General features: G+C 45.6%; 2 protein-coding genes across 3 annotated transcripts in view; one reads left to right on the forward strand and one right to left on the reverse strand.

Annotated features, from left to right (window-relative positions):
* Positions 1-12,313: 12,313 nt before the first annotated feature.
* Positions 12,314-80,275, reverse strand: TLCD3B (TLC domain containing 3B). 2 transcript variants are annotated; one of them, XR_012245225.1, is made up of 6 exons: positions 79,885-80,275; positions 41,186-41,269; positions 33,159-33,363; positions 27,515-27,610; positions 13,795-16,321; positions 12,314-13,336 (listed from the first exon to the last, which is right to left on the reverse strand). XR_012245225.1 is itself a non-coding variant. In XM_073635990.1 (5 exons), the coding sequence occupies exons 1-5, from the start codon at positions 80,007-80,009 to the stop codon at positions 15,995-15,997; spliced, it is 837 nt and encodes a 278-aa protein (XP_073492091.1). In that variant the 5' UTR covers positions 80,010-80,275; the 3' UTR covers positions 13,746-15,994. The 2 variants fall into 2 exon arrangements, 1 of the variants encoding a protein (XP_073492091.1); XM_073635990.1 differs by lacking the exon at positions 12,314-13,336 and having other exon boundaries at positions 13,746-16,321.
* Positions 80,276-109,827: 29,552 nt separating this feature from the next.
* The window catches only part of LOC141148481 (uncharacterized), a 69,179-nt gene continuing 38,552 nt past the window's right edge, over positions 109,828-140,454 (forward strand). The window contains exons 1-2 of the mRNA XM_073635991.1: positions 109,828-110,557; positions 111,385-111,408. Of these exons, the coding sequence (XP_073492092.1) occupies positions 111,403-111,408 (6 nt within the window). The 5' untranslated portion in view covers positions 109,828-110,557; positions 111,385-111,402. The remainder of the gene's footprint in view (positions 110,558-111,384; positions 111,409-140,454) is intronic.

Raw genomic sequence — 140,454 nt, forward strand, 5'->3', positions numbered from 1 at the left:
CACTATACGGTGCCACAGATAATTAAGAACATTTATGGGAAAACCGAAGCACAGGACTTAAAGGATGTCCTTCGTAAATTTAAGGTGAAAGGAGCAGCGGGCTTAGACCCGGATGTATGGAGTGAAATAAAAAGGGACAGACAAGGAGAGGTGTTAGAGAAGCAATGGATGAGTCAGGTTCAGTGCTTAATTAAGGTTTCAAATAGAGAAAAAGAAGAGGGGTGGAAACATAATCCAGATTGTGATGGTTGGGATATGAAAGACAGAAGAACAAAAAATGTTGAAATTTTAAATAATCTTAGTTCAACCATCCCACCCCCATATACTGACATAGAACGTAAACCACACAAGATATGTCCTGTACTTAAGGGTAGAGAATGTTTTTGTTTTTTTTTTTTTTTCAGGTTTGTGGAGTATAATAATTTCATTCAGAAACTGTAGCTCCCGTACGCACTGATACATGCATTATAGTAAAGCCAGCTGCTTTTTGTAGATTTGTGACACAGTTAATGAATACACATGAAGCAACCTGGCAGGATGGGGAGGATCTATGCAGACACAAAATGACTCTGACCCTGTTTTAACCAGTTTATGACAGAAATAGGTCCACACAGACCTGCAGGACAAGTTGAGGGGGATGGCAATACTGGAGACAGACAGACACATAGACTCAAGGGCTCCTTTTATTGTTAGATTAGAAGTTTTCTGTCAGGCAAAACAACAAGAGAGGGGGTCAATATCACCCATGAAACAAATGCCAGGACAGACTGTATCAGAATTTTACTTGTATATGGAAAGTATGATGGCAGATGAGAGAATGGATTTAGAGCTGCCAGTCACGATCCGAACCTTCAATAGACAGTTTATGGAAGGATTAATTCCACAGATAAGTGAAAGACTGAAAGCTTGCACACCACCCTTAATTTGTTGCGATTTTTGGCAGAAAAAGGTTGCAAGGTTAATAAGAAAAAGTTGCAAGTGTGTCAGGAAAAAGTTATCTTTTTGGGACATTGTATATCACAAGGTACAAGACATCTCACTGAGGAGAGGGTTCAAGTGATAAAGGGAATGTTACCCCCACGGAATTTCAAACAATTGCGTATGTTTTTAGGTATTGTGTCATATTGTAGACAATGGATACCACACGCTAGCGCTTTGATGCAGCCATTATACGATTGTTTGAAAATTGTACCGTATATGCTTACAGAAGTAGCTTATGAGTCGTTTATCATTTTAGATTATACTAAGATATTTAATCTGTACATTGCTGAGATCACTGGACACGCCACAGGTGTTCTGACACAGGCACATGTAAAACAAAGACCAGTCGCTTACTTTTCAGCAGCATTAGATCCAGTATCTAGAGTTTCACCGTCTTGTGTACGGGCGGTAGCTGCAGTGTCAATTATCATAGATAAGTCATCAGAGATTGTTCTAGACAATCCAGTTGTAGTGCATACCACACATGACATACATGCAATCTTGTCTCAGGTACAGCCTAAACACATTTCCATGGCTAGGCAATTAAGGTTACAGTGTACTTTACTTTTACCTCCAAATGTCACTTTTCAACGCTGTACAACCTTAAATTTGGCCACCTTTTTGCCTCTTCAGTCACCAGATTTGGCAAGGGGGAATGATAATGATAGTGCTAATAGTACTAGTGAGAAAGGAAATGAGGTACCTAAACACTCTTTTGTTTAAGGAAGTAAATGAGCACGATTGTTTTCAGCTCATGGAACAGGAGACAATGGGATTCCCACATGTTACAGATACACCAATCTTAAATGCTGAGCACACTTTGTACATAGATGGCAGTAGGTTTGCTGATGACAAGGGTAAATATCACACAGGGTATGCCGTAGTGACTGATACACAGGTGATTTAAGCATAGCCCGTACCAGCCCACATGTCAGCACAAGAAGCAGAATTAAAAGCTTTAGAACAAGCCCTAGAATACTTAAAAGGGCGAGAAGGGAATATTTACACTGACTCCGCTTACGCATATGGCGTAGCGCATGATTATGGCCACATATGGAAGGCTAGAGGTTATCTGACAGCAGCAGGTATACCTGTAAAACATGGAGAAGGGATTAAGAGAGTCCTGAACAATCTTCAAAAGGTTAAACGAGTAGCCATTATGAAGATAGCGGCACACACGAGCGCAAAAACAATTGAGGCAAAAGGAAATGCATTTGCAGATTTGACTGCAAAACAGGCAGCTCTAGGGGAAGGAAGCCCTGAGACCTTAGCAGCGGTAGAGGTGAGTATCCCAGAACCAACATGGCAGCAGCTGAGTAAATTTCAGGAGCAAGCAGGGGAGAGCGAGAAAGATAAGTGGGTCAGAATGGGAGCAACACCAGACCTTGACAATGTATGGAGGGAAGGGGGCAAAATATGCCTGCCTGCCTCTCTGTACCCAGCAATGGCAGCGGCAGTTCACCTACCCACACATGTCAGTTCCAATTCCATGTATAGGATTGTGAACCAAGGATGGCTCGCCCCTGGATTCAGTAGTACTGCAAGAAACTACTGTGCAGCCTGCCAAATCTGTCTCCTGAATAATCCAGGACAGAAAGTGAAAACCCCACGAAAACACCAGGTCCGGGCCCAATGCCCCTTCCAGAGACTGCAGATTGATTACATACAAATGCCTAAGAGCGGCCCTTTTGAATTTGTCCTCGTGTGTATCGATTTATTCTCAGGTTGGCCCGAAAGTTATCCAGTAAAATCGGCTACAGCTAAAGCCACAGCTAAGAAACTGATCACTGAGTTAATACCTAGGTTTGGTCTTCCTGAAACCATAGAATCAGATAGGGGGACACACTTTACAGGAGAAATCATGCAGAATGTGATGACCATGTTAGGGGTTCAACAAAGTTTTCACACCCCTTACCACCCACAGAGTTCAGGATCAGTGGAGAGAGTAAATGGGACAATAAAGTTAAAAATACAAAAAGCCATGCAAGAGTTAAACAAGCCTTGGCCAGAATGCCTGCCTTTGGCTTTGTTCTCTATAAGGTACACTCCAACAGGAAAGACAGGATTATCCCCATATGAGATACTTTTTGGGAATGCACCTAGATTGGGTTTATACTTTCCACAGAGTATGCAATTGCAATGTGATAGTTTGACTGCATATGTGATACAATTACAACAACGTCTAACTAAGATCCACAAAAGTGTGTATTCTTCTCTTCCAGACCCTAATTCAATAACAGGTACACATACGCTGCTACCAGGGGATTATGTATATGTAAAGAAACACACCAGAAAGACATTGGAACCCAGGTTTGAAGGTCCTTACCAAGTACTCTTGACCACAGCCACCTCAGTAAAGCTGGAAGGAAAACCTACCTGGATACACGCATCACATTGCAAGAAACAACCCGAGAAAACAACATGATTAAATATCTACTTACATATTTTTTGTTGAAGATTGTTGGTTTACAAATATATGCATGGACTCCTGGTATTAATGTACTAGAGGTAGAAGAAACAATGACTTTTGAATGGAGTATAGATGATCCTAAAGTAGCAAATGTATCAGGATATGAGATAAATAAGGATTACACTGTGGGTAATTATACTGTTGAAGGACATAGGCGACCATTTCATGTAGATGTAGGTATAGCATGGATACAGGCAGACCCCCTCTCAGAAGTAACCGTAACTTTCCAGTGGAATGATAATATGGGTTTCCCCTTTAACAATAGTAAGAACCATAGGTGTCATAAAATATCCCTTTCACAGACATGGAAACAAGCCCGGGAACGGGTAGTGGGACAAATGTACCAAATATTAACAGTCATGGCAGAAGGAGGGAATATAACCGAAGGGATGTTTAATCTGACAGATATTACCGTTAATCAATCCAGTACTTTCCTCTGTGCCTCTTGGTGGAGGGAAGAGAGAAATGATGGGTGGTATTGGAGTGCAGAGGCCTATGGGTTTCACATACAAATGGAGGAAGAAGTAATGCCAACAATTGAATCTTCCATATTAACACCCGTACCAAACACTTGCATAAATGTATCAACATCACAACAGAAAACAAAAATAAAATTCAATATCACCTTTCCCTCAATACCAGAGTGTAAGTATAAGCGAGAATGGTACGACACACTATTGGGACTGACAGGTACAGGGATGGGAATTTTAAACTCGGTCGAGATAGAAGAAATGAACAACAGATGGAAGCATGCAGGGGGGCACATAGCTGACAGCTTGACTATCACAAGCAAATGGTTACCCACCACTTTTGAAACCCAATTGCAAGAAATACCCCTATTACAATTTTTGGGAGGGTTAATAAATCACACGATAGGAGCAGAGCTCCAGCTGTGGAATCAAAATCAACAGTTTGTAAATTTCACACAGTGCTCTTTTAACCTCTTATCCTATCATATACAAATAAATAGGGCCAGGACTGAACTACAGTTGGGAAATTATCATACCTGGATGAAATATTTTAAGGGTTTAACTGACGATGGTGTATGGTTCCAAGTAAAAGGGGACAAGATAGAATGTGAGGAGAAATGGTGTGTAGGAAGGTTTGAAGCATACCGGGTAGCAGATGTAATGGAAATGTGTAAAATAGTGGTTATGCCACTAGTAATTAAAGACGAGTTTTGGTATCCAGAAATATATGGGAAATATGTAGATAAAGGAAACAGAACCCATGATTTAACTCTATGTGAAGGAACTAATAAGGGAATGGTATGTGGCAGAAGTTCCCCAGTATATGAACCTTGTTTGTTAAAATACCAAACTAGCATATGCAAAATGCAAAGAACACCGATAAATGTGAACAATAGATTCATAGAAATAGGACCCCAGCATATTTGTATCATTACTAATGATAACCACACCATGTCAGCATTAAATAAATCGGCGCCGTTTGCGGGATGTATAAAAAAGATTAAAATATTACAATGGGGTAACGACACCTATCTTTTTGAACCAGACGCCGATAAGATATTCTCTTCAGTCTATGAGGTACATAATCTCACTGACACTACACCCTTTATAATTTCTTTAGAACCACTAAAACAGGTTTTGGAACAATCAGAGTTGTTAAGACAACACATAGAAACACTAGAACATACCCTACAGAATAACCTCGTATCCGCGATTATTGACAAAGGTAGACTAGTACATCTTTCCTCACAGATACAACAGGATACTGCACCACATTGGTGGGATATATTCAGTGGAATGTCTTCAACAGCAACCAATACCTTTCACTGGTTGTTAAGTCCAATGGTAATTATTATTCTAATATTAATATCACTTACAATCACGAATATATGTGTATACAGGAAAATAAATAGGAAAATTAGGAGAATAGACAGGGAATACCGATAAATGTGTATTGACATCACCCTACTCCTATAAAACTCCTCTTCTTGAATTTTAAGATGTTGGTAATACCTAGGGGGATGGGTTCTACCCCTCTGACAACCCGCGGTCAGGGAAAGGACTCTGGGGAAAAACTGACTAGAACTTATTCATGAGGACCCAGGGGAAGGAGAGGATGATGTCAAAGGGGGAAATTGATAAGGTCAGGGATTTAATTTTCTCACTTAATATGATGACTACATGTAAATCTGTTTCGAATGTAACTTTTTGGCTGTTAAACTCTGCTTTTGTTTTCTTGTAACTGTATTGCCATGGTGTTGAAGCTTGTGTTCGTAGCCCAGGTGACTCCTGTTGTTGTTTACCCTTGCCCTGTGTGGGGGGGTTGTGCTAATGCTATTGTTTGTATAAAAGGCCTTGGAAAGATTAAAGAGCAGCAGTCCATTATGCTCAAGAACTGATACACGGATTTCTGACTCTGTGTCTTAATTCCTATATGAAGCAATAATTTGGCAAAGCAATATAAACTATAAGCAACTTATTTAACAGTTGCATTTAACAGCTGTGTCTCCCAGCACAGTCTCAAGAGCATGGAGGAGATTCCGGGAGACAGGCAGTTATTCTAGGAGAGCTGGACAGGGCCGTAGAAGGTCCTTAACCCATCAGCAGGACCGTTATCTGCACCTTTGTGCAAGGAGGAACAGGATGAGCACTGCCAGAGCCCTACAAAATGGCCTCTGGTGTGAATGTCTCTGGCCAATCAGAAACGGACTTCATGAGGGTGGCCTGAGGGCCCAACATCCTCTAGTGGGCCCTGTGCTTACTGCCCCGACACCGTGGAGTTTGATTTGGCATTTGCCATTGAACACCAGAATTGGCAGGTCTGCCACTGGTGCCCTGTGTTTTTCACAGGTGAGATCAGGTTCACCCTGAGCAGATGTGAAAGGGTCTGGAGAAGTCGTGGTGAACATTATGCTGCCGGTAACATCATTAAGCATGACCGGTTTGGTGGTGGGTCAGTGATAGTTTGGGGAGGCATATCCATGGAGGGACACACAGACCTCTACAGGCTAGACAATGGCATTCTGACTGCTATTAGGTATTGGGATGAAATCTTTGGACCCATTGTTAGACCCTACACTGGTGCAGTGGGTCCTGGGTTCCTCCTGGTGCACGATAATGCCCGGCCTTATGTGGTGAGAGTATGCAGCCAGTTCCTGGAGGATGAAGGAATTGATAACATGGAATGGCCCCCACGCTCACCTGACCTAAATCCAATAGAACATCTTGGGGACATTATGTTTCGGTCCATCCGACGCCGTCGGGGTGCACCTCAGTCTGTTCAGGAGCTCAGTGATGCCCTGGTCCAGATCTGAGAAGAAATACCCCAGGACACCATCCGTCGTCTCATTAGGAGGATGCTCCGACTTTGTCAGACATGCATACAAGCACGTGGGGGCCATTCAAACTACTGAGGACCATTGTGAGTTGCTGCAATGAAATTTCAGCAAAATGTACTAGCCTGCTGCATCATATTTTCGCTTTGATTCTCGGGGTGTCTTTGAATTCAGCCCTCTGTAGGTTGATAATCTTTAATTTCCATCAAATGATGTGGCATCCTTTCGTTCCTAACATATTACCCAGTCCATATCGGTATAGATATCCAGCATGATATTTCCCCATTGAGATCTGATGTGTGTTCCTTTTCAATTTTCGAAACGGTATATTTATTTTTAAAGCAGAGGCCCTAGAGAATAAATTGGTGGGTTTTGCATTTGTTTGTCACATGGTATTTGCGCGGCAGTTTTTCAAACGCAATTTGTTTGAAAAAAAATACACTTTTTTAAAAATTTTAATGCAAAAAAAAAAAAAACACAATACATAACACAATTTTATTCGTAAAACTGATAAAAGATGATGTTACACGGAGTAGATGGATACCAAACATGCTACGCTTTAAAAATTGCGCACGCCTGTGCAACGGCGGCAAATGACGTCAATTTTACTATCCATAGGCGGCACTTTAAACGCGTTTACAGGTTACCACTTTAGATTTACAGAGGAGGTCTAATGCTAGAATAACTGCCCATGATATGATATGCCTTTGCATGAGGGGCGGGAGCACTTGACATTTTTTTTTTTAAATATTTAATTTAATTTATTATTTTCTATTTTTTTTTAACAGTGTTGATTTACATTTTTTTAATCACTTTTATTGCTGTCGCAAGGAATGTAAACATCCCTTCTGATATCGATAGGCATGTGACAGGTACTCTTTATGGAGAGATCCCTCCTCTGCCCTTTTAAAAGCATTTCAAACACCAAGGTTTTTTTTAATGCTTTTGATTGATTTATTTTTTTAAATGGTGCCGTTTGACATCCGGGTAAACTGGAAGTGATGTCATGTCGTCGCTTCCGGGTTGCTATGGCAGAGAGCCAATCAAAGCCAATCCCAGCTTTGTTCAGCTTCCTGACAAGCCGGTGAACATGCTGGCTGGTCCCTCAGGTCTCCCGGTGGGATGGGAGACCTGAGGGACAGGACATATGGTTGGGAAGTGGATATAGATCTAGATACATTATAATATAATTTTTTTTTTTTCCCAGGTTACAGGTTAGCGCCCCCCTCCGCTCTGACAGTTGCTGCCCTATCAGCTGTCTGGGCTCTTGTTGGTTTTACAGAGTCTCCCAGCATCTGAGTGTGCATAACAGTGTGTAAATAGCTGTTAACATTGCTTTTAAAACTATTATGCACACTCGGGGGGACAGGAGACAGCCTAAAAACATCAGTCTGTTCTTATCTGACCTCCCGAGAAAAATACAGGGTTCGAAATGGCTGGTTTTCCTACAAGTGGTTGTAAACCTCAGACATGAAATATGAACAAAGCCGATCCCTCTATCGTGTGTACTTGTCTCAGTCCAGAGCACTAAGTGTCATTTCTGTCTCCTGCCTCCTTCCCCTGCTACCCGCATTAGTCACTTCTGACAAGTTTTCCTGACGCCAAGAGATAAATAATGACAGGGGAGGGAGCTCCAGCACACGGCCTGTGATTGACAGCCTCAGCTCTGTTGCTATGTGAAGGGAGTGTGTCCCTTTCCTCCAATCAGCTCTCGGAGCTCTCCTCACTGAGCTCTGCAGTGTGTCATTTCAGATCTCCGCCCCCTGTTTTCTGACAGCTCAGATAAACTTTAAACATTTTGGAATGAATATAGAGGAAAATGCAGATAAACAGGTACAACCTATGGAGGAGGATTTGTTTCAGCTCTGTGTGTGTCACCTGAGCCCAGTCCTTTCACTGGGTATACGTGAGGGGAAAAAAAATATTTGATCCCCTGCTGATTTTGTACGTTTGCACACTGACAAATGATCAGTCTATAATTTTAATGGTAGGTTTATTTTAACAGTGAGAGACAGAAAAACAACAAAAAATATCCAGAAAAACGCATTTCAAAAAAGTTATAAATTTGTTTGCATTTTAGAGAGTGAAATAAGTATTTGATCCCCTTTCAATAAGCAAGGTTTCTGGCTCCTGGGTGTCTTCTATACAGATAATGAGCTGAGATTAGGAGCACTCTCTTAGCCTCGGTTCACACTGAAGCAGCGCGACTTGCAGAGCGACTGCCTCAGGCGACCTGGACACGACAGGGGCGGCGACTTGCAAAACGACTTCTATATAGAAGTCTATGCAAGTCGCCCCCAAAGTAGTACAGGAACCTTTTTCTAAGTCGGAGCAACTTGCGTCGCTCCAATTAGAACGGTTCCATTGTACAGAACGGGACGCTACTTGTCAGGCGGCTAAGTCGCCTGACAAGTCGTCCTAGTGTGAACCGAAGCTTAGGGGCAGCGCTCCTAATCTCAGCTTGTTACCTGTATAAAAGACACCTGTCCACAGAAGCAATCAATCAGATTCCAATCTCTCCACCATGGCCAAGACCAAAGAGCTGTCCAAGGATGTCAGGGACAAGACTGTAGACCTGCACAAGGCTGGAATGGGCTACAAGACCATCGCCAAGCAGCTTGGTGAGAGGGTGACATTCGCAAATGGGAAAAACAAAAAATAACTGTCAATCTCCCTCGGGGGCTCCATGCAAAATCGCACCTCGTGGAGTTTCAATGATCGTGAGAACGGTGAGGAATCAGCCCAGAACTACACGGGGGAAACTTGTCAATGGTCTCAACTCAGCTGGGACCATAGTCACCAGGAAAACAATTGGTAACCCGCTACGCTGTGAAGGACTGAAATCCTACAGCACCCACAAGGTCCCCCTGCTCAAGAAAGCACATGTACAGGCCCATCTGAAGTTTGCTAATGGACATAGTGAGTGATTCAGAGGAGATCTGGGTGAAAGCGTTGTGGTCAGATGAGACCAAAATCAAGCTCTTTGGCATCAACTCAACTCGCGGTGTTTGGAGGAGGAGGAATGCTGCCTATGACCCCAAGAACACCATCCCCACCGTCAAACATGGAGGTGGAAACATTATGCTTTGGGGGTGTTTTTCTGCTAAGGGGCAGGACAGGACAACTTCACTGCAGCAAAGGGACGATGGACGGGGCCATGTACCATCAAATTTTGGGAGAAAACCTCCTTCCCTCAGCCAGGGCATTGAAAATGGGTCATGGATCTGTATTCCAGCATGACAATGACCCAAAACACACGGCCAAGGCAACAAAGAAGTGGCTCAAGAAGTAGCACATTAAGGTCCTGGAGTGGCCAAGCCAGTCTCCAGACCTTAATGTGGATGTGTTCTAATCCCATAGAAAATATGTGGAGGGAGCTGAAGGTTCAAGTTGCCAAACGTCTCGAAACCTTCATGACTTGGAGAGGATCTGCAAAGAGGAGTGGGACAAAATCCCTCCTGAGATATGTGCAAACCTGGTGGCCAACTACAAGAAATGCCTGACCTCTGTGATTGCCACCAAGGGTTTCTCCACCAAGTACTAAGTCATGTTTTGCGAAGGGGTCAAATGCTTTTTCCACTCATTAACCACCTCAATACAGGGCACTTTCACCCCCTTCCTGCCCAAGCCATTTTTCAGTTTTCAGCCCTGTCGCACTTTGAATGACAATTGCGCGGTCATGTTACACTGCACCCTAATGAAATTTTTATCATTTTTTCCCCACAAATAGAGCTTTCTTTTGGTGGTATTTGATCACCTCTGTGGTTTTTATTTATTGCGCTATAAACAAAAGAAGAGGGACAATTTTGAAAAAACACAATATTTTTTACTTTTTGCTATAATAAATATCCAATTTTTTTTTTTAAACAAATTTTTTCCTCAGTTTAGGCCGATACGTATTCTTCTACATATTTTTGGTAAAAAAAAAATCGCGATAAGCGTATATTGATTGGTTTGCGCAAAAGTTATAGCGTCTACAAAATAGGGGATAGATTTATAGCATTTTTATTTATTTATTTATTTATTTTACTAGTAATGGCGATTTTTATTGTGACTGCGATATTGCAGCGGACATATCGGACACTTTTGACACATTTTTGGGACCATTCACATTTATACAGCGATCCGTGCTATAAAATTGCATTGATTACTGTGTAAATGTGACTGGCAGGGAAGGGGTTAACACTAGGGGGCGATCGAGGGGTTAATGTATGACCTAGGGAGGTGATTCTAACTGTGGGGGGAGGGGACTGACTGGGGGAGGTGACCGATCGGTGTCCCTATGTACAAGGGACACACCATCGGTCTCCTCTCCTCTCTGACAGGACGTGGATCTGTGTTTACATGCACAGATCCACGGTCCTGCTCTGTTACCCGGCAATCGCGGGTGCCCGGCGGACATCGCGGCCGCCGGGCGCGCGCACCGGGTCCCCAGCGACGCAGCGGGCATGCGCGTGCGCCGCCAGCGGCGCGCGCCCCCTAGTGGCTCGGGAGGGCGATCATGTCATATGACGTCTGCCCAGAACTAGAGAAGCCTCGTCCCGCCGTCATATGACGGTGGGCGGTTGCTTAGTGGTTAAAATGCAAATCAATTTATAACTTTTTTTTTGAAATGCGTATTTCTGGATATTTTTGTTACTCTGTCTCTCACAGTTAACATAAACCGACCATTAAAATTATAGACTGATCATTTCTTTGTCAGTGGCCAAACGTAAAAAATCAGCAGGGGATCAAATATTTTTTTGCCCTCACTATATGTGAGGGTCTACAACCACTTTAAGAAAATGTTAGTTGCCTGGCTGGCTTCTCTACCTTCCAAGTCACTAATTATCGAACGGTAAATATGAATATGCAAATCCTTGTATAGGCCCAGTTATGACTCTTTAACAGTTCAGCAACTTTACAAGTCTGCATTGATAAATTCCTGAAACCTCACAATATCTTTGTTCAGAAAAGCTCCAGATATCATTAAAAAAAGCCAGCCTTGAGCTCCGGTGAGTGACTTTGCCTAGGCTGAGATGATGTCATCAGTCTGCTGCAGGAAGCATTTACTCAGTCTCCTCTTCCCCCGGTGATCACCAAGACTGCACATTGTAACTTTGTTACAGGTCACTAGGTGAGAGGCTGCAGCCAGAGGCTGATCTGTTTCAGACATTTGTTAACACAACCAAGAAAAGAGAGCAAAGTAGATGAAGACATTGTCAGGGGGAGTACTGTGATCAGTGATAAACACCTGGAGGTGATACATTACTAAGCATGCTGCATTTACCATGAAACCGATGTTAGGTCCATTATAAGGAATTGGATGTAAGGCACTAAAAGGTCAGCATGTAGTCTGTGAAATCTCATAAACCCACACCCAGTGTGTGTGTGTGTGTGTGTGTGTGTGTATATATATATATATATATATATATATATATATATAAAATTTTAACCAATTGTGCATATGTTCGCTGCAGCCAATAGACATCATTCCACAGATACTCTTTGGATTGCATTTAATTTTTTTTTTTCTTTTTTTTTTTTTAATACCTCTTTACAAGTATTATAAATTGCAGTACATTACTAACATTTTGCTCTGCTGAAATATATTTACATTCAGTTTAAAAAAAAACAAAAAAATGGAATAAATAAATAAATTAAAAATAAATAAGAGGGGAGGAGCAAGGAAGTGGGTGTGGAGGGGGGGCGGGGTTTCTAGAGGGGGAGGTGGAGAAATTGAAGGGATAGTTTATAATAGGAGTCTATATAGGTTGAATTAGGACCGGTCACAATGTCTGGGATCTTAGCAGCAATGTATGCATAAAAATAATAATATTGTATCAATGACTAATTTTATCCGGATACAGCTCACCTCAAACCCCGCCCTCCCCCCCCCGGCACTGTATTCTTTGACGAGTGGGTGGGGCTTACGGGCAGGCCTAATCAATCGACTAGGAACTGGTGAGCACCAAGGAAGCCATTCTTCAGGCGGTGAAGATGCCGCAGATGGAAGCTGCCGTTCTCCAACTTCTAAATGTGGATCAGGGACTCCGGGTTCAAAACTGGCAGGCAGCCCAGAAATAAAAGGGCAGCTGCCATCGGTGGCTTCTTGCGTCTTGGAGGTTCCTTCTTTTCAAAGTTGGCTCTCCAGGAAAGGGTTAATGTGTAACTTTTGCGTTTTGGGTAAAAAAACTAAATACCTAAGATGGCAACTGGCGTAAATTTGGACAACCCAATATAGCCATCTTATTGCTATTGGTTATATTTCCTTCCGCTTGAGTAAAAGTGTTAAATCTTGCTAGCGCCTCCTTTAATTCCCAGTTTGTCTCAACACAGGGGCTTCCAGATAAGGCTTTGACAGTACCAAAAACCTCGGCTCATTAACTTCCAGGGCAGCTGAGGGTTATGAGGGACCTTAGCTTTTATCTGAAATCAGATGGTCTTGTTAGGAAGCTGTAGACACTCATAAAACTAAACCGATCCATGCTAGTGCTTTCCTTAATTCCCCTGCTGAACTTGCTCAATTTCAATCCATCTATGGCTAGCTTAAGTACATTGGATCACATCACTACCTCTCAAAATAGCAGCCCCAACCAGACCTAAGGAGTAGGTCTCTTTAGTTGAGATGCTGTATGAAACTGTCATCTTTGTTAGTTGAGATACTGTAGACTCCCATGAAAATGGTGGATTCTAGATAAGGTTCTGGACTTTACAGAGCCCGCCGCTCATTAACTTCTAGGACATGTGAAGTCTCAGGCCTTATCTGAAATCAGTTGAGGTGCTGCAGACACTTGTGAAGCTGAGCAGATTTCTCTGCTAGCGACTCTTTCAACTTTCAGTCCATCTCAAGACTTTGGATTCCCGAAAAGGCTTCGGATCTCACAGAACCCTCACCCCTCCAATGGATATTCCCCCCAAGGCTGTAAATGGCACCCTTCTGCAAGGTTAGCGCTTTTCAGGGGAACCTCTTTAAACTGATAAGTGCACAGCACAGGAAAACCAATGGTGTCATTACGTTTTTGATCACTACCGCTCAAAATAGCTGCCCCAACGAGACCTAAGGAGTAGGTCTCCTTAGTTGAGATGCTGCAGCCAGTCATGAAACTGTCATCTTTCCTAGTGTCTCCCTTCATTCCCAGTCTGTTTCTGCTTGGTGGATTCTAGATAAGGCTTTCGACTTTTCAAATCCCTCAGATCATTAAATTCCAGGACAGCTCAGGGTCAAGAGGGACCTCAGCCCTTATCTGTTAATGGCTAAGTGAGACCTCAGCTATTATCTGAAATCAGTAGGTCTTGTTAGTTGAGATACTGTAGACTCTCATTAAAATGGTGGATTCTAGATAAGGTTCTGGACTTTACAGAGCCCTCCGCTCATTAACTTCTAGGACATGTGAAGTCTCAGGCCTTATCTGAAATCGGATGAGGTGCTGCAGACACGTATGAAACTGAGCAGATTTCTCTGCTAGCGACTCTTTCAACTTTCAGTCCATCTCAGGACTTTGGATTCCCGAAAAAGCTTCGGATCTCACACAACCCTCACCCCTCCAATGGATATTCCCCTAAGGCTGTACATGGCACCCTTCTGCAAGGTTAACGCTTTCCAGGAGAACCTCTTTAAACTGATCAGTGCACATCACAGGAAAACCTACGGTGTCATTACGTTTTCGATCACCACCTCTCAAAATAGCTGCCCCAACGTCACCAGTTTCAAGGGGGATTGATCGGCTGCCGTCTTGACCAATTTGGCTCCTTCCACTATGCGTAGACAATGGTGCATGAATACTTAACATTCCTACCGGTTAACTCAGTCTATTTTGTAAACTAAGAGCCGTAAAGCAAAGCCATGAGGACTTTATAGGTTCCAGGCAAGCACAGCGGATTGGCTATTGACTGGCCATGCTTAACCCTTACGTGTGCAGCTTCGAGCGACAGTTTTTGCTTGCTGTATTTTAGCCATTCAATCGGAGAGTAGTTGTCTTGGCAGATAAACTTAACCCCTAACATGCTGCTGCTGCTCAAGACTCTCCGTTACTAAAGGTGCAGGAGGCGTCGGTCTCCCCTCCCCAGAGGTATACTGAGCTAGGGGAGGGAAGCCGTTGGAGGAAAGTTGAGCTGTGGTGTTAAGTCCATACATTTTGATTGTGTGCAACTTTTAGACCAAGAGAACTGTGTGTTTTGTATCGCACGGAACAGCGCTCTCGTGTGGGTACTACCAGTAATGCAGTTAATCTTCACCTAAAAGGCGGATGCTTTGCAGATTTGGGTGCGTTGTTTGAAAGAGATTTCGGTCCTATAAATAATAGGTGCGTCACACATACCTTTCTAGTAGTGTGGGATAACACCAATTCTGGGGACCTAACGAGTATTGATCCCCGTATGTATAAATAGAAGTAGTACCTAGTGCTCACAAAGAGTGCTGCAGATAGCATATCTTATGACTGTGTGGTTACAGTGACCCCCAGTGGTCACTATGAGTTCTGTAGACGGTATACAGATGCTAGTGTTGGCGTTGGTGATACCTACTGGTCACCAGGAGTACTGCAAGTAGTTTTCATATAATTATACATAGTGACACCTAGTCGTCAACTGGAGTACTGCAGATAGTACTCATGTAGTATTCATGAGAGTGTTTCGCAGACTGCATATATTATGCTTTGAATGGAAATGACAACGATGGTGGCAAGTACTGGGTGGATTCGGAGTACTGTAAATTGTACATCAATAGAGTGTTGGGGGCCACTGGCATCCAGTGGGGTATTAGCAGTGCTGCAGATAATATACAAAGTACAGCATGTTGGTGGCAGTGACTGCAAGTTCACTGATACTGCAGCAATTATTACATGACAGTGTGAGGGACAGTGACACCCAGTGGTCAAATTGAGGATTGCAAATCGTGCACGAATGGCAAACTGTTGGGGGCAGTGACTCCTAGTGGTCACCAGCAGTACTGCAAATAGTAAACTTTCAATAAGAATGACAGAGCGTTGGTGAACTCTGTACATGGTAATACTGTCACGTAGCAGGTAAGACCGTTTTCCTTCTCCACAGGGAGTTAATGTTGCCTCTCACTTCGCTCCAGGACACTTCAGAGACTTCCTGTGGACCTCTTAAGCAGTACATTACAAGGTGCCTAAGTGCCTCCATTGGATAGGCACAGTCTCTCGATAGCGCGGCCTCAGCGGGTCTCACGTTGTGGGGTTGGGGCTCTGTGGCTGGGTGCGGACATGTTGGAACTAAACGGAGGGGGGGTGAGGGCGTCACTGTGAGCAGTCCTGGTCTTTGGCTGAAGGGCTGTCAGGTGCCGGATGTCCATTTTTGGGCCGCTGACTCATGATTGACTGTCGGAAGAGACTGTAAGCTCTTCTGCAGATTAGGTAGAACCAGTAGACTTGGGGGGCCATGAGAATGGCGGCGCCGAGGTTATATTCTGCAGACAGGCTGAACGGGACCTTGTAGAGAGGCAGTCCGACCCGTTGTCCATATACCCAGTACATGTATGGGAAGAGAAGGAGACGGCAGCAGAAGAACGTCACCAGCATGATGACACCATTGACCCGGTGCAGAAGCGTGTGCTGCTTCTTATACTGCAGGGGAGACAAGAGAGAAGGTCAACAATATTAAATGGTTAAAGAAGAACTCTAGTCTAACGGATGAACAAATTATTTTTGTAAAGCTCAACTCATGGCAAGCAGCTAAATACCCTTTTGTAATATATATATGGGAGCTGTTGTACATGTAAATAGACTTGTATTTCTGTCCATCCAGCCCTGATATTTACACACCTCTGTAACAAGAATTGAAATTAAAGTGCCACATCACTGCTAAGGGGTCCAGCTACAATTTTATATTATGTTAAAAGTCAGCCGTGCAATCCAAAAAAGTATCCAACGCGTTTCGGGGGTCCAAGCACCCCCTTTATCAGGGATTGACTGGGAACCATGTGAACAAGCCACAACTGGAGCTACAATGTTATTTTTCCAGTGTGAATTACACGCACAGGCCTTATCAGAAGCCTTTTTACTTGTTGGGCTGCCAACCAGTCAAGCCCTGATGAAGGGGGGTGCTTGGACTGCCGAAACACGTTGGATACTTTTTTGGATTGTACCTCTGAGTTTTAGTGGAATAAAGTTGTATCTGGACTTCTTAGCAGCGGTGTGGCGCTTCAATTTCAATTCTCATTATATTACACTTCAAGCCAAGGAGACTGTGGAGATCCTCTGGGGGGGGGGGGGGGGGGGCAGATGCCACCTGCCCAGGAACCAGATCATTTACACCAGGGGTAGGCAACCCGGGGCCCTCCAGCTGTTGTGGAACTACATTTCCCATGAGGCATTGCAAGGCTGGCAGTTACGATTACTCCCAGAGGCATGATGGGACTTGTAGTTCTGCAACAGCTGGAGGGCCCCAGGTTGCCTACCCCTAACTTACACCAACATCAATACCTTAAGATTACCATACCCGTAAAATAACCGGACATGCGCGGTTCATTTCATTCTGTTGGATAGCAACATAGTTTAATATCTTACTTCTGGTATTTCACTTCCTGTTTGACACAGCCAGGTAGGAATGAAACACATCAAAGCTTTGTGATCAGAAGAACAATGCCTTGGCTCAAGCCCACCTGCTGTGACATCTGTGAGTACAAGCTTCAAAGAGACCACTGCTGCCAAGATGTCTATTGAGATTTGACACAGGACTAATAGAGACGAAGGGATACCTCTCAGCAATGTATATTGGATAAAAGGCAAATGGGGGTGGCTACGAGTGGGCGTGTATGTTTGAATGTAAGGGACACACAGGCTTTTGTGCTCTCTCTTGGTTGCTGAGAAGCCTGCTGTAAGGTCATCCCCTATGCTATCTTGGGACCTTGCTCTGACCGAGGGCTTGGGCCTATATTCCATGAGGCCCAAACCCCTTTTATCATCCAGAACCCGCAGAGGAAACCATGTGTGATAAGTATCTTTGATATTTCATTGTTGTTATATGTTGTAGAGATGTGCTGTTAGTAAAGTGTGTTCTGATTGTAAGCTATGTAACATTGTAATACCCTTTTATTACTTTTATGATAGTTTCCTAACTCCTTGGGAAATAAAATAAGATATTGTTTTACTAGCAGCACCGTGTGTTTGGTTTCATAGCTAACCTGGTATTATTGTGATATTAACAATAGCATGTGCTCAGAGTTTAATAGACCAACCAATGATAGGGACTAGACAAATTAATACGCAGATATAATATTAAAGGGGTTGTAAAGGTAAAAATGTTTTCACCTTAATGCATTCTATGCATTAAGGTGAAAAAACTTCTGACAATACCGCCGCCCCCAGCCCCCCCGTTTTACTTACCTGACGCCTCGAAAGTCAGCTTCTCGTTCCCGACATCTATTCCTCCGCTCACCCTGGCCGCTGATTGGCTACAGTGGATGGATTGGAAGCAGCGCAGCCATTGGCTCGCGCTGCTGTCAATCACATCCAATGACGCGGCGCGCTGGGGGCGGGGCCGAGTGATACAGTGAGCGGCTATAGCCGCCGGCTGTATCACGGGACGCGCCCGCAAGCACTCACCACCATGCGAGGGAGCTCGCATTAAGGTGGTTAATGCTTGCGGGGAGGAGCTGAAACAGCCGCCGAGGGACCCCAGAAGACCAGGTTCGGGGCCACTCTGTGCAGAACGAGCTGCACAGTGAAGGTAAGTATAACATGTTTGTTATTTAAAAAAAAAAAAATAATTTACCTTTACAACCCCTTTAATAATTATATCGATTACTACAATTGGCACCCAGAGAGAGTGTGAATTTTATTTTTACACAGAATCTACAAAAACCTAATGTATTTTTGTCTTGAGTCCCTGTAAGGATAAATCCTAAACTACACCCAGAACTCAAAATCATCTCTAGTGTGGACAAGATTGGCGCTGGCTTGCGAATTCTGAAACCACGCTTGGATGGTCATGAAGATTCTGTGAAATATTTCATCAGGGAAACATAGAACCTGGTGAGATCTTTCGCTGATATATGTATATATGTTAAACGTTTGTATCATTAATATGCTTTAGGCCTGTAACCAGCTAAAGGTGCTGGCGAGTAAAAGGGCTGATCACCCTTGGTTAGAGATTGACAGGAATTACAATACATCTTTGAGGAAAAAGTGGGAGAAATATTTTAAATTTTTTACATTTTTTTTTTTTTTTTATTTACCCACGTGAGAGTGAAATAGCTTTGTTCCAATAGGAGATCAATGTGGCCTGCAACCTAACGGGAAGGCATTGATTGAGAGTCTGCCTTGTGTCTTAGAATGTGCCTTACGTCTGGTAGGCTGTAGAACTACAAGTCACTGTTAGGTTTAAATGGCTTTGTAGCGTTTTTTTTTTTTTGTTTGTTTGTTAATCTTTGAATGGTAAGCAACTCTGGTAAAAGCAGGTCAGACCAGCTTGGGGGGGGGGGGGGGGGGGGGCTAATTAGCATATCAATGGATATTCCCCAGTAAGCATGTGGTAATCCTAAAAGCCACATAGAAACTACAGGACAGAAGTGCTCATATACAAGGCAGCCGATAATGCCACAGTAAGTGTGGTGGGTCTTTTCTATGGATATGCAAAAGTTTAATGGTTTTGAAGGATATCAGGTAAAAGTGATAATGAATGAAGAATATTGAATGCTAGAAGAGCAATTCAGTTTGTTTTTTTCTGTGAGTTGTAAGAGCTAACGATAATTGAGTTTGGTTTATTACTCAGTGCAGTGTTGGAACGCTAGTACAAATAGAATTGTGTATTGTGTGGATTGTATGGTTGTGAAATGGAACTGGTGTATACATATGTTAAAAAGTACGCTTCTGCCAATTATCATTCATGTGCAGATGAACCTCTTAAAAGCCAGTGTAATGTATTATTGTCTCAGTGTCACCAACATAATAGCAGATTATTGGGTAAACAGCTAAAAAAGAAAGTTAAAAAAGAAAGGTTGGCAAATGAAATTGCAGTGTTGCTCAGAATTAAATTTATATCTGAGCAAATGGGGGGGAAGTGGGAAGCAGAGAGGTGACGTCTCGGGGAGGACTTAGAGAAAATCAGTGAAAACCTTCTAAAGATTGCAACAGACTCCAGTAGTGAGATGGATGAATTGCGGACAAAAGCAGGCAGTTTGTCAGGAAGAAACAGTGAGCTACAAGAACAGCTTCAGAGGTGCAGCATGGACTGTGATATGAAGAGCAAACTTTTAGAGTCTTTGCGAATAAAGGTGTCAGAGATGGAAGAGTTGGTTATGTCTTTAGAAAGAAAGTTAGCAAATGCACACTCCCAGCTTCTTACTAAAGAGCAATGTATAGTATCGCTCAATGAGCACAAAGGAACGTGCCAATTGGCCAATATCTGCACAGTCAGTGAGAAGGGCTGTGATGAAACACATTCTGCTATTGCACCCATAGCTTCGAAACAGGATAACAGTTTGATTACAATCCAAGAGAGACCTACTTTGTGCCAGATTCTGGGTGAATTTAATGCCCTGGAATCACCAGTGAGTCTGTCCAATAAATTTGAGGCTCTAGTCCTTAAATTTCATTTGACTAATGAGGATGCATGTTCTCTTCTGAGAGCATGGCTACCAGGACCTTTAGCAAGCCAGTTATTTGCACAGGTTAATGATAACTTAGTAGATGCAGAGGTGCAGAGGAAAGAGTTGCAGCGTATTGTGGACTGTCGTGATAATGGTATGAGTGATTTACAACGAATGAGATTTAGGAGAGGAGATGACCCAATTTTGTTCTGCAGTGAGTATCTTGCATTGTATACGAAAGTGTTCAACTGTCCTGACTTATTGGAGGATGATACAAGTTTCATATACTCAATGGCCAATAAGTGTTATGTAAGCTATCCCATTAGAATGGCTCTGATTTTGATTTTGTCAATATCCTGCGAGACTTCTGTCAAGAGTCCAGTGATAGGGAATATGGGTCAAAGGCAGGTGTATCCGTAATAAGCAGAGGTACAGGAAGGCAGAGAGAGTTCAGACGTTCTAAATGGGATAGGCATGGACATAGATTTTGTAAAGCCCATAACATTGCTAGCATGGAGCAGGAAACCCCAGAATTACAGGGTGCACAGGCAGCCATAACGGAGTTGTCCTCCAAACATGCAAAAGCTGCATGTGCAATGGTGGAGGTACCCCCCACACATGCGCAGTGCTCAGCAAAGATAGAAGTGAAGCATGCAGAAAAACCAGACGCTCTTATTGCTGCAAGTGATGTTGCTATGATAGAAATCAATGGTGGAGATGTAAATAAAAATGCGATAACTGTGCTTGAAAGTGATTCAGGAGTTGAAACTTCTGATGACTCCTCAGACGATGAAAGTGTAAAGTCTATCTATTCCAAGCATAGTAATCGTAGTAATAACGTCCAGCAATGTGAGTTTCCACTGCCGTATGCTCAAAGAAGGGCCTATACAGATAGACCAGCCCTCAAATGTTTTTTGTGTAAAAGGGGGGGTCACATCGCTAAATATTGTTGGGCGGCAAATAACGGTATCAAAAGAAGATCGCAGTACCCCAAAACGACCCCAAGGCATTATGAAGTGTATTCTGCCCGATGGGGTAGCAACCCAAAGCATGGAGGCCGTAGTAATCAAACCCATTTCCCTTTAAAGACCCAAATGCGGAGACTACAGACTGAAGATCATCAGTATGTGGAACAGTTACGTAGAGTCAAAATGGAGGTAGCTGCATGGTTATTCAAATGTAGCACTGGGGAAAACAATGTTAGCAGCACTTAGTGAGCTGCATGGATGCTCCTTGCCATATTTTATTTATATATGGCCCTCACATCTAAACCTTATACATAGCAAATGTTCCCCTACATTACAATTAATGGGAAAAGGCTTGGGGGACTTAAAAAGTCAATTGTCATGATAATTGTGTGTAATCACCGTCTTTTGTGTTCCTTTTTCAGAGACCTTGGAAGAAGATAAAACTGGTTTGGATACTAATGTCTGTGTTTGTTTACAGGTTCTTCAAAGAGAGAACAACAGTGGGCACATTTAGGAAAACAGGGGTTAGGTTATGGTAAAGGCATAATCAATTATCAAATGGTACCATGAGCTCATTAATTAGTAATTGTTTCCAAACAATGAAAAAAATAAGATAAACAATAGTCAGGCATTAAGGGTTTCAAGTGTTACAAGTGAAGTTACAAATGTTGTGATGAGGTACAGATGTTTTGTTTTTTTGTTTTTCCCATTAACTAATTGTCTTTCAGATGGAAATGAGCACTTACTTTTCTCAGGAGGAAAATCTATGGATGTCTTTAGTTAAAAGTTGAGTGTTTGTCATTATCTTATGGTGGTTGTCTTGTCATGTTGTTTTTGTGTAATAATGGCCAGAATTTTAATTTTTTTGTTAAGTTTTTTAATTTTTTAAAATATTTTTGGTATTTGTTTAGTCATCCATTTTATTTTTGTTTGTTCAGGTGGAGAAATTATTGTTTAGTCCACCTGAAAGGGGGGCAATTGGCCATTCCGTCAATTAGCAGCTGAATAGATGGTCATGGGATATGTCCTGCAGCTGAATACATTTTGTTGATTTAAGACAAGAGTTGTTGGTAGGAGGCCATTCTAGCTTCTAGAGTTCGTTTTTCTTCTCTCTTTGTTTTATGTTCATTCAGGTGGGAAAAGTTACAAGGTGTACGCTTTGTCCACCTGAAAGGGGGGTTGGTGCATAGGTCTGAAAGTACAGATAATGCATTGTCTTTTTAATGCTTAAAATTTTGAAAAGCAACGTTCAAGTTCATGTTTTAAAATTTTTTTGATCACACCATGGGGATCCATTTTAGAGTGGGTTCAGCCTAAAGAGGTCATGGTTGTTTTGATAGGTTGGTCAGGGTTGCAGAAGCCAGGAATACTAAGTTCCTGGGTTCCAAGGAAGGAACTATAAGTAAACGTAGTAAGCGAGCAGATATTATGGATAAGAATTTGATTATGCTCTTGTTTTTTTCACTTCCAGAGTCCTAGTGAAGCGTGATTGGAGAGGTCTCTGGAACAGGGATGACAGATGTTCATCTGGTTGGCAGTTTGTTTCTGCCATATTACACCGCAAATTTGTTCTGATAAACATCAGGAGAGAAGGGACAAACGAAAAGATTCAGTTTAATACTTGTTTTGGCTTATGGACAATTTAGGGCTAATGCTGGATCTGAAGGACTTTGCCCATCAACGAGACTTGTGAAACATTTTTACCGGAGTCTCTCCTGAGGAATGCAAACATGCTATTAATACATGTGCAATGGGTTGGAGGTTGGGGAAGGAATATACACATCCAATCTGTCAGAACCTGAAATGTAAAATATGTTTTTTTTTTTTTTTGTTGAAGGAAGGAATTGAAAGAAGAAAAGGTTTTTTAATGTATGACATGTATTGACGTAACGGAAGCAATATGGTGCAGGTACCCAGGAGACCGGCGCTTATACATAATAAGGTGTCGGTTGGCCAGACTGGAGGTTGGCCAGGTGACACATCAATGGGGTGAAAATTTCCTTGTATAGGGAGATACGCCTGGTTGATGTCTCACCTGAGAGGTTGAAACCCGGCACAGGGAAGGCCAGTGAATACACACAGGGGCATGCTCCGTTAGATACAGGGAGCAAAACGCTGGCTACCAGGGTACAGTATGCCTTCACCACATGGCACTTCAATGTCTCGCAATGGTTGGTAAAATTCCATTACCCTATATGTGCTGAATATACACTGAATCAAGTGCGGTCAGTATACCAGTGACTTGCTCCCAGATATGTGCGGACACAGAATGAGGTTCATGCAGGGCGCGTATTTCTGAGGAGTAACCCGGAAGAGGAGGGATGTATTCAGCCCTATATTTTGGGAATAGGAGCTGGGATGGATGTTGTTCATGGGGTGGACATCGGCCTCCTGAGGAACAAACTCGCAGCCATAGCTTCAGAACTTAAGCGGGGCTTTGGTACTCAGAGAGATTGGTGGCATCCATGATAGCATTCAACAAAGTCACATAAATACCCAGGTTAAAGTGGCTCAAGATTTTGTCAACCATGTTGAGAGGTTGGTAGAGAATGTGATGGTATAGGACAGAAATCCGTCATTGGCTCTTGCATGCACGAAGTGGCAGGTGGAAGTGTCAACCAGTATTGAGCTGATTGTACAGTCTCCATATGAGGGACAGAGGCCTTATGAGTTAGCATCACCGCTCAGTAAGACTTTGCCAAACACGTCGCTTACACTGATTCAAAGTGGTGGTCGATTGCCTGGATGGGCTGTACCAGTTTGGATTGTGAAAGGTGTTATGCTGTATGATCTCAAATACAGAAGTGCAGACTCGGTCTGTATATTTGGTGGCATTAATGGGCTTACTGACTGGGGATTCTATCTTCTTGCGTTTGAGGCTAATTGCCCACATATGATCAAAGAAGCTGGAAGATGGAGGCAGGTTGATACTTCCCTTGGTCAGAAGCATGACCATGATGTCCTTTGTATGCCAGGTCAATACATGGTGGTGAACAAAAAATGTTGGGAAGATATTTCATTCTGTATTCGGGATGGAAGGATCATTGCTGGGAAGGAAGCACCTGGGTATTATTTGGGACATAGACGAGTTGGTTTCCTTGTCCTAAAGAATGCCGATGTAACGTTAGTCATGGAACTAGATGGTTCTTTGAACCTAACAATAGGTAGGGGTGCATGGTGTACCCTGGGCATGGTCTCTTAAATCCAGGCACAGGGATGGAATTGTGTGGGTTTTGTCATTGTTGCAGATTTATATGTGTTATTGGACTTGATATTTATATAGAAGGGTCGCCCAGTTATCTATGCAAGCTGGGGAACAAAGTGATGGTAGGGTCTCTGCGTACAAGTTAGAGACTTTGCTGCCAAGTCAGAGCCCTGCAATACCACTGACATGCCCAAAATCTGATGGGTCATAGGTATATATGTATATATTATGGTAATGGGTGATTTATGTCATGGTATAGTATGATAAAGGTATATTTTAAGCTAGTAACATGGGCAAAAGGCCCTCCTCGAGACTCTATATCTGAAAGCTGGTTAAGATGCTGCTCTGGATGTGTGCTGGTGAATGATGAGTGTATGGACACCCCTTGCCTGTTTTATACCCCTTCATGAAGATGTTAGAAAAAAGAAGCTACAGAATGGTGACATGGGAGCTGTCACGGAAGAATGATGTTGGTGTGTCACACAGTAACAAAGCGGTACGTGTTGGTAAACACAGCACGTTAGGACCGTTATGGACTGTTCCAGAGGAGCTGGTTCTGAGTCCTATGTTGAGAGGCGCAACATGCGTTAAGACATTTATGGACTGTTCCATAGGGGCTGTTTCTGCACATGTTGAAAACACAACACGTTAAGACGGTTAAAGACTGTTCTATAGGTACTGGCTTGGAAACACATGTTGGGGAGGAAACAGTTATGGACTGTTCAATAGGAGCCGTGTCTGAAGAAGGGTGGTATGCGCCCTTTAGGCGCAAAGCGGCATATGTTGGATAGCAACATGATTTAATATCTTACTTCTGGTATTTCAGGTAAGAATGAAACACATCAAAGCTTTGTGATCAGAAGAACAATGCCTTGGCTCAAGCCCACCTGCTGTGACATCTGCGAGTACAAGCTTCAAAGAGACCACTGCTGCCAAGATGTCTATTGAGATTTGACACAGGACTAATAGAGACGAAGGGATACCTCTCGGCAATGTATATTGGATAAAAGGCAAATGGGGGTGGCTACGAGTGGGCGTGTATGTTTGAATGTAAGAGACACACAGGCTTTTGTGCTCTCTCTTGGTTGCTGAGAAGCCTGCTGTAAGGTCATCCCCTATGCTATCTTGGGACCTTGCTCTGACCGAGGGCTTGGGCCTATATTCCATGAGGCCCAAACCCCTTTTATCATCCAGAACCCGCAGAGGAAACCATGTGTGATAAGTATCTTTGATATTTCATTGTTGTTATATGTTGTAGAGATGTGCTGTTAGTAAAGTGTGTTCTGATTGTAAGCTATGTAACATTGTAATACCCTTTTATTACTTTTATGATAGTTTCCTAACTCCTTGGGAAATAAAATAAGATATTGTTTTACTAGCAGCACCGTGTGTTTGGTTTCATAGCTAACCTGGTATTATTGTGATATTAACAATAGCATGTGCTCAGAGTTTAATAGACCAACCAATGATAGGGACTAGACAAATTAATACGCAGATATAATATTAATAATTATATCGATTACTACACGTTCTGAATTGAAATTCAGATGAAATGTTGTAATTTCCGAATACCACGAAATTCAACAAATCCAAAAGAAACGGTAACGAAATTAACACATTTTGTTTGTTTCATTCGGATGTTTGAAGCATCCGAATGAAAACAAATGATTTAAATTCATAAGATAATAGCTGGCTGTGAAGAAGCGAGACGGCCTCCCGGCTACTGCGTCATTAACAACCGATGGCTCATCAGCGATGGCAACCCGGGAAAAAAAACAAACAGCTCTGCACCCGTCGCTTGCTTCCTGGCGTCTGAGACCAATGACAGGTGATCCCGCCCCTTTGTTTATTTACCGTTGGCACTGGAAACCAGAGCTGTGAGTTGGCGGGTGTCTAGCAATGCTAAATAACTTCCTATCCCCCCCCCCTATGCCTTTAACGGCGGTGGGAACCTGACAAGTCAGATGCTAAGAGACTTTTTTTTTTTTTTTTTTGGGTCGTCGGCGGCGGCGGCGTCGGCGGCGGCGTTCATCGTGATTGACGCTGGATTCATTTCTGGGGATTTTTTTTTTTAAATAAAGGAATTTTCAATAACTGTGTTTTTATTTGTTTTTGGCACTTTTTTTGGTGAATGAATCCCATACTTATTCATATAAAGGGAAGCCGGGATCTGGGGGCTCCCTTGTTTGTTTTTTTTTAAATCAAAAAGGTGTTTATTGAACAAGTTTAGACAATTTCCAATGTATAAGCAATGCAATAGCACAAGGTTACATATACACTTCATATTCATCACAAGGCTCTTTACATTTCTCCTGTCTTCAGGACCTTCAGGTCCACCATATACTAAGGTACATTTAGTCATACATTTTAACTGGTGTTGAGCACTTCAAACTTATTGGGCTCCTTCCGAAGGGCCTTGTAAAATTCTAGACGTCACCAATTCCCTGGGGCTTAGTCCAGGAGTGTCTAACCCAGGCGCCCATATTCTTTCGAATCTACCCGGGCTTCCCCTGTGTTGATATATATATCTTTCCATGATCAAAGTGTTCCCCATATGTGTTATCCATGAGGCAACTGTGGGTGGTGAGATCGGTTTCCATCCCATCAGGATGAGTTTATGGGCTTGGAACAATGCTCCACAAAATGCTATTTTCACCACTTCCTCCAGGATAACCTCCTCCAGAATTCCTAAGATACTGTGAATTGGGTCCAAGGGGACGGTGGGGGCTTCCTTGTTAAAGAGGGCTTCCCGATTCCGAGAAGCTCCCCCCCCCCACCTGCAGACCCACACAACCACCACCCAGGGTTTTGGGAAAGAGGCTCTTGTCCCCATCAACATTTGGACAAGCCCATCCTGCCCCAAAGCACCCCCTCCCCCATGTTGAGGGCTTGTGGCCTTGTATGGTTCAGGATGGGGGGGCAGCGTACTCACTCTGCTAGAATCACATAATCATTATTACATGAGTTGCTTTTAACGTATCCAAAAGCTCAAAGTGGGAATAACTGTTGGCGGGTATCATTTGTTGCTTGGAGGGGAAAGAAAGGCGGTACCCACCTGGATGAGCACTTTGCCCAGACAAACAAACGGAGTGCTGAGTTCGGCCATCAGCATGCAACCCAAGAAGAAGTCACCTTTTCCTTCCCTCCAGAGCTGCAAGAGAAATAAATGGTGGTCATGAGACACGTGTATGGCTATTGGACAAAGGTCCTACCTAGGACTTCATACAAATTCAACCCAGTTCTTTAGAAAATAAATCGATATACAGTTACAGAAACGCATCCTTTGGGGGGGGGGGGTCCTGGATGTTGGTGGGCGCATCATGGTGCGGCGAGCAGAGAAGACTGAAAGCCCAGATGCAGAAATCAGAACTCTATTGAAATTGAAGAACAGCGATGAGCAGTCGCAGGCGCTGTGTGCCGACAGCACCTGTCTCGAGGGGGTGGAATGCATCCTGACCGGTAGAAACCTAGGGAGGCTTCCAGGAAAGGAGGGCTTATCTCCCTACTCATCTAGAACCTCTCTCTGATGCTAAGCACCGTCCCTGTCCTACTCTAGCTGCACCAAACCCGGGATCCAGGGTTTTAAATTCTCTGCCACACCTAAGACAGCCCCCCTCAAAGTCCCATGGGGCACCAGCATCCAATCGGATGCTATCTCCCTGTAAACGAGGAATCCATAAAGGAACTAGGTTCCTCTTGATTTCCACCTCCACCTGCATTGCCGCTGTGGATGAGCGCCACCTGCAGTGGAGAAAAAAAGACTGCACCTGCGTACACAGGGGTTGCAAAGAATCCCATTAAATGTACAGTAAAACCTTGGTTTGAGAGCGTTTTGCAAGACAAGCTAATTTTTTTAATAAATGTTGACTTGATATACAAGCGATGTCTTGATATACAAGTAGCGTCATGTCACATCTGAGTGTAAAAGAGAAGAGAGGCACCTCTAAGTGTAGCAATATGGTTACATTTAATGAAGGTACAATATTTAGCAACATATTGCTACACTTAGAGGCGCCTCTCTTCTCTTTTATACTCTGTAGTTCCTGCTGGATTTTGCTTCTAATCCCCTTGTGGATGGACATATTATGGTTACACAACCTGGTCACATTGCCATAATCTTTTTTTATGGACTATAAACCAAAGGACCTATGAATAAATGGTTGTGGAACAAATCATCTGAGTTTCCATTATTTCTTATGGGGAAATTCGCTTTGATATACAAGTGCTTTGGATTACAAGCATGCTTCCGGAACGAATTATGCTCGCAATCCAAGGTTTTACTGTACATGATTCTCTCTATAGGAGATTGTAGGCCAAATATCTAGTGGACACCCCCAGCATATTGTGTTTTCAGACGGCTTATCAGCTATTGAGCAGGAAATTGAAACTAGCAAAACAGTATAGATCTAAGGGGATTGCAGGAAAAAGGAAAAATTAATGTAGGGACATATTTGCAAACTTGCTTGATTTGCCCAGGTATAGGGGTATCTAAACCTAAGAACAGAACCAGAATATCTTGCAGCTTAGCAGTCCTCAGATGTGGTGGCTGCAATCGTTTCCTAACTTCAGACTTTTTCTTTCCTTTACTTTCACCCGCATCGTCCTGCCAGTAGGGGTTTGTTTAGGCTTGCGGTTGGGGGTGGCATTAAAAATGTGCAGTTGAGCCGCATTTTTAGCGGCCCCAAATGCCCTCACTTAAGCTGCAAAAGCAGCGGATGGGGGTGTTCCAACGCTGTATGCTGGCCTAGGCCGACAGGGCCCAGGCCTAGAGGGCAGCACTTTGCAGGGGGACAGCACGGAAAGAATCCCCCCGGCTTGGGCTACACTGTTAGTGCAGCGCCAGTCTTACGGGGCTGACTGGGCTGAGAGGCAAATTAGTCTAGTGCCCCCATAAAGCGGCCGCACTACTTCCGGTATGCGGGCGGCCGGCATTCCGCAAATGTAGGGGGGGGGGGGGGTGGTTCTAATTTTGACTGTCCTATCATCCTGGACCACAAACCTTCCTCACTGTGCTATATGTTTTCTGGTGCACCATTGGCATGGTTATATCTTCTTAGTCCTCTCCATAAAATTATCAGAAATATGTGCTTAAAGTACAACTATATGCAAAACTTTTTTTTTTTCATTGAAGCCAGTTGGTAGCGAAATGAATATTTTGACTAAGGCCCCTGTTCCAGCTGAAGAAAATTAGCCCCAAAACATGATGCTGCCACCACCATGCTTCACAGTGGGTATCCCATTGAAGAGATTTCTCTACACTTCCTGCCTTATAGCCAAACCGGAAGTAAGAGGAAATCTATGCAAATTAAGGGAATCCATTGCCCCCCAGGCCCTCAGTACATACATTAAAGTCATTGAATAGGGACTGCTGCACAAAAGAGCTTGCACTTTATTGGGGTAGTGTATGAATACAGGGGCGTAGCTACAGGGGTTGCAAGGGTCGCATTTGAGACCCAGCTTCATGCTTCAGGGGGCCTGTGAGGCTCCCCTGTACAGTTGAATAGGAGGGGCAGCGTAAAGCAGAACCAATCCCTTCCGCTTGCACCTGCTGAATGCCCGCTTCTCCTCCTTTCCTTCCTGCAGGTATTCAGCAGCTGCAGGAGGGGGGATCGACTCCTCTTAATGCTGCCGCCCCTCCTATCCAGCTTCCCTCTGCTGCCCCTGGGCCCCTCTCTTCCAGCTCCACACTGAGCAAGCTTCTGCTCGGGAACGCACCTTGACATCACACCAACGACCCTCTGATCTGCCTGAGCTTCCCAGTGACGGCGCGCTCTTAAGATCAGAGTGAGACATCCCTGAGCTACCGGGATCCGGGTTCACCGAGCGGGTGAGAGCTGTGAAGGGGGGACAACCAGGGTGTATGGGGGAAATCCGTAAGTGACACCGGGGTGTCTATGTGTGATAGAACTTTACTGAACACAGCACTGCATTCAAAATTTTTTTATCTTTATTAGACAAGTGCAATTCGTTTAGTTCGGAATTCGTTTTTTAATGGAAATATTCGAATTAATGAAAACCTGTTTAATGTACTTTTCCGAAAACTCGTAAATTTGAATATTTGAAAATTCGTAAATTCAAAAAAATTCTTAAATTTGAAAAAATTTGGGAATTCGAAAAAATTCGGGAATTCGAAAAAAATTGTAAATTCGGAAAATCATAAATTCGAAAAAAATCATAAATTCGAAAAAAAATTGTAAATTCGGAAATTCAAAAAGAATCGGAAAATCGGGCATTTGAAAAAAAATCGGAAAATCAAAATAAAATCGGAAATTCGAAAAAAATCTGAATTTCGGAAATTCGAAGCCCCAACAATTAAAAAAATCTGAAATAATAAATAACTAATAATAACTTAACTATTACTAGCTATTAAATTATAGGTATTGGAATTTCCTTTCACATTTGGCTGTTAGTGAACGTAACAAATACAAATATATCCGAAGTTACGAATTATCCGAAATAACGAATGCTGCATCTAAACGAATGGAAATTTAATAATAAATTCCAATAATAATTAAAAAAAGTTTTATTATTATTAATTTGTTCCGTTTCATTTGTTTAGATGCGGCATTCGTTATTTCAGGTAATTCATAACTTTGGAAAAATTCGTATTCGTTTACGTTCACTAACAGCCAAATTTGAAAGGAGATTCCAATACCTATAATTTAATAGTTAGTAATAGTCAACTTTTCATTAGTTATTATTTTAGATTTTCGAATTTTTGGGTTTTCGAATTTCCGTTTTTTTTTTAGAATTTCCAAATTTTTTTTGGATTTTCCGAATTTCCTGATTTTTATCAAATTTTTGAATGTGAGATTTTTTCGAATTTCCAAATTTCAGAATTTTTTCAAATTTCCGAATTTCCATTTTTTTTCGTCTTTCTTCGAATTTTTTCAAATTTCAGATTTTTTTTTTAAATTTACGAATATCCATCATAACAAATGACCCGAAAAACAAAAAAAACAAAAAAAAAAAACAAATGAATGAAAAGAAAAACGAACAAATTTTTTGGCAGTGCACATGACTATTATTTATCCCTATGTAATTGTTCACTGTCCCTGAGCTTCACTGTGCTGTATGGACATCACATGGGATTTGTTATGTGAGCACACTTATTTTTATTATATTATCACTACGTATTTTATCATTATTATGTGTTATTTTTTGATGATTACAAATAATAAGACTTATAATAACAATAATAATAATGTTATTCATATTATTATTATTATTTGTTTTATTATTTTTATATTTTTTATTATTATTGTTTGACAATAAGTAATACTACTACTAATATTATTAATATTTTTTTAATACTGATATTATTTCTTATTATTAAAAACAACAATAAAATTTGTTATTATTTGACGATTATTAATATTGTTATTATCTTTTATATTATAATTTCTATTATCATTATTTCTTACTGTAAGAATAATAATAATATTTTACTAGATTTTCTTATTATTATTAGTAGTAGTATTCACGGACGTAGCCACAGGAGTCACAAAAGTTGCAATTGTGACCCACCCCATGCTCCAGGGTGCCCTGCGCCCCCCCCCCCCCCCCCCTCCGTAGAGCTGAATAGGAAGAGAGGCATATAGACAAACCGATCCCCTCCTCCTGCAGCCGCTGAATGCCCGCTTCTCCTCCTTTTCCTCCTGCCGGCATTCATCGACTGCAGGAGGAGGGGATCGGTTCCGCTATATGCTGCTACTCCGCCACCCCTCCTATCCAGCTTCCCTCTGCTTCCCCCGGGCCCCTGTTCTCTCTCCTGGCCCCCCTGCTCTCTCTGCTGGGCCCCTGTTCTCTCTCCTGGCCCCCCTGCTCTCTCTGCTGGGCCCCTGTTCTCTCTCCCGGCCCCCTGCTCTCTGTGTTGGGCCCCTGTCCTCTCTCCCAGCCCCCCTGCTCTCTCTGCTGGGCCCCTGTCCTCTCTCCCAGCCCCCCTGCTCTCTCTGCTGGACCCCTGTCCTCTCTCCCGGCCCCCCTGCTCTCTGTGTTGGGCCCCTGTGCTCTCTCCTGGCCCCCTTGGTCCCCCATCCCTTCTCTTCCGCTGGCTGCTGCGGTGGATGCTGTCAGGATGGAGAGCGGGGAAGGAGCCAGTAAATGTGTCATTTACCGGCCCCTTCCTTGTCTGAATGAATAGAGTCAGTGATCCGTACTGATCGCTGACTCTGTCCATTCATAACTAGCACATAGTAAACTGTGTTTACTATGCTTCAGTTTGTGAATGAAGTGGAAGCCTCTGTACAGAACTATTCCTGTCCATTCATTCTGTGCTGCAGAGGCTGCAGAGATGGAGATTGGTGCCTGTTTAGCCCCCATATATTTTATCAAAGCCCCACAACATGGATTCTAGAAAAATTGTATAAACTGATAAAAAAAATAATATTGTAAAATAAAAAAAAATAGAATGGTAAAAAAATAAAAAATAAATAAAATAACAAAAATAAAAAACAATTGACACCAGTGGCTGAACTACCAGGGTTGTAAAGGTTGCAATTGCGACTGGGCCCTGGTGTTCCGCCACCAGTCTCATAGGGAAGATCTGGGGGTTAGGGGGGGCCCTTCATGGTTTCTTGCACCGGGGCCCTGAAGGTTCAAGTTACGCCTCTGTATGAATAATATCCTATACCATCTATATATGCTATAATTTGTCATACACAGTATATTATATATGTTATGCTTTGGCCTTGACTCACCACAGACACGGGGAAGCAGACGAGTACCATGAAGACATGGTGTAGGACCATCAGGAACTCCTTATAGAGGTAGGCCTTGAGCAGATCGTAGCCCCCAGCATGGTCTTTCACCTTATGCTTGTGCCAGTAGCAGAGGTACATGGCGTAGATATCATAGATGAAGTAGGGCACAGCAAAGCGGGTGTAGGTGGGAGCGAGCCAGTGCCTGATAACAGAGAATGAGACCACAGTCACACAATATTTTTATTATACATATATATAGCTCTGACTTATACTGCAGTGCTGTACAGAGAACACTGAGCCAGTCACATCTACCAGAGGAGCTTACACTCTAATGTCCCCCCACTGTCACACACTATTATTATTATTATACATTTATATAGCTCTGACATATACTGCAGTGCTGTACAGAGAACACTGAGTCATTCTCGTCAGTCTTTGCACCAGAGGAGCTAACACTCTAATATCCCCCCACTGTCACATGCTACTATTATTATTTTTATATATTTATATAGCTCTGACATATACTGCAGTGCTGTACAGAGAACACTGAGCCAGTCACATCAATCTCTGTACCAGAGGAGCTTACACTCTAATGTCCCCCCCCACCAGGGGTAGCCCGTCCCTTAAGGGCACACCCCCTATCAATGCATCAAGCCCATTGCAGGACGCCGGATGCATGAATTCCTATGGCGGGGGTGTTTTTTTTTTTAAGAACCTGATTAGAGCCAGAGGCTCCAATAGGCTTCAAAATAGGGTGGGCTCGGGGAGCAGAGAGTGCGAACGGAGCCCACCCAGGTGTGTTATGATAGCGCATGAATATTCCCTATTGTAACACTGATCCTCCTCCCGGCCAATCAGGAAGCCAGTCTTGAGACCTGTCCCTCAATTGGCTGAAAGGACAGACGATCCTATTGGACGCCTAGGAGGAGGGGAGGAGACGCACGGTGGAAGCGAGGAGGAGGAGAGGACACAGGAGCCGCTGCTCGATGCCCGATGCTCACCGCCTGCCACCTCCATGGGGTAAGTGCCGGACCGACCAGCAAACAGCGAGTGGGCAGGGGGGTGGTTTTTTGCCATCCCCCCTCCCCCAAAAAGAACCACCAGCCGCCACTGCCCCGCACAGTCACACACTGTTATTATTATACATTTATATAGCTCCAACATATACCGCAGTGCTGTACAAAGAACACTGAGCCATTCTCATCAGTCTTTGCGCCAGAGGAGCTTACACTCTAATGTCCTACCATAATCACATGATACTATTATTATTATTATACATTTATATAGCTCTGACATATACTGCAGTGCTGTACAGAGAACACTGAGCCAGTCATACCAGTCTCTGCACCAGAGAAGCTTACACTCTAATGTCCCCTCACAGTAGCACACTGTTAATTATTATATATTTATATAGCTCTAACATATACCACAGTGCTGTACAGAGAACACTGAGCCAGTCACATCAGTCTCTGCACCAGACATGTGACCAGTGACCCCGGGCAGGAAGTATACGGTTGGTAGGTGAGGTGACACTCTGATAACTGTGCCAATTAGACAGATGTCAGGAGGAGCTAATCTCTCCTCCATATTCTGGTTTAATCTCCATCTGGCGGGGGGGGGGGGGGGGGGGCACAGGAGGAGGGGAGGGTGTTAATCTCTTTTAAACGTATTAATTCTTGCAAATAACACAGATTACAGGATGGGAGGAGGCTGTTCGCCTTGAGCGGTGTGACCTAATGTGGTTAACCCTTACGCAGTCCAAGAGTCTGGGTTCAATAGCTGAATTAACCCATTAAAGAGGACCTGTCCTTTCTTTGGCAATAGCATTTGGAATTTTGGGTTTCTCTAGCGGTCAGGGCCGTCTTTTCGCATGGGCACGCTGGGCAGTTGCCCGGGGGCCCCACTTGCCTGGGGGGCCCCACCTGCCCAGCCATCCCAGCCAGGGGAAATTTCCCAGTAGGCTGCCTGCCCTGGGGCCGCTTTGAGTTGCGGCTGCAGCACTCTGCTCTCTCCCTCTCTCCTCCCCCTCCTGTGTATCACGGAGCTGGCTGGGCCTGTGTTCGGCGGCCATGCTGTAACAAGGTCCCGTCCCCCTAGACCGGCTCATGAAATAGTAGATTGAATCAGTGTTCCGCCTATCACACGAGCCGGTCTAGGGGGGCGGGACCTTGTTACAGCGTGGCCGTCGAACACAGACCCAGCCAGCTCTGTGATACACAGGAGAAGATGCCCGCTGTGTGTGTGTTACCAAGGCGATGGTGAGTCTGTATTAATTGGCACAGTGATGCTGCATTCATGGGCACAGTGAGGGTGCAATTGTGGGCACAGTGAGACTGCATTCATGGGCACAGTGAGGCTGTAATGGTGGGCACAGTGAGGGTGGAATGGTGGGCACAGTGAGGCTGTAATGGTGGGCACAGTGAGGGTGGAATGGTGGGCACAGTGAGGGTGGAATTGTGGGCACAGTGAGACTGCATTCATGGGCACAGTGAGGCTGTAATGGTGGGCACAGTGAGGGTGGAATGGTGGGCACAGTGAGGCTGTAATGGTGGGCACAGTGAGGGTGGAATGGTGGGCACAGTGAGGGTGGAATGGTGGGCACAGTGAGACTGCATTCATGGGCACAGTGAGGCTGTAATGGTGGGCACAGTGAGGGTGCAATTGTGGGCACAGTGAGACTGCATTAATGGGCACAGTGAGGGTGCAATTGTGGGCACAGTGAGGCTGCATTCATGGCACAGTGAGGCTGTAATGGTGGGCACAGTGAGGGTGGAATGGTGGGCACAGTGAGGCTGCAATGGTGGACAGAGTGAGGCTGCATTCATGGGCACAGTGAGGCTGCAATGGTGGGTACAGTGAGGCTGCATTTGATGGGCACAGTAAAGCTGCATTTGATGGGCAATCGTGCGTGATTGTGTAATCAGGGCCTCAGTACAGTGTATTGCCCGGGGCCTATAATGCTCTTAAGATGGCACTGCTAGCTGTGCTGGGAACTCAGCCTGCTCTCCTCCAATGATCAGACTTGTCACGCCCCCCCCCCCCGCTGCGCAGCCATTCACTGGGAAGATCAGTGTGCTGTTGCTTCTCCTCCCTTTTATGCAGCTGAGAACAGAGAATGTGATCACTTATAAAAAAAAGGGAAAAAAGGTATTCATAATGTCTTTTTATATCTATACACAAATGTTTTGCCTATCATTTCTATTTTAAACGGAATGGGTTGTTTTACAAGGTGATTGTTTACAATCACTTTAATTTTAATATCACTTTAAGTGCCATTGTTAGGGAGATTCACCCTCTCTATTTGTCCTGTTTATTTCTATCACTGAGAGTAAAAATTAAAGAAAACCCCAAATGTTGGGTTGTCGCTAGAACAGGGATGGAAGGGAAATCTTCCAATGCAGTGCTTTCACTGCTTGCTATGCTCTAATCTGGCCACAAGGTGGCACAATGCCTCCTGTGATGGAGGTGCTGCTGCTGCTGCTGTGAGCGCAAGCGTTGTGTCGCAGTGTGAGGATGGAGATTAATGTGATGTCAACAAGCGCAGAGGCCAGAAAATATCATCCAAACAACTAACAGCGGAGGACCTGCTGCAGGCGATAAGAGGCCTGGAGCAGCGGGACGCCATTAAAATATGCAGTGCACACACAAATATATCCCATTCATGGGGAATCTGTATATATGTATATATATATATATATATATATATATATATATATATATATATATATATTAATTAAAAAAAAAGAAGAATGAAGAAATATGTGGCCTCAATCATTGCTTTAGCAAATTGGAGCATGCCTTGGGGTTTTTTTTTTGCCTTCCTCTGGAACATCTGTGGGTATAGGATTGTGTATATAGGATTGTATTTTTTTTGTTTTTTTGTTTGAACTAGATGGACTTGTGTCTTTTTTAAACCTGACTAACTATGTACAGTAACTATTAAATGGAGGGGCCAGCAAGACTGATTTTTTTAAAATTCTCCTTTGCACCACATAATCATCCAGCATGTTTTTGCTGGATATGAGTATTTTTCTAAACATTTTTTTTTTTTTTTTTAATAAACAGGTGTCTTTTTTTAAAAATAAATAAATGGGATTGTATTTTTTATTTTTTTTGGGTTGAAATTGATGGACTTTTTTCAACCTGACTAAGTATGTAACTATTAAATGGGAGGGCCAGCAAGACTTCTGATTTTTTATTTTTTATTTTTTTATTCTCCTTTGGACCACATAATCCTCCAGCATGTTTTTGCTGGATATGAGTATTTTTCTAAACATTTTTTTTTTTAAATAAACAGGTATATTTTTGTTAAAATAAATAAAAATAAATAATTGTACACAGATATCAGACATAACTTTCTGACCCCCGGGGCAAAGTGACTGAGAATGGGATAAGTGTGGGGCTGGCGGGGGGCCTGGGGGGAGGCGGGTGAGTGATGGGGGGGGGCGCCGATCAAGTGAGGGTGGGGGGATGGTCCGAGGGTGGGCTGGCTAGTTGGGGAGGCCCCCCACAAGAAAAATTCTCACTACAGCACTGCACATTTTATATGATTAGCATTTATAGTACTGAGTATATTGCATGTTTTTGCTAGCAGCTGTGCACATTTTTTTTTTGGTATAGAGCTTACTTTCACCCCCTTTTTTTGCGTTTGAATATTGCAGTTTTTTTTTCTATAAATACCTTTTTATTTTTATTTTATTATTCCCACCACTTCCTGTTCAGTCCGCCTAGGTGATCTGCGTCATAAAGGATGTCCCGTTGACTCCTCGGATATCGGTATCATCGATCCAAGGAGTCAACGGGCATCCCAAAATTTTGCAGAAAAAATTTTCAGGTGTACCAAGACACCCCCTACATGTGTCCCCAACTCACCAAATCACAATGACGCCCAGCTTTTCAGTCTGGGAGTCAATAGAGGCTTGTAGCGATATCCGCAGAATGTTGCAGGATGGATGAGTTGATAAAACGATCCTTCAACGTTAATACTCAGCCATACAAAAACAGGTACCCCAAAAAGGAAGAAAAAGGGGGGGGCCTGTGGGAGGGCGAAATGCATTGACGCGACGCACTTCTGGTTCCGACGTCATTTCCGGTCTCGTGGGAATGCTAATAACGGTGTTTGCTGCATCCTCTGATTATTTCAATGCCTGATTTTAACTTACTTTTGTAAGTATAACCTTTTATGCGCACTAAATTTTCAATCTAAGCATACTTCACTATTGGTCCCCCCTTTTTCTACCTTGTTGGGTACCTGTTTTTGTATGGCTGAGTATTAACGTTGAAGGATCGTTTATCATCTCATCAGTGAACCTACCATCCTGCAACATTCTGCGGATATCGCTACAAGCCTCTATTGACTCCCAGACTAAAAAGCTGGGTGTCATTGTGATTTGGTGAGTGGGGACACATGTGGGGGGTGTCTTGGTAGACCTGAAAATTTTTCTGCAACATTTTCTCTGCACTTTCCGCACACCAGATGTGAAGCATTCCCTGCATTTTTACACATTATTTGCGAAGCACCTTCGCAGTTTCGTATGGACTTTATGGTTTTGTTATCACCTATTATGGGTTTTTGGTTTGTGAGCGCTGTATTTATATATTTTATCACTATGTCCAAGTGTCTGGCACTTTGTGTATAGCAGCTTCATTCATTCATTTTTTTTATCACCCATTTTTTCCCACACCATCAGCGCGAGTTTATATATTTAGATTATATATTTTCCTATCCCCAAATTTTGCCAGGTACAGGAGAGCCCAACAGTAAAAGATTGGGTAAGAGAGTTGAATGTGTGTACAATATGGAAGGGCTGAACTACAGTGGAGAAGATAAAGGGGGAAAATTTGTAGAAATATGGACCGGGTGGCTTAAATTTAAGAACGTATACTAAAATGATGGGAATATAGAGAGGTGAAAGAGTATCTCTCCTTGACCGAGGTGAGAAGGGAAAGAGAAAAGAAGGTGGTTGGAAAGGAAGCAATATGATATATATATAGATATAGATATACTGTATATAAAGATATAGATATATATACTGTAGATATCTATATCTATATATATCTATATATATTCTATGTATAGAGGGGATAAGGGATGAATATGGGGGGGGGGGAGAATATTGAAATGTTATATGAAAATGATTGTTAAAATTTTGTGTTTATTTTTTAAATTTGTATTTGGAAAGTTAATAAAAATATCACTTAAAAAATATATAACGGGACTAAAGAGATGTGTTTTTTGTTTTTTTGTGACACAAGAACACTTCCAGGATAGGTGAACGGAGCTTCTGTAACTTTCAAGAGACATCTAATGCCCCGTACACACGGTCGGATTTTCCGATGGAAAATGTCCGATCGGAGCGTGTTGTCGGAAATTCCGACCGTGTGTGGGCTCCATCGGACATTTTCCATCGGATTTTCCGACACACAAAGTTGGAGAGCAGGAGATAAAATTTTCCGACAACAAAATCCGTTGTCGGAAATTCCGATCGTGTGTACACAAATCCGACGGACAAAGTGCCACGCATTCTCAGAATAAATAAAGAGATGAAAGCTATTGGCCACTGCCCCGTTTATAGTCCCGACGTACGTGTTTTACGTCACCGCGTTTAAAATGATCAGATTTTCCGACAACTTTGTGTGACCGTGTGTATGCAAGACAAGTTTGAGCCAACATCCGTCAGAAAAAATCCTAGGATTTTGTTGTCGGAATGTCCGAACAAAGTCCGACCGTGTGTACGGGGCATAATGCTCATTGCACTTAAGCAAAACCACCTTTGCAATTAACCCCAATGCATCTAGCTAAATGCTTAGTAACTATAATGAGTTCAGGTCAGAGAGGCACACAGAAGGGACTTTTATGGCTAATAAAAGGTAGTGTTGTGTGGTAGCTGCTCCTAAAGGTTTAAAATGGAGTACAGGTCCACTTTTTATGTATCTCCCATCCACGCATAGGCGTTCGCAGCCTATGGCATTAGGGTGTGCCCCCTAAAGCGCAAGCACACACTACCGATTACTTATGATGTTCATTCAGAAAGGGAAAGGGTTAATAAATTACATTTTTACTGGCCCCTTCCTCTACTCATCCTAAAACATCCCGCAGCAACAGCCGGCGGGAGAGGTGGGAAGCTGGCAGTGCTGCGGGGGAAAGGAGGAGGAGACAGATCAGTAGGGGGAATCTGTTCTGCACAGGGTGATTTGGGTGTGCCTGGGCACACCTGGCACACCCTGTGCTCACGCCTATGCATCCACGTATTTGTATCTGAAAACACTACACAAGGTTTCCACTAAAGCAGTGATTGTCAACTTAAATGGGCCTCAAATTTGGCCCCTGACATCACCAAAGGGCAACGTATCAAGTTCAGTGTACGTAATGCTAGAGAGGACAGTCAGAAACGCAGACATACTAGAGGAATTGATTGTCGGAGACTGTGGCTATGCTACAGGTTTGGTTGGAGACTGGCGCCATGCTGCAGAAAACATTGAGACACTGGGGTCTTGTTACATCAGGCTAGTAGAGATCACTTCTTTAACCCCTTCACAGAGGAATATTCCTACTAACGCTGCTGGGGTCCAATGGGTGTGTACTAAGTACTATAGGACCACGTGTGGCCTTCAAGCCATAGGTTGGGCTCCAGGACCTTAAAATGTTCCGGTCATTTGCCATTCTAACCACAAAGTCAGCCATCTGGAAGAATAATTTCCGAGCAAATGAAATATAAATTCGCCATGAGTTTTGCTCAGGCTACATGTGTGTGAGTGACAGGTGCCCTTTAATACGGTTCATTCCTGTGTCGCACAATTAAACCCCGCACTCAGGCTGTGTTACACTATTATTCTCCAGGCTCCGAGCTGCTGCTTTACTTTCCCTGCACACACCTCTCCGGCTCAGAGTACATCAGATTATATGCATATTTAATGAGTCCTTATGTTCCTTGGCTTACAGGCAGCCTATGAGCCAGTCTGCTTCCCTGCCAGCTTCCCCCCCCCCTCCTTCCCCTCTGTGTCTAGCGCCAGGTCATACTTACTGGTCCTCAATGACATCTTTGCAGCTTGATGCCACTATGTACCCGGCCGTCGATGCCAAAACCGCTTGTATAGAGGACACCAGTCTGCAGGAAGAGAGAGAAAAGAACAATGAAAGGAGAGACCATTTCAGACTGTAGTATTGGAGGTTATAGGGTTAATGTTATTTTCAATATATTTGGTAGGATGGCGTCTGGTGCAGTTCACATTTTTTTTAGGTGCTGTTTTGTGTTGGGAAGACCTTAATCCCCCAGGGCAGGATCTGCGGCTGGCCGTGGGGATTAGATTAGTATGAGCCTCTCACATTTCTATCTGCCGTGATGGGTTACTGGCTGCACCTCATAGTTCCATACACTGTGCTATCAGATAAGGTTCATAGGGGCTGCCGATGGGATACCATTTACATCACCAAGAATGCCGCCTATCCATTCAATAGAGACCAGTGACATCACTGAGAATGCAGCCTATCCATTTACTAGAGACCAGTGACATCACTGAGAATGCAGCCTATCCATTACTAGAGAGCGGTGACATCACAGAGAATGCAGCCTATCCATTACTAGAGACCAGTGACATCACTGAGAATGCAGCCTATCCATTTACTAGAGACCGGTGACATCACTGAGAATGCAGCCTATCCATTACTAGAGAGCAGTGACATCACAGAGAATGCAGCCTATCCATTCACTAGAGACCAGTGACATCACAGAGAATGCAGCCTATCCATTACTAGAGAGCAGTGACATCACTGAGAATGCAGCCTATCCATTCACTAGAGACCGGTGACATCACTGAGAATGCAGCCTATCCATTACTAGAGAGCGGTGACATCACAGAGAATGCAGCCTATCCATTACTAGAGAGCGGTGACATCACTGAGAATGCAGCCTATCTATTCACTAGAGACCGGTGACATCACTGAGAATGCAGCCTATCCAATACTAGAGAGCGGTGACATCACAGAGAATGCAGCCTATCCATTACTAGAGAGCGGTGACATCACAGAGAATGCAGGCTATCCATTCACTAGAGACCAGTGACATCACTGAGAATGCGGCCTATCCATTCACAAGAGACCGGTGACATCACTGAGAATGCAGCCTATCCATTTACTAGAGACCGGTGACATCACTGAGAATGCAGCCTATCCATTTACTAGAGAAAAGTGACATCACTGAGAATGCAGCCTATCCATTCACTAGAGACCAGTGACATCACTGAGAAAGCAGCCTATACTATACTACAGACCACAGACATCACTGAGAATGCAGCCTATCTGTCTATCCCTTCACTTCCTTTCGGGTAAAATGTTGTTACCAGGACAGGAAACAAAGGTAAATCTCTCTAATGGTGCCCCCGGATAGCAGTGCAAGCCTGAAAGGGGTTCTAATTCTTCCCTACTCTATCCAAAACTAAAGGAAAAGTTTCAGCTGAACATACACTTTAATGCAGATGCTGAGCAGAAGTCTCCGTGTAACACATTTTGTTACTATCTAATTTATTGCGGTTAACGGTATTACAGGGGAACAGCGCTAAAACTTAACTGCGTAATAAAAATGTGACTTCTAACAGATGTGTTATAAAAAAACAACAGTCCGTAGTGTCTCATTACCCAGAATGCCTCAGCAAAGACTGGCATCTCACATCGCTTCCACGCACAAAGTACTTGCGTTATTTCAGAAGGCATTGCTGGGTCACGTGGATTTTATGAGCTCTTCTGTGGTTAGAGATTCATCAGCATTTTGTCTTTAATTAAAGAACCGCACCTCTAGTACACCCATGTCCTCGATCCACCCCAACACTTTCTCATGACCTCCTTTACAAAGTACACCCAGATCCTTTACAGACAACTCCATCCCGGGCTAGACCCCAACTACTGAGCACCTGAGGGCCTCTGGCTTGTCCATGTCCCTCACCTGATCAATAGTAGTGGTAGTTAGAGTTGCCACCTCATCCCTTTAAACCCAATCACATATGAATTACACAGGTTCTGAGGCTAATTAAATGCAGATAAGGCACCAAATCAGTTTAATTACCACCTTAATCAGCCACAGAACCTGTGTAATTCATATGTGTTCGGGTTTAAAGGGATGAGGTGGCAACCATAGTGGTAGTGTCAAGGTTATCTCTCTCTCGTTAAGTGCTTTTTACTCTATTATGAACCCTGCCAAAAGCCCACCATACACGTTACCATGTTATACTTACCAACATGATACGGCTGAATCCTGGGGCAATGTTAACCCTGCCCATGGCCTGCATTTCCTCTGCCCGCTTTCCAGGTGGGTGTGTCCAAATCGGGACCACTTATGGGTGGCCTTGCCTCTAAATATGTGTGGACCGCCAATCACGTAAACTTTGCAAGTTGGTCCCGCTCAGACCCCCACCGGTAAATGTCCCTCATAATTGGCACAGCAGGTGTGCAGATCCAGAAACTCAGCACAGGGATGGTGAGACCCATCGTGAAAGGCGCCGTGCGAGAGGAGACCCAGGAACTCAGCACAGGGGTGGTGGGAACCCCTCATAATGGGTACATCAGATGTGTAGACCCAGGAACTCAGCACAGGGCTGGTGGAAACCTCTCATAATGGGCACAGAAGGTGTACAGCCCCAGAACTCAGCACAGGGATGGTGGAAACCCCTCATAATGGGCACAGAAGGTGTACAGACCCAGGAACTCAGCACAGGGCTAGTGGGAACCCCTCATAATGGGTACAGCAGATGTGTAGACCCAGGAACTCAGCACAGGGATGGTGGGAACCCCTCATAATGGGCACAGAAGGTGTACAGACCCAGGAACTCAGCACAGGGATGGTGGAAACCTCTCATAATGGGCACAGAAGGTGTACAGACCCAGGAACTCAGCACAGGGATGGTGGGAACCCCTCATAATGGGCACAGAAGGTGTACAGACCCAGAACTCAGCACAGGGATGGTGGGAACCCCTCATAATGGGCACAGAAGGTGTACAGACCCAGGAACTCAGCACAGGGCTGGTGGGAACCCCTCATAATGGGTACAGCAGATGTGTAGACCCAGGAACTCAGCACAGGGATGGTGGGAACCCCTCATAATGGGCACAGAAGGTGTACAGACCCAGGAACTCAGCACAGGGATGGTGGAAACCTCTCATAATGGGCACAGAAGGTGTACAGACCCAGGAACTCAGCACAGGGATGGTGGGAACCCCTCATAATGGGCACAGCAGGTGTACAGACCCAGGAATCTCACCAACAGAGTCCCCAAGAAATAGAAAAACTACCAGTTGGTTAAATCTCCACAATCTAGTATATACTGAAATGTCATTTTTAGGTGGACTGACCCTTTAAACTCATCCTTACTGATGTTTGGCATCCATAGGGCAGTTATTATGAGCTATTGGATGCAGAAAACTACTTGAGCACAGCTAGTAAAATTCTCTTCTGAGGAATATAGTCATATTGATTTGGACACAAATAACCACAGTCAGCGGATTTGACAGGGAAAAATAAATTGCGATTAATGTTCAGTTTCTGAGGTCGGGCGGACTGCGTGGCCCCTGCAGGTCGAGTTTCAGTAACGGTGACTCTTGCGGCTCCTGTTTGCTATTTATAAAAAAAAAAACACTTAGCTGTGCTTTTAGCTTTCCTGTCACAACTGAGAGCAATCGGGGGTGACGCATGTCTCCTGCAGCAGGTTGACTCCCAGAGCCTGCTGTAGAGATTTGGATTGCTGCAGCACTGAAAATGTAATGCTGACGTTGAATTTGTTTAACATTTGCCTTTCCCGGTACCCCACTTCTCCCCTCATCAACATTCTAATTACATTTTTAAACACAGACATAATTTTAGACAAAGTGATGTCATCACTGTGCCTCTGTGCTTCTCTATGCCAGGCAAGCAGATGGGAGGAGTCAGCAGGGTGCTGTACAGAGCTTCACAGCACCCGGCCTCAGTACTCCTCCCAAGAGCTCTCAGCTCTAATGCAAGTAGTAGGCTGGATCTTGGGAGGATTGATGCAAATATCATCCTGCTTTGATTGGTGGATATCAGTCTGGAGGAGTGGGCTGTGTTTGCATCACCCCAGGAAACTCCCACATGTGATGCTGAGACTCCAAGACTGAAATAACTGAAATCTAATGAATGAAAGGGAAGGGCCAGGGACAGTCGGGATGGGGAGGTAAGAGCTAAATCGGGGTCTCCAAACTTTCTAAACAAAGGGCCAGTTTACTGTCCTTCAGACTTTAGGGGGGCCGGACTGTGGCTAGCGGGAGTAGAAAAGGTCCCGATGTCAGTGGTAATAAACCATGCCCATTCTTTGGTGTCATTGTGAGGAATTATGTCCCATCATTGGTGTCAATGGGTCTGATTGTTGGTGTCATTGTGAAGAATTGTGCCCCCTTGTTGGTGTCATTGTTAGGAATTATGTCCCATCATTGGTGTCATTGGGCCTGATTGTTGGTGTCATTATGAGGAATTTTGACTCATCATCAGTGTCAATAGGCCTGATTGTTGGTGTCATTGTATGGAATTGTGCCCCATTGTTGGTGTCATTGTGAGGAATTATGTCCCATCATTTGTGTCAATGGGTCTGATTGTTGTGTCATTGTGAGGAATTGTGCCCCATCATCAGTGTCATTGGGCCAGATTGTTGGTGTCATTGTGAGGAATTATGTCCCATCATTGGTGTCAATGGGCCTGATTGTTGGTGTCATTGTGAGGAATTGTGTCCTATCATTGGTGTCAATGGGCCTGATTTTTGGTGTCATTGTGAGGAACTGTGCCCCCTTGTTGGCGTCAATGTTAGGAATTATGTCCCACCATTGGTGTCAATGGGCCTGATTGTTGGTGTCATTGTGAGGAATTGTGCCCCCTTGTTGGCGTCAATGTTAGGAATTATGTCCCACCATTGGTGTCAATGGGCCTGATTTTTGGTGTCATTGTGAGGAATTGTTTCCCATCGTTGGGGTCATTGGGCCTGATTGTTGGTGTCATTGTGAGGAATTGTTTCCCATCGTTGGGGTCATTGGGCCTGATTGTTGGTGTCATTGCGAGGAATTGTTTCCCATCATTGGTGTCAATGGGTCTGATTGTTGGTGTCATTTTGAGGAATTGTGCCCCATCATTGATGTCAATGGGCCTGATTGTTGGTGTCATTGCGAGGAATTGTTTCCCATCATTGGTGTCAATGGGTCTGATTGTTGGTGTCATTTTGAGGAATTGTGCCCCATCATTGGTGTCAGTGGGCCTGATTGTTGGTGTCATTGCGAGGAATTGTTTCCCATCATTGGTGTCAATGGGTCTGATTGTTGGTGTCATTGTGAGGAATTGTTTCCCATCATTGGTGTCAATGGGTCTGATTGTTGGTGTCATTGTGAGGAATTGTTTCCCATCATTGGTGTCAATGGGCCTGATTGTTGGTGTCATTGTGAGGAATTGTTTCCCATCATCGGTGTCAATGGGTCTGATTGTTGGTGTCATTTTGAGGAATTGTGCCCCATCATTGGTGTCAATGGGCCTGATTGTTGGTGTCATTGCGAGGAATTGTTTCCCATCATTGGTGTCAATGGGTCTGATTGTTGGTGTCATTATGAGGAATTGTTTCCCATCATTGGTGTCAATGGGTCTGATTGTTGGTGTCATTATGAGGAATTGTTTCCCATCATTGGTGTCAATGGGTCTGATTGTTGGTGTCATTGTGAGGAATTGTGCCCTACTGTTAGTAACAGTGAGAGGAAAAGTGCCCCAAGATAAAAGCAATTTAAGGGCCGCAGCTGAGACCACTGGGATAGATGATGCTCCAGTTTACACCTTGTGCAGCTGTGGGGGGGGGGGGGGCAGGTCACCAGTTTTGAGCTGAATAAATATTGTTGTAGGAGATGAATGTATTGTGGGTTTGGTGCGGCTACATTTATTGTATCTGAAAAAACCTCCTTTATCACATCCCACCCCTAACCTAACCCCTGAACTTATCCATAGCATTAAACCTCACATTCAGCCAAAATATTTTTTTATTTTTATTTTGGAGCGAGCGAGAAAAGAGAGCCACCGCCTATTCTGTATTGCTGTTTTTATACGCATTGGATTGATTTCCTGTCCGGACAGAAAAGGACACAAAATCTCTCCAACAAGGAAAAAAAACAAAAAGCAAAACATATGACAGCAATAATGCAGCAAAGAGCGGAAACATGACCAAGTGTAGCGGGTTGGGTTGTAAACAATGTAACAAAAACAATGCATTGAAAAAACAGCGTCAATTCATCCTGAAGTACAATAAGATAACCCAATTATGTTCACATAAAATACATTCATATTTTCAGGTTGGGCAGAGGAGAAAAGAGAAAAGGGGAGATGAGCAGAGATGAGATGAGCAGAGATGAGCAGAGGAGGAAAGAGAGGAGAGAAGAGGATGAGCAGAAGAAAAAAGAGAGGAGGTTGAGAAAAGAAGGGAGAGGAGAGAAGAGGTTGAGCAGAGGAGCAAAGAGAGGAGAGAAGAGGATGAGCAGAAGAAAAAAGAGAGGAGGTTGAGAAAAGAAGGGAGAGGAGAGAAGAGGTTGAGCAGAGGAGCAAAGAGAGGAGAGAAGAGGTTGAGCAGATCAGAAAAGAGAGAAGAGCAGGGACTGAGCAGAAGAGATAGGAGAGGAGAGAAAAGGTTGACCGAAGGAGAAAGGAGGAGAAAAAAGGTTGAGCAGAGGGGAAAAGAGAAGATAGGAGAGAAGAGGTTGAGAAGAGAAGGGAGAGGAGAGAAAAGGTTGAGCAGAGGAGAAAACAAAGAAGAGCAGACAATAAAAGAGAGGAGAGATAAGGTTGAGCAGAGGAGAGAAGAGAAAAGAGAGAAGAGCAGAGACTGAGCAGAGAAAAAAGAGAGGAGAGAAGAGGTTGAGCAGAGGAGGAAAGAGAGGAGAGAAGAGGTTGAGCAGAGGAGAAAAGAGGAGAGAAGATGTTGAGCAGAGGAGGAAAGAGAGGAGAGAAGAGGTTGAGCAGAGGAGGAAAGAGAGGAGAGAAGAGGTTGAACAGAGGAGAAAAGAGGAGAGAAGAGGTTGAGCAGAGGAGAAAAGAGAGGAGAGAAGAGGTTGAGCAGAGGAGAAAAGAGAGGAGAGAAGAGGTTGAGCAGAGGAGGAAAGAGAGGAGAGAAGAGGTTAAACAGAGGAGAAAAGAGGAGAGAAGAGGTTGAGAAGAGGAGAAAAGAGATGAGAGAAGAGGTTGAGCAGAGGAGAAAAGTGAGGAGAGAAGAGGTTGAGCAGAGGCGAAAAGAGGAGAGAAGAGGTTGAGCAGAGGAGAAAAGTGGAGAGAAGAGGTTGAGCAGAGGAGAAAAGAGGAGAGAAGGGGTTGAGCAGAGGACAAAAGAGGAGAGAAGAGGTTGAGCAGAGGAGAAAAGAGGAGAGAAGGGGTTGAGCAGAGGAGAGAAGAGAAGATAAAAGAGAGAAGAGCAGAGACTCAGCAGAGGAGAAAAGAGAGGAGAGAAGAGGTTGAGAAGAGAAGGAAGAGGAGAGAAGAGGTTAAGCAGAGAAGAGAAGGGAGAGGAGAGGTTAAGCAGAGGAGAGAAGAGAAAAGAGAGGAGGGTAGAGGTTGAGGAGAGGAGAAGAGAGGAAAGGGAGAGCAAAGGAGAGGAAAGGGAGAGCAAAGGAGAGGAGTTGAGAAGAAAAGAAAGGCAAAGGAAATTAAAAGAAAGAAAAAGAAGAGGAGGTGGAGGAGAAGGAGAAGAGAAAGAGGAAGATGATGAGGAGGTGAAGAAGGAGAAGAGGAAAGGAAGAGGAAGAAGAGAGGAGATGAAGAGGGAGAAGAGGAGAGAGAAGAAAAGGCTGAGCAGAGGCAAAGGAAAGGCAGAGGAGAGGAGGGGGGAAAAAAAAGGCTAACAAAGATGAGAAGAAAGAAAAGGCAGGCTGACTGGAGAGAAGGTGGGAAAGGAGAAGAAGAGGAAGAAATAGAGAGAAAAGAAAAGGATGAGCAGAGGTAAAGAGAGGCAAAGGGAAGGAGAGTTTGAGAAGAGGCAGAGGAGAGGAAAGGAGAGGAGGGAAAAGAAAAGGCTAAGTAGATGAGAGGAAAGAAAAGGCAGGCCGAGGTGAAGAAAGGAGAGGAGAAGAAGAGGAAGAAATGGAAAGAAAAGAAAAGGGTGAGCAGAGGAGAGGAGAGGAGAGGAAAGGAAAGCGGAGGAGGGAAAAGAAAAGGCTAACTAGATGAGAGGAGAAAAGAATGAGAAGAAGAATGGAGAAGAGGAGAGGAGAAAAGAGGAAAGGAAGGAAAGGGAGGAGAAGGGGAGAGGAGAAGCTCGGTGGAGGAGAGAAAGGGAGTGGCTGAGAAGAGAGGAGAGGCTGAGAATGGAGGAGAGATAAGGGAGGGTCATGTAGACATGTAGTCTATGTATATAGAACACCTAATATGTACAATGCAGGGCTGACTTTCACGTGAGAGTTTCTATGGTATTTATGAAAACGAACCTTTTTGCCTAATAAAGTTCATTTCACTTTGATCACTGTGAATTATGAATTGAATTGGTCCTTTATCTGATCATTTTCTGATCCTGTTTTGGAAATTAGAGGGAAATCTCTCTTTGAAATAAATGCTGCTGAGTGATTGGAATTTTTCATCTCATTCCTCATTGTTCCTCCAAGTTATCAGCAGCACTAATGTCGGGCACATTTATAATCACACCCGTGAGACGCAGGGATACCTTTTTTTAAATATCGGGTCGGTGAAAACTTGTTTGGCGGTTGGTCGGTTCTACCAGATTCTGGCCCCTCCCCCTCTCGCCTGACTTCTTCTGATCACTTTGTGTCATGAAATTTATTAATAAGGGAGAAGCTACTCCTCCTATTTAGTGCGCTGTGACAATTAGCACTTCAGCAAACAATTTCCCGGCGTTATCTCACCTTCCCATCGTGACTCACGCCTCGCGGGACATGACAGTCGGCTCACATATTGCCGGCGTGATTTTCCAAGTGCTGACTTAAAGGGGTTTCCCTCCCGGGAATGAGGTTTCCACAGACTGGTGAGAGGGTGGGTGGGGTCATCTTCCGGGGGGTGCGCAGGACTCTCTGACTTTCTGGTCATTGCTGTGATCTAGGTGGAGGGAGTTTGTAATATTCCCCCTATACCAGTAGAAACAAAATGCTCATCCGGTGTTAGAAAAGATAATGAAGTTTAGTGTAAGAGCGCCTTAAGCCTGGTATACACCATGAGATTATCGGATAAACGATCGTCCGTTTTTTGGGGGGGGTTTTTTGTGCATGCTGGTTTCATAAAGAAAATGAAGAGGTTACTAGAATTATGAAAATCCTCGCAACACAGAATAAAAATTCGGAAGTGATGTATTGTATATTCGGAGGAAAACTGTACCGATTTATACGGAAATCCTACCATCTGGTTTCATACGAGAAACTTTTTCGTGTTTGTTCATTTGGATAATTTCAGATAAATTGTCGTGATCGGTTCTTGAAAGCTGTGTACTAATGATCAGATTATCGTACGATCGTTTTGAAAGTGGTATTTTTTTGTACAATTTTCTGATCATGTGTATTAGCCATTAAATGCTTTTAGTGCTTTGGGTGAAGTCTCTGACAGTCTCCTGCACTAAGTCTGCAGTCTCTGACCCTCTCTTATTACATTTCTACAGTCCCTGGGCATCACTTGTATCATATCTAATGTCTCTGATCATCTCTTGTAGTATGTCTTCACTCTCTGGCAGTCTCCTTCACTATGTCTGTAGTCTCTGACAATCTCAAGTATCATGTCTGCAGTCTGTGACCATTTACTGAAATACAGCTTCTCACAAAAGTGAGTACACCCCTCACATTTTTGTAAATATTTTCTTCTATCTTTTCATGTGACAACACTGAAGAAATGACACTTTGCTACAATGTAAAGTAGTGAGTGTACAGCTTGTGTAACAGTGTAAATTTGCTGTCCCCTCAAAATAACTCAACACACAGCCATTAATGTCTAAACCGCTGGCAACAAAAGTGAGTACACCCCTAAGTGAAAATGTCCAGATTGGGCCCACAGTGTCAATATTTTGTGTGGCCACCATTATTTTCCAGCACTGCCTTAACCCTCTTGGGCATGGAGGTCACCGGAGCTTCACAGGTTGCCACTGGAGTCCTCTTCCATTCCTCCATGATGACATCACAGAGCTGGTGGATGTGAGAGACCTTGCGCTCCTCCACCTTCCATTTGAGGATGTCCCACAGATGCTCAATAGGGTTTAGGTCTGGAGAGATGCTTGGCCAGTCCATCACCTTTACTCTCAGCTTCCTTAGCAAGGCAGTGGTCTTCTTGGAGGTGTGTTTGGGGTCGTTATGTTGGAATACTGCCCTGCGGCCCAGTCTCTGAAGGGAGGGGATCATGCTCTGCTTCAGTATGTGACAGTACATGTTGGCATTCATGGTTCCCTCAATGAACTGTAGCTCCCCAGTGCCGGCAGCACTCATGCAGCCCCAGACCATGACACTCCCACTTGACTGTAGGCAAGACACACTTGTCTTTGTACTCCTCACCTGGTTGCTGCCACACACGCTTGACACCATCTGAACCAAATAAGTTTATCTTGGTCTCATCAGACCACAGGACATGGTTCCAGTAATCCACGTCCTTAGTCTGCTTGTCTTCAGCAAACTGTTTGCGGACTTTCTTGTGCATCATCTTTAGAAGAGGCTTCCTTCTGGGACGACAGCCATGCAGACCAATTTGATGCAGTGTGCGGCGTATGGTCTGAGCACTGACAGGCTGACCCCCCCCACCCCTTCAACCTCTGCAGCAATGCTGGCAGCACTCATACGTCTATTTCCTAAAGACAACCTCTGGATATGACGTTGAGCACGTGCACTCAACGTCTTTGGTCAACCATGGCGAGGCCTGTTCTGAGTGGAACCTGTCCTGTTAAACTGCTGCATGGTCTTGGCCACTGTGCTGTAGCTAAGTTTCAGGGTCTTGGCAATCTTCTTATAGCCTAGGCCATCTTTATGTAGGGCAAAAATAGTTTTTTTCAGATCCTCAGAGAGTTCTTTGCCATGAGGTGCCATGTTGAACTTCCAGTGACCAGTATGAGAGAGTGAGAGCGATAACACCAAATGTAACACACCTGCTCCCCATTCACACCTGAGACCTTGTAACACTAACGAGTCACATGACACCGGGGAGGGAAAATGGCTAATTGGGCCCAATGTGGACATTTTCACTTAGGGGTGTACTCCCTTTTGTTGCCAGCGGTTTAGACATTAATGGCTGTGTGTTGAGTTATTTTGAGGAGACAGCAAATTTACACTGTTATACAAGCTGTACACTCACTACTTTACATTGCAGCAAAGTGTCATTTCTTCAGTGTTGTCACATGAAAAGATTAATAAAAAAGAAAAGAAAAGAATAAAATATTTACAAAATAGTGAGGGGTGTACTCACTTTTGTGAGATACTGTATATCTGCAATCTCTGCCTCTCTAGTATGTCTGCACTCTCTAAATACCTTTTGCAACATGTCTGCGGTCTCTGACCATCCCCTCTAGTCTGCCTGCAGTCTCTGACCATCTCCTGTAGTATATCGGTAAGAAACTTACCATCTCCTGCAACATGCCTGAAATCTCTGACCATCTCTGGCAATAAGTCTGTGGTCCCTATCCACCCCCTATGGTATCTCTGCAGTCTCTGACAAGACAGTGGGGGGAAATAAGCATTTGATCCCCTGCAGATTTTGTAAGTTTGCCCACTTAGGCTCCATTCACACTAGCGCGTTTTTTGATGCATTTTGCATTTTGCAGAAATGCACGGGAATTTTTTAACATGGGTTCCTATGGAACATGTTCACATCAATGCCTTTTTATTTCTCTGCATTTTTGGAAAGGGTCGGGGACTTTTTTTCATGCAAAATGCAGCATTTTGCATGTGCACCGTTTTTGCAGCGTTTTTGCAGCGTTTTTGGTGCGTTTTTGATGCGTTTTTGCCAGGTTTTTTTTTTTTTTTAATTTTTTTTACATTTTTTTTTTAGACTGTGAAAAAAAACTGTAAAAAAAAAAAAAAAAAACACAAAACGCAAATCGCGGCAAAAACGCGGCAAAAACGCTGCAAAAACGCTGCTCAAAAACGTGGCAAGCATGAAAAAAAAACCTCCAAAAACGCCCAAAAGCAACATGCATAGGTGTGAATCGAGCCTAACAAAGAAATGGAGGGTCTATAATTTTTATCATAGGTGTATTTTAAATGATAGGCAGAATATCAACCATAAATCCAGAAAAAACACATAAAACAAAAGCTATAAATTAACCACTTCAATACAGGACATTTTCACCCCCTTCCTGCCCAGACCAATTTTCAGTTTTCAGCGCTGTCGCAAATTTGAATGACGATTGCGCTGTCATGCAACACTGTACCCAAATTAAATTTTTATAATTTTTTCCCCACAAATAGAGCTTTTTTTTGGTGGTATTTGATCATCTCTGCGGTTTTTATTTTTTGCGCTATAAACAAAAGAAGAGGGACAAGTTTAAAAAAAAACACAATATTTTTTACTTTTTGCTATAATAAATATCCCAATTTTTTTTTTTTAAATTTTCCTCAGTTTAGGCCGATATGTATTCTTCTACATATTTTATATTTTTGGTAAAAAAAACCCTGCAATAAGCGTATATTGATTGGTTTGCGCAAAAGTTATGGTGTCTACAAAATAGGGGATAGTTTTACGGCATTTTTATTATTATTTTTTTTTTACTAGTAATGGTGGCGATCTGCGATTTTTATCATGACTGCGACATTGCAGCGGACATATCGGACACTTTTGACACCATTTTGGGACCATTCAAATTTATACAGCGATCAGTGCTATACAAATGCCTCTCTCCTGAGATGTGTGCAAACCTGGTCACCAACTACAAGAAACGTCTTACCTCTTTGCTTGGCAACAAGGGTTTCTCCACCAAGTACATGTTTTGCTTGGGGATCAAATACTTATTTCACTCACTGAACTGCAACTCAATTCATAACATTTGTATCATGTGTTTATTCTGGATGTTTGGTTGATATTCTGTCTCTATCATTTAAAATACAAAAATGATAAAAAACATAGACCCTTCATTTCTTTGTATGTGGGCAAACTTACAAATTCTGCAGGGGATCAAATACTTATTTCCCCCACTGTATGTCTACAGCCACTGACCATCTCCTGTACTATGTCTGCAGTCTCTGACCATCTCCTGTATCATGTCTGCAGTCTCTGACCATCTCCTGTACTATGTCTGCAGTCTCTGACCATCTCCTGTATCATGTCTGCAGTCTCTGACCATCTCCTGTACTATGTCTGCAGTCTCTGACCATCTCCTGTATCATGTCTGCAGTCTCTGACCATCTCCTGTATCATGTCTGCAGTCTCTGATCATCTCTTGTATCATGTCTGCAGTCTCTGACCGTCTCCTGTATCATATCTGCAGTCTCTGACCATCTCCTGTAACATGTCTGCAGTCTCTGACCATCTCTTGTATCATGTCTGCAGTCTCTGACTATCTCTTGTATCATGTCTTCAGTCTCTGACCATCTCCTGTATAATGTCTGCAGTCTGTGACCATCTCCTGTATCATGTCTGCAGTCTGTGACCATCTCCTGTATCATGTCTGCAGTCTGTGACCATCTCCTGTATCATGTCTGCAGTCTCTGACCATCTCTTGTGTCATGTCTGCAGTCTCTGACCATCTCCTGTATGATGTCTGCAGTCTCTGACCATCTCTTGTATCATGTCTGCAGTCTCTGACTATCTCTTGTATCATGTCTTCAGTCTCTGACCATCTCCTGTATCATGTCTGCAGTCTCTGACCATCTCCTGTAACATGTCTGCAGTCTCTGACCATCTCCTGTATCATGTCTGCAGTCTCTGATCATCTCCTGTATCATGTCTTCAGGAGACTGTATCATGTCTGCAGTCTCTGACCATCTACTGTATTGTGTATGCAGTCTCTGGCAAACTCCTGTTATATGTCCACAGTCTTTGACCATCTCTTGTACTACGTCTGCCGTCTCTGACCATCTCTTGTACTACATCTGCAGTCTCTAACCATCTCATGTACCCTCTCTGCAGTCCCTGACCATCTCCTGTATCATGTCTCCAGTCTCTGAATATCTCCTGTATCATGTCTGCAGTCTCTGACCATCTACTGTATTTTGTCTGCAGTCTCTGACCATCTCCTGTATCATGTCTGCAGTCTCTGGCAATCTCCTGTTATGTGTCCACAGTCTCTGACCATCTCTTGTACTACGTCTGCAGTCTCTAACCATCTCATGTACCCTCTCTGCAGTCCCTGACCATCTCCTGTATCATATCTGCAGTCTCTGACCATCTCATGTACCCTCTCTGCAGTCTCTGACCATCTCCTGTATCATATCTGCAGTCTCTGACCGTCTCCTGTATCATATTTGCAATCTCTGACCATCTCCTAAATCATGTCTGCAGTCTTTGGCAAGCTCCTGTTATATGTCCACAGTCTCTGATCATCTCCTGTGCTGGCAGTCTCTGGGAGTTTTCTGCAGCATTATCTACACTGAATATTACCTGTGGCCCTTTGCTGATGTCAGGGGCCACACTTGAGGCCTCCTATGTCTAGTAAAGTGAAATTGGGAACAATAGTCCCAAACTTTGATCTGTTAGATTGGGTTTGGCAATTTTTAGATCAGGAAGGCCCTCGCGCCGTGTAGCCCAGAGTTTCTCACCCTGGGTTCCTTGGAAAGAGTTCTGAGAGAAAGTCCCCAGGGGTTGCGGCACGATTCAATGTTGCGGCGGATATATATCCACCCCACGGGGTTTTCAATGAATGGCTGGTACTGCCCAGGGCGCTTTGATACCCATTGCTACTCGATGATACCCAAGGCTTCCCCTATGGTTCTGGCTGCTGACGTCATTGAAGAAAGAGGTGTATGATGAGAGGAGAGGTGAGCACAGTCAGCAGAATGGGACGGAGTAGCAAGAATTCCCAATACTGTTCTCTGTACTGTAATGTATACTGTATGCAGTGCTGTCAGATGGCAAAGATCAGGAGGATTCAGCTTTTACCAACTTGCTTTCTAACAATTTACTAAAACCATAACTTGGTATCCACGTAATGAACAAATGCCTTAAATTTTAATGAGCATGCATTTGCTGCTATGCCATCAGATGGCAAAAAATCAAGATAACCACAAATGTATATATGGGCTGTTAAGTATATACTTGTAGTGCTACCCACCCAGGAGCCACTCTCAGGCCTTAAAGTGGTAGTAAACAGTGGCGACCCGTCCATTAGGGGTGCGCGGGCGCCTCCCCCTCTCTCCTCGCCGCCCCCTATATGCAATGGATAGATTCATGCATAGCAATAATAAGGCTGACCTGTAGGTACAGAGAATATCTCAACTTGCACTGTTTAGGAGATATTCACACTGCGTGCAGCCAGTGATGTCACTGGCATACCGTGCCATACCTTCAGAGCTCTGGGCCACAGCTGTGACGTCATCGCGGTTCAGCCAATCAGACGGCCGGAGCACGTGAACCCGTAAGGAAGAGCACGTGAAGATGGAAGCTTTGTCAGTGGTGACAGCGTGCCGCTGGAAGGCTTTGTTCTAAGGTAAGCATTTCATAATGTGCTAGTATGTGATGCATACTAGCACATTATGCCTTTGTCTTGCAGGGAATTTTTTTCTTCTTTTAGGCTCGATTCACACCTATGCATGTTGCTTTTGAGCGTTTTTGGAGGTTTTTTTTTCATGTTTGCCACGTTTTTGAGCAGCGTTTTTGTAGCGTTTTTTCACAGCGTTTTTGCAGCGTTTTTGCCACGTTTTGCGGTTTTTTTTACAGTTTTTTTTGACTGTATACAGTCAAAAAAAAAAAACGGCAAAAACGCATCAAAAACGCTGTAAAAACACTGCAAAAACGCTGCACTTGCATGCAAAACGCTGCATTTTGCATGAAAAAAAGTCCCTAAGAGCCCTTGCACACTGGGGCGGGGGCGGCGTCGGCGGTAAAACGCCGCTATTATTAGCGGCGTTTTACCGTCGGTATTCGGCCGCTAGCGGGGCGGTTTTACCCCCCGCTAGCGGCCGAGAAAGGGTTAAATACCACCGCAAAGCGCCTCTGCAGAGGCGCTTTGCCGGCGGTATAGCCGCGCCGTCCCATTGATTTCAATGGGCAGGAGCGGTAAAGGAGCGGTATACACTCCGCTCCTTCACCGCTCCGAAGATGCTGCTGGCAGGACTTTTTTTACCGTCCTGCCAGCGCACTGCTCCAGTGTGAAAGCCCTCGGGGCTTTCACACTGGATACACAGCAGCGGCACTTTCGGGTCGGTTTGCAGGCGCTATTATTAGCGCAATATCGCCTGCAAACCGCCCCAGTGTGCAAGGGCTCTGACCCTTTCCAAAAATGCAGAGATACAAAAAGGCATTGATGTGAACATGTTCCATAGGAACCCATGTTAAAAAATTCCCATGCATTTCTGCAAAATGCATCAAAAAACGTGCTAGTGTGAATGGAGCCTAAAAGGCTGTGGTTTACTATCGCTTTAAGCTCCGGTCCTCGCTGGTCTGATCTCCCGCAGAGATGTGGGCACAAAGGCTTAAGGACTCCCACGCAGCAAGAGAACATGTTGTCCCTGAAGTCTTTTGGAGCAGACCAGTAAAAGCTATTCCACCCCCCCCCCCCTTCTGCCTCAGCGTCCTCTGGGAACTGTAGTGTCAGGGTCCATGAGTCCCATTCTATGGTTGATGTTCTGGACTTCAATTCCCATGATCATCAGTGTTCTGCATAGAAGTCCATAGGCTTTTCTGGCTTTAGCACTCCCCCTGCTGACTGGAGGGGATAGTGCAATACAACATCCAGCACCGCAGTATAAAGTGAAAGTAAAAAATGACTGAAAAAGGAGGACAATGTCTCCTTCTCCATGTTTCTGTAATCCATCACCTGGCTACATACTGCACAGCTCCCAACATTTTGAGATGGGAATGAGGGACACCTGCTAACAAATGTATGTAGGCATAAGACACGCCCCCTGCCACACCCCCTTAAAGGAGAATTAACAAAAAAAAAAAAGGTTAATTAAATCCACAAAGACTTATTTTTTACTACTACTATTCCTTTATATTGGCCTTTAAAATATACAAATGCAGCAATTTAGAAATTGAATGAAAGGTTTGGCGCTTGGAAACACTTTTTGAAAGATAAAAAGTGCATTTTATATACAACTATATAGATCAGACCAAAATGAGGGACAAATGAGGAGGAATGAGGGACAGAGGGACATTGCTCCAAATCAGGGACAGTTCCTCCAAATCAGGGACAGTTGGGAGCTATGCATACTGTATGTGTATAAACTTTATATACAGTATATGTATATATGGCAGCCCATATATATACAACAGCTCGCCGATCACACTATACGTTCGTGAACTGTAGATCTGGTAATTCATATAGGGGATCTCAAAACTTTTTGCCAAGGGTCCTCCAAAGTAAAAAAAAGTTGAGAAATCCAGTGTAGCCATTGGTTAAGGAGATTGTACAACCAGATTGGCCCATTCCTGGCCAGCTTGAGAAAAGGTTGAAGAAAGATGACTTGCACAAAAGTTCCTTCATAGAAACACATTACAAATACACTCGCTGGCCACTTTATTAGGTACACCTGTTCAATTGCTTGGTAACACAAATTGCTGATCAGCCAATCACATGGCAGCTACTTAATGCATTTAAGCATCTAGACGCGGTGAAGACGACTTGCTGAAGTTCAAACTCGAGCATCAGAATGGGAAAGAAAGGGGATTTAAGTGACTTTGAACGTGGTGTGGTTGTTGGTGCCAGGCGGGCTGGTCTGATTATTTCAAAAACTTCTGATCTAAACTGGGAAAACTGGGGTTATCACACACAATCATCTCTAGGGTTTACAGAGAATGGCTGGAAACAGAGAAAATATCCAGTGAGCGGCAGTTGTGTGAAGGAAAATGCCTTGTTGATGTCAGAGGAGAATGAGCAGACTGGTTCCAGATGATAGAAAGGCAACAGTAACTCAAATACCCCACTTGTTACACCCAAGGTATGCAGAATACCATCTCTGAATGCACAACACATCGAACCTTGAAGCTGATGGGCTACAGCAGCAGAAGACCACACCGGGTGCCACTCCTGTCAGCTAAGAACAGGAAACTGAGGCTACAATTCACACAGATCACCAAAATTGGACAAAACAAGATTGGAAAAACGTTGCCTGGTCTGATGAGTCTCTTTCAGCTCCGATATTCAGATGGTGGGGTCAGAATTTGGTGTAAACAACATGAAATCATGGATCCATCCTGCCTTGTATCACCGGTTCAGGCTGGTGGTGGTGTAATGGTGTGGGGGATATTTTCTTGGCACACTTTGGGCCCCTTAGTACCAATTGATCATTGTTTATACACCACGGCCTACCTGAGTATTGTTGCTGACCATGTCCATCCCTTTATGACTACAGTGTCCCCCATCTTCTGATGGCTCCTTCCAGCAGGATAATGCACCATGTCACAAACCTCCAATCATCTCACCACTGGACAATGAGGTCCCTGTACTCCAATGGCCTCCACACTCACCACATCTCATCCAATAGAGCACCTTTGGGATGTGGTGGAACGGGAAATTCCCAACATGGACTCATGCACATCAAGCATTCTTACAACAGACACCATTTTGTTCAAGTAGCAAAATTTTTACTGTTTATGGAATAATTTTCTTAGAAGAGATCGCATGCAAAAAAAAAATCCTACAAGCTCCGGCAAACATTTCCCGTGGTTGGGCACACATGTTACAATGTGATTGTACAACCTTTCTTTGTTTTACCTGGCTGGATATGAACTAGACGGATTCTTCTGGTAGGCTCTCGCTATTCATGGCAGCTGGTCCAGTTGGAGGAGATGGACTCTTGCTTTTTATTTCTATTACACAGTTTATGTTTTTTGTTACATTGTATTTTTTTCTCACACTGCATGAGAAGGTATGCTGTGGTATCTGGCCCAAGCCATTGGTAGGAGGTCCTTTAGGTGCTGTAAGTTGCTAGGTGGGACCTCCATGGATCGGAATTGTTTTTCCAGCACACCACAGATGCTCGGTTGGACTGAGTTCTGGAGAATTCGGAGGCCAAGTCATCATCTCGAACCACTTGTGTTCCTCAAACCGTTCTTGAATTTATTAGAACAAGCTACCTTCTTCAGTTGCAGTAGAAGTTCCAGAAGACCCTTTAAAGCAGAGGTCCACCTTTTTTTTTAAAGCTCTCATGTCCCCAATGGGGCATTGGGGACAGTGGACAGTGCTAAATGGATTTTTTTGGGGGGGGGGTTTCTAGATATCTTTTTATGTTTTTATATTTCCAGGTGGCACTTCCTGTCCCGTCCGCCTAGGCAATGACGTCATTAGGGGACTCCCATTTACTCCTGGGATATTGGCATCATCTATCCCAGGAGTCTTTGGGGAAGCCTAATAACGAAATTTGCAGTATTTGCAGACCGGAAATAAGGCGATCGGAAGGTGCTTTTTGGTAGATTTGGATCTGCCAGGAGGATGTGCAGCCTCTGTGTTCGGATTACTGAGCAGGCGCGAGATCTGGAGGTGCATGCTGCTCCCAATCCCGGGAAATACACACACGAGTGGGCTTCAGATGCTCACATCCGGGATGGTCCCAGCCTGCTTCCCAGATCAAATAAGATATTACTAATTTCAAAGTAACTAGCATGAAGACAGGAAGGACAGTATGCAAATATTTATCTGCAAGTCAGTGGCGGCTGGTGCTTCATCGGTCGGGGGGCAGACGGATCTGACACCCTCCCCCATGTCGCTCCTGCCCACACTGACAGTCTCCACCATGTCCCGGGATGCATCTCCACCGCTTCCCAGGAGGTCCTGGGATGCGTCTCGTCCGAGTCTCGGGATGCATCTCCACTGGGTCCCGGGATGCGTCTCCACCGCCTTCCGGGATGCATCTCCTCCGCGTCCCGAGATGCGTCTCCACCGCGTCCTGGGATGCATCTCCTCCACATCCCAAGATGCGTCTCCTCCAGGTCTTGGGATGCGTCTCCACCGAGTCTCGGGATGCGTCTCCTCCGCATCCTGGGATGCGTCTCCTCCGAGTCCCGGGATGCGTCTCCTCCGGGTCCTGGGATGTCTCTCCTCCGAGTCTCGGGATGCGTCTCCTCTGCATCCCGGGATGCGTCTCCTCCGCATCCCGGGATGCGTCTCCTCCGAGTCTCGGGATGCGTCTCCTCCGCATCCCGGGATGCGTCTCCTCCGGGTCCTGGGATGTCTCTCCTCCGAGTCTCGGGATGCGTCTCCTCTGCATCCCGGGATGTGTCTCCTCCAGGTCCTGGGATGCGCCTCCTCCGAGTCTCGGGATGCGTCTCCTCTGCATCCCAGGATGCGTCTCCTCTGCATCCCGGGATGCGTCTCCTCCGAGTCTCGGGATGCGTCTCCTCCGAATCCCGGGATGCGTCTCCTCCGAGTCTCGGGATGCGTCTCCTCCGAATCCCGGGATGCGTCTCCTCCACATCCCAGGATGCGTCTCCTCCGGGTCCTGGGATGCGTCTCCTCCGAGTCTCGGGATGCGTCTCCTCCGAATCCCGGGATGCGTCTCCTCCGCATCCCAGGATGCGTCTCCTCCAGGTCCTGGGATGCTTCTTCACCGAGTCTCGGGATGCGTCTCCTCTGCATCCCGGGATGCGTCTCCTCCGCATCCCGGGATGCGTCTCCTCCAGATCCTGGGATGCATCTCCTCCGAGTCTCGGGATGCGTCTCCTCCGCATCCCGGGATGCGTCTCCTCCGGGTCCTGGGATGTCTCTCCTCCGAGTCTCGGGATGCGTCTCCTCTGCATCCTGGGATGTGTCTCCTCCAGGTCCCGGGATGCGCCTCCTCCGAGTCTCGGGATGCGTCTCCTCCGCATCCCGGGATGCGTCTCCTCCGGGTCCTGGGATGCGTCTCCTCCGCATCCCAGGATGCGTCTCCTCCGGGTCCTGGGATGCGTCACCTCCGAGTCTCAGGATGCGTCTCCTCTGCGTCCTGGGATGCGTCTCCTCTGGGTCCTGGGATGCGTCTCCACCACCTTCCGGGATGCGTCTCCTCTGGGTCCTGGGATGCGTCTCCACCGGGTCCCGGGATGCGTCTCCACCACCTTCCAGGATGCGTCTCCTCCGCGTCCCGAGATGGGTCTCCTCCACATCCCGGGATGCGTCTCCACCGCGTCGCGGGATTCGTCTCCTCCACGTCTTGGGATGCGTCTCCACCGCGTCCCGGGATGCATCTCCTCCACGTCCTGGGATGTGTCTCCTCCGCGTCCCAGGATGCGTCTCCACCGGGTCCTGGGATGCGTCTCCTTGGCCGTACATCTCCTCCTCGGCAGGCCAATAGGATGGCTTCTACTTTTGGCCACTCGGCAAATAGGCCTCATGACCCGCTTCCTGATTGGCCGGGAGGAGAATCAGTGTGATAACAGTGAATATTTATTCGCTATTGTCACACAACTGGGTGGGCTCGGAGCGCAGTGCTCTGCTTTTTGAAGCCTATTAGAGCCTCTGGTTCTAATCATGTGCTTAAAAAAAAACACCTCCCCCATTGTAATCCATGGTCTGGTGCCCTGCATGTAGATCAGGGGGCTGGATGCATGGATGGGGGGGCGGCGCCCATGCGCCCCTAATGTACGGGCCGCAACTGGTGCAAGTACTGACAATTATGGGGGAGCTTTAAAAAAAAAAAACTATTGATTAGGGAGACTGGAGCACCGCTTTAAGTTATGTAGTACTGTGTGAAGTGGGGCCTCCATGGATCAGGCTTGTTTTTCTAGCACATGCCACAGATACTAGATTGGATTGATATCTGGAGAATTTGGAGGCCAAGTCAACACCGCAATCTTGCTATTGTGTTCCTTAAACTATTCTTGAGTTTATCAGACCAGGCCTCCTTCTTCTATTGCTCCATGGTCCAGTTCTGATATTCACGTACCCATTCTTTTGGCTATGGACACGGGTCAGCATGGGCACCCTGACTACGCAGCCCCATATGCAGCAAACTGTTATGCACTGTGTGTTCTGACACCTTTTTGTCGGCTACAGTAGCTCTTCTATTAGATCAGACAGCACAGGCCAGCCTTCTCTCCCCACGTCGTTCATCAATGAGCCTTAGCTGCCCATGACCCTGTAACTGATTCGCCGGTTTTCCTTCCATGGACCACTTTTGGTTTGGTCCTGACCGCTGCAGACCGGGAACAGCCCACAATAGCTGCTGCTACTGCTAAGAGTTGCTCTGACTTTCAACACTTCAAACTTCGGGGACAACATGTTCACTTGCTGCCTAATATATCCCACCCACTTTCAGGTGATGTTGTAACAAGATCATCAATGTTATTCACATTACCTGTCAGTGGTCATAATGGTATGACTAATCAATGTAGGTGTTCTAATGATAGACTGACCACTGCATTCTATATATATATATATATATATATATATATATATATATATATATACACGCACACACACAGTATAACATATATATATAGTATATTTAATGTATATACTTCTTTTTCATTGGGAGGTGAGTTTACAAGGATTGTACAATCCAATTGTAATGTGTATGTCCTGCTAAACTGACAGTTTTAATAGCTCTACCATGCTAATAAAATCACTCGCAATTAATAATTAAAAGGTGCAATCAGTCACTAAAAATGGTACAAATTGCAACCTATGGAGTGAGCTACATACAGTACTGTGCAAAAGTTTTAGGAAGGTGTAAAGAAATTCTGTAAAGTAAGAATGCTTTCAAAAATATATACAAAGTGAGCGAACATAAGAAAAATCGAAATGAAATCAATATTTGGTGTGACCACCCTTTGGCTTCCAACCAACATCAGTTCTAATGCCGCGTACACACGGTCGGACTTTTCGTCTACAAAAGTCCGACAGCCTGTCCGACAGACTTCCTGCGGACTTTCGGCGGACTTGCAGCAGACTTTCTAACGAACGGACTTGCCTACACACGACCACACAAAAGTCCGACGGATTCGTACGTGATGACGTACACCGGACTAAAATAAGGAAGTTCATAGCCAGTAGCCAATAGCTGCCCTAGCATGGGTTTTTGTCCGTCGGACTAGCACACAGACGAGCGGATTTCGGGGTCCGTCGTACTTACGACGTAAAGATTTGAAGCATGTTTCAAATCTAAAGTCCGTCGGATTTGAGGCTAAAAAAGTCCGTTGAAAGTCCGGAGAAGCCCACACACGATCGGATTACCAGCCAGCTTTAGTCCGTCAGCGTCCGTTGGACTTTTGTAGACGAAAAGTCCGACCGTGTGTACGCGGCATTACACTTGCACACTTTGTACACTTGCACAAAGTCACGGGTTTTGTAGGATTAGAGTCAGGTGTATAATTAACCAATTATACCAAGCAGGTGCTAATGATCATCAATTTCATATGAAGCTTGAAACATAGTCATTACCTGAAAACAGAAACAGTGGTGTAATGCCGTGTACACACGACCGGACTTTTCGACAGCAAAGGTCCGACGGAACAAATCCGCCGGACAATTCGATCGTGTGTGGGCTTCATCGGACCTTTGCTGTCGAAAAATCAGACGGACTTTAGAAATAGAACATGTTTCAAATCTTTCCGACGGACTCGAGTCTGGTCGAAAAATCCGGTTGTCTGTATGCTAGTCCGACGGACGAAAACCGACGCTAGGGCAGCTATTGGTTACTGGCTATCTACTTCCTCATTCTAGTCCGGTCGTACGTCATCACGTTCGAATCAGTCGGACTTTGGTGTGATCGTGTGTAGGCAAGTCCGTTTTGTCGGAACTCCGTCGAAAGTCTGTCGAAAAGCCCTTCGGAGTTCAGCTGTCGAAAAGTCTGCTCGTGTGTACACGGCATAAGAGGCTTAAAACTGGGTGAGGAACAGTCAAACTCTGCTACTAAGGTGGGGTTGTGGAAGACAGTTTCATGTCAGAAGTCATACACCATGGCAAGACTGAGCACAGCAACAAGACACAAGGTAGTTATACAGCATCAGCAAAGTCTCTCCCAGGCAAAGATTTCAAAAGCAGAATGGGGTTTCATGGTGTGCTATTCAAGCTCTTTTGAAGAACCACAAAGAAATGGGCAATGTTGAGGACCATAGACACAGTGATCGGCCAAGGAAACTTAATGCAGCAGATGAAAGACTCATCATGCATCAGAAGATGTCCAGCAGTGCCATCAGCACAGAACTGGTAGAAACCAGTAGGACGCAGGTACACCCATCTACTGCTTAGAGAATCTGGCCAGAAGTGGTCTTCATGGAAGAATTGTGGCCAAAAGCCATAACCAATTATACCAAGCAGGTGCTAATGATCAACAATTTCATTTGTAGTTCGAAACGCAATCATTAACTGAAACAGAAACAGCTGTGTAGGAGGCTTAAAACTGGGTGAGGAACAGCCAAACTCTGCTACTAAGGTGAGGATGTGGAAGACAGTTTCATGTCACAGGTCATACACCATGACAAGACTTAGCGCAGCAACAAGACACAAGGTAGTTATACTGCATCAGCAAGGTCTCTCCCAGGCAAAGATTTCTGAGCAGAATGGGGTTTCATGTTGTGCTGTTGAAGCTCTTCTGAAGCCAGTGATGATTTGGGGAGCCATGTCATCTGCTGGCCTTGGTCCAATGTGTTTTATCAAGTCCAAAATCAGCACAGCCCTCTACCAGGCGATTCTAGAGCACTTTATGCTTCCCTCTGCTGACCAGCTTTATGGAGATGCTGATTTTATTTTCCAGCAGGACTCGGCACCTGCCCACACTGCCAAAAGTACCAATACCTGGTTTACTGATCATGGTATCACTGTGCTTGATTGGCCAGCAAACTCGCCTGACCTAAAACCCCATAGAGAATCTATGGGGTATTGCCAAGAGCAAGATGAGAGACACCAGACCCAACAATGAAGACGAGCTGAAGGTCGCTATCAAAGCAACCTGGGCTACCATATCACCTCAACAGTGCCACAGTCTGATCACCTCCAGGCCACGCCGCATTAATGCAATAATTCATGCAAAAGGAGCCCCGACCAAGTATTGAGTGCATACTATACTGTACATGGACATATGTCTCAGTAAGCCAATATTTCTGTATTTAAAATACTTTTTTTATTGGTCTTATGTAATATTCTACTTTTCGGAGATACTGAATTGTGGGTTTTCACCAGCTGTAAGCCATAATCATCAAAATTAAAAGAAAGAATCGCTTGAAATATATCACTCTGTGTGTAACGAATCTACATAAAATATATGAGTTTCACTTTTTTTAATTGAATTACTGAAATAAATTAACTATGATACGATGATATTTTAATTTCGTGAGATGCACCTGTAAATGTTAGGAAAGGCAGTTAAATGCGGATACCACGCTGTGCCCTCCATCAGTGTATGTATGTATACTATATAAATACTGTATAATAATAATAATAATAATACTGTCACACATATAATGTCAATGTACAATAATGGACGTTCTTTATGTTGACACACCTGGACCAAGCCATGTGCCCGGATATTTACATTGTATATAGATCCCCTGTGTCTGTATATATGACACTGACAGATTATACACATGATACAATGTCTGCACAATATCTGTGTACACATCAACACAAAAGACTAAATAAACCACAAAATAATAATAACAAAAAATATAAAAAATACAAAAAAAAATGAACCAGAGCAGAAATTGATTGCTATGGTAAATTTGCATCACTAGCAAATACAATTTAAAAATAAATAAATAAATAATAATAAAAAAAAAATAAAAATAAAAATGAATTAAAAAAAAAAGCATAGCAAATACAATTTAAAAATAAATAAATAAATAAATAATAAAAAAAAATATAAAAAGATAAATGAATTAAAAAAAAAAAAAGCATATATCAAGTGCCATGGTACCTTTGCATCACAAGCTACATGATACAAGATACAAGATACAAATAAAATAACATAAAAAATACCATTAAAATTGAATAAATAAATAAATACTTATTTTAAAAAATGAAATGAAATCAAAGCAGAAATTGATTGATATGGTACATTTGCATTACAAGCCAATACAAATAAAAATGAATAAGCATTCAATAAAATACAAATAAAATTAAATAAGTAAATAAACAAACAAAACGATAAATCAATTGCCATGGTACCTTTGCATCACAAGCTGATACAAATAAAATAACATAAAAAATACCATTAAAATTGAATAAGCAAATAATTACTTATTAAAAAAAAATGAAATGAAATCAAAGCAGAAATTGATTGATATGGTACATTTGCATTACAAGCAAATACGAATAAAAATAAATAAAAATAAGAATTCAACAAAATACAAATAAAATGAAATAAGTAAATAAACAAACAAAAGCATAAATCAGTTGCTATGGTACCTTTGCATCATAAGCTGATACAAATTAAAAAAAAAAAATATATAGAATAAGAAAAACGAATTAACAATAAATAAATAAAATACAAATAAAAAAAATGCAAAAAATCAAACAAAGCAGAAATCGATTGGTAAGGTACATTTGCATAGAAAGCCAATTCAAAAAAATAAAAATAAAAGGAAAAAATAAATAGACACAAATAAAAAAAATAATAATAAACCAAAGCAGAAAGCGATTGGTATGGTATATTTGCATTGAAAGCCAATACAAATAAAAAAAAAATAAAGGAAAAAATAACTAGAAACAAATAAAAAAAATGAATAAACCAAAGCAAAATGCGATCGATATCGTACATTTGCATTGAAAGCCAATACAAATTAAAAAAAATAGATACATACAAATAAAAAATGTATAAACCAAAGCAGAAATCGATTGGTATGGTACATTTGCATTGCAAGCTAATGCAAAATTTAAAAAAAAAAGTAATACAATAAAAAAAAAAAAAAAAGAAAATTACAATTGGTGTGGTACCGTTGCATCGTAAGCTAGCATAACTACGCTGATGTAAGAACTCATAGCAAACGTAATCCCTTAAAGTGTACATAAACCCTAAAAATTAACTTTTCTTCCATGCTCCCTTTTGGCCTGTTAAATATACCATTGAAAGTTTAATGTTATATCTGTTCAATAGGTGCAAAGATGACCTGTTGATCCTGCCAGAAATGTAGTGAGCTGATAACTTCCTGTGCTCTCTCGCTGTGCTGCACTCTAATGCCCCGTACACACGGTCAGATTTTCCGATGGAAAATGTCCGATCGGAGCGTGTTGTCGGAAATTCCGACCGTGTGTGGGCTCCATCGGACATTTTCCATCGGATTTTCTGACACACAAAGTTGGAGAGCAGGAGATAAAATTTTCCGACAACAAAATCCGTTGTCGGAAATTCCGATCGTGTGTACACAAATCCGACGGACAAAGTGCCACGCATGCTCAGAATAAATAAAGAGATGAAAGCTATTGGCCACTGCCCCGTTTATAGTCCCAACGTACGCGTTTTACGTCACCGCGTTCAGAACGATCGGATTTTCGGACAACTTTGTGTGACCGTGTGTATGCAAGACAAGTTTGAGCCAACATCCGTCAGAAAAAATCCATGGATTTTGTTGTCGGAATGTCCGAACAAAGTCCGACCGTGTGTACGCCCTATTAGCCCCCGGTCACACCTTGTAGCTTCAAACCGATCAGCAAGCCCAATCCCACCCTTTCCCACGGTCCAAGCTTTCAATTTTGAGCGTTCAATCACCTGCAGATCACACCTGAACCTCGAAAAGCTACATGAGCTAATTTTGAGGCAGAATTGGGTGTTTTGGGCCCCACTGACTTCATCACGTGTTTTTTTTTTAGGCGCAACAATAATAAAAGTCTATGAACCAAAAAAAACTCATGATCCTGCCCCCATAGGTGTGCGCATAAGCGTGCACAGGGGGTTGTGCCAGGTGTGCCTGGGCACACCCTAATCACTACATGCGGTGCCGATTCCCCTACTGCCCAGGCTTCCTTTCCCTCCACCCCGCTCCGCAGTGCAGCTGGGCATCTGGCTTTCCTCCTTTCCTCTTCCCACACCCCTATGGGTGTGCGCAGCCTATTGCATTAGGGCAGCGATGGCGAACCTTGGCACCCCAGATGTTTTGGAACTACATTTCCCATGATGCTCAACTACACTGCAGAGTGCATGAGCATCATGGGAAATGTAGTTTCAAAACATCTGGGGTGCCAAGGTTCGCCATTACTGCATTAGGGCGTGCACTCCAAAGCTGGAACACATGGTACTGATCACTCGCTGTGTTCATTCAGAAAGGGAAGGGTCCGGTAAATTACATATTTACAGGCCCCTTCCTCGACTCATTCCAAAACATCCCCTGCAGCAGTCGATGGGAGAGAAGAGGAAGGAAGTCGGCAGCGCTGTGGGTGGGGGAGCCAGGGCAGTAGGGGGGATGTTCGATGCACGGGGTGACTAGGGTGTGCCCAGGCACATCTGGCACACCCTGTGCGCAAGCCTATGCACAAAAAAATCACCTACCTAAGCTGAAGTGTGAATGGGGACTTATCAGTTACATTGTTCCCAGCTCTCCTGGTGAGCTATAGAACATCTCCCCCCCTCCCCATGGTATGGAGACGAGGAGAGGGTGAGGTGTTCTGTAGGCCTAAAACACTCTTTGGCCCATTGCTGCTCCCCCATAGATGTAGTACAAGGAGTGAGTGTTGTCACCCTAGGTTAGGATGTGGGTTTTTGGCAGGATCACAAAAAGACAAAAAAAAAAACTAATGTCGCCACCATTTCTAAGGACTGGTGTTCTTCAATATATTACATTTCTGGGTTTGGATACACTCTATCATATCTAGGTGATCCTATACTGATGTTCTGAGTGTTCAGCGCAGTTTTCATTTTCTGAGTGCGATAAACATTCCGAACAAAGCGGCTTTTTGTGCCTCTTCTTTCTCTACTGAGCACTAAGGAAAGTACATGTCAGCAAATTACCTGACAATAAAAAAAGACACAAATGTGACCGGCTAGAAGTAACACAATGTACTGAGCAAAGCAACAGGTAACAACCTATATGGTGTACTGGTGGGTCAGCAAAGGAAAGGTATGTATCGAAATTCATCATAGAAAATCTTCTCGGGGGCCGCACCATAAAAAATTGCATATTGAGCATATTTGTGCGCATGCGCTGTAATCCCCCCAGCTCAGGGTGCACTGCAGCTTTATTTCCTATTAAATCTGACCTCCAGTATTTACTTCATGCACAGTTGTACCGGCTCCACTCCTGGACTAAAATGGCTTACTGTGATTTCACTGAACACTGTGAGCTTCTCACATTGTGCACTAGAAGCTGCAGCAAGTCAGACAGAGCTCACCTTATTTCCTGGCTGAAGGACGTCCAGTATCATCTAGCACAGTGATCAGGGCCGTTTTTAAGGCAGGGCAAAAGGGGCAGCTGCCCTGGGCCCTGTCATTGTTGTGGGGCCCAAAGCAGCTACCTCATACTTGCCAACTATCCTGGTTTAAATTCCCTTGTCCCTTGAGGTTTTAGTCCTGTGCTGTGTCCCAATATCTCAGTGTGAAGTGCTGCTACTAATGCTGCCCAGCTCTCCTCTATTTTTGTGTACAGATGACTCACCTGCAGACCCTGTGTTTACATGTAAATTACCGGCGTTCATATGTAAATAGTGATAGCATTTATATGTAAATAGTGGCGGCTGGCAGCATTGATATGTATATCATGCCCCCCGAGGTCATATCCACAGTAATTTCTAGCAACCAATCAACAAGCAGAAATCATTGGCTGTAGCCTCTAGCAACTAATCAGTGAGCCGTAATGTGTGCTGTAACATCTAGCAACCAGACTGTGAGCAGTAATGATACACTGTAACCTCTGGCAACCAGTCACAATAGCTGCTTGATCTGATTCAGTAAACTGATTTTGAGTCTAGCTGCTATTTATTGTATGTCTCAGAGCAGGTGGAGAGAAAAACTGCATGGGGGGGGCCCCAAGAAAAGTTTTGCCCAGGGTCCAATCAATATTAAAGACGGCCCTAACAGTGATAGTGAACGTTGGCAGTCCCAGATGTTTTGGAACTACATTTCCCATGATGCTTGTGCACTCTGCAGTGTAGTTGAGCATCAAGGGAAATGTAGTTCCAAAACATCTGGGGTGCCAAGGTTCGCCATCACAGGTCGAGCACCTTCCTCCCAAGCCTGACTTTCCCTGGCCCCGCCCCTTTCATTCATTGGATTGCAGTTAAATCATGGAGGCCCAGCGTCACATGTGGGCATTATCTAAAGTGGTCTGCATGTAATCACATCCTGCCTAGGAAAGTCCATTCCTACACATTAACACCCAACCATGAAGGCGTTTTGTTATTTGCATAAGAGCCAGACCACTGCTTACAAGGCAGTGCAGGGAAATCTCCCAAACATCACACCAACAGCAAAATTATCCTACAGTGCCTCGAAAAAGTATTCATACCCCTTGAAATTTTCCACATTTTGTCATGTTACAACCAAAAACTTAATTTTATTGGGATTTTATGTGACAGACCAACGCAAATGATTAATGGTTTGATTTTTTTTTTACAAATAAATATTTGAAAAGTGTAGCGTGCATTTGTATTCAGCCCCCTTTACTCTGATACCCCTAACTAAAATCTAGTGGAAGCAATTGCCTTCAGAAGTCACCTAATTAGTAAATAGAGTCCACCTGTGTATAATTTAATCTCAGTATAAATACAGCTGTTCTGTGAAGCCCTCAGAGGTTTGTTCGAGAACCTTAATGAACAAACAGCATCTTGAAGGCCAAGGAACACACCAGACAGGTCAGGTATAAAGTTGTGGAGAAGTTTAAAGCAGGGTTAGGTTATAGAAAAATATCCCAAGCTTTGAACATCTCACGGAGCTCTGTTCAATCCATCATCCGAAAATGGAAAGAGTATGGTACAACTGCAAACCTACCAAGACATGGCCGTCCACCTAAACTGACAGGCCGGGCAAGGAGAACATTAATTAGAGAAGCAGCCAAGAGCCCCATGGTAACTCTGGAGGAGCTGCAGAGATCCACAGCTCAGGTGGGAGAATCTGTCCACAGGACAACTATTAGTCGTGTTCTCCACAAATCTGCCCTTTATGGAAGAGTGGCAAGAAGAAAGTCATTGTTGGAAGAAAGTCATAAGAAGTCCCGTTTGCAAGAAGCCATGTTGGGGGGACACGGCAAACATGTGGAAGAAGGTGCTCTGGTCAGATGAGACCGAAATGGAACTTTTTGGCCTAAAACAAAACGCTGTGTGTGGTGGAAAACCACTGTGAAACATGGTGGTGGCAGCATTATGTGGTGGGGATTCTTTTCTTCAGCAGGGACAGGGAAGATGGTCAGAGTTGATGGGAAGATGGATGCAGCCAAATACAGGGCAATCTTAGAAGAAAGCCTGTTAGTCTGCAAAAGACTTGAGACTGGGGCGGAGGTTCACCTTCCAGCAGGACAATGACCCTAAACATACAGCCAGAGCTACAATGTAATGGTTTAGATCAAAGCATATTCATGTGTTAGAATGGCCCAGTCAAAGTCCAGACCTAAATCCAATTGAGAATCTGTGGCAAGACTTGAAAAAGACGTTCTCCATCCTATCTGACAGAGCTTGAGCTATTTTGCAAAGAAGAATGGGCAAAAATGTCCCTCTCTAGATGTGCAAAGCTGGTAGAGACATCCCCAAAAAGACTTGTAGTTGTAATTACAGTGAAAGGCGGTTCTACAAAGTATTGACTCAGGGGGGCGCCATACAAATGTACCCCACACTTTTCACATATTTATTTGTAAAAAATGTGGAAAACATTTTCATTTTCCTTCCACTTTATAATTATGTGCCAGTTTGTGTTGGTCTATCATATAAAATCCCAATAAATATATATATATATTCTCAGTCAAGTCACCGAACCTGTACCATGGTGCGTGTAAAAGACACAGGGTACACACTAAAAGCAAAAATGTTGTTCACTTTGCAAAGGAAGTTGCTCTTTGCATGGGAATTTCCCCAGAGCTTTTGTGAATGCGATGAATCTCTGCTGACTTTCATCATCCAATCACGTGCAACCAAAAATGCAGATTTTAAAAAAAAAGTTTTACCACATTCACTAAACTCTGGGGAAAATTCTGTTTTCATAATCAAACTTTCCTTGCAAAGTGAACATCCTATTTGCCTTTAGTAAATAAACCCCACAGTGCTCTTAGCACACTTATGACAATACGCACAAGATACTGTAGCAAACTTGACATAAATAAGGTATGTATATATTATAAAAACAAACACAATATACAAACATATGTATGTAGTATATAGATATCATATCTCAGACTCGTATGCACAGTGTAAACCTGAATATTAGTTATTGACACTCATACACATTGTATACCTCTCTAAATATATCAGTCACTGATCCCTATACACAGTGTATACCTGTCTGTATATATCCCTGCCCCCTATACATAGTGTATACTTGTCTGTTCATATCAGTCACTTACCCCTACACATGGCCTACACCTATTTGTACACATTGGTCACTGATCCCTATACACGGAATTTACGTGTCTGTATACACTGATCTCTGACCCCTATACACAGCGTATACAGTGGGGACGGAAAGTATTCAGACCCCCTTAAATTTTTCACTCTTTGTTATATTGCAGCCATTTGCTAAAATCATTTAAGTTCATTTTTTTTCCTCATTAATGTACACACAGCACCCCATATTGACAGAAAAACACATAATTATTAAAAAAGTAAAACTGAAATATCACATGGTCCTAAGTATTCAGACCCTTTGCTGTGACACTCATATGTTTAACTCAGGTGCTGTCCATTTCTTCTGATCATCCTTGAGATGGTTCTACACCTTCATTTGAGTCCAGCTGTGTTTGATTATACTGATTGGACTTGATTAGGAAAGCCTCACACCTGTCTATATAAGACCTTACAGCTCACAGTGCATGTCAGAGCAAATGAGAATCATGAGGTCAAAGGAACTGCCTGAAGAGCTCAGAGACAGAATTGTGGCAAGGCACAGATCTGGCCAAGGTTACAAAAAAATTTCTGCTGCACTTAAGGTTCCTAACAGTACAGTGGCCTCCATAATCCTTAAATGGAAGAAGTTTGGGACGACCAGAACCCTTCCTAGAGCTGGCCGTCCGGCCAAACTGAGCTATCAGGGGGAGAAGAGCCTTGGTGAGAGAGGTAAAGAAGAACCCACAGATCACTGTGGCTGAGCTCCAGAGATGCAGTCGGGAGATGGGAGAAAGTTGTAGAAAGTCAACCATCACTGCAGCCCTCCACCAGTCGGGGCTTTATGGCAGAGTGGCCCGACGGAAGCCTCTCCTCAGTGCAAGACACATGAAAGCCCGCATGGAGTTTGCTAAAAAACACCTGAAGGACTCCAAGATGATGAGAAATACGATTCTCTGGTCTGATGAGACCAAGATAGAACTTTTTGGCCTTAATTCTAAGCGGTATGTGTGGAGAAAACCAGGCACTGCTCATCACCTGTCCAATACAGGCCCAACAGTGAAGCATGGTGGTGGCAGCATCATGCTGTGGGGGTGTTTTTCAGCTTGATTTTGGTTGCAATCGAGGGAAAGATGAATGCACCCAAGTACAGGGATATCCTGGACGAAAACCTTCTCCAGAGTGCTCAGGACCTCAAACTGGGCTGAAGGTTTACCTTCCAACAAGACAATGACCCTAAGCACACAGCTAAAATAACTAAGGAGTGGCTTCACAACAACTCCATGACTGTTCTTGAATGGCCCAGCCAGAGCTCTGACTTAAACCCAATTGAGCATCTCTGGAGAGACCTAAAAATGGCTGTCCACTAACGTTTACCATCCAACCTGACAGAACTGGAGAGGATCTGCAAGGAGGAATGGCAGAGGATCCCCAAATCCAGGTGTGAAAAACTTGTTGCATCTTTCCCAAAAAGAGTCATGGCTGTATTAGATCAAAAGGGGCTTCTACTAAATACTGAGCAAAGGGTCTGAATACTTAGGACCATGTGATATTTCAGTTTTTCTTTTTTAATAAATCTGCAAAAATATCAACAATTCTGTGTTTTTCTGTCAATATGGGGTGCTGTGTGTACATTAATGAGGGAAAAAAATGAACTTAAACGATTTTAGCAAATGACTGCAATATAACAAAGAGTGAAACATTTAAGGGGGTCTGAATACTTTCTGTCCCCACTGTATCTGTATATCCAAGTCACTGACCCCCATACACAGTGTATATCTGTCTGTATATACCAGTCACTGACCCCTATACACATCATGTACTTGCCTCCATACATAGGTCACTGACCCCTATATGTACCATAAACCTGTCTGCATATATTGATCACTCGCCCCAAAAATGCTGTATACCTGTCTGTATATAACAGACACTGACCCCTATATGCGGTATATACTGTACCTGTCTGTATAGAATTGGACACTGACCCCTATACACGGCATATACCTGTCTGTATATATTGATTACTGACCCCCTATACACAGCATATGTCTGTTTGTATATATTGATCACTGACCCCTATACACAGCGTATACCTCTCTGTATATATCGATAACTAACCCCTATACACAGCGTATACCCTACCTGTCTGTATATATCCGTCACTGACCCCTATACACATAGTTTATCTGTCTGTATACTGTATATTGATCAATGGCCCCTATACACAGCGTATACCTGTCTGAATATATATCGATCGCTGACCCTTATACACATTGTATACTTGTCTGTATATATCTGTCCCTGATCCTTATACACATTTTTTACCTGTCTGTATATAATTGGACACTGACTCCTATACACAGCATATACCTGACTGCATATATCAGTCATTAACTCCTATACATAGTGTGGACTTGTGTCTACAGCCAGAGGAACTATCACTGAAAAGACTTTGTATCCCCAGTAGAGTGCAGCTGATACATGGTGACCTGATGCTGCTACATTGTAATTATAAACACACTGTATATGTGGAATACATGTCCTATGTTATGGAGTTCAGGTAATGTTTTCTCAGCATAGTAAAGATGGCAGATGATGCATTGATGTCAGTATACAGTGTGCCCCAAATACAATGCTGCTGATACATAACATACACCTGGATAATGCTACTACCTTGTATATACTCTATAAGGAAAATAATACATAGTATCCCCAATATACTGAGAATTATCACCAACATGATGAGAATTATAGATACATTCCCATTATACTGAGAATTATATATTGTATTCCCATTATACTGGGAATCCACAATACAGTGGGAAATAAACATTGTATTCCAAATATAGCGATAAATATATTGCCAATATAGTGAGAAATATACATTGTATTCCCAATATAGTGAAAAATATATTCCCAATATTGTGAGAAATATACATTGTATTCCCAAAAAAGAGTGAAATATACATTGTATCCCCAGTATACTGATATATAAAATATCCCCAATATAATGGGAAATGTACAGTACGTTGTATTCCCAGTGCTGGTCCCAGGGCCATGCTGTACATTCACAGAGATACACAAGCCCCTCTATAGTGACAATGATACATTGTATCCTGTGATGTCGTCAGCTGATAATCTGTATCCTCTGTATAGTGAATGTGTGCTGTTTTAGTTATGGGGTGTCATAACGCCTGTCGCCTGTACAAAGTACCCTCTGTGTAGTAAGAGTTATACACTCATATTATGATTTGGGGTACCCCCAGTATAGTGAGAATACTTTGTTTCCACCATATAGTGTACAAAGCTTTACATTATATCATGTGATACGCATTCCCAGGTGCAGTGATACAATGTATACTCTGTATAGTGACAGTGGTAGAGTGTAATCTAGTTATGGGAACACATGGTCTGTACAATGTACACTCTGTATAGTGAAAGTCTTCCACTGTACACCCCTATATTATGATCCTGGTACAGAGTACCCCATCATAGTGATAATACATTGTATCCTCTCTATAGTGATATAGACACATTGGGGTTGATTTGCTAAAGGGAAAAAGACTGTGCACTTTGCAAAGTGAAGTTGCCCTCTTCAAGAGCAGTTGCCCCAGGGCTTAGTAAATGAGCAGAAGCTCTGCTGACTTCCATCATCCAATCATGTGCAAGCAAAAATGCTGTTTTTTAAATTTTCCTTGCACAGGATTGGGTACTCTTTGCAAAGTCAAGCCTTACCTCATTTACTAAGCTCTGGAGCAATTGCATTTGCAGAGGGCAACTGCACTCTGCAAAGTGCACAGTCTATTTGACTTTAGTAAATCAACCCCATTGCAAACTCTGTATAGAGATACAGATACATAATGACATAGCTACATCCTGTCATGTGTATAGTAATGGTGCAATGCATCTTGGTATAGAGATAAAGATGCATTATATCCTCTATAAAGTGATACTGGTGCGGCATGCCCTCTGGTGATCCTGGTGCAATGTGGCCTGTGTATAGTGATCCTGTTGTAGTGTACCCTGTGTATAGTGATCCTGTTGTAGTGTACCCTGTGTATAGTGATCCTGTTGTAGTGTACCCTGTGTATAGTGATCCTGTTGTAGTGCTGGCAGGGGTGGACTGACAACTCATGGGGCCCCCTGGCAATAGGAGATTATGGGGCCCCCGGGCAATAGGAGAAGATTATGGGGCCCCCGGGCAATAGGAGATTATGGGGCCCCCAGGCAATAGGAGATTATGGGGCCCCCAGGCAATAGATTATGGGGCCACACAGTATACACACACATACAGTATACACACACAGACACACAATATACACACAGTATACACACACAGAATGCACATACACACACTGAAAAGGTACTGAAGAGGCGGGGCAGCTATAATCTTGGAATTTTTAAAAAAACACAGATTTTTACATACTGTCCCTGGTTTTATTGAGGCTGACAACCCTGATGGGGCCCCTTAGTGGCATGGGGCCCTCGGGCAGTGCCCGAGTGCCCGAATGGTCAGTCCGCCCCTGAGTGCTGGTGTAGTGTGCCCTCTGTATAGTGATCCTGGTGCAGTGTGCCCTGTGTACAGTGATCCTGATGCAATGTACCCTGCGTACAGTGATCCTGGTGTAGTGTGCCCTCTGTATAGTGATCCTGGCCCAGTGTGCCCTCTGTATAGCGATCCTGATGCAGTGTGCCCTCTGTATAGTGATCCTGGTGCAGTGTGCCCTGTGTATAGTGATCCTGATGCAGTGTGCCCTCTGTATAGTGATCCCGGTGCAGTGTGCCCTCTGTATAGTGATCCTAATGCAGTGTGCCCTGTGTATAGTGATCCTGGTGCAGTGTGCCCTGTGTATAGTGATCCTGGTGCAGTGTGCCCTGTGTACAGTGATCCTGATGCAATGTACCCTGCGTACAGTGATCCTGGTGTAGTGTGCCCTCTGTATAGTGATCCTGGCCCAGTGTGCCCTCTGTATAGCGATCCTGATGCAGTGTGCCCTCTGTATAGTGATCCTGGTGCAGTGTGCCCTGTGTATAGTGATCCTGGTGCAGTGTGCCTTCTGTATAGTGATCCTTGTGCAGTAATCCTGATGCAATGTGCCCTCTGTATAGTGATCCTGGCCCAGTGTGCCCTCTGTATCCTGATCCTGTTGTAGTGTGCCCTCTGTATAGTGATCCTGGTGCAGTGTGCCCTCTGTATAGTGATCAGTTTCTATATAATTATATATTATAGTATAGAAATGATGCAGTGTGTGTGATGATGGTGCTGTATAGTGTATATAGTGTGTAGTGATGATGGTGTAGTCACTGTAGTGTATGTAGTATAGTATGTGATCCCCAGTATATTGGTGATGTCAGTGTGCCATGTGCTGAGTATAGTGATCCCGTTGCATTATAGTATATCTATATATAATGGCCCAGTATAATGTCAGTGGGCAGAGTACAGTAATGATGGTGCAGTAGTATATAGTATATAGTGTACCCCCTTGTATTTCGGTGATAAATGTCAATGTGCTGTGTATAGTGAAGATGGTGCAGTGTAATGTATATATCGTATAGTATAGTGTCCTTATAATGTGTACAGTATATAGTGCCCCCGCTGTGCGGAGTATAGTGATGGTGCAATATGATGTATATGTTCCCCCTGCCCTGGTGATGATGGATGGTGCAGTATATATATATATATATATATATATATATATATATAGTGCCCCCTGTGCTGTGTATAGTGAGGATGGTGCAGTGTAATGTATATATTGTATAGTATATATATATATATATATATATATATATATATATATATATATATATATATATATATATATATTGTATAGATATAGTGCCCCCCCCCCCCCAGCTGTGCTATGTGATGTGCGGTATGCCGCAGCCGGCGGTGCTGATGTTGCGGTGTCGGTCGGGGATGGAGAAGGTTGGGGTGTCGGTCATGGATGGAGGAGGTTGGGGTGTCGGTGGTGTTGGTGTCGGTCAGGGATGGAGAAGGTTGGGGTGTCGGTCAGGGATGGAGAAGGTTGGGGTGTCGGTCGGGGATGGAGGAGATTGGGGTGTCGGTCGGGGATGGAGGAGATTGGGGTGTCGGTGGTGTTGGTGTCGGTCATGGATGGAGGAGGTTGGGGTGTCGGTGGTGTTGGTGTCGGTCAGGGATGGAGAAGGTTGCGGTGTCGGTCGGGGATGGAGAAGGTTGGGGTGTCGGTCGGGGATGGAGGAGATTGGGGTGTCGGTGGTGTTGGTGTCGGTCATGGATGGAGGAGGTTGCGGGTACCTGGCGGCCACGATGTCGGCGTTGGGTTGGTCTCCCCGGAAGGTAGGTATCCCCCGGAGCCCGGCCCTGGCCAGCAGGAAGAGACCTGGGAAGAAGAGGCTGCCAGCCGCCAGGACCAGGACCATGGCGGCACCGGGAGGAGGAGGAGGAGGAGGAGGAGGGGGGCACTAGGCACCGGGCACACAGACAATGGGGGCAGAGGAGTCCGCTACACTCATCTACAAAGAGGGGAGAGCCGGGGAGGGAGGGAGAAGGAGGAGGAGGGGAGGAGGATGAGCTGTGATGGTCCCCGCACTGAGTGAGGAGGATTGCTGGATGATGAGCAATGACACGGGGACAGCCGGGAGGAGGAGGAGGAGGAGGAGGAGGGGGGATCACTGAGATACCACCGCCTGTCCTAATCCAGCCTGACATGGTTCTACTCTAATCCCCCATCATCATCATCACTGGGGGAGGGGACCACAGACAGGTGACACTACACCCAACATTGTATATACATCACCCAACACTGTATACCCAACATTGTATATACATCACCCAACACTGTACACCCAACATTGTATATACATCACCCAACACTGTACACCCAACATTGTATATACATCACCCAACACTATACACCCAACATTGTATATACATCACCCAACACTGTACACCCAACATTGTATATACATCACCCAACAATGTACACCCAACATTGTATATACATCACCCAACACTGTACACCCAACATTGTATATACATCACCCAACACTATACACCCAACATTGTATATACATCACCCAACACTGTACACCCAACATTGTATATACATCACCCAACACTGTACACCCAACATTGTATATACATCACCCAACACTGTACACCCAACATTGTATATACATCACCCAACACTGTACACCCAACATTGTATATGCCTCACCCAACACTGTATACCCAACATTGTATATACATCACCCAACACTGTACACCCAACATTGTATATACATCACCCAACACTGTACACCCAACATTGTATATACATCACCCAACACTGTACACCCAACATTGTATATACATCACCCAACATTGTATATACATCACCCAACACTGTATACCCAACATTGTATATACATCACCCAACACTATACGCCCAACATTGTATATACATCACCCAACACTGTACACCCAACATTGTATATACATCACCCAACACTGTACACCCAACATTGTATATACATCACCCAACACTATACGCCCAACATTGTATATGCATCACCCAACACTGTACACCCAACATTGTATATGCATCACCCAACACTGTATACCCAACATTGTATATACATCACCCAACACTGTACACCCAACATTGTATATGCATCACCCAACACTGTACACCCAACATTGTATATACATCACCCAACACTGTACACCCAACATTGTATATTCATCACCCAACATTGTATATACATCACCCAACATTGTATATAAATCACCCAACACTGTATACCCAACATTGTATATACATCACCCAACACTATACACCCAACACTATATATGCATCACCCAACACTGTACACCCAACATTGTATATACATCACCCAACATTGTATATACATCACCCAACATTGTATATACATCACCTAACATTGTACACCCAACATTGAATATACATCACCCAACTACTCTAATCCCCCCATCATCATCATCATCATCATCATCATCACTGGGGGGAGGGGACCACAGACAGGTGACGCTACACCCAACACTGAATATACATCACCCAACATTCTATATACATCACCCAACACTGTACACCCACCATTGTATATACATCAACCAACTACTCTAATCCCCCCATCATCATCACTGGGGGAGGGGACCACAGACAGGTGACACTACACCCAACATTGTATATACATCACCCAACACTGTACACCTAACAATGAATATACATCACCCAACATTGTATATACATCACCCAACATTGTATATACATCACCCAACATTGTATATACATCACCCAACACTGTACACTTAATATTGTACGCACATCACCCAACATTGTATATACATTTCCCTCTCAATCTTCCCCACATCCTTCTCTCTCTCTCTCTCTCTCTCTTTCCCCATCCCCCCACTCTCTCTCTCTCTCTCTCTCTCTCTCTCTCTCTGTTTCCCTCTTCCTTCTCTCTCTCCCTCTTAATCTTTCTCAGCCCCTCTCCCTTCCCTCTCTCTCTCCTCTCTCACTCTCTTTCCCTTTCCCCCTCTCTCTCCTTTCCCGCCTTTCTTTCGCCTACCTTCTCTGCCGCCTCTCTCTCTTTTGTTCCCTCTCCATCTCCTTCTCTCTTTCTACCCCTCTCCCTTCACTCCCTCACTCTCATCCCCCCTTCTCCTCTCTCTATCTCCCTCTCTCCTTCTATGCCCTACTCTCTCCCCCCTCACTCTTCCCTTACTCTCCCCCAATCTCTCTCCTTCCCTCTCTTTCTCCGACCCTCTCCCCCATCTCTCTCTCTCATTTGCTCTCTCTCCACCCCTCTCTCCTTCTACCCCTCTCCCTTCCCTCCCTCTCTCACCCCCCACTTCTTTCTTCCCCTCTTTATCTCCCTCTTCCCTTCTGTTACCTACTCTCTACCTTTTCCCCCTCCCTTACTCTCTCCCCTTCTCTCTCTCTCTCTCTTTCTCTCACCCTCTCCCCTACCCATTTCTCTCTTGCTCCCTCTCCACCTCTCTCTCTCCTTCTACCCCTCTCCCTTCCCTCCCTCTCTCGCATTCCCCCTTCTCCCTCCTGACCTCCCTCTTCTCCCTCCCATCCTCTCTCTATCCCCATCTCCCCTTCTGTGTCCTACTCTCTTCCTCCCCCTCTTCCCTTACTCTCTCCCCTTCTCTCTCTTACTCCCTCCCTTCCCCCTTCTCTCTCTCTCTCTCTGTCTCCCTCTTCACCTCTCACTCCTCTCCTACTACCCCTCTCTATCTCCCTCTCCCCTTCTATTTCCTACTCCCCCTCCTCCCCCTTCCTTCACACTCCCCAATCTCTCTCCTTCCCTCTCCACCTCTCTTTCTCCTTCTACCCCTCTCCCTCCCCCCATCTCTTTTTCCCCTTCTATCTCCTACTCTCTCCCCTTCCCTCTCTTTTTCCTTCTACCCCCCCCCCCCCACCTCCCTCTCCCCTTCTATCTCCTACTCTCTCCCTTCCCTCTCTTTCTCCTTCTACCCCTCTCCTGCCCCCACCTCCCTCTCCACCCCCATCTCCCTCTCCCCTTCTATCTTCTACTCTCTCCCCTTTCCTCTCTTTCTCCTTCTACCCCTCTCCCTCCCCCATTTCCCTCCCCCTCCCCCATTTCCCTCTCCCCTTCTATCTCCTACTCTCTCCCCTTTCCTCTCTTTCTCCTTCTACCCCTCTCCCTCCCCCCATCTCCCTCTCCCCTTCTATCTCCTACTCTCTCCCCTTTCCTCTCTTTCTCCTTCTACCCCTATCCCCCCCCATCTCCCTCTCCCCTTCTATCTCCTACTCTCTCCCCTTTCCTCTCTTTCTCCTTCTACCCCTCTCCCTCCCCTATCTCCCTCTCCCCTTCTATCTCCTACTCTCTCCCCTTCCCTCTCTTTCTCCTTCTATCCCCCCCCCCATCTCCCTCTCCCCTTCTATCTCCTACTCTCTCTCCTTCCCTCTCTTTCTCCTTCTACCCCTCCCCCCCATCTCCCTCTCCCGTTCTATCTCCTACTCTCTCCCTCCTCCCCCTTCCATCCCTCTCTCCCCATGTAGTTCACTTCTCTCACCCTATCTCTTGCTCCCTCTCTCTCCCCCTGCCCCCTCTCTCTGCCCCCCCCAACCCCCTCCCTTTCTCTCTCTCCTCTTCCCTCCTTCCCCCCTTTTCTTTATCCCTCTCACCCCCTCCCTCTCTCACCCCCCCCCCCCCCCTTACTGATCTTCTAATCATTGAAAAGGATAATCTGTAATCCTTATCAGATTCGTAATTTAGAAAAAAGGCAGAAAAGAGCCCCGAAATTTCTCTCCGCACTCTCTCCTATCTGACAGTGCCATGTTGCAGGCACTGGGGGCCGCTGGGGAAGACAATCAGGTGGCACACAGACTCCAGGCATTTTTCAGGGTGGGGTGAGACATGGAAAATCGGAAATGGTGTTTCCACTCTTGAAGGTAAAGAATACACAGAGCAACACTGACAGAGGGGAATATAATACAGGGAGGAAGAAGCCACAATAAATATTTACAAATTTCACTTTATTTTTATTTTTTTATTTATTTGTGTTTATTTACTTTTTTTTTTGCTTCCCCTGTGTGCTGTATTTAGAGCTGTATGGGAGTCAGGGGAGGCTGCAGCAGGTGACACAGACAAAGAGGGCCTGTCAGCACCTATGTGCAGGCAGTTAGGGGGATGGGAAGAAATCTGGGGGGGAGGGGGGGTGTATTTGTCTCTCCTAGGAAGGTCTCCTCATTTCTTCTCAGTTTATTTGCGGTGACCAGGGAGTCCAAGGCTTGGTTTACACCTATGCAGTTTCCTTTTGATACGTTTCTGCAGTGCTTTTTGTGGTGCATTTTACATTTTTGCACATGCTTTTTTTGACCCATTTTTCGCACTTTTTTTTTTTTTTTTATGATTTTTTTACATTTTTTTTGGCAAATTTGTTGTTTGGTGGATTAACCACTTCAGCCCCTGAAGGTTTACCCAACTTCATGACCAGACCATTTTTTGCGATACGGCACTGCGTCACTTCAACTGACAATTGTGCGGTCATGCAGTGCTGTACCCAAATAAAATTGATGTCCTTTTTTTTCCCTCAAATTGAGCTTTCTTTTGGTGCTATTTGATCACCTACGCGGGTTTTTATTTTTTGCGCTATAAACAAAAAAAAAGCCGTCAATTTTGAAAACAAAAAAAATAATATTTTTTACTTTCTGCTATAAAACATATCCAATAAAAAAAAATGTAAAAAATCGAATTTCTTCATCAGTTCAAGCCAATATGTATTCTGCTATAAATTTTTGGCAAAAAAAAAAAAAATCCCAAGAAGCGTATATTGATTAGTTTGTGCAAAAGTTATCGCGTATACAAACTATGGGATATTTTTATGGCATTTTTATTTTTGCTAGTAATTTATTTATTTACATATTTATTATTTATTTATTTCAGGTAATTATATAGTGCCGTCAATTTACGCAGCGCTTTACATATACATTGTACATTCACATCGGTCCCTACCCTCAAGGAGCTTACAATCTAAGGTCCCTAACTCACATTCATACATATATTAGGGACAATTTAGACAGAAGCCAATTAACCTACCAGCATGTCTTTGGAGTGTGGGAGGAAACCGGAGTACCCGGAGGAAACCCACGCAGGCACAGGGAGAACATGCAAACTCCAGGCAGGTAGTGTCGTGGTTGGGATTTGAACCAGCGACCCTTCTTACTGCTAGGCGAAAGCGTGATCAGTGATTTTTAGCGGGACTGCGACAATACGGCGGACTAATTGGACACTAAGTGACACTTTTTGGGAACCAGTGACAATAATACATTGATCAGTGCTAAAAAAAATGCACTGTCACTACTAATGACAGGGAAGGGGATCGATCAATGGGTTAAGTGTGCTCCTAGGGAGTGCTTTCTAACTGTGTGGGGGATGGCTTAGACCTCTTTCACACTGGAGGCGTTTTTCAGGCGCTTTAGCGCTAAAAATAGCTCCTGAAAAAAGCCTCAGCTGCAATCCCAGTGTGAAAGTCCGAGTGCTTTCACACTGGGGCACTGCGCTGGCAGGGCGTCACAAAAAGTCCGGCAAGCAGCTTCTTTGCAGCGCTGTAGGAGCGGTGAACACACCGCTCCTAAAGCGCCCCTGCCCATTGAAATCAATGGGCAGCGCCGCCGAACTGCCCGCAAAGTGCCGCTGCAGCAGCGTTTTGTGGGCGGTTTTTAACCCTTTATCAGCCGCTAGCAGGGGTCAAAATCGCCCTGCTAGCGGCCGAATAGCGACGATCAATGGGCAGCGCCGCCGAACTGCCGGCAAAGTGTCGGCAGCAGCGTTTTGTGGGTGGTTTTAACCCTTTTTCAGCCGCTAGCAGGGGTTAAAATTGCCCTGCTAGCGGCCGAATAGCGACAAAAATAAAGGTAAAGCGCCGCTAAAAATAGCGGCACTTTACCACCGACACCCAGGCGCTGGCAGTGTGAAAGTGCCCTTAACTGGAGGAAGAGAGAGACCTGTGTTCCTGCTTAGCAGAAACACAAGATCTCCATCTTCCTCTCTGACAGAACGGCAAGGCAGACCGCCGTTCTGCCTCTCCTATCAATGCAGCAGCTGAAAAAAGCATAGATGTGAACGTGTCCCATAGGAAGCCATGTTAAATGTATTACTTTTTATGTATCACTTGATCCTCCCTTCTAGATTGTAAGCTCTAATGAGCAAAGCCCTCTGATTCCTCCTGTATTGAATTGTATTGGACAGTAACTGTACTGTCTGCCCTTATGTTATAAAGTGCTGAGCAAACTGTATAAATCCCTAATAATAATAATAATAATAATAATAAATGGACTGTAGTGCGTTTCTGCAACAAGCAATAAAAAAAAGCATAGGTGTGAACTGAGCCTAAAGGAGTAAAAAAAAAAAAAAAACGTAGTTCATTTAAGTGACATTGGGAGTTCCCATTTTCTGACATTTTCCCAAAAATCAGGAGATTTCTAGAAGTTGTCATTTTGTTGTATTGCATTGGAGTCAGCAGAGGGAAGAAGATTAAAGCTGAAGTTTAATCTCCTTATGTTTTGCCTTACCTGGTCCCCTCCCCAACAACATGCTAATGAAATATTTTCATGACATACGTTCAGGGCTGCTGACAAGGCAGTACAACCAGCCCTCCCTCTTCTCCTCTCCCACCCGCTGCTATGGGCACATAGGGAGATGTTTCAGGATGGAGAGCGAGGGAAGGGGTCAGTAAATATGTCATTTACTGGCCATTTCCTTTCCTGAATGAACACAGTGAGCAATCTGCAGCAATCACTACTATGTTTATTCATCACTGAAGCATAGTAAACAGTGTCTTCTATGCTTCAGTTTGTGAATGAGCAGGAAGCCTCAGAGCACTTCCTATTCATTCATCTGTGCAGCTGAGGCTGCAAAGAGAGGGACTGATAAATCTATGTCCTCTGTCACTTTGGGCTGGGGGGGGGGGGGGCCTGTCAGGTAGGCTGTATGGGGCCCCATGATTTCTAACAGCAGCCCTGCGTACCTTATTATAGACCCAGTGATGTCATCAGTGGCTCTCGGTGATCCTCTATGCAAAGCAGGCAGATCACGGCTGGTGGGAGGGGCCGGCAGGGTGCTGTACATAGCTACATATCTCAGTGCTCCTCTCAAGAGCCCTCAACCCTAATGCAAGCAGTGGGCTGCCTCTTGGAAGCAGTTATGCAAATATCAAAATAGCTTGATAGCCTACTTTCCAACTGTCCCGAATTTCCCGGGACATTCCCGGGATTTAGACCCTTTTCCCAATTTTATTGTGTCCCGGGAAATGTCCTGGGAAATATGGTTTTTCCTGATTTTTCGCAGCTCTCCGCCGGCCGCCATTTCCAAGAAGACCAGAAGAAGAACACAGGTGGCTACAATAGAAATTAAGCTGCGGTGCAGTCCCCACCGGTGGGGGCACCTGATGTAAGGACGAACTCTGCTGGGGGCACCTGATGCAAGGACGGACTCTGCTGGGGGCACCTGATGGCATCTGGTGGCAGGTGACACGCTCAGGGGTCCTACTGATTATGCATTATGGTGAGTTGAATGATTTCATTTTATATTACAATGTAATAATAGAAATAATGTGCTTCAATCATTATGACACCATAACAACCATGGTGCCGGGATGATTGAACCGCTAACACCAGATGTTTGGAGTATCTTTATCTGCTGATTTGTTAAACTCTGGAATACACATTTCTATTGTGGTGTAGGATCTGGGCCTGCTGTCCCTCCATCCCTCTTTCCTTCCTTCTCTCTCCTTCAATCCCTCCTTTCTTTCTCTCTCTCCCTCTTCCCCCCTTTCTTTCTCCCTCCATCCCTCATTCATCTCACACTCTAACCACACCCATTTAAGCCACATCCAAAATTCCAGGTAAACCACACCCATTTTTCGCTGCAGCGCGCCTCATTTTTTATTTTTCTATGCCACGCCTACAAACGCATGCCCCACCCCCTAATTATAATAAGACTCTGCCTACAGCCAAAAAAGTGTCCTTATAATTTTTTGTACAATGTTGGCAACTATGTGATATGGGTATAAGTCAGGAGCAATAGGCGTTCCTAGGCAAGGTTTCATTTGCATATAGACCACCCACATGTGATGCGGAACCTCCATGATTGAAGAACTGAAATCCAATGAATGAAAGAACTACAAGTCCCATGATGCATTGCAAGGCTGTCAGTCACAAGCAAGACTTCCAAAGGCAGAGACATGATGGGACTTGTAGTTCCGCAACAGTCGGAGGGCCACGGGTTGAGCACCCTCCAGTCGGGAAATGAGGCAGAACTTTCCTGAAGCCTCTAATGCTCATTGTGAGAAGCTCAGATTAGTTTGATGAGAAGACCGGAGTCTTGTCAGTGAAAAATAAGAGCCCTGCTGACCTTGAGATTAAAATACATCCCATGTGCATCTAAACAAACTGTGTTCCTGAGTAAGTCAACCCCATCCTGAGTATCAATGCCTGTCCCCTGTCAGCATGCTGTAAAGAAAGACTGTTGTTCTCTATGTGGAAGCAGTGGTCTCTCTGCAGAGGTCCAACATGCCTCCTGACTTTGCTTCTCAGACTTTGCTTCTCAGATTACTAAGCAGCTAGCGTGTCAGATCTCTGCACAGACGCCATCACTTCCTAGAGCAAGGGTCCTTCCTGAGGAGGCAGCATTAGGTGTAAACCAAGCCTCAGGTTGTGCGTTTTTGGCAAGTATCCTGAAAGCGCATAAAAAGTCCTGCATGCTGCGTCGTTGGCGTGCTTCCAGAAAATGTGCCAAAGATGCTCAACCGAACAGAAAGTCTATGAGACTGCGGCTAGAACGCGTCAAAACCACGGGCATACCAGCGCGGCGGGCAAACTGCTGCAAAGCAGTGCAAAACTGGCCTTAGGCTTATTTAACCACCTCAGTACCGGGAACTTTCACCCCCTTCCTGCATTGAATGACAATTGCGTGGTCATGTAACTCTGTAACCATGTGAATTTTTTATCATTTTATTCACACAAATAGAGCTTTCTTTTGGTGGTATTTAGTCACTCCTGGGTTCTTTATTTTTTCCTAAAAAAAAAGACCAAAAATTTTCAAAGAAAAAAAAAGTATTTCTTAGTTTCTGTCAGTACATTTTGTAAATAAGTAATTTTTCTCCTTCACTAATGGGCGCTGATGAGGCAGCACTGATGGGCACTGATGAGGTGGCACTTATGGGCACTGATGAGGCGGCACTTATGGGCACTGATTAGGTGGCACTGATGAGGAGGCACAAATATGCCGCACTTATGGGCACTGATAGGTGGCACTAATATGTGGCACTGATATGTGGCACTGATGAGTACTGATAGGCGGCACTGATGGGTGGCACTGGTGGGCACTGGGCACAGATAGGTGGCACTGGTGGCACAGATATCTGGCACTGGTGGGGACAGATAGGTGGCACTGGTGGGCACGGATAGGCGGGACAGATAGGCGGCACGGATGGGCGACACTGATGGGGGGCATTGATGGGCAGCAGTGATGAGCATTGATGGGCACCAGTGATGGGCATTGATGGGCAGCACTGATATCCAGCACTGACTGGCATCACTGATTATCACTGATTGCTGGCACTTGTGGGCACTGATTGCTGGCACTTGTGGGCACAGATTTGTGCCAATTTTGGGCACTGGTTGGCACTGATTGCTGCCAGTGGCATTGCTGGCATTTCTGGCACTTTATTGTAATCAGGGCACTGATGATCAGTGCCCTGATTTACATCCCTACATGTCCTCTGTGAGAAGATGCCGCTGATCGTCTCTCTTCTCCTCACACTCTGTCAGTGTGAGGCGAGGAGCGCCGATTACCGGCATCTACGTGTTTGCATGTGACCAGCTGTGATTGGACACAGCCGATCACATTGTTAAAGAGCCGCGGCCGCGAGAGCAGTCGTTCTGGAGGGCCGTCATATGACGTCCACCCAGAACGAGAGCTGCGCCGTCCAGCCGTCATTTGATGGCCGGCGGGCGGGAAGAGGTTAAACTGTAAGATCGACTGAACTTCGTATATTTTTTTTTTATATAAAATATATATACAGTATATGTATACACTATATACACACATATATATATAATTTTTTTTGTCTTTATCATATTGGAGAAAGTTCCCTCCACTGTCTGTCCTCGACACCCAACCCCTAGAAGTTTTATTGCTTTCTATTTAGTGACTGTTGTCTCTGTGACAGGAAGTGAATAAAAATCCCCTCTTAGTTGTCACTGAAAGAGTTGTCCATGTTGAAAGAATTCCCCTCACCTTCTGCTCTGATGAGAACTGTAAAATTTGGGATTTTTTAGGAAATTTGTTCTTCAAGTGGACCTTTTAGCACACCTCCCAACTTTCTGAGATTGGAATGAGGGACACCTATTAGCAAAATTAAGTAGGCATAGGGCACACCCCCTGCCACGCCCCCTTAAAGGAGAATTGTACCAAAAAAAAAATGATTGGTTAAACCCACAAGTGCTTTCTGTCATTACTATTCCTTTTTGTTGGCTTTTGGAATTTACAAATGCAGCAATTTAGAAATTGGATACGAGGTTTAGCATTATAAAACTTTTTTTTGAAAGATAAGTAGTGCATTTTATATACAGCTATATAAATCAGACCAAAATGAGGGACAAATGAGGAGGAAAGATGAACAGAGGGACATTGCTCCAAATCAGGGACAGACCCTCAAAATCAGGGACAGTTGGGAGGTATGCTTTTAGTAACATCACTAGTCTGTACGACTACATTCCTGGCATGCTGCAATACACAGCTACAGAAAGTCTCCACCTTTTATCACAACAAGCCGTCTCAGAAATGCAGTCAGTGACTTTGCCCAGGCTGAGATGATGTCATCAGTCTACTGCAGGCAGGAGGAAGCATTTCCTCAGTCTCCTCTTCCTCAGTGATCACACAGCAACATTGTAAGTTTGTAGCAAGTCACAGTAAGCGGTAAAAATAGGCGGTTGAGCCGTGGTTTCAGCGGCCTCTTAATAGCTCCATAGCTCCCAACTGTCCCTGATTTGGAACAAAGTCCCTCTGTCCCTCTTTCCTCCTCATTTGTCCCTCATTTTGGTCTGATCTATATAGTTGTATATAAAATGCACTTTTTATCTTTCAAAAAGTGTTTCCCGGTGCTAAACATTTCATCCAATTTCTAAATTGCTCCATTTGTAAATTTTAAAAGCCAATATAAAGGAATAGTAGTGGTAAAAAGCCCTTGAGGATTTAATTAACCTTTTTTTTTTTCAGTTAAGTCTCTTTCAAGGGGGTGTGGCAGGGGGTGTGTCCTATGCCTACATACGTTTGCTAGTAGGTGTCCCTCATTCCCATCTCAAAATGTTGGGAGGTATGGTGATTTTAAGGGTTCGTTTATTTATTTATTTTTTTTAAATAACAAGCATATCATACTTACCTCCACTGTGCAGCTCGTTTTGCACAGAGTGGCCCCGATCCTGGTCTTCTGGGGGTCCCCCGGTGGCTCTCGCGGCTCCTCCCCACACCAGATAACCCCCTAGGAGAAGCGCTCTCCCGAGGGGGTTACCTTGCGCGCACGCTCCCGAGTCCAGCATTCAGTGGCTATAGCCACCGAATGTAGGACTCGGCCCCGCCCCCCCAGCACCCGCGTCATTGGATTTGATTGACAGCAGCGGGAGCCAATGGCTGCGCTGCTATCAATCTATCCAATCAAGTGCCGAGAACCCTGGGCAGAGAGACAGCGCGTCCCCGCCGGGTCAAGTTCCAGGGCTCAGGTAAGTAAAACGGGGGGGGGGGGGGGGCAGTCACTGCCAGGTGTTCTTTCACCTTAATGCATAGGATGCATTAACATACCTCCCAACATTTTGAGATGGGAATGAGGGACACCTACTAACAAAAGTATGTAGGCATAAGACACGCCCCCTGCCACACCCCCTTAAAGGAGAATTAACCCAAAAAAAGGTTAATTAAATCCACAAGGACTTTTTTTTTTTTTACCACTTCTATTCCTTTATATTGGCTTTTAAAATTAAACAATTCAGCAATTTAGAAATCAGATGAAAGGTTTAGCGCTGGGAAACACTTTTAGAGAGAAAAAAATTGCATTTTATATACAACTATACAGATCAGACCAAAATGAGGGACAAATGAAGAGGAATGAGGGACAGAGGGACATTGCTCCAAATCAGTGACAGTTCCTCGAAATCGGGGACAGTTGGGAGCTCTGCATTAAGGTGAAAAACCACGAAAGTTTACAACCCCTTTAAGATGCAATGGAAGTGTGATGGGGTTGTTCACATGACTTGATCGCAAAACTTTGACCACATTCCGCGTTTAGTGGGAAGTAGTGGCGCCCAACTCAACCCATTCGAGTGAATGCGGCCAGATCGCAGCCTTCCTGCAATCGCGTGTAATGCGCTCGGGTTTCGGTCGGTGCGGTCAGGCAGGCTTTTCAGGATAAAAAAGGGCAGGGTGGAGGTGGCACTTGTCCACAGCCCTCTGAAAAGCGTTCCACCACTGATCACTTTTCAGAGGTGGCGGAAAGTGTGAATGAGCCCTAAGTGCTTATTCTGCGTTCTGCGGAGAAAGTGCTGAAGCCATCAAATCATCCTGACAGCAAGGCAAGCAGCATTTTCAGGCGGAGAACAGCAATGGCAGCCTATGGCTTCTCTCAGCTTGTCTCCTTTAAAGACGGTCTGATTAGAAGACTCATGTAGGATAAGTGTGGCCCCAGCTGCACCCTGGTGGGGGTCCCTGGATGCTGCCGCATGATTTTATCATTGGATGACCTGTGCAATATTTCTAGCCAGGCCGGTCATTTTATAAATTGATTTTCCTATATATGCACAAGCACTTAATGTGGCGATAAGGAATTGATCTGCTTACTACTGCTGAGGTAAGCTGCGGATGTTCAGCCAAAAGCCAAGGGGGAGGGGCTTTCTGGAGGTTTAAGGTGACGCTGGTGGAGGGTCGTCCTTTAAGGAATTATCTGCAATTAAAGTCGGCCTGTTGGTAACTTATCAAGTTTGTGCAAATACAGTGGATATAGAAAAGAACCACACCCTTTAAAATAATCACACTTTGTTGCAGCCTGAAATGAAGACAGACACAGTTTTTGTTTTATCCAGCTATATGTACTATTGCAACTTATAACATCCAAGTGAAAGATATAACACCAACATGCCAGAATAAAATAAAAACAATTCAAAAACAGAATCAATAAGTTGGAAAAAATTCCCGACAGGTCACAATATACAACTACAATATATTTTATTAGAGAAGCCCCACCTTTTATTAATAAAAAAGAAAGTCCAGTCACCCTGCCTAGGCTGTAATGATGTCATCAGTCTGCTGCAGGCAGGAGGAAGCAGTTTCCCAGTTTCCCTGCCCCCCCCTAGAAATTAGTTGTGGGTGAGTGGGTGGGCGAGAGAGCGGGCGGCTCCAGGAGGGACAATGGGGCAATTGCCCCCCCCCCCCCCGAGTAATTAGTTGCGGGTGAGTGAGTGGGCAGACGAGAGAGCGGGGCGGACTCCGCGGGCGGGCAGCTGGGAAGTTGAGAAAGCGGGCGGCTCCGTGGGCAGGCGGCTGAGAGAGCGGGCGGCTCCACGGGCAAGTGAGAGAGCAGGAGGGCCGGGCAGCTGAGCGGCTCGGCGGGCGGGTGAGAGAGCGGGTGGCTCCGCAGGCAAGCGGCTGGGAGGGGAGGGGGTGAGAGAGCAGGCGGGCTGGGCAGCTGGGCGGGCTGGGCACCATGTAGGCAGCCGCGGGCAGCAGAGAGATAACATCATCTCTCTGCTGCCTGACTTTGGGACACAGCAAGAGACAATCCCCACCTTAGCAGGAAAATGACACAGCAAGTGACAATACGCAACGTGTGGCAGGTGACGTGGCAAATAACAATCAGCATCTGGTGGCAAGCAACGGTGGAAAGTGACACGCTCAGGGCTCCCACTGATTCTGCATTATGGTGAGTTGAACCATTTCTTTTTATAAAACAATGTAATAATAGAAATAATGCGCTTCAATCATCCTGACACCATAACAACCATGATGCCAGGATGATTGAAGCGCCAACACCAGCCACTTCCCCAATAAAATGCCAGCAAAAACCATATTTCTTGGCAGTGCCCCTCCTGAGACTAGACTCTGGATCGCCCCTGGTCAGACGTTTGTGAACACAACCAAGAACTGGATTTATATTGTTGTGTCATCTAATTTTCATAAACTGCAAAAAGAGTTTAGTTTCCTTGCAAACATTTTTTTTTTTAAAGGTAGTAAATTCCTTGCAAACATTAGAAATCATGGGGCCCCACAACGTCTACCAGACACCACCTCCCACTTCCCCCAGGTGAAGGAAGGCCTGTAATTCTGTTCTGGCCTTCGGAATCCCCAACAGGGTCATATGGGGTAGTTGGGGGTCATGATGATACACTGTGACCCCCTGGGGGCTACAAGCCTTACTTATCCCCCAGGATCAAGTGGTATGCTGCTTATTTCTTGCTTGTTACATTGTAGCAGAAGGGATGTTGGAGGAACCTAAATATAGCAGAGGGGAGCCAGGCAGTTCTGGGGCAGGTTCATTTAGCGCCCAGGGCAGGGATGCAGAACTTCACCCCCACTGTTAGTTCATGCCGTAGAATGGGTTTACTGCCCTGAGTCCTTTCTCTGTACCCTTACTCAACTGTTGTCCCTTCTGCCCTCCCCTTGTCCTGGCCCTGGAGCCAGGCAGCAGCAGGGGGACAGCCAGGCCTGGACCCTCCTGCTAACCCAGTGAGGCCCAGGACCCTGTCTCCACCAGAAGTCCTTGTGACAGGGTGACAACACAGGAGCACAACTGAGAAACAGGAACAGAGTGTTGTCACCCTAGCAGGGAGTGTCTGAACAAGGACATCAGGGATTATATAATGACAGCTGCAGGTTTAAAAGGACAGAAAATGTTTTTTGAACTGACATTAATGTGGTAAAGACTATAGAAGATTTTAGTGAATATATGCTAACCAGATGGTTATTATATATTTTCATAAGAGAAAGAGAGAGAGAGAGAAAAGAGGGGGGGGGGGGAGAGGAGGGGAGTGAGGGGGGGAGATAGGGTGAGAGAGTGGGGAGGGGAGGAGAGAGGGGAGGAGAGAGGGGGAGAGAGAGGAGAGAGGGGTGGGGGGGAGAGAGGGGGGGGAGAAGGGAGGAGAGAGGGGAGAGAGAGAGAGAGAGAGGGGGGGAGAGAGAAGGGGAGAGGGGGAGAGAGAGGGGGGAGGGGGGAGAGAGAGGAGAGAGGGGGGACAGAGAGAGAGGGGGAGGGAGGAGAGAGAGGGGAGAGGGGGGAGAGAGAGGGAGGAGAAAGGGGGGAGAGAGAGAGAGGGAGAGAGAGAGGGGAGAGAGAGGGAGAGGGGGGAGAGAGAGAGGGGGAGAGAGAGAGGAGAGAGAGAGGGGGAGGGGGAGAGAGAGAGGAGAGAGGAGGGACAGAGAGAGGGGGAGGGGGAGAGAGAGGGGGGAGAGAGAGGGGGGAGAGAGAGGAGAGAGGGGGAGAGAGAGGGGGAGGGGGGAGAGAGAGAGGGGGAGAGAGAGGCGAGAGAGGGGGAGAGAGAGAGGGGGAGAGTGCGGGAAGGAGGGGGAGGAGGGAGAGAGAGAGAGAGAGACGCTCTTGAAGTATCCATCATGGCCAATAGTCAAATGTTCAAATGGTGTTTCTTACCTTGGTGTAACTGTAGAGGCATAGCGGCATATTCATTAAAATGACCTTTTAGGACAAACAAACACAATCCTTTACCCAATGTTTTGGTAAAATATAAAAGATTGGGTTGTGTTGAGTAAATAGATTATCAAACATGTCAAGCCTGAAAATTGTGCACGCCCATAGAATTTTACAAAAAACGATGGTACCCAAAACTCTCCATAGAGAATACTTTAAAAGCCTTTACAGATTATTAGTTTAGAGTTAACATGAACTATGGCTCTAGAAACTTTTTTTTTTTTGCTACTTTATTGCTACTACGAGGAGCCTTAGAAGCACCCTATGTGATAGCATGGGCAGGAGATGAGTCCTCTTTATGGAGACATCAGGGGGTCTATTAGACCCCCAATGTATCTTCTGCTCCCCCCCCCAATGCAGCTATCCAAGCACAGATTGTGTTTGAATAGTTGCATCCTTGGCTACACTAAATGAGGAATGACAGCTGCGACCCCAAAAGTGTTGCAATGCACAACGCTCCTGGGGTCATTAGTTGCACGAGTTCCTCCTGCTTTCACTTTGGAAGTAGTTTCCCGCCAACAGGGGTGTACTTTGAGAGTTCCATAAAAGTGATCAGACGGCTCTAGAGCAGTCCAGGTCACTTTTATTTTCCTTGTGCTAAGGCCGATACCAAGGTTATGGCTGCAAAAGCAGCTGGAAGCTTGATTTAACCCCTTGTCTACCATGCCGTTTATAAACTGACTTTGGTTGACAAATGTTTAAAGCAGCGAGGGTGACGTTCACCAAACATTCACTGCTGGTGAATTCATCACTGACATTTACAACACATGCACCAGGAAGATTCACCTGCAGTGGTGAAAGTCAGATTACCTGCTTTATAAATCAGCCCCAATATAGTGCTGCGTCTTCACGGACACTCCGCACAACTGAAGACACGTGTACACAGCTGGGGTGTAATATTTGAGCAGCTAATAAAAGTTTTTACTGTGCACTACTGGCTGCAATGGGTTGAGATGATAGAAAGGGTTAATGACCAGCCTGCCGCCGCCGTATCGGGGAGATTTGATGCAAATAGATTTTGCATGGAGAAGTTTTGACTTGCAAACTTGGAAGGCGACTGAAACAGCAGAGGAGAGGAACCTGCCTGAGGACCCATCCAGGTCTATGTGTTTTGCGGTAACGTGTGGTTACTGGAACCAGCAGCAACCAGCGTACCACGGGGCAGTTTGCTGCATTCAGTGCACCACCAATGCAAGTGCATGGCACGGTGAGGGATCGGTCATGCCTGCAGAAGCCTTTGCTGCTCACTTTTCAGGGGGACAGTTAACAGGCGGCTGAGAGGAGATATGCTATCTCCACACCACCTATTTTAGGCTCCATTCACACTTGTAGGACTCCAAAGTTCCTCTGACTTTGGAGTGCAACTTTATTCAACTTTGGTTTAACTTTGGATGGGTGCAACTTGGATACGACTTTGGCTTTGACCAGTGACAACTGTTGCACACAGGTTGCATTAATGACATTCAGGTACGACTTTTCATGCAACTTTTGAGGGTTAGGATTGAAGTCTATGGCCCTCAAGTTGCATGAAAGTCAGACCAAAGCAGTGCATGAACTACTTTGAAGTTGCTGCAACTTTAAATCTGAATGGTTATCATTGGAAAACACAGGGGAACGACTTGTCATGCAGCTTTGATGTCCAAAGTTGCAAAACAAGTCGCATGAGTATGAATGGAGCCTAAACCTTGAAAAGTCCGGACCACTGCGCCTCAACTGCTTGCACTACACCGGTTGCGTCACAACCCTATTGACGTGAATGGGTCAGGTTTGGTAGCTGAACGCAACATGGGGGTAACTGCGTGTGTTCATCCCCTACCCAGCTGTCATTGCAGTTAAAGAGGGGAGGTAAATCCATGGCTTAACCACTTATTTTTACTGCCCTCGGGCTGCCTGTGTGAATGAGCCCTTATACATTACCATGCCTTGAGGTGCATCAGAAGAAAAGTGGTGACGTTCCGATTTGGCTGCAGTTGTGGCCCCAACATAACAACCAATAATGTGCAGTAGAGCTGCACAATTCTGGCCAAAATGAGAATCATGATTTTCTTTGCTTAGAATAAAAAGATCATGATTCTCGTAACGTAAAATCTTTCACATTATACAAAAATTTTTTAATTCATTTCCAAAAAAAAATTGCATTTGAAAGACCGCTGCGCAAATACAGTGTGACATAAAATATTGCAACAACCACCATTTTATTCTCTAGGGTCTCTACAAAAAAAAAAAAAATGCATATATATATATATATATATATATATAATTATAAATATATATATATATATATATATATATATATATATATATATATATATATATATATATATATATATAAATAATGTTTGGGGGTTCTAAGTAATTTTCTAGCAAAAAAAAAGATTTTAACTTGAAGGTCAGAAAAAGGTTTAGTGTGCGGTTAAACTTTCCTCTTTTACACACAAGTCTATTCCTTTGACAAATTGTTACAATGTTTATACTTAAAGTGGAGTTCCACCCACTTTTACAACTCTTTAGCATCCCTCACTAAACTGTGCACTGTAAACGAATTGGATATTTTTTTATTTTTTTTGTCAGCACCTACTGTATATCTGCTGTATTCATTTTTCACTTCCTCCTCCCTGGCCGTGGCCCATCGCATCATTTCCTGTTTGCAATGCCTTCTGGGAAGGGGCGACAACTTCCTCTGACACTGCCATTGCTATGGAAACCTGACCTGAAACCTATTACACTGCTTGTGCTGCACTGAGCATGTGTGAGATCTGCAAGGATGAGATCCAGGAAGAAATACAGTCTGGCCTCAGATGCCCACACTTAAGATGGCCACAGCCTGCTGTAAGTTTATAAAATAACAAACTACTGCTATAAACTAACACAACAGACCTTAGTTTACAGACTAACTTTACTAGAATACATTAAGCTTGTGTATTATAGGGGTATTTTTATTTAAAAAGTATAATTTCGGCCGGAACACCACTTTAAGTTCCACTGCTAAAGAATGTTGTGATTCTTGGCAGACTGCCCGTTTTTTTTTTCTCTTCCTTTCTTTTGATGGCTGTGGCTTCAGAAGAGCAGAGAGAATTCTTTGCATAAACAGAATCGTGAAACACTTTTGTCAAGATCGCAATGGGGGAAAAAAATCGCGATAACGATTCTTGACGATTAATCGTGCAGCTCTAACGTGCAGCAAGGAACTCATGGATCCACACTGCAACTCACAGATCTAAATGGACCTTCACCAACTGTCTGGTGTTGCAAACCCATTGTTCTCTTGTTGGAGAGCGAAAATGACAAGTCCTGAAACCTGCATTCCAGGAAATGTCAAAAAGAAAGCTGAACTCCGGGATAAGTAAATTATTGTCTAAATCCATTCATCAAGTGTATTCTGGAATCTCGTTGATCTTTGTGTATTTCTTCCAGACCTGTGCAGTAATCCAGTGTGAGACTTCCTGTAATAAAGACCGCTCACTGCTGCTCTCTCTCCTTGTGCAGGGTGACTGGTCTTGTCTCCGCCCCCTGCTGTAGTTTTCTGCAGGCAACATGTAGTGGGTGGGGCCTGCCGGGCCCCTCCCCGAGCTCTGCTCTCTGCACAGGCTATGCAAAGCACAGTGATGGTGTCACTGCTACCTTGTTTCCCCGAAAATAAGACCTAGCGTGATCATCGCTGATGGCTGCAATATAAGCCCTACCCCGCAAATAAGCCCTACCCTGTTTCCCCGAAAATAAGCCCTACCCTGAAAATAAGACCTACAAGGACTTTAACTAGGGCTTATTTGGGGGGTAGGGCTTTTATTGCAGTCATCACTGACAATCACAATAGGTCTTTTTTTCGGGGAAACAGGGTATATTTACAAGGTAATATCTGGGTTTGCAAAGGCATTTGGGGGACACAAAGTACATTTATATCCTTTGCTGTTATTGAGGAATATACCCCCCCCCCCCCCCCCCCCCCCGAATTTCAGCTTGAAGAAAACATTTAAGTCGACAAGAGCATATCCCTGGGGGCTGGAAGCCTCTCCTTGGATTTTTAGTTTTACATATTACACAATACACAATATTTTACAAGCAGTAAATATTTCCTGGGAAAGAATTTGTTTAGGGTTCTATTTCTGGACATACTATAAATATATTGTCAATCGGTTTGCAGACACGGAGGTTGTCGCTTGTAATGCTTCATTGGTAGAGAAAAGGGCAGAAACCCGTATCAACCTTCCTCCAATCATCTTACAGGGTTTGCAGCCTTCTGAAATTTGATTGGGCGCTCTTCTTGCACTTTGTATATTATCTTTTCATTTTGTTTTATGCCCCCGTTCACATTAAACATAGCGGGAATGAGCGTTCCCACTTGCGATTTTCACAGAGACATTCTTGCGTGATTCCGCGTGTCGTCCATAGGGCAACCCATTCCATTGCAAGGGCTGCCCCATGCCCGTTTGTTGCCCAAAAGAAGCTACTTTTTGGGTGACAAGCTGAACGCGATTTTTGAATTCTGTCACACAGCGATCACAGAAAAAAAAAAAACACCGCGTTTAGGGTGCCATTTAGAATGAATTGCACCCGAATGCAAATTTGCAGCCTTTGCCATGCGATTAAGGCTCCATTCACACCCGAGCGTATTGGAAGCGCGGGCTGGAATCGTTTGATTGTGCCCACGAATTCCAGAATTGCGGACAAGCACGGGACGGGTTGGCGATGCCATTATTTCTTAATGGCACCCCAAACGTGGTAACGATTTTCCCACGACTGCCGTGCAATAAAATGCACTAAAATCGCAGCAAAAATCACCAAACGCGCCTGGCTCTGTGCCAAAAGTGCTTCTTTGGCGCATTTCTGGAGCAGAATGAGGCCCATTCAAATGAATGGTGCCGCTCCAAATAAAACACTAAAAAAAATTTGGTGCAGCAAGTGTCGCTGCAGTACTGTCCGCGACATATAAAATATATATAAATAAATAAATAATAAAAGAAACATATAAATGACTTTGTTTATACTTGAAAAACAGTAAAAGATAAATATTTTTTCTTAAAAAAATAAATAACAGTAGAAAATAAATACATTTGCAAAACTGTCAATTTTACGATGTAAGGCTCCAAGCACACTTTGTGCCTTAGAATCACAGCGATTCTAAATCGCAAAGTGTGATTGGAGCCTTACATCGTAAAATTGACAGTTTTGCAAATATATTTATTTTCTACTGTTATTTTTTTTTTCATGAAAAAATATTTATCTTTTACTGTTTTTCAAGTATAAACAAAGTCATTTATATGTTTCTTTTTATTCTTTTTTTTATTTATATATATTTTACAATTATTATATTTCAAGCTGCACTCCAGGATATTCAAATATTATTTCTTAATCCATTCCTCATGTGTATTCTTTATAAATTATTGATGTGCTTCTTGTAATAAAGACCGCTCACTGCTGCCCTCTCTCCTTGTGCAGGGTGACTGGTCTTGTCTCCGCCCCCCTCCTGTAGTCTTCTGTAGTGGGTGGAGCCTGCTGGGCCCCTCCCACAGCTCTTCTCTCTGCACAGGCTATGTACAGCACAGTGATGATGTCATGGCTCCTTTTTACAAAGTGATATCTGGGTTTGCAAATGCATTTGGTGCAATTTGGTGGATTTAGCCACACACCAGTGCGACCCCAAATCAGTGCGAGTGCATGTGCGGCTTGCTTACATCCGTGAAACTTCGATGAACAGATGTCAATGCAAATCGCACAGAAATAGTGCAGGAATCTTTTTCAAAGTTCCATCGCTACGAATGGCGTGCGACTCCTCATGCGACTTTGAACTGCCAAGTCGCACTGGTGTGAACCAGGGCTTACTGTATATCCCTTTTCACTGGTAAAGAATAGATTTAAATGAAAGTATTTGTGCCCGGAGTCCAGAAATTCAGATTTAATCTTTTTTTTTAACCTTCTGAATGAAGAGAAAGATACATTGTATCTTCTTTTTTCTTGCAGGAGAGAAAAATGTAAACAAACCAAAGTGTGTAAAAAAAAAACAAAAAAAAAAAAACAATTAAAAATGAAAAATAAAGAAAAAAATAACAAGATCAGGGTTTGCCAGGGTCAGTGTTGGTATACTATCCATGGACACATAGGCTGTTATCAGCAGTTTTGAGAGGAGTTTTTCAGCTGTAAAACAGCTTTAACTACAAAAAAGGCTGAAAACAGCTTAAAAACGCCAAAAAAAAAAAAAAAAATGCTGAAAAACACGGCTATTCCGCGATTATCAGCATTTTTAAGCTTTTATGGAAGTATAGTTTTGCTAAGAAACGCCAAAAATAAACACTACTACAAAAACGCTGAAAAAACTCACTCTACAGCATTCTACAGCTAACGTTACTGGCTTTTTTTATAAAGTCCAGTGTGCATGAGACCTAAGGGTCAAGGTCATCATCAAAGGTCAAGGTAAAAGGTCAAAGGTCATGGTCAGAATATTTTGGGTAGAATTTGTTTTTAATTAGTATCAGTGTCAGTTAGTGTCAACATACATACACTATATTGCCAAAAGTATTGGGACACCCCTCCAAATCATTGGATTCAGGAGTTCCAATCGCCTCCATGCTCACAGGTGTATAAAATCGCACACCTAGGCCTGCAGACCACTTCTACAAACTTTTGTGAAAGAAAGGGTCGCTCTCGGGAGCTCGGTGAATTCGGGCTTAGGTCAAACTAGCGCGATGCGGGAACCCCCTGCAAATTCACACTGCACTCTGCGAACTGATGGGAGTGTCAATAGAAAGTTAATGACACCCCCAAATCACTTTGTATATCACAGTGCAAACTGTCAATTCGGACAGGAATCGGATTGCATGGGTGTGAACACCCATGCGATACTGGGCGGGCGTCATATGAGGTCCTTGGCTTCTCGCAGCTCCCGGGGGGGGGCCACAGCACGGCGATTGTGGATGAGGTGTCGTGAAAAAAAAATGAACTTTTCAAAAGACTCATTATGCCTCATTGAATAGACGTTGGGGTGTTTGCTTTCCAAAATTGGGTCATTTTGTGGGTAATTCCACTGTCCTGGTGCTCCAGGGCCTTCACAAATGTAATAGGTTGTTAGGAAATTAGAGGTGTAATTTATGCTCCTAGAACCCCTGACGGTGCTCCCTGCATGTTGGACCTCTCTGTGTGGCCAGGCTGTGTAAAAGTCCCACACATGGGGTATCACCATACTCGGGAGGATGGTGAACCCAGCCTCGAGCCAAGCATCCCAATACTTTTGGTAATATAGTGTATGTGGTATTGCTGCGATTGTCAGGAGCAGGAGAATTTATTTTGGGTTTTTCTTTGGTGGTAAATTATGATGAAAAATGTTTTTTTTTTTTTTACTATTTTGGGCTGGTTTTCATTTGATAATAACAAAAAAAATCAGGAGATATCTGTTACCATTGACCACCAAAATTAAGCCCAATTTGTCCTGAAAAAAAGGCGGTATAATCCACAAGCAGTTGTGATGATATGTACAGTTTTACTAACACATGTCAAAGTTGCAAAATTGTGCTATGGCATTTACATTTGTTTTACCCTTAGGGGCGCAGGGGTTAATTCGAGGATGCCCGACGAGAAGGGGCCAAATATCTTCAGCGATGTCTGGAGTGAACAGCATTTTGCTGTATAGTGACCAGCTGTCAGGGCTGGGCTCAGCCCTTCCTTCTCTGAGCTGGTCACTCAACTGTCAGCTAATTGCCAGCTTCTATCTCTTCACAGCTACTCAGCTGTTGATGAGTTCCTGCTCGTCAGTCCTGCCTACTTAAGCCGTCCAGTTCAGAGGATCTCTGCCTTCACCCTGGTCAACATCACAGAGACTATCTCCTGCGATCCTGTTCAAGACTTGCTTTGCTGACATCCCTTCTGGCTCCAGATCCTGCTTGCTGTTTCACTACATTGATCCCTGACTTCTGGCTTGGCTGACTATCTGTTCCGATTACTGAACGTTGGCTATGTTTTGACTAAGTTTGTTCTTTTTACTTTTATTAATGCGGAGTTCCACCCGATTTTACTACTTTACATTAACAGCATTTACACACCTCATTTGTTCCAAAATGGCATTATTGGAATGGCAAATGGAATTATTTTTTTTTCTTCTAAGGGTTACCATGTTAGGAGGCTTTTCAGTGGCCTTTCTCCTGGGAGCTGTGTGTCCTTATTCCCAGGAGTCAGTGCGGATGGCCGCCGCTCGTTCTCGCGAGATTCGCAAAACCAGAAGTGATGCAAATCTCTGCCATCACAACGGGGTGGGCACTTCCGACGACGACGCCCGTTGTGATGGCAACGCGGAAGTTTACGGCGCTCCGCGCCATACATGCTGCGCGTGCGCGGGAACACGCGGTGCATGCTGGTAGCTCAGCATCACCGTATCCAGGAACTGTATGCTTGTGGGCTTCACATGCCCACAAGCAAGATGAAAACTGGCAGTAAGACATTTTAAAACTAAGTTTTTCATACGAAACCGGACACCGGGGGATATATTTGACAAAACAAGTGAGTGTTACATTGAACTTATATATACTTAAAAATTGTTTAAAAAAGAAAAAAATTCCAATTGTCCTTGGAACTCCACATTAAACGCGTGCAACAAAAGCCCCCCACCCCCCACTTGGTGCAGGTACCCATCAGACCCATATGTACTAGCCATATGCCCTTCTGCAGCCACACAGTTTGCACGAATAGTACATCTGCCCCTGGCCCCCAGACAAGGTCATTTGCTGACCGTATAAACATGTTCATTTGGCAAAGAAATACCTGTACCTGTTTATACCACAACGACATAAAAAGATCTATAGGGGTCCCGCCCTTCGATCGCCATCTCATGGCAATGCCCCCCCCCCCCAGCCCAGCCCAGGTTAGAATTGCTTGCAGCAAAATTTGACGTTACTGCAGATTCACCAGCCGTAGTCTGAGATGGTTCCTAAGCCGATCGATACTTTAACCCTTTCCTTTCTAGGCTGCTCTGCTTAGAGGGAAGTGTAATTAATGGTATCCCTTGCCTGGAAGTGACAGAGTAAATACAGCAAACCGGGCCTTGCATTTTCAATCACACCAGTTTTGCAGTGAGTGCATATAATGGAAAGAAAGGGGGGGGGGGGGGGTTGTGACATCAACTTGTCTGCACTGACAGTTAGCAAAAAATGAGGCATTCTGCAGGTTCCAAGGTATCTGCATGGAGTACAGGCGCCCCCTAGTGTGTTCAAGTAGAACTACTTTCTAGAAAAAAGTGATGAGGGCCTCGGGAGGTTAGGTCAATCATGCAGTATTGTATTGTTACTATTATTATTATTATTATTATACATCTCATGATGGTTTGTAGGTACTTCCCCTTTTTCCAGCCCACTCTTTCTGAAGCACCCCAGGTGGCCGCCCCTTCTACCTACCTCTTGGCCCGCCAGCTCCAGCTATCATCTCTAACGTGACAGTCTTACATGTGTTACTGTGCATGCTCTGTTATATGCAATGACATGGTACAGAAAGATAGGTGTCCCGTAAGCCGCACACCAAGTCAAAGCCTGATGTGTGATAGTGAATGGCAGTCTCAGCCTGGACCCCTGCCAGGCCACGCCCCCCCAAATGCGTTTCACTCCGCCCACCGGAGCTTACTCACGGGGGAGTATGCAATGACAATGGCAATGACATCCCTCCTTAGACCCCCTGCAGAGCGTATGGCCACTTGCTGACTTGGCAAAATCCACCGGCAAGCTTAGCTCTTCAATAAGACACAGGAATTGAGTTCAACACAATTTTACTGCAGAAAAGTGCACTACAGAGAATGTCCAGTCTTTTGAAGTGTAAGAAGACAATTTTCCTACACGCTGTCCCTGAATGAAATAAACTGACTAACGAAACCAGAAAAATAAGGAGAGTTTAGCAAGGACTGTACTAACTAGCACCAAACATGAGGGGGAAACAGAGGGATTATCCCAAAGAAATACATAAGCAAATTGCTTTGACACCATACCACCACTGGGTGTCAGTAAAGTTTCCAGGACCCTGATAACATGGCTAATCAGTCTCCTGTTAACTCTCAGCATTGCATTCTGTAATTCATAGACTGTTATACCATGCAGAGCTCTCTTGGAACCTCTCAGCTCTCTAAATGCCCTGGATTGTGTATCCTGTAATGTGGGGGTTCCTCTTGTAACATGACAATCTTATGTAAGGTGGCATTGATAAGTGTAAGGTGGTAGTGGTAAGTGTAAGATGGCATTGGTAAGTGTAAGGTGGCAGTGATAAGTGTAAGATGGCATTGGTATGTGTAATGTGGCAGTGGTAAGTGTAAGATGGCAGTGGTAAGTGTAAGGTGGCAGTGGTAAGTGTAAGGTGGCAGTGGTAAGTGTAATGTGGTAAATGTAAGGTGGTAGTGGTAAGTGTAAGATGGCATTGGTAAGTGTAAGGTGGCAGTGATAAGTGTAAGATGGCATTGGTATGTGTAATGTGGCAGTGGTAAGTGTAAGATGGCAGTGGTAAGTGTAAGGTGGCAGTGGTAAGTGTAAGGTGGCAGTGGTAAGTGTAATGTGGTAAATGTAAGGTGGTAGTGGGAAGTGTAAAGTGGCAGTGGTAAGTTTAAGGTGGCATTGGTAAATGTAATGTGGCAGTGGTAAGTGTAAGGTGGCAGTGGTAAGTGTAAGGTGGCAGTGGTAAGTGTAAGGTGGCAGTGGTAAGTGTAATGTGGTAAATGTAAGGTGGTAGTGGGAAGTGTAAGGTGGCAGTGGTAAGTATAGGGTGGAAAGTGTAGGGTGGCAGTGGCAAGTGTAATGTGGTAAGTGTAAGGTGGCAGTGATAAGTTTAATGTGTTAAGTGTAGAGTGGCATTGGTAAGTGTAGGGTGGTAGTGGTAAGTGTAATGTGGCATTGGTAAGTGTAATGTGGTATTGGTAAGTGTAGGGTGGTAGTGGTAAGGGTAACGTGGCAGTGGTAAGTGTAAGGTGGCAGTGGTAAGTGTAAGGTGGCAGTGGTAAGTGTACGGTGGCATTGGTAAGTGTAATGTGGCAGTGGTAAGTGTAACATGGCAGTGGTAAGTCTAATGTGGCAGTGGTAAGTGTAATGTGGTAAATATAAGGTGGTAGTGGGAAGTGTAAGGTGGCAGTGGTAAGTATAGGGTGGTAAGTGTAGGGTGGCAGTGGCAAGTGTAATGTGGTAAGTGTAAGGTGGCAGTGATAAGTTTATTGTGGTAAGTGCAGGGTGGTAGTGGTAAATGTAATGTAGCAGTGGTAAGTGTAAGGTAGCACTGGTAAGTGTAGGGTGGTAGTGGTAAGTGTAAGGTGGCATTGGTAAGTGTAGGGTGGTAGTGGTAAGTGTAAGGTGGCATTGCTAAGTGTAAGGTGGAAGTGGTAAGTGTAATGTGGCAGTGCTAAGTGTAATGTGGAAAGTGTAATATGGCAGTGGTAAGTGTAATGTGGCAGCGGTAAGTGTAATGTGGCAGTGGTAAGTATAAGATGGCATTGGTAAGTGTAATGTGGCAGTGGTAAGTGTACGGTGGCATTGGTAAGTGTAAGGGGGCATTGGTAAGTGTAAGGTGGCAGTGGTAAGTATAAGGTGGCATTGGTAAGTGTAAGGTGGCAGTGGTAACTGTAATGTGGTAAGTGTAATGTGGCAGTGGTAAGTTTAAGGTGGCATTGGTAAGTGTAATGTGGCAGTGGTAAGTGTAAGGTGGCATTGGTAAGTGTATTGTGGCAGTGGTAAATGTACGGTGGCATTGGTAAGTGTAATGTGGCAGTGGTAAGTGTAATGTGGCAGTGGTAAGTGTAAGGTGGCATTGGTAAGTGTAATATGGCAGTGGTAAGTGTAATGTGGCAGTGGTAAGTGTAAGGTGGCAGTGGTAAGTGTAATGCGGCAGCGGTAAGTGTAAGGTGGCAGTGGTAACTGTAATGTGGTAAGTGTAAGGTGGCAGTGGTAAGTGTAATGTGGTAAGTGTAATGTGGTAGTGGTAAGTGTAACATGGCAGTGGTAAGTGTAATGTGGCAGTGGTAAGTGTAATGTGGCAGTGGTAAGCGTAATGTGGCATTGGTAAGTGTAAGATGGCATTGGTAAGTGTAATGTGGCAGTGATAAGTGTAAGGTGGCAGTGGTAACTGTAATGTGGTAAGTGTAAGGTGGCAGCGGTAAGTGTAATGTGGTAAAGGTAATGTGGCAGTGGTAAGTGTAACATGGCAGTGGTAAGTCTAATGTGGTAAGTGTAAGGTGGCAGTGATAAGTTTAATGTGGTAAGTGTAGAGTGGCATTGGTAAGTGTAGGGTGGTAGTGGTAAGTGTAATGTGGCATTGGTAAGTGTAATGTGGTATTGGTAAGTGTAGGGTGGTAGTGGTAAGGGTAACGTGGCAGTGGTAAGTGTAAGGTGGCAGTGGTAAGTGTAAGGTGGCAGTGGTAAGTGTAAGGTGGCAGTGGTAAGTGTAAGGTGGCAGTGGTAAGTGTAAGGTGGCAGTGGTAAGTGTAAGGTGGCAGTGGTAAGTGTACGGTGGCATTGGTAAGTGTAATGTGGCAGTGGTAAGTCTAATGTGGCAGTGGTAAGTGTAATGTGGTAAATATAAGGTGGTAGTGGGAAGTGTAAGGTGGCAGTGGTAAGTATAGGGTGGTAAGTGTAGGGTCGCAGTGGCAAGTGTAATGTGGTAAGTGTAAGGTGGCAGTGATAAGTTTATTGTGGTAAGTGTAGGGTGGTAGTGGTAAATGTAATGTAGCAGTGGTAAGTGTAAGGTAGCATTGGTAAGTGTAGGGTGGTAGTGGTAAGTGTAATGTGGAAAGTGCTGGATTCATATAGAGTTCTGGATACAAACAATGAGTCTCACCTATACTGGACAGGGGTCCTGAATACTATTAACAATGCCTTTTCAGTCTCCATCCAGACCGACCCCAAACCATGCCTGCTGGGTATCCTAGATGACCTCTCCCCTGGAGGATAACCTCAAACCACCCATTGCAAGGGCCCTGTTTCAGGCACACCTGCTCATCCTCCGAAGGTGTAAGGGGACTGAGCCCCCCCCACGATTAGAGAATGGATTGGACAGATGGGTGACACCTTACGGTTGGAAAAGTTTATATTCCAACATAGGGGACGACCGGGCAAATTTGATGATCAGTGGTCACCTTGGCTGAGCTCACCAGGCCTAGCCCCGATGGACCTCATACTAGATAGGTTACTGGGTTGCTAAGTTACAAAAGGTAACACACCAGGTCACATTGATGGTCGATGACTAGAGCAGCAGGCCTCGAGGATTACAGGCTACATTGATAACAAAATGCAAGCTGAAATGATACTGTCCTAGATAGTGGTGTAGAGATGATAATAATTGATGTATGTACACTGTGAGCTATTGGAATGGGAATTTATTGACATGTTTGTAAACTGAGTTTTTCGATAAAACTTTGTTCTGAGAAAAAAACAAACAAACAATGAGTCTGGTTGGGGGGGGCACATGTGGGCTCACTGGATGTATAATGAAGAAGGAGGACGGGGAACACCTCAAGGTGGGCAGGAACAACCCTAAACTGAAAGCTGGGTGCTGTAATTGAAGATATTATTATTATTAATAATAATAATAACAATATAAAAAGCTAAAATAAATAAATAAAATAATAATAATAAGAAGAAGAATAGCTTCCAAAAATAAATAAAACATTAATAACAATAATAATTCAAGCTTGAAACAATAAGATAAATTAACAATAATACAAGTTTGAAAGACAAATAATAATAATAATAATATTAATAACAATAATCTGAAACAATAACTAAAAATAATTATAAAAGATCAAAACCAAAAATAAATAAATACAAATAATACATATAATACAAATTAAAATAATAAAGAAAACAAATAAATTAATATACATAATACCAGATTGAAACAATAACATAAAAAACAAAAAATTGAAACAAAAAAATTATTATTATTAATAATAACATAAGCGTTAAACAATAAAATAGATAAAACAATAAATGAATAAACAAATAAATAATAATATCATTATTGGAATAATAAGAATATAATAAAACCAAAAAATTAAAACAAATATTAAAAAATAATATTGATACAAGATTAAAAAAAAAAATCTAAAAATAAAATAATATATAATACTTGAAACTAGAAAACAAAACAATAATTATAAAAATAATAAGTAAAATACGGGCTTGAAACAATAAAATAAATTAATAACAAGATTAAAATCATAAAATAAAAATAAATGAATATAGTACAAATTAAAACAATAAAGTAAATACATATATATATAATATTTAGAATACCAGCTTGAAACAATAAAATTCTAATACAAAATTAAAACAAAAAAAACATTTTTTAGTAATAATAATAATAATAATAGATTTAAGCAATTAAATAAAACAAAAAATTACAATAAAATTCGTTTAAAAATATATAATACAATAAAAAGTAAACAATAAAATAAAAAAAATAAACCAAATGAAACAATAAAATAAAAATACTAATTATAACGCAAGATTGAAAAAATGACCAAAAGAACTAATAGCGGATTTCTGGTGCTCTTGCCAGCACATCGGACCCTCCCATGGACCGCCCCTGGAAACCATGACAACCCTGCCAGTCATATCCAGCTCTTCCCCCGGATCTCGCTCTCTGAGGAGGATTGTCCTCTCCGGGCCGCCGTCCCGCTCTCTCTCATCCTGCAGTTGACGGTTTCCATGGTAACGGAGGACGCGGCTCTAGTCTCGCGAGATGTAGTGATGTTCTGGTTGCTGGGCTTTGTTTGGGGTGTGCCGGTGGCGGGTGGACGGTGAGTGATGGGTGGAGGGGGGTGGATGGTGGGGTGTGGGGCGGATGATGATGTGTATGATGTGGAGTATAAGGGTTGCTGTTAATAATCCGGGGCCCTGATAGGCCCCACCCCCCAGGAAATATGAAATCAATATTTTCGTTAAAAATTCACTAAAATCGTTATTAGTGATGGAGGAAGGACACGCCCCCTACCCCGCCTCAAACCCCTCCCATTCAGGGAATGCTCTGCAGGCCTGTGCTATGGTGGGGATGGAGGGGTTAGGGCACACACCTCCTCACCGCCTCTTAAATGCCTTCTGAAGGGTGATCTCAATATGAATCGCTCTTCAGAGAGCAAAACATGTGTGAACAAGCCCTTGATTGTTGATGTTTTAATTTTTTATTACAATTTTATTTGGAGGCTTCCTGTACAGTCACAGACTGAAGCATAGTAAACACGGCCTACTATGCTTCCCGTATGTATGAAGACTGGAGAGATCAGTACTGATCACTGGCTGTGTTCATAAAGGAAAGGAATGTGACATAACCGGCCCTCCCGCTCGCCATCCCCCGACACCGATCCTCCTCTGCTCCGCTGCAGCCATCAGGAGGGAGAGGAGGAGAAACCGGAAGCACTGTGTGTAGGGGGGGGGGAAGGGGGACATACAGGGTGATCACAGCAACAAGGGGGCCCCAAATACTGGAGGGGGGGAGGGGGGTTCAGTGATAAGGCAGTACAGCCAGCCCTGCTGAACTGATGAGGCCCCTACAGTGCCCGGCTGTACTGTCTTATGGCCTCCATTGTAATACCTGATAATAATCTATTTCTGTCTTTTCTCCTTTCAGTCTGTAGTCCTGGAGCTGATGGCTGTAAGTGTCACTTAGAGATCTGTCACCGTCCCCTCTGTGTATTCAGTCTTCTCTCCCTCTATCCTCTCTGTGTATTCAGTCTTCTCCCCCTCTGTCCCCTCTGTGTATTCAGTCTTCTCTCCCTCTGTGTATTCAGTCTTCTCTCCCTCTGTGTATTCAGTCTTCTCCCCCTCTGTCCCCTCTGTGTATTCAGTCTTCTCCCCCTCTGTCCCCTCTGTGTATTCAGTCTTCTCCCCCTCTGTCCCCTCTGTGTATTCAGTCTTCTCTCCCTCTGTGTATTCAGTCTTCTCTCCCTCTGTGTATTCAGTCTTCTCTCCCTCTGTGTATTCAGTCTTCTCTCCCTCTGTGTATTCAGTCTTCTCTCCCTCTGTGTATTCAGTCTTCTCTCCCTCTGTCCCCTCTGTGTATTCAGTCTTCTCTCCCTCTGTCCCCTCTGTGTATTCAGTCTTCTCTCCCTCTGTGTATTCAGTCTTCTCTCCCTCTGTGTATTCAGTCTTCTCCCCCTCTGTCCCCTCTGTGTATTCAGTCTTCTCTCCCTCTGTCCCCTCTGTGTATTCAGTCTTCTCTCCCTCTGTCCCCTCTGTGTATTCAGTCTTCTCCCCCTCTGTCCCCTCTGTGTATTCAGTCTTCTCCCCCTCTGTCCCCTCTGTGTATTCAGTCTTCTCCCCCTCTGTCCCCTCTGTGTATTCAGTCTTCTCTCCCTCTGTCCCCTCTGTGTATTCAGTCTTCTCTCCCTCTGTCCGCTCTGTGTATTCAGTCTTCTCTCCCTCTGTCCCCTCTGTGTATTCAGTCTTCTCTCCCTCTGTCCCCTCTGTGTATTCAGTCTTCTCTCCCTCTGTCCCCTCTGTGTATTCAGTCTTCTCTCCCTCTGTCCCCTCTGTGTATTCAGTCTTCTCTCCCTCTGTCCCCTCTGTGTATTCAGTTTTCTCTCCCTCTGTCCCCTCTGTGTATTCAGTCTTCTCTCCCTCTGTCCCCTCTGTGTATTCAGTCTTCTCTCCCTCTGTCCCCTCTGTGTATTCAGTCTTCTCTCTCTCTGTCCCCTCTGTGTATTCAGTCTTCTCTCCCTCTGTCCCCTCTGTGTATTCAGTCTTCTCTCCCTCTGTCCTCTCTGTGTATTCAGCCTTCTCTCCCTCTGTCCCCTCTGTGTATTCAGTCTTCTCTCCCTCTGTCCCCTCTGTGTATTCAGTCTTCTCTCCCTCTGTGTATTCAGTCTTCCCCCCCTCTGTCCCCTCTGTGTATTCAGTCTTCTCTCCCTCTGTCCCCTCTGTGTATTCAGTCTTCTCTCCCTCTGTCCCCTCTGTGTATTCAGTCTTCTCTCCCTCTGTCCCCTCTGTGTATTCAGTCTTCTCTCCCTCTGTGTATTCAGTCTTCTCTCCCTCTGTGTATTCAGTCTTCTCTCCCTCTGTGTATTCAGTCTTCTCTCCCTCTGTGTATTCAGTCTTCTCTCCCTCTGTGTATTCAGTCTTCTCTCCCTCTGTCCCCTCTGTGTATTCAGTCTTCTCCCCCTCTGTCCCCTCTGTGTATTCAGTCTTCTCTCCCTCTGTCCCCTCTGTGTATTCAGTCTTCTCCCCCTCTGTCCCCTCTGTGTATTCAGTCTTCTCCCCCTCTGTCCTCTCTGTGTATTCAGTCTTCTCCCCCTCTGTCCTCTCTGTGTATTCAGTCTTCTCCCCCTCAGTCCCCTCTGTGTATTCAGTCTTCTCTCCCTCTGTGTATTCAGTCTTCTCTACCTCTGTCCCCTCTGTGTATTCAGTCTTCTCCCCCTATGTCCTCTCTGTGTATTCAGTCTTCTCCCCCTATGTCCTCTCTGTGTATTCAGTCTTCTCACCTTCTGTCCTCTCTGTGTATTCAGTCTTCTCTCCCTCTGTCCTCTCTGTGTATTCAGTCTTCTCCCCCTCTGTCCCCTCTGTGTATTCAGTCTTCTCTCCCTCTGTGTATTCAGTCTTCTCCCCCTCTGTCCTCTCTGTGTATTCAGTCTTCTCCCCCTCTGTCCTCTCTGTGTATTCAGTCTTCTCCCCCTCTGTCCTCTCTGTGTATTCAGTCTTCTCTCCCTCTGTCCCCTCTGTGTATTCAGTCTTCTCTCCCTCTGTCCCCTCTGTGTATTCAGTCTTCTCTCCCTCTGTCCCCTCTGTGTATTCAGTCTTCTCTCCCTCTGTCCCCTCTGTGTATTCAGTCTTCTCTCCCTCTGTCCCCTCTGTGTATTCAGTCTTCTCTCCCTCTGTCCCCTCTGTGTATTCAGTCTTCTCTCCCTCTGTGTATTCAGTCTTCTCTCCCTCTGTCCCCTCTGTGTATTCAGTCTTCTCTCCCTCTGTGTATTCAGTCTTCTCTCCCTCTGTGTATTCAGTCTTCTCTCCCTCTGTCCCCTCTGTGTATTCAGTCTTCTCTCCCTCTGTCCCCTCTGTGTATTCAGTCTTCTCTCCCTCTGTCCCCTCTGTGTATTCAGTCTTCTCTCCCTCTGTCCCCTCTGTGTATTCAGTCTTCTCTCTCTCTGTCCCCTCTGTGTATTCAGTCTTCTCTCCCTCTGTGTATTCAGTCTTCTCTCCCTCTGTGTATTCAGTCTTCTCTCCCTCTGTGTATTCAGTCTTCTCTCCCTCTGTCCCCTCTGTGTATTCAGTCTTCTCTCCCTCTGTGTATTCAGTCTTCTCTCCCTCTGTCCCCTCTGTGTATTCAGTCTTCTCTCCCTCTGTCCCCTCTGTGTATTCAGTTTTCCCCCCCTCTGTGTATTCAGTCTTCTCTCCCTCTGTGTATTCAGTCTTCTCTCCCTCTGTCCCCTCTGTGTATTCAGTCTTCTCTCCCTCTGTGTATTCAGTCTTCTCTCCCTCTGTCCCCTCTGTGTATTCAGTCTTCTCTCCCTCTGTCCCCTCTGTGTATTCAGTCTTCTCTCCCTCTGTGTATTCAGTCTTCTCTCCCTCTGTCCCCTCTGTGTATTCAGTCTTCTCCCCCTCTGTCCCCTCTGTGTATTCAGTCTTCTCTCCCTCTGTCCCCTCTGTGTATTCAGTCTTCTCCCCCTCTGTCCCCTCTGTGTATTCAGTCTTCTCCCCCTCTGTCCCCTCTGTGTATTCAGTCTTCTCCCCCTCTGTCCCCTCTGTGTATTCAGTCTTCTCTCTCTCTCTGTTCCCTCTGTGTATTCAGTCTTCTCTCCCTCTGTCCCCTCTGTGTATTCAGTCTTCTCTCCCTCTGTCCCCTCTGTGTATTCAGTCTTCTCTCCCTCTGTCCCCTCTGTGTATTCAGTCTTCTCTCCCTCTGTCCCCTCTGTGTATTCAGTCTTCTCTCCCTCTGTCCCCTCTGTGTATTCAGTCTTCTCTCCCTCTGTGTATTCAGTCTTCTCTCCCTCTGTCCCCTCTGTGTATTCAGTCTTCTCTCCCTCTGTCCCCTCTGTGTATTCAGTCTTCTCTCCCTCTGTGTATTCAGTCTTCTCTCCCTCTGTCCCCTCTGTGTATTCAGTCTTCTCTCCCTCTGTCCCCTCTGTGTATTCAGTCTTCTCCCCCTCTGTCCCCTCTGTGTATTCAGTCTTCTCTCCCTCTGTCCCCTCTGTGTATTCAGTCTTCTCTCCCTCTGTCCCCTCTGTGTATTCAGTCTTCTCTCCCTCTGTGTATTCAGTCTTCTCTCCCTCTGTGTATTCAGTCTTCTCTCCCTCTGTGTATTCAGTCTTCTCTCTCTCTGTCCCCTCTGTGTATTCAGTCTTCTTCCCCTCTGTGTATTCAGTCTTCTCCCCCTCTGTCCCCTCTGTGTATTCAGTCTTCTCTCCCTCTGTCCCCTCTGTGTATTCAGTCTTCTCCCCCTCTGTCCCCTCTGTGTATTCAGTCTTCTCCCCCTCTGTCCCCTCTGTGTATTCAGCCTTCTCCCCCTCTGTCCCCTCTGTGTATTCAGCCTTCTCCCCCTCTGTCCCCTCTGTGTATTCAGTCTTCTCTCCCTCTGTGTATTCAGTCTTCTCTCCCTCTGTGTATTCAGTCTTCTCCCCCTCTGCTGTCCCCCCTGTGTATTCAGTCTTCTCCCCCTCTGTCCCCTCTGTGTATTCAGTCTTCTCCCCCTCTGTCCCCTCTGTGTATTCAGTCTTCTCCCCCTCTGTCCCCTCTGTGTATTCAGTCTTCTCCCCCTCTGTCCCCTCTGTGTATTCAGTCTTCTCCCCCTCTGTCCCCTCTGTGTATTCAGTCTTCTCCCCCTCTGTCCCCTCTGTGTATTCAGTCTTCTCCCCCTCTGTCCCCTCTGTGTATTCAGTCTTCTCTCCCTCTGTCCCCTCTGTGTATTCAGTCTTCTCTCCCTCTGTCCCCTCTGTGTATTCAGTCTTCTCTCCCTCTGTCCCCTCTGTGTATTCAGTCTTCTCTCCCTCTGTCCGCTCTGTGTATTCAGTCTTCTCTCCCTCTGTCCCCTCTGTGTATTCAGTCTTCTCTCCCTCTGTCCCCTCTGTGTATTCAGTCTTCTCTCCCTCTGTCCCCTCTGTGTATTCAGTCTTCTCTCCCTCTGTCCCCTCTGTGTATTCAGTCTTCTCTCCCTCTGTCCCCTCTGTGTATTCAGTTTTCTCTCCCTCTGTCCCCTCTGTGTATTCAGTCTTCTCTCCCTCTGTCCCCTCTGTGTATTCAGTCTTCTCTCCCTCTGTCCCCTCTGTGTATTCAGTCTTCTCTCTCTCTGTCCCCTCTGTGTATTCAGTCTTCTCTCCCTCTGTCCCCTCTGTGTATTCAGTCTTCTCTCCCTCTGTCCTCTCTGTGTATTCAGCCTTCTCTCCCTCTGTCCCCTCTGTGTATTCAGTCTTCTCTCCCTCTGTCCCCTCTGTGTATTCAGTCTTCTCTCCCTCTGTGTATTCAGTCTTCCCCCCCTCTGTCCCCTCTGTGTATTCAGTCTTCTCTCCCTCTGTCCCCTCTGTGTATTCAGTCTTCTCTCCCTCTGTCCCCTCTGTGTATTCAGTCTTCTCTCCCTCTGTCCCCTCTGTGTATTCAGTCTTCTCTCCCTCTGTGTATTCAGTCTTCTCTCCCTCTGTGTATTCAGTCTTCTCTCCCTCTGTGTATTCAGTCTTCTCTCCCTCTGTGTATTCAGTCTTCTCTCCCTCTGTGTATTCAGTCTTCTCTCCCTCTGTCCCCTCTGTGTATTCAGTCTTCTCCCCCTCTGTCCCCTCTGTGTATTCAGTCTTCTCTCCCTCTGTCCCCTCTGTGTATTCAGTCTTCTCCCCCTCTGTCCCCTCTGTGTATTCAGTCTTCTCCCCCTCTGTCCTCTCTGTGTATTCAGTCTTCTCCCCCTCTGTCCTCTCTGTGTATTCAGTCTTCTCCCCCTCAGTCCCCTCTGTGTATTCAGTCTTCTCTCCCTCTGTGTATTCAGTCTTCTCTACCTCTGTCCCCTCTGTGTATTCAGTCTTCTCCCCCTATGTCCTCTCTGTGTATTCAGTCTTCTCCCCCTATGTCCTCTCTGTGTATTCAGTCTTCTCACCTTCTGTCCTCTCTGTGTATTCAGTCTTCTCTCCCTCTGTCCTCTCTGTGTATTCAGTCTTCTCCCCCTCTGTCCCCTCTGTGTATTCAGTCTTCTCTCCCTCTGTGTATTCAGTCTTCTCCCCCTCTGTCCTCTCTGTGTATTCAGTCTTCTCCCCCTCTGTCCTCTCTGTGTATTCAGTCTTCTCTCCCTCTGTCCCCTCTGTGTATTCAGTCTTCTCTCCCTCTGTCCCCTCTGTGTATTCAGTCTTCTCTCCCTCTGTCCCCTCTGTGTATTCAGTCTTCTCTCCCTCTGTCCCCTCTGTGTATTCAGTCTTCTCTCCCTCTGTCCCCTCTGTGTATTCAGTCTTCTCTCCCTCTGTCCCCTCTGTGTATTCAGTCTTCTCTCCCTCTGTGTATTCAGTCTTCTCTCCCTCTGTCCCCTCTGTGTATTCAGTCTTCTCTCCCTCTGTGTATTCAGTCTTCTCTCCCTCTGTGTATTCAGTCTTCTCTCCCTCTGTCCCCTCTGTGTATTCAGTCTTCTCTCCCTCTGTCCCCTCTGTGTATTCAGTCTTCTCTCCCTCTGTCCCCTCTGTGTATTCAGTCTTCTCTCCCTCTGTCCCCTCTGTGTATTCAGTCTTCTCTCCCTCTGTCCCCTCTGTGTATTCAGTCTTCTCTCTCTCTGTCCCCTCTGTGTATTCAGTCTTCTCTCCCTCTGTGTATTCAGTCTTCTCTCCCTCTGTGTATTCAGTCTTCTCTCCCTCTGTGTATTCAGTCTTCTCTCCCTCTGTCCCCTCTGTGTATTCAGTCTTCTCTCCCTCTGTGTATTCAGTCTTCTCTCCCTCTGTCCCCTCTGTGTATTCAGTCTTCTCTCCCTCTGTCCCCTCTGTGTATTCAGTTTTCCCCCCCTCTGTGTATTCAGTCTTCTCTCCCTCTGTGTATTCAGTCTTCTCTCCCTCTGTCCCCTCTGTGTATTCAGTCTTCTCTCCCTCTGTGTATTCAGTCTTCTCTCCCTCTGTCCCCTCTGTGTATTCAGTCTTCTCTCCCTCTGTCCCCTCTGTGTATTCAGTCTTCTCTCCCTCTGTGTATTCAGTCTTCTCTCCCTCTGTCCCCTCTGTGTATTCAGTCTTCTCCCCCTCTGTCCCCTCTGTGTATTCAGTCTTCTCTCCCTCTGTCCCCTCTGTGTATTCAGTCTTCTCCCCCTCTGTCCCCTCTGTGTATTCAGTCTTCTCCCCCTCTGTCCCCTCTGTGTATTCAGTCTTCTCTCTCTCTCTGTTCCCTCTGTGTATTCAGTCTTCTCTCCCTCTGTCCCCTCTGTGTATTCAGTCTTCTCTCCCTCTGTCCCCTCTGTGTATTCAGTCTTCTCTCCCTCTGTCCCCTCTGTGTATTCAGTCTTCTCTCCCTCTGTCCCCTCTGTGTATTCAGTCTTCTCTCCCTCTGTCCCCTCTGTGTATTCAGTCTTCTCTCCCTCTGTGTATTCAGTCTTCTCTCCCTCTGTCCCCTCTGTGTATTCAGTCTTCTCTCCCTCTGTCCCCTCTGTGTATTCAGTCTTCTCTCCCTCTGTGTATTCAGTCTTCTCTCCCTCTGTCCCCTCTGTGTATTCAGTCTTCTCTCCCTCTGTCCCCTCTGTGTATTCAGTCTTCTCCCCCTCTGTCCCCTCTGTGTATTCAGTCTTCTCTCCCTCTGTCCCCTCTGTGTATTCAGTCTTCTCTCCCTCTGTCCCCTCTGTGTATTCAGTCTTCTCTCCCTCTGTGTATTCAGTCTTCTCTCCCTCTGTGTATTCAGTCTTCTCTCCCTCTGTGTATTCAGTCTTCTCTCCCTCTGTGTATTCAGTCTTCTCTCTCTCTGTCCCCTCTGTGTATTCAGTCTTCTTCCCCTCTGTGTATTCAGTCTTCTCCCCCTCTGTCCCCTCTGTGTATTCAGTCTTCTCTCCCTCTGTCCCCTCTGTGTATTCAGTCTTCTCCCCCTCTGTCCCCTCTGTGTATTCAGTCTTCTCCCCCTCTGTCCCCTCTGTGTATTCAGCCTTCTCCCCCTCTGTCCCCTCTGTGTATTCAGCCTTCTCCCCCTCTGTCCCCTCTGTGTATTCAGTCTTCTCTCCCTCTGTGTATTCAGTCTTCTCTCCCTCTGTGTATTCAGTCTTCTCCCCCTCTGTCCCCTCTGTGTATTCAGTCTTCTCCCCCTCTGTCCCCTCTGTGTATTCAGTCTTCTCTCCCTCTGTGTATTCAGTCTTCTCCCCCTCTGTCCCCTCTGTGTATTCAGTCTTCTCCCCCTCTGTCCCCTCTGTGTATTCAGTCTTCTCCCCCTCTGTCCCCTCTGTGTATTCAGTCTTCTCTCCCTCTGTCCCCTCTGTGTATTCAGTCTTCTCTCCCTCTGTCCCCTCTGTGTATTCAGTCTTCTCTCCCTCTGTGTATTCAGTCTTCTCTCCCTCTGTGTATTCAGTCTTCTCCCCCTCTGTCCCCTCTGTGTATTCAGTCTTCTCCCCCTCTGTCCCCTCTGTGTATTCAGCCTTCTCCCCCTCTGTCCCCTCTGTGTATTCAGTCTTCTCTCCCTCTGTGTATTCAGTCTTCTCTCCCTCTGTGTATTCAGTCTTCTCTCCCTCTGTGTATTCAGTCTTCTCCCCCTCTGTCCCCTTTGTGTATTCAGTCTTCTCTCCCTCTGTGTATTCAGTCTTCTCCCCCTCTGCTGTCCCCCCTGTGTATTCAGTCTTCTCCCCCTCTGTCCCCTCTGTGTATTCAGTCTTCTCCCCCTCTGTCCCCTCTGTGTATTCAGTCTTCTCCCCCTCTGTCCCCTCTGTGTATTCAGTCTTCTCCCCCTCTGTCCCCTCTGTGTATTCAGTCTTCTCCCCCTCTGTCCCCTCTGTGTATTCAGTCTTCTCCCCCTCTGTCCCCTCTGTGTATTCAGTCTTCTCCCCCTCTGTCCCCTCTGTGTATTCAGTCTTCTCTCCCTCTGTCCCCTCTGTGTATTCAGTCTTCTCTCCCTCTGTCCCCTCTGTGTATTCAGTCTTCTCTCCCTCTGTCCCCTCTGTGTATTCAGTCTTCTCTCCCTCTGTCCCCTCTGTGTATTCAGTCTTCTCTCCCTCTGTGTATTCAGTCTTCCCTCCCTCTGTCCCCTCTGTGTATTCAGTCTTCTCTCCCTCTGTCCCCTCTGTGTATTCAGTCTTCTCTCCCACTGTCCCCTCTGTGTATTCAGTCTTCTCTCCCTCTGTGTATTCAGTCTTCTCTCCCTCTGTGTATTCAGTCTTCTCTCCCTCTGTGTATTCAGTCTTCTCCCCCTCTGTCCCCTCTGTGTATTCAGTCTTCTCCCCCTCTGTCCCCTCTGTGTATTCAGCCTTCTCCCCCTCTGTCCCCTCTGTGTATTCAGTCTTCTCTCCCTCTGTGTATTCAGTCTTCTCTCCCTCTGTGTATTCAGTCTTCTCCCCCTCTGTCCCCTCTGTGTATTCAGTCTTCTCCCCCTCTGTCCCCTCTGTGTATTCAGTCTTCTCCCCCTCTGTCCCCTCTGTGTATTCAGTCTTCTCCCCCTCTGTCCCCTCTGTGTATTCAGTCTTCTCCCCCTCTGTCCCCTCTGTGTATTCAGTCTTCCCCCCCTCTGTCCCCTCTGTGTATTCAGTCTTCTCTCCCTCTGTGTATTCAGTCTTCTCTCCCTCTGTGTATTCAGTCTTCTCTCCCTCTGTGTATTCAGTCTTCTCTCCCTCTGTGTATTCAGTCTTCTCTCCCTCTGTGTATTCAGTCTTCTCTCCCTCTGTGTATTCAGTCTTCTCTCCCTCTGTCCCCTCTGTGTATTCAGTCTTCTCTCCCTCTGTGTATTCAGTCTTCTCTCCCTCTGTGTATTCAGTCTTCTCTCCCTCTGTGTATTCAGTCTTCTCTCCCTCTGTGTATTCAGTCTTCTCCCCCTCTGTCCCCTCTGTGTATTCAGTCTTCTCTCCCTCTGTCCCCTCTGTGTATTCAGTCTTCTCCCCCTCTGTCCCCTCTGTGTATTCAGTCTTCTCCCCCTCTGTCCCCTCTGTGTATTCAGTCTTCTCCCCCTCTGTCCCCTCTGTGTATTCAGTCTTCTCCCCCTCTGTCCCCTCTGTGTATTCAGTCTTCTCTCCCTCTGTCCCCTCTGTGTATTCAGTCTTCTCTCCCTCTGTCCCCTCTGTGTATTCAGTCTTCTCTCCCTCTGTCCCCTCTGTGTATTCAGTCTTCTCTCCCTCTGTCCCCTCTGTGTATTCAGTTTTCTCTCCCTCTGTCCCCTCTGTGTATTCAGTCTTCTCTCCCTCTGTCCCCTCTGTGTATTCAGTCTTCTCTCCCTCTGTCCCCTCTGTGTATTCAGTCTTCTCTCTCTCTGTCCCCTCTGTGTATTCAGTCTTCTCTCCCTCTGTCCTCTCTGTGTATTCAGCCTTCTCTCCCTCTGTCCCCTCTGTGTATTCAGTCTTCTCTCCCTCTGTCCCCTCTGTGTATTCAGTCTTCTCTCCCTCTGTGTATTCAGTCTTCCCCCCCTCTGTCCCCTCTGTGTATTCAGTCTTCTCTCCCTCTGTCCCCTCTGTGTATTCAGTCTTCTCTCCCTCTGTCCCCTCTGTGTATTCAGTCTTCTCTCCCTCTGTCCCCTCTGTGTATTCAGTCTTCTCCCCCTCAGTCCCCTCTGTGTATTCAGTCTTCTCTCCCTCTGTGTATTCAGTCTTCTCTACCTCTGTCCCCTCTGTGTATTCAGTCTTCTCTACCTCTGTCCCCTCTGTGTATTCAGTCTTCTCCCCCTATGTCCTCTCTGTGTATTCAGTCTTCTCCCCCTATGTCCTCTCTGTGTATTCAGTCTTCTCACCTTCTGTCCTCTCTGTGTATTCAGTCTTCTCTCCCTCTGTCCTCTCTGTGTATTCAGTCTTCTCTCCCTCTGTCCTCTCTGTGTATTCAGTCTTCTCCCCCTCTGTCCCCTCTGTGTATTCAGTCTTCTCTCCCTCTGTGTATTCAGTCTTCTCCCCCTCTGTCCTCTCTGTGTATTCAGTCTTCTCCCCCTCTGTCCTCTCTGTGTATTCAGTCTTCTCTCCCTCTGTCCCCTCTGTGTATTCAGTCTTCTCTCCCTCTGTCCCCTCTGTGTATTCAGTCTTCTCTCCCTCTGTCCCCTCTGTGTATTCAGTCTTCTCTCCCTCTGTCCCCTCTGTGTATTCAGTCTTCTCTCCCTCTGTCCCCTCTGTGTATTCAGTCTTCTCTCCCTCTGTCCCCTCTGTGTATTCAGTCTTCTCTCCCTCTGTCCCCTCTGTGTATTCAGTCTTCTCTCCCTCTGTGTATTCAGTCTTCTCTCCCTCTGTCCCCTCTGTGTATTCAGTCTTCTCTCCCTCTGTGTATTCAGTCTTCTCTCCCTCTGTGTATTCAGTCTTCTCTCCCTCTGTCCCCTCTGTGTATTCAGTCTTCTCTCCCTCTGTCCCCTCTGTGTATTCAGTCTTCTCTCCCTCTGTCCCCTCTGTGTATTCAGTCTTCTCTCCCTCTGTCCCCTCTGTGTATTCAGTCTTCTCTCTCTCTGTCCCCTCTGTGTATTCAGTCTTCTCTCCCTCTGTGTATTCAGTCTTCTCTCCCTCTGTGTATTCAGTCTTCTCTCCCTCTGTGTATTCAGTCTTCTCTCCCTCTGTCCCCTCTGTGTATTCAGTCTTCTCTCCCTCTGTGTATTCAGTCTTCTCTCCCTCTGTCCCCTCTGTGTATTCAGTCTTCTCTCCCTCTGTCCCCTCTGTGTATTCAGTTTTCCCCCCCTCTGTGTATTCAGTCTTCTCTCCCTCTGTGTATTCAGTCTTCTCTCCCTCTGTCCCCTCTGTGTATTCAGTCTTCTCTCCCTCTGTGTATTCAGTCTTCTCTCCCTCTGTCCCCTCTGTGTATTCAGTCTTCTCTCCCTCTGTCCCCTCTGTGTATTCAGTCTTCTCTCCCTCTGTGTATTCAGTCTTCTCTCCCTCTGTCCCCTCTGTGTATTCAGTCTTCTCCCCCTCTGTCCCCTCTGTGTATTCAGTCTTCTCTCCCTCTGTCCCCTCTGTGTATTCAGTCTTCTCCCCCTCTGTCCCCTCTGTGTATTCAGTCTTCTCCCCCTCTGTCCCCTCTGTGTATTCAGTCTTCTCTCTCTCTCTGTTCCCTCTGTGTATTCAGTCTTCTCTCTCTCTCTGTTCCCTCTGTGTATTCAGTCTTCTCTCCCTCTGTCCCCTCTGTGTATTCAGTCTTCTCTCCCTCTGTCCCCTCTGTGTATTCAGTCTTCTCTCCCTCTGTCCCCTCTGTGTATTCAGTCTTCTCTCCCTCTGTCCCCTCTGTGTATTCAGTCTTCTCTCCCTCTGTCCCCTCTGTGTATTCAGTCTTCTCTCCCTCTGTGTATTCAGTCTTCTCTCCCTCTGTCCCCTCTGTGTATTCAGTCTTCTCTCCCTCTGTGTATTCAGTCTTCTCTCCCTCTGTCCCCTCTGTGTATTCAGTCTTCTCTCCCTCTGTCCCCTCTGTGTATTCAGTCTTCTCCCCCTCTGTCCCCTCTGTGTATTCAGTCTTCTCCCCCTCTGTCCCCTCTGTGTATTCAGTCTTCTCCCCCTCTGTCCCCTCTGTGTATTCAGTCTTCTCTCCCTCTGTCCCCTCTGTGTATTCAGTCTTCTCTCCCTCTGTCCCCTCTGTGTATTCAGTCTTCTCTCCCTCTGTCCCCTCTGTGTATTCAGTCTTCTCTCCCTCTGTCCCCTCTGTGTATTCAGTCTTCTCTCCCTCTGTCCCCTCTGTGTATTCAGTCTTCTCTCCCTCTGTCCCCTCTGTGTATTCAGTCTTCTCTCCCTCTGTCCCCTCTGTGTATTCAGTCTTCTCTCCCTCTGTCCCCTCTGTGTATTCAGTCTTCTCTCCCTCTGTCCCCTCTGTGTATTCAGTCTTCTCTCTCTCTGTCCCCTCTGTGTATTCAGTCTTCTCTCCCTCTGTGTATTCAGTCTTCTCTCCCTCTGTGTATTCAGTCTTCTCTCCCTCTGTGTATTCAGTCTTCTCTCCCTCTGTCCCCTCTGTGTATTCAGTCTTCTCCCCCTCTGTCCCCTCTGTGTATTCAGTCTTCTCCCCCTCTGTCCCCTCTGTGTATTCAGTCTTCTCTCTCTCTCTGTTCCCTCTGTGTATTCAGTCTTCTCTCCCTCTGTCCCCTCTGTGTATTCAGTCTTCTCTCCCTCTGTCCCCTCTGTGTATTCAGTCTTCTCTCCCTCTGTCCCCTCTGTGTATTCAGTCTTCTCTCCCTCTGTCCCCTCTGTGTATTCAGTCTTCTCTCCCTCTGTCCCCTCTGTGTATTCAGTCTTCTCTCCCTCTGTCCCCTCTGTGTATTCAGTCTTCTCTCTCTCTGTCCCCTCTGTGTATTCAGTCTTCTCTCCCTCTGTGTATTCAGTCTTCTCTCCCTCTGTGTATTCAGTCTTCTCTCCCTCTGTGTATTCAGTCTTCTCTCCCTCTGTGTATTCAGTCTTCTCTCCCTCTGTGTATTCAGTCTTCTCTCCCTCTGTGTATTCAGTCTTCTCTCTCTCTGTCCCCTCTGTGTATTCAGTCTTCTTCCCCTCTGTGTATTCAGTCTTCTCCCCCTCTGTCCCCTCTGTGTATTCAGTCTTCTCTCCCTCTGTCCCCTCTGTGTATTCAGTCTTCTCCCCCTCTGTCCCCTCTGTGTATTCAGTCTTCTCCCCCTCTGTCCCCTCTGTGTATTCAGTCTTCTCCCCCTCTGTCCCCTCTGTGTATTCAGCCTTCTCCCCCTCTGTCCCCTCTGTGTATTCAGCCTTCTCCCCCTCTGTCCCCTCTGTGTATTCAGTCTTCTCTCCCTCTGTGTATTCAGTCTTCTCTCCCTCTGTGTATTCAGTCTTCTCCCCCTCTGTCCCCTCTGTGTATTCAGTCTTCTCCCCCTCTGTCCCCTCTGTGTATTCAGTCTTCTCTCCCTCTGTGTATTCAGTCTTCTCCCCCTCTGTCCCCTCTGTGTATTCAGTCTTCTCCCCCTCTGTCCCCTCTGTGTATTCAGCCTTCTCCCCCTCTGTCCCCTCTGTGTATTCAGTCTTCTCTCCCTCTGTGTATTCAGTCTTCTCTCCCTCTGTGTATTCAGTCTTCTCTCCCTCTGTGTATTCAGTCTTCTCTCCCTCTGTGTATTCAGTCTTCTCCCCCTCTGTCCCCTTTGTGTATTCAGTCTTCTCTCCCTCTGTGTATTCAGTCTTCTCCCCCTCTGCTGTCCCCCCTGTGTATTCAGTCTTCTCCCCCTCTGTCCCCTCTGTGTATTCAGTCTTCTCCCCCTCTGTCCCCTCTGTGTATTCAGTCTTCTCCCCCTCTGTCCCCTCTGTGTATTCAGTCTTCTCCCCCTCTGTCCCCTCTGTGTATTCAGTCTTCTCCCCCTCTGTCCCCTCTGTGTATTCAGTCTTCTCCCCCTCTGTCCCCTCTGTGTATTCAGTCTTCTCCCCCTCTGTCCCCTCTGTGTATTCAGTCTTCTCTCCCTCTGTCCCCTCTGTGTATTCAGTCTTCTCTCCCTCTGTCCCCTCTGTGTATTCAGTCTTCTCTCCCTCTGTCCCCTCTGTGTATTCAGTCTTCTCTCCCTCTGTCCCCTCTGTGTATTCAGTCTTCTCTCCCTCTGTCCCCTCTGTGTATTCAGTCTTCTCTCCCTCTGTCCCCTCTGTGTATTCAGTCTTCTCTCCCTCTGTGTATTCAGTCTTCCCCCCCTCTGTCCCCTCTGTGTATTCAGTCTTCTCTCCCTCTGTCCCCTCTGTGTATTCAGTCTTCTCTCCCTCTGTCCCCTCTGTGTATTCAGTCTTCTCTCCCTCTGTCCCCTCTGTGTATTCAGTCTTCTCTCCCTCTGTGTATTCAGTCTTCTCTCCCTCTGTGTATTCAGTCTTCTCCCCCTCTGTCCCCTCTGTGTATTCAGTCTTCTCCCCCTCTGTGTATTCAGCCTTCTCCCCCTCTGTCCCCTCTGTGTATTCAGTCTTCTCTCCCTCTGTGTATTCAGTCTTCTCTCCCTCTGTGTATTCAGTCTTCTCTCCCTCTGAGTATTCAGTCTTCTCCCCCTCTGTCCCCTCTGAGTATTCAGTCTTCTCCCCCTCTGTCCCCTCTGTGTATTCAGTCTTCTCCCCCTCTGTCCCCTCTGTGTATTCAGTCTTCTCCCCCTCTGTCCCCTCTGTGTATTCAGTCTTCTCCCCCTCTGTCCCCTCTGTGTATTCAGTCTTCTCCCCCTCTGTCCCCTCTGTGTATTCAGTCTTCTCCCCCTCTGTCCCCTCTGTGTATTCAGTCTTCTCCCCCTCTGTCCCCTCTGTGTATTCAGTCTTCTCCCCCTCTGTCCCCTCTGTGTATTCAGTCTTCTCCCCCTCTGTCCCCTCTGTGTATTCAGTCTTCCCCCCCTCTGTCCCCTCTGTGTATTCAGTCTTCTCCCCCTCTGTCCCCTCTGTGTATTCAGTCTTCTCCCCCTCTGTCCCCTCTGTGTATTCAGTCTCCCCCCCTCTGTCCCCTCTGTGTATTCAGTCTTCTCTCCCTCTGTCCCCTCTGTGTATTCAGTCTTCTCTCCCTCTGTCCCCTCTGTGTATTCAGTCTTCTCTCCCTCTGTCCCCTCTGTGTATTCAGTCTTCTCTCCCTCTGCCCCCTCTGTGTATTCAGTCTTCTCCCCCTCTGTGTATTCAGTCTTCTCCCCCTCTGTGTATTCAGTCTTCTCCCCCTCTGTGTATTCAGTCTTCTCCCCCTCTGTGTATTCAGTCTTCTCCCCCTCTGTGTATTCAGTCTTCTCTCCCTCTGTGTATTCAGTCTTCTCTCCCTCTGTGTATTCAGTCTTCTCTCCCTCTGTGTATTCAGTCTTCTCTCCCTCTGTGTATTCAGTCTTCTCTCCCTCTGTGTATTCAGTCTTCTCTCCCTCTGTGTATTCAGTCTTCTCTCCCTCTGTGTATTCAGTCTTCTCTCCCTCTGTGTATTCAGTCTTCTCCCCCTCTGTCCCCTCTGTGTATTCAGTCTTCTCTCCCTCTGTGTATTCAGTCTTCTCTACCTCTGTCCCCTCTGTGTATTCAGCCTTCTCCCCCTCTGTCCTCTCTGTGTACTCAGTCTTCTCTCCCTCTGTCCCCTCTGTGTATTCAGTCTTCTCTCCCTCTGTCCCCTCTGTGTATTCAGTCTTCTCTCCCTCTGTGTATTCAGTCTTCTCTCCCTCTGTCCCCTCTGTGTATTCAGTCTTCTCTCCCTCTGTCCCCTCTGTGTATTCAGTCTTCTCTCCCTCTGTCCCCTCTGTGTATTCAGTCTTCTCTCCCTCTGTCCCCTCTGTGTATTCAGTCTTCTCTCCCTCTGTCCCCTCTGTGTATTCAGTCTTCTCTCCCTCTGTCCCCTCTGTGTATTCAGTCTTCTCCCCCTCTGTGTATTCAGTCTTCTCTCCCTCTGTGTATTCAGTCTTCTCTCCCTCTGTCCCCTCTGTGTATTCAGTCTTCTCCCCCTCTGTCCCCTCTGTGTATTCAGTCTTCTCTCCCTCTGTCCCCTCTGTGTATTCAGTCTTCTCTCCCTCTGTCCCCTCTGTGTATTCAGTCTTCTCTCCCTCTGTCCCCTCTGTGTATTCAGTCTTCTCTCCCTCTGTCCCCTCTGTGTATTCAGTCTTCTCTCCCTCTGTCCCCTCTGTGTATTCAGTCTTCTCTCCCTCTGTCCCCTCTGTGTATTCAGTCTTCTCTCTCTCTGTCCCCTCTGTGTATTCAGTCTTCTCTCCCTCTGTGTATTCAGTCTTCTCTCCCTCTGTGTATTCAGTCTTCTCTCCCTCTGTGTATTCAGTCTTCTCTCTCTCTGTCCCCTCTGTGTATTCAGTCTTCTCTCTCTCTGTCCCCTCTGTGTATTCAGTCTTCTCTCCCTCTGTCCCCTCTGTGTATTCAGTCTTCTCTCCCTCTGTCCCCTCTGTGTATTCAGTCTTCTCCCCCTCTGTCCCCTCTGTGTATTCAGTCTTCTCCCCCTCTGTCCCCTCTGTGTATTCAGTCTTCTCCCCCTCTGTCCCCTCTGTGTATTCAGTCTTCTCCCCTCTGTCCCTTCTGTGTATTCAGCCTTCTCCCCCTCTGTCCCCTCTGTGTATTCAGTGCTCTCTCCCTCTGTGTATTCAGTCTTCTCTCCCTCTGTGTATTCAGTCTTCTCTCCCTCTGTGTATTCAGTCTTCTCTCCCTCTGTGTATGCAGTCTTCTCCCCCTCTGTCCCCTCTGTGTATTCAGTCTTCTCCCCCTCTGTCCCCTCTGTGTATTCAGTCTTCTCCCCCTCTGTCCCCTCTGTGTATTCAGTCTTCTCCCCCTCTGCCCCCTCTGTGTATTCAGTCTTCTCCCCCTCTGTCCCCTCTGTGTATTCAGTCTTCTCCCCCTCTGTCCCCTCTGTGTATTCAGTCTTCTCCCCCTCTGTCCCCTCTGTGTATTCAGTCTTCTCCCCCTCTGTCCCCTCTGTGTATTCAGTCTTCTCCCCCTCTGTCCCCTCTGTGTATTCAGTCTTCTCCCCCTCTGTCCCCTCTGTGTATTCAGTCTTCTCCCCCTCTGTCCCCTCTGTGTATTCAGTCTTCTCTCCCTCTGTCCCCTCTGTGTATTCAGTCTTCTCTCCCTCTGTGTATTCAGTCTTCTCTCCCTCTGTGTATTCAGTCTTCTCTCCCTCTGTGTATTCAGTCTTCTCCCCCTCTGTCCCCTCTGTGTATTCAGTCTTCTCCCCCTCTGTCCCCTCTGTGTATTCAGTCTTCTCCCCCTCTGTCCCCTCTGTGTATTCAGTCTTCCCCCCCTCTGTCCCCTCTGTGTATTCAGTCTTCTCTCCCTCTGTCCCCTCTGTGTATTCAGTCTCCCCCCCCTCTGTCCCCTCTGTGTATTCAGTCTTCTCTCCCTCTGTCCCCTCTGTGTATTCAGTCTTCTCTCCCTCTGCCCCCTCTGTGTATTCAGTCTTCTCCCCCTCTGTGTATTCAGTCTTCTCTCCCTCTGTGTATTCAGTCTTCCCCCCCTCTGTCCCCTCTGTGTATTCAGTCTTCTCCCCCTCTGTCCCCTCTGTGTATTCAGTCTTCTCTCCCTCTGTCCCCTCTGTGTATTCAGTCTTCTCTCCCTCTGTCCCCTCTGTGTATTCAGTCTTCTCTCCCTCTGTGTATTCAGTCTTCTCTCCCTCTGTGTATTCAGTCTTCTCTCCCTCTGTGTATTCAGTCTTCTCCCCCTCTGTCCCCTCTGTGTATTCAGTCTTCTCCCCTCTGTCCCCTCTGTGTATTCAGTCTTCTCCCCCTCTGTCCCCTCTGTGTATTCAGTCTTCTCCCCCTCTGTCCCCTCTGTGTATTCAGTCTTCTCCCCCTCTGTCCCCTCTGTGTATTCAGTCTTCCCCCCTCTGTCCCCTCTGTGTATTCAGTCTTCTCTCCCTCTGTCCCCTCTGTGTATTCAGTCTCCCCCCCCTCTGTCCCCTCTGTGTATTCAGTCTTCTCTCCCTCTGTCCCCTCTGTGTATTCAGTCTTCTCTCCCTCTGCCCCCTCTGTGTATTCAGTCTTCTCCCCCTCTGTGTATTCAGTCTTCTCTCCCTCTGTGTATTCAGTCTTCTCCCCCTCTGTCCCCTCTGTGTATTCAGTCTTCTCTCCCTCTGTGTATTCAGTCTTCTCCCCCTCTGTCCCCTCTGTGTATTCAGTCTTCTCTCCCTCTGTGTATTCAGTCTTCTCTACCTCTGTCCCCTCTGTGTATTCAGCCTTCTCCCCCTCTGTCCTCTCTGTGTATTCAGTCTTCTCCCCCTCTGTCCTCTCTGTGTACTCAGTCTTCTCTCCCTCTGTCCCCTCTGTGTATTCAGTCTTCTCTCCCTCTGTCCCCTCTGTGTATTCAGTCTTCTCTCCCTCTGTCCCCTCTGTGTATTCAGTCTTCTCACCCTCTGTGTATTCAGTCTTCTCCCCCTCTGTGTATTCAGTCTTCTCCCCCTCTGTGTATTCAGTCTTCTCTCCCTCTGTGTATTCAGTCTTCTCTCCCTCTGTCCCCTCTGTGTATTCAGTCTTCTCTCCCTCTGTGTATTCAGTCTTCTCTCCCTCTGTCCCCTCTGTGTATTCAGTCTTCTCTCCCTCTGTCCCCTCTGTGTATTCAGTCTTCTCCCCCTCTGTCCCCTCTGTGTATTCAGTCTTCTCTCCCTCTGTCCCCTCTGTGTATTCAGTCTTCTCTCCCTCTGTCCCCTCTGTGTATTCAGTCTTCTCTCCCTCTGTCCCCTCTGTTTATTCAGTCTTCTCTCTCTCTGTCCCCTCTGTGTATTCAGTCTTCTCTCCCTCTGTGTATTCAGTCTTCTCTCCCTCTGTGTATTCAGTCTTCTCTCCCTCTGTGTATTCAGTCTTCTCCCCCTCTGTCCCCTCTGTGTATTCAGTCTTCTCCCCCTCTGTCCCCTCTGTGTATTCAGTCTTCTCCCCCTCTGTCCCCTCTGTGTATTCAGTCTTCTCTCCCTCTGTGTATTCAGTCTTCTCTCCCTCTGTGTATTCAGTCTTCTCCCCCTCTGTCCCCTCTGTGTATTCAGTCTTCTCCCCCTCTGTCCCCTCTGTGTATTCAGTCTTCTCTCCCTCTGTCCCCTCTGTGTATTCAGTCTTCTCTCCCTCTGTGTATTCAGTCTTCTCTCCCTCTGTGTATTCAGTCTTCTCTCCCTCTGTGTATTCAGTCTTCTCTCCCTCTGTCCCCTCTGTGTATTCAGTCTTCTCCCCCTCTGTCCCCTCTGTGTATTCAGTCTTCTCCCCCTCTGTCCCCTCTGTGTATTCAGTCTTCTCCCCCTCTGTCCCCTCTGTGTATTCAGTCTTCTCCCCCTCTGTCCCCTCTGTGTATTCAGTCTTCTCCCCCTCTGTCCCCTCTGTGTATTCAGCCTTCTCCCCCTCTGTCCCCTCTGTGTATTCAGTCTTCTCTCCCTCTGTATATTCAGTCTTCTCTCCCTCTGTGTATTCAGTCTTCTCCCCCTCTGTCCCCTCTGTGTATTCAGTCTTCTCCCCCTCTGTCCCCTCTGTGTATTCAGTCTTCTCCCCCTCTGTCCCCTCTGTGTATTCAGTCTTCTCCCCCTCTGTCCCCTCTGTGTATTCAGTCTTCTCCCCCTCTGTCCCCTCTGTGTATTCAGTCTTCTCCCCCTCTGTCCCCTCTGTGTATTCAGTCTTCTCCCCCTCTGTCCCCTCTGTGTATTCAGTCTTCTCCCCCTCTGTCCCCTCTGTGTATTCAGTCTTCTCCCCCTCTGTCCCCTCTGTGTATTCAGTCTTCTCCCCCTCTGTCCCCTCTGTGTATTCAGTCTTCTCCCCCTCTGTCCCCTCTGTGTATTCAGTCTCCCCCCCCCTCTGTCCCCTCTGTGTATTCAGTCTTCTCCCCCTCTGTCCCCTCTGTGTATTCAGTCTTCTCCCCCTCTGTCCCCTCTGTGTATTCAGTCTTCTCTCCCTCTGTCCCCTCTGTGTATTCAGTCTTCTCTCCCTCTGTGTATTCAGTCTTCTCTCCCTCTGTGTATTCAGTCTTCTCTCCCTCTGTGTATTCAGTCTTCTCTCCCTCTGTGTATTCAGTCTTCTCTCCCTCTGTGTATTCAGTCTTCTCTCCCTCTGTGTATTCAGTCTTCTCTCCCTCTGTCCCCTCTGTGTATTCAGTCTTCTCTCCCTCTGTGTATTCAGTCTTCTCCCCCTCTGTCCCCTCTGTGTATTCAGTCTTCTCGCCCTCTGTCCCCTCTGTGTATTCAGTCTTCTCCCCCTCTGTCCCCTCTGTGTATTCAGTCTTCTCCCCCTCTGTCCCCTCTGTGTATTCAGTCTTCTCTCCCTCTGTCCCCTCTGTGTATTCAGTCTTCTCCCCCTCTGTCCCCTCTGTGTATTCAGTCTTCTCCCCCTCTGTCCCCTCTGTGTATTCAGTCTTCTCTCCCTCTGTCCCCTCTGTGTATTCAGTCTTCTCTCCCTCTGTCCCCTCTGTGTATTCAGTCTTCTCTCCCTCTGTCCCCTCTGTGTATTCAGTCTTCTCTCCCTCTGTCCCCTATGTGTATTCAGTCTTCTCTCCCTCTGTGTATTCAGTCTTCTCTCCCTCTGTGTATTCAGTCTTCTCTCCCTCTGTCCCCTCTGTGTATTCAGTCTTCTCTCCCTCTGTCCTCTCTTTGTATTCAGCCTTCTCTCCCTCTGTCCCCTTTGTGTATTCAGTCTTCTCTCCCTCTGTGTATTCAGTCTTCTCTCCCTCTGTCCCCTCTGTGTATTCAGTCTTCTCACCCTCTGTGTATTCAGTCTTCTCACCCTCTGTGTATTCAGTCTTCTCTCCCTCTGTGTATTCAGTCTTCTCTCCCTCTGTGTATTCAGTCTTCTCTCCCTCTGTGTATTCAGTCTTCTCTCCCTCTGTGTATTCAGTCTTCTCTCCCTCTGTCCCCTCTGTGTATTCAGTCTTCTCCCCCTCTGTCCTCTCTGTGTATTCAGTCTTCTCCCCCTCTGTCCTCTCTGTGTATTCAGTCTTCTCCCCCTCTGTCCCCTCTGTGTATTCAGTCTTCTCTCCCTCTGTGTATTCAGTCTTCTCTACCTCTGTCCCCTCTGTGTATTCAGTCTTCTCCCCCTATGTCCTCTCTGTGTATTCAGTCTTCTCCCCCTATGTCCTCTCTGTGTATTCAGTCTTCTCTCCCTCTGTCCTCTCTGTGTATTCAGTCTTCTCCCCCTCTGTCCCCTCTGTGTATTCAGTCTTCTCTCCCTCTGTGTATTCAGTCTTCTCCCCCTCTGTCCTCTCTGTGTATTCAGTCTTCTCCCCCTCTGTCCCCTCTGTGTATTCAGTCTTCTCTCCCTCTGTCCCCTCTGTGTATTCAGTCTTCTCCCCCTCTGTGTATTCAGTCTTCTCCCCCTCTGTGTATTCAGTCTTCTCCCCCTCTGTGTATTCAGTCTTCTCTCCCTCTGTGTATTCAGTCTTCTCTCCCTCTGTGTATTCAGTCTTCTCTCCCTCTGTCCCCTCTGTGTATTCAGTCTTCTCTCCCTCTGTGTATTCAGTCTTCTCTCCCTCTGTCCCCTCTGTGTATTCAGTCTTCTCTCCCTCTGTCCCCTCTGTGTATTCAGTCTTCTCTCCCTCTGTCCCCTCTGTGTATTCAGTCTTCTCTCCCTCTGTCCCCTCTGTGTATTCAGTCTTCTCCCCCTCTGTGTATTCAGTCTTCTCCCCCTCTGTGTATTCAGTCTTCTCCCCCTCTGTGTATTCAGTCTTCTCTCCCTCTGTGTATTCAGTCTTCTCTCCCTCTGTCCCCTCTGTGTATTCAGTCTTCTCTCCCTCTGTGTATTCAGTCTTCTCTCCCTCTGTCCCCTCTGTGTATTCAGTCTTCTCTCCCTCTGTGTATTCAGTCTTCTCTCCCTCTGTCCCCTCTGTGTATTCAGTCTTCTCTCCCTCTGTCCCCTCTGTGTATTCAGTCTTCTCTCCCTCTGTCCCCTCTGTGTATTCAGTCTTCTCTCCCTCTGTGTATTCAGTCTTCTCTCCCTCTGTCCCCTCTGTGTATTCAGTCTTCTCCCCCTCTGTCCCCTCTGTGTATTCAGTCTTCTCTCTCTCTCTGTTCCCTCTGTGTATTCAGTCTTCTCTCCCTCTGTCCCCTCTGTGTATTCAGTCTTCTCTCCCTCTGTCCCCTCTGTGTATTCAGTCTTCTCTCCCTCTGTCCCCTCTGTGTATTCAGTCTTCTCTCCCTCTGTGTATTCAGTCTTCTCTCCCTCTGTCCCCTCTGTGTATTCAGTCTTCTCCCCCTCTGTCCCCTCTGTGTATTCAGTCTTCTCTCCCTCTGTCCCCTCTGTGTATTCAGTCTTCTCTCCCTCTGTCCCCTCTGTTTATTCAGTCTTCTCTCTCTCTGTCCCCTCTGTGTATTCAGTCTTCTCTCCCTCTGTGTATTCAGTCTTCTCTCCCTCTGTGTATTCAGTCTTCTCTCCCTCTGTGTATTCAGTCTTCTCTCTCTCTGTCCCCTCTGTGTATTCAGTCTTCTCTCTCTCTGTCCCCTCTGTGTATTCAGTCTTCTCTCTCTCTGTCCCCTCTGTGTATTCAGTCTTCTCCCCCTCTGTCCCCTCTGTGTATTCAGTCTTCTCCCCCTCTGTCCCCTCTGTGTATTCAGTCTTCTCCCCCTCTGTCCCCTCTGTGTATTCAGTCTTCTCCCCCTCTGTCCCCTCTGTGTATTCAGCCTTCTCCCCCTCTGTCCCCTCTGTGTATTCAGCCTTCTCCCCCTCTGTCCCCTCTGTGTATTCAGCCTTCTCCCCCTCTGTCCCCTCTGTGTATTCAGTCTTCTCTCCCTCTGTGTATTCAGTCTTCTCTCCCTCTGTGTATTCAGTCTTCTCCCCCTCTGTCCCCTCTGTGTATTCAGTCTTCTCCCCCTCTGTCCCCTCTGTGTATTCAGTCTTCTCTCCCTCTGTGTATTCAGTCTTCTCTCCCTCTGTGTATTCAGTCTTCTCCCCCTCTGTCCCCTCTGTGTATTCAGTCTTCTCTCCCTCTGTCCCCTCTGTGTATTCAGTCTTCTCCCCCTCTGTCCCCTCTGTGTATTCAGTCTTCTCTCCCTCTGTCCCCTCTGTGTATTCAGTCTTCTCTCCCTCTGTGTATTCAGTCTTCTCCCCCTCTGTCCCCTCTGTGTATTCAGTCTTCTCCCCCTCTGTCCCCTCTGTGTATTCAGTCTTCTCCCCCTCTGTCCCCTCTGTGTATTCAGTCTTCTCCCCCTCTGTCCCCTCTGTGTATTCAGTCTTCTCCCCCTCTGTCCCCTCTGTGTATTCAGCCTTCTCCCCCTCTGTCCCCTCTGTGTATTCAGTCTTCTCTCCCTCTGTATATTCAGTCTTCTCTCCCTCTGTGTATTCAGTCTTCTCTCCCTCTGTGTATTCAGTCTTCTCTCCCTCTGTGTATTCAGTCTTCTCCCCCTCTGTCCCCTCTGTGTATTCAGTCTTCTCCCCCTCTGTCCCCTCTGTGTATTCAGTCTTCTCCCCCTCTGTCCCCTCTGTGTATTCAGTCTTCTCCCCCTCTGTCCCCTCTGTGTATTCAGTCTTCTCCCCCTCTGTCCCCTCTGTGTATTCAGTCTTCTCCCCCTCTGTCCCCTCTGTGTATTCAGTCTCCCCCCCTCTGTCCCCTCTGTGTATTCAGTCTTCTCCCCCTCTGTCCCCTCTGTGTATTCAGTCTTCTCTCCCTCTGTCCCCTCTGTGTATTCAGTCTTCTCTCCCTCTGTGTATTCAGTCTTCTCTCCCTCTGTGTATTCAGTCTTCTCTCCCTCTGTGTATTCAGTCTTCTCTCCCTCTGTGTATTCAGTCTTCTCTCCCTCTGTGTATTCAGTCTTCTCTCCCTCTGTGTATTCAGTCTTCTCTCCCTCTGTGTATTCAGTCTTCTCTCCCTCTGTGTATTCAGTCTTCTCTCCCTCTGTCCCCTCTGTGTATTCAGTCTTCTCTCCCTCTGTGTATTCAGTCTTCTCTCCCTCTGTGTATTCAGTCTTCTCCCCCTCTGTCCCCTCTGTGTATTCAGTCTTCTCTCCCTCTGTCCCCTCTGTGTATTCAGTCTTCTCCCCCTCTGTCCCCTCTGTGTATTCAGTCTTCTCCCCCTCTGTCCCCTCTGTGTATTCAGTCTTCTCCCCCTCTGTCCCCTCTGTGTATTCAGTCTTCTCCCCCTCTGTCCCCTCTGTGTATTCAGTCTTCTCCCCCTCTGTCCCCTCTGTGTATTCAGTCTTCTCCCCCTCTGTCCCCTCTGTGTATTCAGTCTTCTCTCCCTCTGTCCCCTCTGTGTATTCAGTCTTCTCTCCCTCTGTCCCCTCTGTGTATTCAGTCTTCTCTCCCTCTGTCCCCTCTGTATATTCAGTCTTCTCTCCCTCTGTCCCCTCTGTGTATTCAGTCTTCTCTCCCTCTGTCCCCTCTGTGTATTCAGTCTTCTCTCCCTCTGTCCCCTCTGTGTATTCAGTCTTCTCTCCCTCTGTCCCCTCTGTGTATTCAGTCTTCTCTCCCTCTGTGTATTCAGTCTTCTCTCCCTCTGTGTATTCAGTCTTCTCTCCCTCTGTCCCCTCTGTGTATTCAGTCTTCTCTCCCTCTGTCCTCTCTTTGTATTCAGCCTTCTCTCCCTCTGTCCCCTTTGTGTATTCAGTCTTCTCTCCCTCTGTGTATTCAGTCTTCTCTCCCTCTGTCCCCTCTGTGTATTCAGTCTTCTCTCCCTCTGTGTATTCAGTCTTCTCTCCCTCTGTGTATTCAGTCTTCTCTCCCTCTGTGTATTCAGTCTTCTCTCCCTCTGTGTATTCAGTCTTCTCTCCCTCTGTGTATTCAGTCTTCTCTCCCTCTGTCCCCTCTGTGTATTCAGTCTTCTCCCCCTCTGTCCTCTCTGTGTATTCAGTCTTCTCCCCCTCTGTCCCCTCTGTGTATTCAGTCTTCTCTCCCTCTGTGTATTCAGTCTTCTCTACCTCTGTCCCCTCTGTGTATTCAGTCTTCTCCCCCTCTGTCCCCTCTGTGTATTCAGTCTTCTCTCCCTCTGTGTATTCAGTCTTCTCCCCTCTGTCCTCTCTGTGTATTCTGTCTTCTCCCCCTCTGTCCCCTCTGTGTATTCAGTCTTCTCTCCCTCTGTCCCCTCTGTGTATTCAGTCTTCTCTCCCTCTGTCCCCTCTGTGTATTCAGTCTTCTCTCCCTCTGTCCCCTCTGTGTATTCAGTCTTCTCCCCCTCTGTGTATTCAGTCTTCTCTCCCTCTGTGTATTCAGTCTTCTCTCCCTCTGTGTATTCAGTCTTCTCTCCCTCTGTGTATTCAGTCTTCTCTCCCTCTGTCCCCTCTGTGTATTCAGTCTTCTCTCCCCTCTGTCCCCTCTGTGTATTCAGTCTTCTCCCCCTCTGTGTATTCAGTCTTCTCCCCCTCTGTGTATTCAGTCTTCTCCCCCTCTGTGTATTCAGTCTTCTCCCCCCTCTGTGTATTCAGTCTTCTCCCCCTCTGTGTATTCAGTCTTCTCCCCCTCTGTGTATTCAGTCTTCTCTCCCTCTGTGTATTCAGTCTTCTCTCCCTCTGTCCCCTCTGTGTATTCAGTCTTCTCTCCCTCTGTGTATTCAGTCTTCTCTCCCTCTGTCCCCTCTGTGTATTCAGTCTTCTCTCCCTCTGTGTATTCAGTCTTCTCTCCCTCTGTGTATTCAGTCTTCTCTCCCTCTGTCCCCTCTGTGTATTCAGTCTTCTCTCCCTCTGTCCCCTCTGTGTATTCAGTCTTCTCTCCCTCTGTCCCCTCTGTGTATTCAGTCTTCTCTCTCTCTCTGTCCCCTCTGTGTATTCAGTCTTCTCTCCCTCTGTCCCCTCTGTGTATTCAGTCTTCTCTCCCTCTGTCCCCTCTGTGTATTCAGTCTTCTCTCCCTCTGTCCCCTCTGTGTATTCAGTCTTCTCTCCCTCTGTGTATTCAGTCTTCTCTCCCTCTGTCCCCTCTGTGTATTCAGTCTTCTCTCCCTCTGTGTATTCAGTCTTCTCTCCCTCTGTCCCCTCTGTGTATTCAGTCTTCTCTCCCTCTGTCCCCTCTGTGTATTCAGTCTTCTCCCCCTCTGTCCCCTCTGTGTATTCAGTCTTCTCTCCCTCTGTCCCCTCTGTGTATTCAGTCTTCTCCCCCTCTGTCCCCTCTGTGTATTCAGTCTTCTCCCCCTCTGTCCCCTCTGTGTATTCAGTCTTCTCTCCCTCTGTCCCCTCTGTGTATTCAGTCTTCTCCCCCTCTGTCCCCTCTGTGTATTCAGTCTTCTCCCCCTCTGTCCCCTCTGTGTATTCAGTCTTCTCCCCCTCTGTCCCCTCTGTGTATTCAGTCTTCTCCCCCTCTGTCCCTCTGTGTATTCAGTCTTCTCTCCCTCTGTCCCCTCTGTGTATTCAGTCTTCTCTCCCTCTGTCCCCTCTGTGTATTCAGTCTTCTCTCCCTCTGTCCCCTCTGTGTATTCAGTCTTCTCTCTCTCTGTCCCCCTCTGTGTATTCAGTCTTCTCTCCCTCTGTGTATTCAGTCTTCTCTCCCTCTGTGTATTCAGTCTTCTCTCCCTCTGTGTATTCAGTCTTCTCTCTCTCTGTCCCCTCTGTGTATTCAGTCTTCTTCCCCTCTGTGTATTCAGTCTTCTCCCCCTCTGTCCCCTCTGTGTATTCAGTCTTCTCTCCCTCTGTCCCCTCTGTGTATTCAGTCTTCTCCCCCTCTGTCCCCTCTGTGTATTCAGCCTTCTCCCCCTCTGTCCCCTCTGTGTATTCAGTCTTCTCTCCCTCTGTGTATTCAGTCTTCTCTCCCTCTGTGTATTCAGTCTTCTCCCCCTCTGTCCCCTCTGTGTATTCAGTCTTCTCCCCCTCTGTCCCCTCTGTGTATTCAGTCTTCTCTCCCTCTGTGTATTCAGTCTTCTCCCCCTCTGTCCCCTCTGTGTATTCAGTCTTCTCCCCCTCTGTCCCCTCTGTGTATTCAGTCTTCTCTCCCTCTGTGTATTCAGTCTTCTCCCCCTCTGTCCCCTCTGTGTATTCAGTCTTCTCCCCCTCTGTCCCCTCTGTGTATTCAGTCTTCTCCCCCTCTGTCCCCTCTGTGTATTCAGTCTTCTCCCCCTCTGTCCCCTCTGTGTATTCAGTCTTCTCCCCCTCTGTCCCCTCTGTGTATTCAGTCTTCTCCCCCTCTGTCCCCTCTGTGTATTCAGTCTTCTCTCCCTCTGTCCCCTCTGTGTATTCAGTCTTCTCTCCCTCTGTCCCTCTGTGTATTCAGTCTTCTCTCCCTCTGTGTATTCAGTCTTCTCTCCCTCTGTGTATTCAGTCTTCTCCCCCTCTGTCCCCTCTGTGTATTCAGTCTTCTCCCCCTCTGTCCCCTCTGTGTATTCAGTCTTCTCCCCCTCTGTCCGCTCTGTGTATTCAGTCTTCTCTCCCTCTGTCCCCTCTGTGTATTCAGTCTTCTCTCCCTCTGTCCCCTCTGTGTATTCAGTCTTCTCTCCCTCTGTGTATTCAGTCTTCTCTCCCTCTGTGTATTCAGTCTTCTCTCCCTCTGTGTATTCAGTCTTCCCCCCTCTGTCCCCTCTGTGTATTCAGTCTTCTCTCCCTCTGTGTATTCAGTCTTCTCTCCCTCTGTGTATTCAGTCTTCTCTCCCTCTGTGTATTCAGTCTTCTCTCCCTCTGTGTATTCAGTCTTCTCTCCCTCTGTGTATTCAGTCTTCTCTCCCCTCTGTCCCCTCTGTGTATTCAGTCTTCTCTCCCTCTGTCCCCTCTGTGTATTCAGTCTTCTCTCCCTCTGTGTATTCAGTCTTCTCTCCCTCTGTGTATTCAGTCTTCTCCCCCTCTGTCCCCTCTGTGTATTCAGTCTTCTCTCCCTCTGTGTATTCAGTCTCTCTCCCTCTGTGTATTCAGTCTTCTCCCCTCTGTCCCCCCTGTGTATTCAGTCTTCTCTCCTCTGTCCCCTCTGGTATTCAGTCTTCTCTCCCTCTGTCCCCTCTGTGTATTCAGTCTTCTCTCCTCTGTCCCCTCTGTGTATTCAGTCTTCTCCCCCTCTGTCCCCTCTGTGTATTCAGTCTTCTCCCCTCTGTCCCCTCTGTGTATTCAGTCTTCTCCCCCTCTGTCCCCTCTGTGTATTCAGTCTTCTCCCCCTCTGTCCCCTCTGTGTATTCAGTCCTTCTCCCCCTCTGTCCCCTCTGTGTATTCAGTCTTCTCTCCCTCTGTGTATTCAGTCTTCTCTCCCTCTGTGTATTCAGTCTTCTCTACCTCTGTGTATTCAGTCTTCTCTCCCCTCTGTCCCCTCTGTGTATTCAGTCTTCTCTCCCTCTGTCCCCTCTGTGTATTCAGTCTTCTCCCCCTCTGTCCCCTCTGTGTATTCAGTCTTCTCCCCCTCTGTCCCCTCTGTGTATTCAGTCTTCTCCCCCTCTGTCCCCTCTGTGTATTCAGTCTTCTCCCCCTCTGTCCCCTCTGTGTATTCAGTCTTCTCCCCTCTGTCCCCTCTGTGTATTCAGTCTTCTCCCCCTCTGTCCCCTCTGTGTATTCAGTCTTCTCCCCCTCTATCCCCTCTGTGTATTCAGTCTTCTCTCCCTCTGTCCCCTCTGTGTATTCAGTCTTCTCTCCCTCTGTCCCCTCTGTGTATTCAGTCTTCTCTCCCTCTGTGTATTCAGTCTTCTCTCCCCTCTGTGTATTCAGTCTTCTCTCCCCTCTGTGTATTCAGTCTTCTCCCCCTCTGTGTATTCAGTCTTCTCCCCCTCTGTCCCCTCTGTGTATTCAGTCTTCTCCCCCTCTGTCCCCTCTGTGTATTCAGTCTTCTCCCCTCTGTCCCTCTGTGTATTCAGTCTTCTCCCCCTCTGTCCCCTCTGTGTATTCAGCCTTCTCCCCCTCTGTCCCCTCTGTGTATTCAGTCTTCTCTCCCTCTGTGTATTCAGTCTTCTCTCCCTCTGTGTATTCAGTCTTCTCTCCCTCTGTGTATTCAGTCTTCTCCCCTCTGTCCCCTCTGTGTATTCAGTCTTCTCCCCCTCTGTCCCTCTGTGTATTCAGTCTTCTCCCCCTCTGTCCCCTCTGCGTATTCAGTCTTTTCTCCCTCTGTGTATTCAGTCTTCTCCCCCTCTGTCCCCTCTGTGTATTCAGTCTTCTCCCCCTCTGTCCCCTCTGTGTATTCAGTCTTCTCCCCCTCTGTCCCCTCTGTGTATTCAGTCTTCTCCCCCTCTGTCCCCTCTGTGTATTCAGTCTTCTCCCCTCTGTCCCCTCTGTGTATTCAGTCTTCTCCCCCTCTGTCCCCTCTGTGTATTCAGTCTTCTCCCCCTCTGTCCCCTCTGTGTATTCAGTCTTCCCCCCTCTGTCCCCTCTGTGTATTCAGTCTTCTCCCCTCTGTCCCCTCTGTGTATTCAGTCTTCTCCCCTCTGTCCCCTCTGTGTATTCAGTCTTCT

The sequence above is a fragment of the Aquarana catesbeiana genome, linkage group LG06, assembly GCF_042186555.1.
Source record: "Aquarana catesbeiana isolate 2022-GZ linkage group LG06, ASM4218655v1, whole genome shotgun sequence".
Classification (NCBI taxonomy): domain Eukaryota; kingdom Metazoa; phylum Chordata; class Amphibia; order Anura; family Ranidae; genus Aquarana; species Aquarana catesbeiana.

What these genes read in the sequence shown, in the direction of transcription:
- TLCD3B (XM_073635990.1), bottom strand. Translation starts at nt 80,009, where the DNA reads ATGGTCCTGGTCCTGGCGGCTGGCAGCCTCTTCTTCCCAGGTCTCTTC. An exon ending in GCCGACATCGTGGCCGCCAG is followed by an intron (nt 41,270 to 79,884) that starts GTACCCGCAACC and finishes CTCTTCCTGCAG; the next exon opens with ACTGGTGTCCTCTATACAAG. An exon ending in TGGGCAAAGTGCTCATCCAG is followed by an intron (nt 16,322 to 27,514) that starts GTGGGTACCGCC and finishes TCTCCCCTGCAG; the next exon opens with TATAAGAAGCAGCACACGCT.